The 111951-nt window shown below is 46.4% G+C and overlaps 2 protein-coding genes across 3 annotated transcripts; one reads left to right on the forward strand and one right to left on the reverse strand.

The window, feature by feature from the left end:
- Window positions 1-18465: 18465 nt before the first annotated feature.
- Window positions 18466-25886, reverse strand: LOC106997968 (uncharacterized). The gene is made up of 5 exons (XM_028847484.2): window positions 25656-25886; window positions 25195-25609; window positions 24420-24528; window positions 23123-23357; window positions 18466-19604 (listed from the first exon to the last, which is right to left on the reverse strand). Exons 1-4 carry the CDS (start codon window positions 25884-25886, stop codon window positions 23237-23239), a joined length of 876 nt encoding a protein of 291 aa, XP_028703317.2. The 3' UTR covers window positions 18466-19604; window positions 23123-23236.
- Window positions 25834-106479, forward strand: TRAM2 (translocation associated membrane protein 2). 2 transcript variants are annotated; one of them, NM_001260535.1, is given in 11 exon segments: window positions 25834-26004; window positions 67064-67127; window positions 87061-87170; window positions 87682-87798; window positions 94247-94305; window positions 95522-95606; window positions 96230-96300; window positions 97719-97823; window positions 98111-98254; window positions 99132-99295; window positions 100611-102135. In NM_001260535.1, coding segments are annotated over 11 exon segments (1113 nt in total). In that variant the 5' UTR covers window positions 25834-25884; the 3' UTR covers window positions 100685-102135.
- Window positions 106480-111951: the final 5472 nt, after the last annotated feature.

The raw sequence follows: 111951 nt of genomic DNA on the forward strand, positions 1-111951 counted from the left end.
TTAGGGAAGTACTCCTAGACCCAGAGACATCCTAACACTGTAAACAAAGGATCAAAACCAGGCAAGGAGATCCTTAGGAGAAAAATTTTGTCTGCCAGTTTGGCCTGAAACAGAACTTATCTATGCTACTCTAAACTGCTATCAGTTGTTTGAACCTCTGTATAAAGGAATTTCTCCTTTTTATCTAAGAAGAAGCCATGGAAATACTGAACACTGGTGGGAAGGGTCATGGTTGAGGGAATAAAGGACCTACAAGAATGAAGACTGGAGATGAAGACAGTAAATGTTGCTTCTACTTACTTTTGCAGCCCAGAGCATGAAGGATGAAGATTACTCAAAACTGAGTAGGACAAGCAAAAAGGCAGCAGCAGACAGATCAGCTAAGATGGTAACAGAAGGTCAATCTTCATTCCTGAACAGCGGGTGGAAGGACCTAAGCAAGAATTTTATTTCCTCAAATATCAAAAGTCAGATGCTTGAAATCAGTACAGCCATCTTAAGTGCATAAATATAAAAGAACATTGCCGCTCTTACAGTTATCTTTTTTCTCCTGTTCCTTGTAGTCTGTTTTGTTTCAATCCTCCCAAATATTGTCACTTCAATGTTCTTTTTTTTTTTTTTTTTTAATTTTACTTTAAGTTCTGGGATACATGTGCTGAACATGCAGGTTTGTTACATAAGTATACATGTGCCATGGTGGTTTTCTGCACCTATCAACCCGTAATCTAGGTTTTAAGCCCCGCATGCATTAGGTATTTGTCCTAATGCTCTCCCTCTCCTTGCCCGCCACCCCCCAACAGGCCCCAGTATCTGATGTTCCCCTCCCTGTGTCCATGTGTTCTCATTGTTCCACTCTCACTTATGAGTGAGAACATGCGGTGTTTGGTTTTCTGTTCCTGTGTTAGTTTGCTGAGGAAGATGGTTTCCAGCTTCATCCATGTACCCGCAAAGGACATGAATTCATTCTTTCTTATGGCTGCATAGTATTCCATGGTGTATATGTGCCACATTTTCTTTATCCAGTCTGTCATTGATGGGCATTTGGATTGGTTCCAAGTCTTTGCTATTGTAAATAGTGCTGCAATAAACATTACGTGTGCATGTGTCTTTATAATAGAATGATTTTTAATCCTTTGGGTATATACCCAGTAATGAGATTGCTGGGTCAAATAGTATTTCTGGTCCTAGATCCTTGAGGAATTGCCACACTGTCTTTCACAATGGTTGAACTAATTTCACTCCCACCAACAGTGTAAAAGTGTTCCTATTTCTCCACAACCTCACCAGCATCTATTGTTTCCAGACTTTTTAATGATCGCCGTTTCTAACTGGCATGAGGTGATATCTCATTGTGGTTTCGATATGCATTTCGCTAATGACCAGTGATGATGAGATTTTCTTCATATATTTGTTCTTTTGAAAAGAGTCTGTTCATATCCTTCACCCACTTTTTGATGGGCTTGTTGTTTTTTTCCTGTAAATTTGTTTCAGTTCCTTGTAGATTCTGGATATGAGACCTTTGTCAGATGAATAGACTGCAAATATTTTCTCCTATTCTGTAGGTTGCCTGTTCACTCTGATAGTTTCTTTTGCTGCGCAGAAGCTCTTTAGTTTAATTAGATTCCATTTGTCAATTTTTGCTTTTGTTGCAATTGCTTTTGGTGTTTTAGTCATGAAGTCTTTGCTCATGCTTATGTCCTGAATGGTATTGCCTAGGTTTTCTGTCAAATCTTGTCACTTCAATGTTCTTTTATCCTATCTAACAAATAGGCCCTGGGTGACTGGATATGCAAAGCTTATAGCTACTATGGGAAAGCATGGCTATTTCCTAAAATGGCTCTGTGCTGTGTGCTCAGACCATCATAGAAAAAAATGTATTCAAAAATTATATTTTTTAATATATTAAACATTGAGTACCTATTGAATACAAAACACTGTGCTGATAAGAGAGAACTGTGTTTATCCAAAGTTATACTGCACTAGTGCTTCTGAAGATTGGGAATCCCTTATTTAAAGAAAATGTCATGGGATGGAAACTTGAGTTATGACGGTCTCATTTCTATAATTACCACCACTCTCTCCGGCCTCTTTCCCCCAACTTGCCTTTTCTCATCTATAAAATGCACAGATCACAGTTCATTGATTTAGGCGGTCTGCTCATTGATTTGTAAACATGGATCAAGATGCCAGACCATCATTCATGCAAATTGGCCTTGTTCACAGACATAGAAACTGAAATAGACTTGGGCCAGCAAGCGGTCAGCACGACCTCAGGAGGCAGAGACTGCTTGTCTCTCACAGGCCTTCCCTGGCCTTCCTTCAATGTTAAACAGTGATTCAACACGGTCCCGACCTGACCAAGCTTGGTCTCCTCAACACCAGAAGATTCTGAATCTCCCAACACCTGCAAAGGTTCAGACATCTGCCCTGAGATGTTAAACAATCCTTTCTGGTCTAGCTAGCACCAGGGAAATAAAAGGCCTTGAAACAACACAAAATGTTTCAAGTTTAGCCTTCAAGAAAAATAAAAACAATATAGGTTCATTTGTAGAAAGTTTGGGAAATGTAGAAAAACACAAAGAAATAATAAAATTTGCCTATAACCATGTTTTCTAGTGATTTTTATGTACATCAGTAAAAGCCACCTTTAAGAATAAATTTCGGCCGGGTGCCGTGGCTCACATCTGTAATCCCAGCACTTTGGGAGGTTGATCACGAGGTCAAGAGATTGAGACCATCCTGGTCAACCAACATGGCGAAACCCCATCTCTACTAAAAATACAAAAATTAGCTGGGCATAGTGGTGCACGCCTGTAGTCCCAGCTACTCAGGAGGCTGAGGCAGGAGAATCACTTGAACCCGGGAGGCAGAGGTTTCAGTGAGCCGAGATCACACCACTGCACTCTAGCCAGGGCAACAGAGCAAAACTCTGTCTCAAAAATAATAATAATAATAAATTTCTAGGCTGTAATCCTAGCACTTTGGGAGGCCAAGGCAGGCGGATCACTTGAGGTCAGGAGTTCAAGACCAGCCTGGTCAACATAGTGAAACCCTGTTGCTACTAAAAATACAAAAAATGAGCCGCGCATGGTGGCACACACTTGTAATCCCAGCTACTCAGGAGGCTGAGGCAGGAGAATCACTTGAACCCGGAAGGTAGAGGTTGCCGTGAGCTGAGATCACACCACTGCACTCCAGCCTGGGCGAAAAAATGATACTCCATCTCAAAAAAAAGGAAAAAGAAAAAATTTATAAGCAAGAAAAAAAAGAGAGTTTTAACTGGTATCATGTAAGACACTTCCAGGAAATGCAATGTCCCTGTTTTTGTTTTATTTCATGTTTTTGGTGGCGGGAGGTGAGTGTGGGTGCTAAGAAATGCACATGCTCTTAGTCCAGAGTGGTCTTCCTGGGGCAGAAGCACGTTGGAAACACAGACCGTGGGCCCTACTCCACACCTACTCGTTCAGAATCTACACTTTACAAGATCCCCACCTCCCACCATTCAGCGCTTCCAAGCTGTGCACCTTAAGTTTGTGAAGCATTGGCCCATGCAGCCTCTTTCTCGCCTTTCTCAGGTGGTATTGATTGTCAGGATTTGTATATAACTTTCACACCTACTTGATGTTGAAACTAGCAATAAAAATCCCACCTCCATGGGAGTAAACACCTTTTGCTCAAGCCACAGCCGCACATTCTTTTGGGAAAGCTCTAAATGTGTTACCTTCTAAATCCCCTGAGAGTTGTGGGGTGCTCCAAAGGGAAGTCCAGGAAAGAGGGCAACGCTTCCTTTTGCTTCCCTCTCAAAGTCCATTCCAGGGTGAGAGCTGTTGTGTGTGTGGCCCCTTTAGTTACAGTAAATCATTCACCCAGTGAGGGACAAGAGAGATATTCACAAAAGACCTCTTGGAAGCCTGTGGGGGAAAGATCCACAGTCCACTGCACTACCATCCCCAACTCTCTTTCCTGCCTCAAACCATCCCTTTATCCTTTGATCATCCACCAGGGGGCCCCAGGAAGCACAGGCAGGGTGTGCGGATTGATGACAACCCCTAATCAGGAGAGCTGGAATCAAGGACTTGAGCGCCTGGAGGAAAAAGAAATGACAGAAGCCAAAACAGTCGTGTCTGTCTGAGCTGCCAGCCACAACCATGTGTGGGCATCGGAGCGTATGTCAGAGTCAGGCTGGCCAGTGCAAAGCCTGCCAAAGAGCTGCTTCGATTAGGTCTTCACTTGAAATTTTAACCAGGCAGATGTTCCCTGGCAGCCATCCGAAGCCATCTAGGAGGGGCATCCTGTCCAGGAGTGGCTGCCTCTAGGTGGAGTCTTATTAGTCTCTCCCTTTGTTTTCATTTTGCAAACTTGATAGCTGTTGCAAAGCCTGTGTGCTCAGGCACCAGGGCTCCCTCTGCATCCTGGCATTTGGTCCTGTATCTCTTTGACACCATCAAGTAATGCTGCTGGTGCCCAGTTCTTGCCTGGGCTATCAAGAGTTCATCTGGTGCCTCTCCACTACTGAGCCTGGCTTTTTAAGCTCTTGAAGCCTGATTTGTAAATCCTTCCATGGGAGCCTCTGGGACACCTATGGAGGTCCAGTACTGATGCACAGGAGAAGGATGAAGGATGGATAAGAAGGGCTCTGCCTGACCTTGGGGAACTTACAAAAATCACCCAATTTGTCCCAGAAACCCCCAAATGTTTATAAAGTAAGCAACCATGGTGGTATTTTTCTGTCCAGAGGTTATGGAATGTAAGTGGTTGAAAACGCAGATCCTGTGTTTACAGAGACCAGGATTCAGAATCTGGCCTTCCCTGTCACTAGCTGGGTGACCCAGGTTTGCTCTCTGAATTTTTAGTCCTCAATTTGTCCCTTTTTAAAATGGGGATAACAACACCTGCCTCATAGATTATTATGAGGATTAAATGAGATATAGTACGTAAAGCACTTAGTGAGTGCTCAGTAAAAGGTAGTGTTGTTGTTATTATTGTATTATTATTATCACATAAAAATTGACCAGTCCATTTAGATTATTCCAGATAACCTAACAAGTCAGTGTTGTAACCCAAAAGGCCTGGGTTTCAGTTCTGGATCTGCTGTGAATTAGTCTTGTGATAGCCTGTGAGCCTCAGTTTCTTCATCTATAAAATCTAGATAACACTATCTGGACTTTTGTTCCTGTTTTAACTAACATTTATCAAATGCTAACTGTGTGGTAGGCATCACTGTAAATGCTTTTCATGTTAAATTCATTGAATCCCCTCATGTCCCTGTTTTGCAGATGAGGAAACTAAGGCACAGAGCTGATGTGCCCAAAGTCAAGCAGCTAGCAACAGATGGAGCTAGGATTCCAACCCAGCCAGCCTGGCCCTAGAGCCTGCGTTCCTGACCTTATTATGAAAAATCAAATGGCATAATGATTATGAAAGTGCTTTGGGAGTGGGAAGCATTATACAGACATGAGATTGTTACTCTTCATCCAAGTTTCTTGGTGTTTGGTCTTCAGCTGGGATCCTTAACCTTTCCTGGCAGGCATGGAATGGGGAACAGCTTTAGATTTTCCTGAAGGCTTTCATTTAATCACTGGCTGTTATGAGTTGAGGGGAGCTAAGTTTCCAGCATTCTTTTACCAGTGAATAACAGAAGTGGGACTGGAAATCAGGTTTTCTGACTCTTAGCCTTATGATACTGTTCTCCAGCCTCACCAATCCTCAGAGGCTTATTTTTGGTTGGCACATAGCTCATACTTTCTGTGATTACTTATTTCACAAGATTACATTCTGGTTTTTCTCTTTTTCTCTCTCTTTTATTTTTTTCTTTTTTTGAGACTTTTGATTGAAATACAGCATACATACAGAAATGTGCACAGATCATAAATGGACAGCCCAGTATGTCCACATTGTGTAAGTAGCACCCAGACAAAGAATTAGTGCATTACCAGCACTCCTGGAGCCCTCCAGCCCCTCCCAGCCACAGCCGCCAACAAAGGGACCACTATCCTGACTTCTAACATCACAGATTGGTCTTGCCTGGTTTTCAGCTTGACATAAATGGGATTTCACAGTACTCTTTTGTGTCTGGCTTCTTTTGCTCCACATTATGTTTGTGAGATTTGTCTGTCTTTTGCATATCGAGTAGTTAATTACCACCGCGATAGAGTATTCCATAGTACTGGTCTTCTGAACCAAATCAAGAGGCACACAGAGACAGAAGTGTCCTGAAACACTTCAAGCTGGTCCTTCAAAACACACAAAAAAAGTTAAAGCAATGAAATTGCTCAAACACCAAAAAAAATATAGTTTAATCTTTACAAATTAGATCCAATTTATTGGCCATCTCTTAAAAGCCCCTTTCCCAGATCGCTCCCCATCCCTCTCTCCTCTCTTTTCCCCTAGATGCCCATAGCCCCATATAGCTGTATCACCCAGCCTGAACACAGAGTTGGGGGGATGGAGGTTAACTAGCTCTGTTCTACTTGGGTGAACCCACCTTGACCTTAGAATAACTCAGAGCCTGGACTGTCTCCAACTTGGCCAGTAGGGTTTCTGCATCTTCAGCAGCATCACAGCCACCCTCACCCACAGTAAGAGAAAGTGCCTCTCATGTTTGAAACTTGGGAGGTATTCCCCTTGATCCCTATTAAACTGGACTGAGTCTGCCTCAGGATACAGCTTCTGCAGCCCCAGGCGGGTGAGAGGCAGGATGGAGTCTGCAGAAGGGGGCGGGTCCTCTGCTGTAACCCTCCCTCCCTCCTTCCCTCCCTCCCTCCTTCCCTCCCTCCCTTTGCAACCACTCTTAGAATCACTCCCACACTTTCTCAGGCTCTGGACTTCATTCCCAAGCAAAGCTGGACTGCACCCTCCTTCTCTCATCTTTGCCTTACCAGACCACAATTGGTCCTGATTTCTTCATACTGACAACCTCTCTGGGGTCTCCCTTTTCTAGTAATGATGACCTAATCCCAAGATGCAATTTTAGGGGGGTCCTGATGCAAATCAGCAGGATCGCCTGTCCTGAGCTGGAGTCCATATATGGTATAATCCCTGAACCATGACAGGGATAGTGCTGACTGTAATGCAACACAGCTGATTCACCAGCTGTCCCTCTTTCCCTAAGCTGTGCCTGCCCACTCCAGTTTCCATTAAGATCAGCACTGCACCCATAACAAAAGGTTAAGATAGCTGAAGTGCAGGACTTCGCCTCCTTTGGGAGGATGCAATTTAGGTTTTACTTCTTTCTAGGCTCCCCACTTCCTGGGAGGCTGTCCTTTCTGGAATGTAATAGAATATTATGACTGGTGCTTTTTCTTCAGTACTTCTCTTGTTGTGGGCGTGGTCAGGAAGAGGCGAGGAGAAAAGACAGTTATAGCTCAGAGGCTTGCTCAAGCCCAGTTGTAGAGGACCGTTTTCAACTGCAAGCAGGCATCGGGCCCCACCCTGACCCTGGGCAGAGTTCAATATTCACAGTCCTTAGCTGGAACTTTGGCTATTCTTTGGTCTCCACCCTCAACTATTTTTCATTTGTTTGGCCTTCTGTTAGGTGTGAGAGATAGAACTAAGAAAGTCTCAGATGTAGCAAGAATACTGAAATCTGGGTTACCAGCTGCATTCAAAGCTCATAAGTGGAGAATCATGTCCTTTCTATTAGCATCCTTACCACCATTCCATGTCTATTAAAAGCAAAGTATTATAATAGACTTTAGCAGTGCTGAGCTGGAGCTGGTTCAAACCAGTTTATGAGTCTAATTGTTAAATGTTTAGGAAATTTGCAAACTGTTAAATGTAATGATTATTAAAGATTAAATTACATAAAATCACTGTTGAATAAATCAGACTTAAAATGAAGGTAATAAAGATACCAACTCATCATTTCTTAATTATTTCCCTACATTTTACTATTAACTGTGCCCTTGAGGCTGCTCAGATGAATGATGTCTGTATAGTGGAAATACCCTCTAACATGTGCTACTGTGCATCTCTTCCCTACCCCTTGTTCAGTGACATACATCATGCTAGTAGCTCGGAATCAGTCAGTTGGGAGTATTTACTCCACAGGACTCAGAAAACCTCTGTAAATCAGGGCATCCCCCAAGCCCCTCGGAGAGTCAGTTGTTAACCATTTACAAGCCCACCACTGACTTTAGTGGTCAATAAATAATCAGACCTGCACCCGGGGTGCTTATAACGCCTTGAGGGAAATAAGTCCTTCAAGTCTTGGGTTGGACACTATCTATCTCTAAAATGCCAAACACGGGAATGAAAAGACGTGAGCTTTGAAGTAAGAGACACCTGCATTAGCATCCCAGTCTGCCACTTTGTACGATCCTGAATAAGTTACCTAATTTTTTTAAATCATCTGCAAAATGGGAGTAATAGCACCTCCTCACAAGATTGTCACAAGGATTTAGGGGTAAAGATATAAGAGTAGATATGAGAGTCTAGAAAGGGCATTTCTGATTGAAGGACCAGCATGAGAAGTTGAGTAAAAGCATAAAAGTGAAAAGAGTAGTCAAAGAATGGCCAGTGGTCTAGTATGCGTGGATATTAAGACAGATCACTTGAGCCCAGGAGTTTGAGACCAGCCTGGGCAATACAGCGAAACCCCATCTCTACAAAAAAAATACCAGGTATGGTGGTGCATACCTGTAGTCCCAGCTACTCGGGGGGCCAAGGCAAGAGAATCGCTTGAGCCTGGGAGGTTGAAGCTGCAGTGAGCCAAGACTGTGTCACTGTACTCCAGCCTGGATGACAAAGTGAGACTCTGTCTCAAAAAAACAAAAGGAGAGACACCAGAGATATCAAGATGGACAGAGTGTATTATGATGTGACCCCAGAAATGCAGGATTAAACAGTGAAACTGGATGGGTCAGGGCTGGGGAGATGGAGCCACTGTGAAGCCAGTCAGCTTTCCGAGTAATCATGTTTTAAAGGCAGCAAGGTCAAGTATAATTCAGACAATCATCTCAACTAGGAGGTACAATCTACAGGCGGTGTCATGGGCTGGGGAGATCTGTTCATCCAAGACTAATCCCCAGCCATAACTGGAAATATAGGGGCCTTGCCTAGCCCCTAAAGAGGGTGCCAGGAGAAACTAGGCGGGAGGCTAGGACCTTAGTTAAATAGGCAAAAGTTTAGGGAGGAGGTGGGTAGTATCGGTACTATAGTAGGACCAAGATACTATTAATAGGTAGGACAAAGAAATTACCAAGTAGTAAATCAAGGTATTGTTGAAATGGACGAAGAATGAAGGTGTTAAATTTTATCTGGGATGACTTAGCTACAAGTAACAGAATACTGGGATGATTTTAGCTACAAGTAACAATATTTAACTAACAGTGGCTTAAGCAATAAAGATAGCAAAGTATCTCTCAAGAAGTCTGGAAGTAGGTGTTCTAGGATTGGCTTGGTGACTAAACATTGTTATCAAAAGGCCAAGCTCTTTCTACTTTTTCACTTTGATACTCTTACTGCTGTTCTCAGTGTGTCTGCTTTTACTCTTGGTGTTAGGGCCCTATGGTTATTAGATAGCTGCCACAGCTCACACCACCTCAATCAAAGCAGACCTCCTAATGTCTCTCTTCTTAATCAGAGAGCAAAATCCTCCCTGCAAGCCTCAGCAGATTTCTCTCTACATTTCATTGGCAAGGATGGTTTACATACTGTAATAGGCATTATAATGCTGTCAAAGATGTTCAAATTCTAGTCCCCTGGAAGCTGTGACTATGTCACCTTACCCGGCAAAAGGGACTTCGCAGATATGATTAAGGGCATGAATCTTGAGAGGAGGAGGCTCTGCCGGATTACCAGTGCGCCCCATCTAATCACATTAGCTCAGCGGAGTAAGGGAGACGGCAGCGTGGGAAGGATTTGGGACTGAGATGTAGGAGGCAATGTGTAAGAACCGGAGAGAGATCCCTTAAATATGTACAAATATAATGTAGTAATAAAAACAAACAAGGGTCACTTGTAACTACTGCTAATAGGAATATATACTCAGGGCAACTTGAATCTATGCCCTTGGATGGCTATCCTTAAGTTTTAGCCTCAAAAAAAAACTCTACACTTAATCATTAAAAAACCAAAACAAAACAGAGAGAGGCTACTAGAAGCTAATAGAGACCCCCAGATGACAGCCAGCAAGGAAACAGGGGCCTCATTCCTGCAGCTGCAAGGAACTAAAATCAGCCAACACCTGATAGAGCAAGGAAACGGATTCTATCCTCAAGCCTCCAGAAAGGAACACGGCCCTGTGGACACCTTGATTTCAGCCCAGTGAGACCTGAACCAGACTTCTGGCCTACATCACTGTAAGAAAATAAATGTGTGTGGTTTTGAGCTAGAGTCGTAGTAATTTGTTACAACAGCAACAGAAAACTAGTACACATACCCACCCTTGAAGGAGCCTAGGGTAGCCATGCTCGCTCGGCTCAGCCTGATTAGGGAATATCTCCTGGGATTGGGCGACAGGCAGTGTTCCTTGAGTGTGCTGTCAAGTATCCACAAAATAAGGAATGAGCAGAGTTGAGAACCAACAGGTAAAGAGCACGGTAGTAGGCCTGGGATTCAGCAGGTAAGCTCCAGGACACACAAGCCAGTTGTTTTCGGTCGTCTTCTCTTCTAATTTGTATGGTCATTTTTTTGTTTTGTTTTGTTTTTTTAATTGAGACAGAGTCTTGCTCTATTACCCAGGCTGGAGTACAGTGGCATGATTTTGGCTCACGGCAACCTCTGCCTCCCAGGTTCAAGGGAGACTCCTGCCTCAGCCTCCTGAGTAGCTGGGACTCCAGGCGGGCGCCTGCCACAATGCCTGGCTAATTTTTGTATTTTCGGTAGAGACAGGGTTTCACCATGTTGGCCAGGCTGGTCTTGAACTCATGACCTCAAGTGATCCGCCCGCCTCGGCCTCTCAAAGTGTTGGGATTACAGGTGTGAGCCACTGTACCTGGCCTGGTATGGTCATTAAACACTTTGAATATCACCCTTGGTTACAACTAGGGAGCTATATAGGTGATATTCCCAGATATCACCCCATTACACTAGGACCCAGTCCTAACTGGGAAAACAAACTCAGCATATGGGAACACAGGTTCCCAGCTTCCGGCTGAGCTTCTAGAGCTCAAATCTGGAGAATGCTACTTCCAGTATTTCATCAAATCCAAGAGGCCTTCAGTCACGATGCACCGTTATTTTACAAATCACTAAGAAAGAAAAAGTGCCACAAAACAATGACATGTCAATGATTGTAACATCAATGTTAAATGAGTAAGAGGTTAAAATGAGAAAAAGTGTGCATCTTACAATCAACCAAATATGATGATACAAAATTTTTACCAATGGTAAGGGTTAACCCTTGACGTGCTGCTGGCTCAGTCAAAATTGGTCGGGGAATCGGTGGGATGTGTACTCATGAGTGTCTAGCTAGGGAAGGCAGAGGCCAAGGTGCGAAGGTGAGAGTGTTGCTCCTGGAGCTCCTAGAAGCCAAGCTAAGGGATGTGAACTTCCTCTAGCAGGCAGTCACAGAAGGTTTCCTGGCATGACAGTATGATGCTGGTGTCTCTGAGCATGTGTTTCCCTGGCATCTGAAACAGTATTTATGACTCCATCTCATATTAAAGCATGAAGAATCACTCCCCTTTTGCCCAAGACAGTTGGAATGGAGCAGTTGTTGAGGTCATCTTTGACTAGCACTGGTCAGTGCATTTATCCCGGTTACAAGTGAGGACACACTCAAAACACGGCTTTATTTCAGTAAGGAGCTCAGGTTTACTCATCCTGATGTGCAGGGCACATGTGTCCTCTGCGTCCTCAGGTGATGGACAAGCTCTCTTTGCGCCCTCCCCGAGACTTTGCCCTAGGGTCCCCAGAGCCAGCAGGGATTACACCAAAGGCTTATTCTGGACAGAGGAAAAGGTTGCACAGATAGAGTCTTTAGGTGTCACCAAAGATCAATGTTGTCTCTTATTTCTTCCCTTTGCCTAGGGCTGGCCCTGAGTCCAGAAAATTTGAAGAGCTTTCTGAATACTTTTATCATTAGGAAAAAAATGACAGCATCACTAGATGAAAAAGGCCCTGAGAAATTTCCTCAAATCCCCTAATTTTTCTGATTAGAAAACAGAGACTTGGGAAATGAATGTGTCTGACCTGAGGTAACCCACCTAGAAACAGCAGAGCCGGGCTGGGATCCAGGTTTCCTGCCATCCCCAGGGCATGCCAGGAAAGGCAGCTGAATGAGTGCAGAAAGCCCCTCCCCAGGCACAGTAGGGGTCTCTGTCTCTTGCTAACCTGGGGCCTTGGAAAAGTCACTTAACACATTTCTCTTTCCTTTTTTTTGAGACGGAGTCTTATTCTTGTTGCCCAGGCTGGAGTGCAGTAGCGCAATCTCGGCTCACTGCAACCTCCACCTCCCAGGTTCAAGCAATTTTCCTGCCTCAGCCTAACGAGTAGCTGAGATTACAGGCATGCACAACCATGCCCGACTGATTTTTGTATTTTTGGTAGAGACAGGGTTTCATCATGTTGGCCAGGCTAGTCTTGAACTACTGACTTCAGGTGATCCACCTGCCTCGGCCTCCCAAAGTGCTAGGATTTACAGGCATGAGTCACCGCGCTGGGCCTTTTTTTTTTTTTTTTTTTTTGAGACAGATTCTTGCTCTGTTGCCCAGGCTGGAGTGCAGCGGTGCAATCTTGGCTTACTGCAACGTCTGCCTCCCAGGTTCAAGCGATTCTTGTGCCTCAGCCTCTGGAGTAGCTGGGTTTACACTACACCCAGCTAATTTTTGTATTTTTAGTGGAGACGGGATTTCACCATGTTGGCCAGACTGGTCTTGAACTCCTGACCTCAAGTGATCCGCCCGTCTCCCAAAGAGATAGGATTACAGGCATGAGCCACAGCGCCCAGCCTTCCATTTTCTTGGCTATAAAATGAGGCTAGTAATAGTACCTACTACAGAGCCTTGTTGGAAAGATTAAGGGTTAGCCCTTAGACCTGCCAGGGAATAATTGCCCCTACAGAGCTGTCATATTGCTGTTACTGTTTTATGCAATCCCAGGCTGCCTCCATCACCTCGCTCCTGCTATCAAGATGAAGGTTGCACTTTGAGACTTAGGGACAGAGGCATCTATGGAATTTGCTCCCTTTGCTAATCTGGCAAAGTCAACAAATCATGTCTGTTCAACCCGAGAGGAGCCTCTGGAGATGTTAGGTCACGGCATGGAGCAGTTTCATGTAAGAAGCATAGAGTGCTGGATGGAGGGAGAGTCAACAGCCCAGCTGGGGAGTAGAAGAGGCTTTCTGAGGGCTCTGGGAGGCCAGTTGAGTGTGGAAAGGAAGGGAAAGGGGTACATGAGCTATGAGGGGGCCTAGGTGAGGGCACTTGGCACGGGGGCAGAGTGTAGAAGGCCAGGAAGGGGGAATGTGATGTGGGCATTTGCGTCTAGAAAAGAAGGGGACTCAGTGCCTGTGAAAAGAATCATTTTCTGTGGAGCTCAGGAAGGGCCTCTCACAGGAGATTTCCTACATGGGGCTCCAGGCCTTGGCTGTCTTCCCAGGGGAAGGTGGTGTTTGCCATGGGGAACTTGCACACTGCATGGCTTAATTCAGAGACGAATGGTGCCCACTCCTGTCTCTGGCACTGCTAGTCTCCCTGAGCCTTGTTCAGCTGGGAACAAACATGCTCTTTCCTTGAACCACACTCTTCAAATGTCTCAATGCAAGACATTGAGGTCAGGGCAGAAGTGGAATAGAGGGGCATGGTAGCTATGAATAATGTTGGAGTAAGGGGAAGTGAGAACCATGAGGGAACTATTTCAAAGAAATGGGCCCTTGGCACTGGGCTTTGGTGGGGCCCTGGAACTGCCGGCCAGCCCCAGACCACTGGTCATGCAGACATGGCTATTCAGCAAAGCTGGACATAGTCCAAGGCAAGGTCCTCTTGGAGAGAAGAATTTCAAAATTAAAAACAAAACCAAATGAAAGCACAATCAACTCCCTCTCCTCTTTTTCCCACCCCTAGTCAAATAGTACAGTCTACACTGTTGAAAAATCACATCTCAGGAATAGCACACACTTTCTGACAGCATCTGCCAAGATTTCCGATGAGGCTGATAGAAACGCGTTCCATTTTCATGTTGGATAATGAGTAGATGGGAGTCCTTGCACATCTGTTCAGGCAAGATAATGATAATATTATTACTAGAGGCATTGTGCTGCAAATACAATCTATTTTTTGTCTCTCCCATCCCCTGCTCATGTCCCTCTCTTTCCTCCCTTCTCTTCTTACTGTTGTGTGTCTCCCTTTTTCTCATGTTTCCTTTCTTGCTCTCACCTTTTCTCTTCTCTTTTCACTTCTGTCCTCACCTAGGTGTCCTGCTCAGCTTGCAGAAACCCATGGAACAAAGTGAGGAATTCCCTTCAAATCAGGAGCAGGATTGCCAAGAAGGCATGGTAGGCAGGGGTTGGCTGCTGAGATCATGATAGACGGGAGCCTTTGGGTCCTTCCTTGCAGGCGTGGTGATTCCTACTGTAAAGGACCCTCTCCTACTTGTCAGCAAAAGTCCTTCAGCCCAGTCAGAGAAACCGCCAGACCTGCCCCATGCCCAACATCATCAGTAAAGAATCAGGGAGACAGCAATGTGACCAGCCAATTCCTGACAAAGGGACAACAGATGCAAAGGGTTTAATATTTTTAACATCTAAGAATGTTTTGCATCATAACAGGACACTTCTGGATGCCTAACCAATTTATAAAGAAACACAATTTTAAAACTATATAAGCATGAAGAATCAGAATGTGGGGTTGAACTTCAGAGTCAAGGAGAGCCCGTCCTTGTGTTTTCCAAATAATTCATTCATTCATGTTTGTCAACAAATATTTACTCAGTACCTACTCTGTGGCAGGCAATGATGGTTACTGTCTCATAGATGGAAAGCTATGATCCCTGCCTTTCAGGGTCTTAAAGTCTACTCCAAGGCAAACTTCTACCAAATCTAAACATAACTTTGGTCCTGAACATCTTTTACTTGGAAGCAGAATCCACTTGGGGCATCTTCACTATGGAATTACCTTGGGTATCAACATAAAGATGGAATGGTACAGATTTCCACACTTTGGTCCATGAATCCATCCACCCAGCCACCTTTCTACACAACCAACCATCCATTCACCCATTCATCCATCTACCTACTACCCACCGATCCACTCATCCACACATGCATCCATCCACCCACACATCCATCACTCATCCATTTACCTATCCATCCATTTATCCTCTGCTCACTCATCCATCATCCTTCCAAGCACGTGGTTAGAGTTCATTTATTAGTCCAGCAGGGAGCGGGACATATCTAACCAATTACTGTGGTAGAGAGTTGTGTAAAGCAGAACACTGGTAGTTGCATGCATTGTCTGTGCCTGATAATTAACAAGCGAATGGTTCCTGAACACTGGGCTGTGATCTGAAAAGCAGCGATGGGATGAATTGCAAGGACTGGTAACAAGGTTCACAGAGAGATGCCTAATTTTAATCAAGATAGTTTCTGAGTTTCTCTGCGGCCTAGGAGACAGCTGCTCAGAAACGGCAGGCACGGCAGTTGAGTAACGGTTCATGAGTTGTGTTTTGCCTCATGGAAATCTTCTTTCCACGGAGTTCTTTCTATTGAACTTTTCCTCAGTGTGATGGCATACTGCATCCTAACAGTGTCCCTCTGATAATTATTGCTTTCTCTGTGTACATAGAACAACTAAGGGCCAGCACAGTGGCTCACACCTGTAATTCTAGCACTTTGGGAGGCAGAGGTGGGAGGATTGCTTGAGCCCAAGAGTTTGAGACCAGCCTGAGCAACATAGTGAAATCTTGTCTCTACAAAAAAATTTTAAAAATTAGCTGGGCATGGTGGCATGCGCCTGTGGTTCCAGCTACCGGGAAGGCTGTAGTGGGAGGATCACTTGAGTCTGGGAGGCCAAGGCTGCAGCGAATCGTGATCGTGCCACAGCACTCCAGCCTGTGCAACAGAGTGAGACCCCATCTCAAAAAAGAAAAGAAAAAGAAAAGAAAAGAAAAGAAAAACTAAGGAATAAGCATATTTGTCAGCAGCTTAAGTTTCTAATACACTTTTCATCCAAACATGCCTCCCAAATTAGGCCAGGCGCGGTGGCTCACACCTGTAATCCCAGCACTTTGGGAAACTGAAGGGGGCGGATCACCTGAGGTCAGGAGTTTGAGATCAGCCTGGCCAACATGGTGAAACCCCAGCTCTACTAAAAATACAAAAATTAGCCATGCGTGGTGGCACACACCTGTGATCCCAGCTACTCAGGAAGCTGGGACAGGAGAATCACCAGAACCCGGGAGGTAGAGGTTGCAGTGAGCTGAGATTGCACCACTGCACTCCAGCCTGGGTGACAGAGTGAGACTCCGTCTCAAAAACAAACAAACAAACAACAACAACAACAACAAAAAACAAAGATGTCTCCCAAATTAGAGGAAAACAGTACCTGAAATTGTTCCCTGGCTTCCCAAATGTCACATCCCAGTATTTTTCTGGTGGTGGGAATTCTGGCTGAAGTTTACTCATGTCTAGTGTCAAGTTGTGTCCTTTTTTTTTTTAAGTCTGTTTTTAACAATGCTCCCCTCTTGCCATCTGAAAGTCTGGTGGCACATTCATTAGTTGCCGGGAATTGCTCTGTCTCTAGCTGAATGAGAGCTGGAAAGGGGAAACTGGGCACAGTGGTCAGAGCCCTGGAGCTGTCAGGAGTCCTGGTTCCCACGCCTACTCTGCCACTGAGTCACTCGTGGCCATTGGACAAGGGACTTGGTTTTTCTGAGTTATCGCCTGTCTGCTAAAGGAGAACAGGCATAGGGTTCAGAGGCAGTGCTGGGAGCAACAGACCAGGAGGGAGGGGGGCCTGTTTTCAACCCTGCTCATGAAATCCTTACTAATGGCAGCAAGATCTGAGCCTTCCTTTCTTTGCTTCTAAAGTGAGAAAGTGGATCTATAATGTTTAAGGTAGTTTCTTTTTTTCTTTTTTGAGAGACACAGTCTTGCTCTGTTGCTCAGGGTGGAGTACAGTGGAGCGATCGTAGTTCCCTGCAACCTCCATCTCCTGGGTTCAAGCGATTCTCCTGCCTCACCTTCCCAAGTAGCTGGGACTACAGGTGTGTGCCACCACACTCAGCTAGTTTTTGTATTTTTAGTAGAGACAGGGTTTCACTTATATGTGGGCCAGGCTGGTCTCGAACCTCAGGTGATCCACCTGCCTCGGCCTCTCAAAATGCTGGGATTACAGGCATGAGCCACCGTGCCCAGCCCTAAGGTAGTTTCTAATACCTCAAATCTTAATTGCATTCACTCTTATATTTAGCATATTTGATGCCAGGAGGAGATTTTTTTTCTTAATTTTTTTTTTTTTTTTTTTTGTAGAGATGGGGTGTCTCCCTGTATTGCCCAGGTGATTCTCAAACGTCTGGGCTCAAGTGACCCTCCTGCCTTGGCCTTCCAAAGTGCTGGGATTACAGGCATAAGCCAACATGCCCAGCCCTGGAGCAGATCATTTTTAACCCCTTGCTCCTCTCAATGAAAATGAAAAGAATGCCACACACACACACACACACACACACACACACACTGCATGCCATGAAACAAATGATAGTATTGGCATTATGCCCTCTATTTCACTAGCTTAAGTTTTAAACACAAATAAAAGGTTCAAGTGGTCATGTAGAATGACAGAATTAAAGTAACCAGTCCTGTTTCTTTGTCTTTACAATCGCCATGCTATCACCGTTTGAAATTTTTAGTTTAAACACAAGAATCTGTAGTACCAGATTGGAGAAGTGAACTGTGTCCCAAACAAACTCAGATGATTCCAATAGGGTATGAACAAATATGTGTACCTGACACTGCACACATCAGAGGCTGATTGGGTACATGAGTTTCTAGGATTAACTTGCATGTAGAATGCAATGTTTAATTTTTTTTTTAGTTTTTTGAGACAGGGTCTCACTTTGTCACCCGGACAGGAGTGCAGAGGTACAGTGATGGCTCACTGTAGCCTTAACCACCTGGGTCAAGCTATCCTTCTGCCTCAGCACCCCCCTCCCCCAGTAGCTGGAACTACAGGTGCATGCCACCATGCCTGGCTAATTTTTTTTTTTTTTTCAGTAGAGATGAGGTCTTGCTATGTTGCCCAGGCTGGTCTTGAAATCTTGAGCTCAAGCAATCCTCTGTCCTTGGCCTCCCAAAGTGCTGGGATTGCAGGCATGAGTCACTGCACCCAGCCTGCAAAGTTCATTAAAAGATAAATAATAAAAATATGCTAAGTTGAAATTTACATACATATTATTAAGATTCTAAACAGCAATTGTTTAGAACTTAGACCGAAAGATTTGGAGGAGGGGAGGAAGTATTTTATTCCTAAAATTGTTTAGCATGTGCAGCACACAGTGATAATAAAAAAGCAGATCAATTTTCAGTCAATTTTAACATTAAATCTTTTATTTTGAAATATTTTTAGGTTTACAGGAGAATTACAGAAATAGTAGAGAGATTTCCCACATATCTTTCATCCAGCTTACATAACCATGGTACATTTATCAAAACAGAAATTAACATTGGTACAATACTATTAACCAAACTACAGACTTTATTTGAATTTTATCAGTTTTTCCACTAATATCTTTTTTCTCTTCCAGAGCTAAGTCCAGGATAGTACATTGCATTTAGAACTGTATCACTGCTTTAAAATTCTTTCCAAATTCACAATCCCTCATTGCCTGCCCTGGGGGCTGACCGCTTCCAGCTCCCCTACTCCACTTGTCTTGATATACCCCTGATTCCACTAAATTTTTGTGGTATTGGGGGTAAGAAGATCTAATGGCCTCAAGGTAGCAATGGTGTGTTAAAATTTTTTTTTAAATAAAAACAAAATAAAAGAAGATCTAATGGTTGTGAAGTCTCATCCTTTGGTGAAAGCTGCTGTTGAGCCTGATACAATATATTCAACTGCCAGAGCACAGATACTTCTACTTTGTCTAGCTGGAGATTCTTTAGCCAGGTACTCCTTGACAGTGACTGTTAGGTAAATGACATTTGCAAGGTTTAAGTGCCGAGTGCACAGAAATCAGAAAGCAAGGCTTGTTTTAGGCAAATGTGCCACATATCTTGTAAGGTAAAGATTTAGATAAAAATATAACTGGTGAAATGCACTGAAAAAAAAAATCCTGGCATAGACACTCTGGATGCCTGCTCCACATAAATTCTCCATTTTTCTTTTCATCAGAGTTCTTGTTTTGTTCAGGTAAAAGGTAGCCAGGCTCTTCAAAGGAGGCTGGACTTTTTCTCAGCCTCTCTGAGGATGCATTCTTGGTAAAGTTAATCTAATCACATCAATACCATTCACTTTGCCAACGATTGGTTTAGAAATGGGCATGAGATACAATCTGGTCAATAAGGCATGAGGAGAAGTCTGAGGTTTCTAGGAAAGTTTTCTTCACTCTTCAAAAGTCCTTTTCCTTCTTGTCTGAATTTTGGGTCTTGTTGTTTGAGTTATTCTGTGTTAAAGGATAGAATACCTGGAGCTGTTGCAGCCACTTTGTAACCATGAGGGGTAAGCCTGCAACAAAAGCAAACAAGTTTCAAAGTGGGTGGATAGTGAGATCCTGGTCTTTGATGCATTACTTATCCCTAGGAATGAACTAAGTCTGGGCTTCTTGTTACGTGAGAAAATACATTTTCCACTTTGGGGAAAGGACAGCTACTGGAAAGAATTCATCAACACAAAAGCATGCTGTGCTCCAAGTAGATAAGGTTGGGGATAGTGGTCATTCTTACACAGCCCACAGCAACAGCATCTCTCATTCAATCATGCATTCAACCAATATCTGATGAGAACATAAGATGTGGGACTCTTGTGCTTTATGCTGTTGGACTATGACAGTACTCCATGGCAGGATTCATGCCTTGAAGGATTGCACTATGTAATGAGGGGTAAAACTCATAGACAAACATACCGATTGCAGGAGGACCTGGTCCTAGCTGATAGCTACACACAAATTGCTGTGTCGATGCCCCCAGACTAATGCCATGAAGCTTAGTGATAGAAGAGGTGCACACTCTTTGTTTTGAAAGGTGGTTAACATTGAGAGGTGAACAAAAACACACAGACATAGGGATTGGAAACCATAAGTTCTGTTTTGTAAAGAGGGAGTAATCTAATTTAGTTAAGAGTTGAGGCCAGTTGCAGTGGCCCATGCCTGTAATCCCAGCACTTTGGGAGGCTAAGGTGGGCAGATCCCTTGATGCCAGGAGTTCAAGACCAGCCTGACCAACATGGCAAAACCCTATCTCTACTAGAATACAAAAATTAGCCAGGCATGGTGGCACATGCTTGTAATCCCAGGTTCTTTTTGGATACTTGAACCCAGGAGGCAGAGGTTGCAGTGAGCCAAGATCATGCCACTGCACTCCAGCCTGGGTGACACAGCAAGGCTCTGTCTCAAAAAAAAAAAAAAAAAAAATTGATACAGCCGAATTGTCGGCAGCCATGACTAGATAGGTGGAGAGGGAGAGGTAGTGTCTGCCTTACAGTGCTGTGCTTTAGGAAGCCTGAGCGGGCTGAAGTATGGTCCAGCAAAGGGAACCCTGTGCTGAGAGCCTGACTGGCTGGTCTGAGTCCAGCTTCAGCTACCTACTCATTATGTGGCCCTTGGTCAGTCATGTCTCAGAACAGCTACAAGAAAGGGCTGGTAATAACTGTCTTACCTCCTTCACAGGGTGACTGGAAAGTGCAATATAAATGTAAGGGGTTGTTATTTCCTCCACATCCAGATGGAACTGTATTCACCCATTTTTAGGTCCCTGATCCTTGTCAGGAGAGTTTTCCCTTTTGTTCCTATTGCTGGAGCCACCCTCCGGTCTCCTCCTCGGTTTCATCACTGATCTCCTGTATCTCAAGTATTTTCAGTATTTCCCTGTCTCCTGGTTTTTCCTCTCTGTCTCCAAATATGTTCCAATCTCAAAAATTAAATATAATTTAAAGATCCTTCCTTAGATCTTCCATAGCCCTCAAAACACCATCCATTTCTCTTTTTCTCACAAAACATTTTTTTTTTTTTACAAATAGACCTTTTTACCCACCTCCTTTTCTCAACTTCTACCTACTGTTAAGCCCACTCCAATGTTCAATTAAGTGGTCTCTAAAAGCCAGGATGGCTGAATCTAGGGGCTTCATCTCATTCTCGTTCTGCCTGATTCAACCCGTCCTTAATGAAATTCTTATGTCGTGGCTTCGTCTACGCCACCCTTTCCATTTCCTCATCTTCCCCCATTCTGAGTGTCGGGGTTCACCAGGATTCTGCTGACCTCAGACTTTTTCTCATTCTCTCAGGAACACTCATGTCACCTGATGACTTCAACAGTCCTACTGAAGATGAACTGAAAATACTTTAGTTGTGATTTTCCCTCCCCAAATTCAATCCAACAGTTTCCAACTGAGCTGTCAAAGTGTTCCATGGCTCCTCAACCTCAGCTTGCTCAAAGTGGAGGCCACCTTCTTCTCCTCCCTTAAACATGCTCTTTATCTGCTATTCCAAATAAATTTTTTAATGGTCCCACCATCATTTCTGTCATCCCAGATGCAAGTTCTGACTCATTCAACTCCCTTTTATTCTTACTGCTACTGTTTTTTGAGAAGTGCTAGCCAGACACAGTGGATCATGCCTGTAATCCCAGTACTTTGGGAGGTAGAGGCAGGAGGATCACTTGAGCCCAGGAGTTCGAGACCAGCCTAGGCAACATAGGGAGACCCTGTCTCTAAAAAAAAAATAAAAATTAGCCAGGCATGGTGGTGTGCACTTGTAGTTGCAGCTACTCGGAAGTTGAGGCAGGAAGACCACTTAAGCCCAGGAGGTTGGGGCTGCAGTGAGCCGTGATTGCATCACTGTACTCCAGCCTGGGTGACAGAGACCCTGTCTCAAAAAAAAAAAGAGAGAGGGCCGGGTGCGGTGGCTCAAGCCTGTAATCCCAGCACTTTGGGAGGCCGAGATGGGCAGATCACGAGGTCAGGAGATCAAGACCATCCTGGCTAACACGGTGAAACCCCGTCTCTACTAAAAAATACAAAAAACTAGGGAGGCTGAGGCAGGAGAATGGCGTGAACCCGGGAGGCGGAGCTTGCAGTGAGCCGAGATCCGGCCACTGCACTCCAGCCTGGGCGACAGAGCAAGACTCCGTCTCAAAAAAAAAAAAAAAAAAAAAAAAAGAGAGAAGTATTCATTACTTTACTGGACTGTTATAATAGTTTCCAAAGTGGTCTTCCTGTTTAAATCAGGATGGTCTTCCATAGTCCTGATAGTTCTCTCTAAAGACAGATCTGGTCATGCTTAAAAGCTTTCCATTTCTTGCCGGGCGCAGTAGTTCACGCCTGTAATCTCAGCACTTTGGGAGGCTGAGGCGGGTGGATCACCTGAGGTCGGGAGTTCAAGACCAGCCTGACCAACATGGAGAAACCCTGTCTCTACTAAAAATACAAAATTAGCCGGGCGTGGTGGCACATGCCTGTAATCCCAGCTACTTGGGAGACTGAGGCAGGAGAATTGCTTGAACCCGGGAGGCGGAGGTTGCGGTGAGCAGAGATGCTGCCATTGCACTGCAGTCTGGGCAACAAAGGCGAAACTCCATCTCAAAAACAAACAAACGAAAAGCACCAACTTTCCATTCCTTCCCATTGTTTGCAGAATAAAGTCACAATTCTTTATCACAGTATGCAAAACCTGCCACAATCCAGCTCTGTCTTAACTCTCCAAATTCATCTACCACAGCTTTTCTGCATTCTCTGACAGTACAATCTGTCAGGTAAAGGCCCAGCCCAAATGACCTCCTCCCCACACCCCCAGACAGAATTAAGTTACCTTTTGCTTGTACTCAGAGTGTGTATATTTCAGGTTATTCTTAAGAGTCGCCAGCATCACACTGAATTGTAATGATGTCTGAGTCTATTCTAAAAGATTGTAAGCTTAGCAGTATTAACTACTTCTTGCTGTATAAGAAATTACAGTAAAATTTAGTGGTTTAAAATAGCAAATATTTATTCTCTTCCAGGTGCAGTGGGTCAGGAATCCAGGAGTGGCTTACCTGGCTAGTTCTGGCTCAGGGTCTCTCATGAGGTTGTAGTCAAGAGATTAGCAGCGGCTGATGTCATCTGAAGGCTTGACTGGGGCTGGAAAAGCTGCTTCCAAGGTGGCACACTCATGCCTGGCAAGTCAGTGATGGTTGTTGGCAGGAGGCCTTAGCCATATGGAGGATATGCCTCCACAGGACTATGAGTATCCTCACAAAGTGGCAGCTGGTTTCCTCCAGAGGGAGTGACCTGAGAGAAGGAAAGCAGAAACCCCAAATGCCTCTTCTGGCCTAGTCTTGGAAGTCACATACCATCACTTACGCTATATTCTATCTGTTAGGAGTGAGCCACTAAGTCCAGCCCACACTCAAGGGGAGGGGAATGAATTGCCTCTTTTTGACAGGAGGAATATCGAAAAATTGGAGGACATACACTCATATGCCATGTAATGATGTTCTGGTCAAACAATATATATAACAGTTGTTCCACAAGACTGCAATGGAGCTGAAAATTTCCTATCACCTAGTGATGTCATAGCCACTGTAACACGGTAGGGCAATGCATTAACCACGTGTTTCTGGTGATGCTGGTGTAAACAAACCTACTGTGCTGCCCATAGTATAGTATAGTATAGTATAGTATAGTATAGTATAGTATAGTAGTGTAGTGTAGTGTAGTGTAGTGTAGTGTAGTGTAGTGTAGTGTAGCAAAAGGCCGGGTGCAGTGGCCTGTAATCTCAGCAATTTGGGAGGCCCAGACGGGCAGATCACTGAAGGTCAGGAGTTCGACACTAGCCTGGCTAACATGGTGAAACCCTGTCTCTAGTAAAAATACAAAAATTAGCAGGGGGTGGTGGAGGGCACCTGTAATCTCAGCTACTAGGAAGGCTGAAGCAGGAGAATTGCTTGAACCTGGAAGGAGGAGGTTCCAGTGAGCCAGATGGCGTCACTGCACTTCAGCTTGGGCAATAGAGAATCCGTCTCAAAAAATGGCGGATCACTTGCAGTCAGGAGTTTGAGACCAGCCTGGCCAACATGGTGAAACCCCCATCTCTACTAAAAAATACGAAAATTAGCCATGTGTGGTGGCACACACCTGTAGTTCCAGCTACAGGCTGAGGTATGAGAATTGCTTGAAGCCGGGAGGCAGAGGTTGCAGTGAGCCACTGCACTCCTGCCTGGGCGACAGAGTTAAGACTCTGTCTCAAAATAATAATAATAATAATAATAATAATAATAATAGCAGCGGTGGGGGTAACTGTTAAATTCAACCATCTGAACCTATAAATAAACCAATTGTATAAAGTTCAACCTCACAGATGTGGCCGCATGTTGAAAATTTGAACACATCTTCACAGCTGGAAAATCGAGGTGCTTCACAATTCTTGATCTTTTCTGTTCCTCACAAGACGAAGGTTCAACTTTGAGAAAGGTCAGTCTTGAAGTTAAATGAGGTTTAGTCCAATCTAGGCACTACTTTTTCATTTCCTTGAGAGTCAGATAAGGGAATTACAGACCCAAGACTGTATGCTAAGTAAGGTGGAGTGTAAATTGAGGAAGTAAAATTTCTCTAGGAACTCCATCCTTTCTCAATTACATTCCACCCCGTGCCACTTTTAAAAAATCATATTTACTTAGAAGTGAAACAACTGTGGACCTAATAAAAAATGGAATAGGAATTAGTTTTTTGTTCATTACGTAATTTCTGCACATCTAGAAAGTAACTGACTCCTTCATTACTGGTAGGATTAAATCCAATATTTGAGAATATAAATTAATTTATTAAAAACACCTTTTGTCCTTCCAGGAGTACTTTTAAGACAATATTAAATAGAAACTTTCAATGAGAAAGTGCCTTCCTTTTTTGCTTCTTCTGATTAATATGTAAGGTAGACTTTCGGTGAGATGTGTGTAGCTAATTAATGGTGGCGTGAGGTTCCCAAAAGTTACTGGGCAAAACTGCAATCATCCACCCTCTCCCCGCATTGGAGGGAAAGCTCCCCTAAGGCAGGGTCTTTCGGTGTGTTGATCTGCTCATTCACACAACCTGAACCGTGCCTAGCCCACTGCAAGTTCTCGATAAATACTTGAGTAATCTCCATTCACTGATCGTCCGTGCAGGGCGCTGTGGCCAGCGAAAAGGCCGGTTCGCAGCGTCCCTGCTTCCGCCGCACCCGCGCTGCCCTCAACCCCCAGGGCCACAGCCCGCAACCCCGAGAGCATCCGGCTGCCCGGCCACCCCCGGGGCGCTCGCTGCCTCCTGGGCCTGCCCTTGCCGCGGAGGAAGGAGCAGAGCGAGGAATGGGAAACCTGGGCCCACTTCCTGTCCGGGCAGGCCCGGGCGCCCGCCTCCTCCGCGGCCTGCTTTCTCCGCCGTGAGCGGCCGAGCCCCCGGCCCCGAGAATGCGGCCGGGCGCGGCGCTGGCGCGGGACGAGGAGGAGCCGGGTCCCGCTCGCCGCCCCCGGACGCCTCCGCCCCGGCCGCCAGCGCGTGCCCAGCGGCTAGAGGGTTAAGCGCGCGGAGGGCGGGGCCGGGCGCGCCGAGTGCGGGCAGCGGGCTGGGCGGGGGCTGCGGCCGGGGGCGGTTACGGGCGGCGGGGGCGGGGGCGGGCGGAGGAAGGGGGCGGGCCCCGAAGTTGTTCCGCGCTGGGCGGGCGGGCGGCTGTGGGAGAGCGGGCGGCGGGCCGGCGGGCGGACCGGGCCGGGGCTGGAGAAGTTTGCGCTGCGGTTCGTGAGCGCAGGGTGCGGGCCCCGCCGGCCGCTGCGCGCCCGCTGCCATGGCTTTCCGCAGGAGGACGAAAAGTTACCCGCTCTTCAGCCAGGAGTTCGTCATCCACAACCATGCGGACATCGGCTTCTGCCTGGTGCTCTGCGTCCTCATCGGGCTTATGTTCGAGGTGAGAGCCTGGGGAGGAGGGAGCTGGAGGGACAGTGCCCCCTGTCGTGCGCCACCCGGCACACCCCTGCGGGTCAGCGGGCCCTCCTCTGATCTGGGGCTCCTGGCTGCCGTGTACGTTATCTGCACCCCAGCTTTGTGCACTGTATCCCTCCGGCCTGTACCCCGGACAGCCCAGACAGCACCCTCAGCTCCGCGCCGTGCCAGCCATGCCATGCTCTGCCGCTCCCTTGGGGACTCACCGTATCCTGCAGCTCTGTCTGCAGCCCTGAAACCCCAGCCTGGCCTCGAACCAACCGCCGCGCTGCCACCCTGGCTTGACGCGTGGGGTTTCCTTTCTGAAGTCCGGGAGCCAAGCCCAGAGACTCCCAGACCGGCAGTCATTGCACAATCCCCTCTTCCCCCGAGGAGTGGCCACTAGCTCTTCTGGGCTTTTCCAGTAGGAGAGACCCTGACCCTTTTCCACTTCCTATCTGATTTTCTGGGTGTTTTGCATCTCAGCTCTGGAACGTGCTGGGATGTTCACGTGTGGCCCTGGCCCCATCCCAGCAGTGGCCTTCTGCGCTCCTCTCGCTCCCACTTTTTTGCTGTGCTCTAGAAGGCCAGTTTTTGGATATCCTTGACCACTCCGTGGACTGTCCCTTTAGATACATCTGCGGCGACCCAGAGCTTCACCCCCTTTACAGAGACAAGAAGAGAGACAGGGATACCCTCCACTTTTTGGGGAAGTTGATTCTCTTATAGTGTAGGAGTGGTGGGCAGAGGATGGGGATCCCACCCCGACAGCAATGTCCTGGTGTTGGCCTCCCAGGCAGGGAGTTGTAGAAAGCCAGCAGGGGGTCAGAATTCACAAGACTGATGGGAAGGATTCCCTACTCTTGCAGAGCAAGAAAAATGTGATAGTCAAAAGTGGGAAGAACTGGAGGAAGGTTGGCATGGGTTTGTTGCGGTATATCTTGTCTCAGAAGTGAGATATATGAGCGACATTCCCCTCACTCTCACCGCTGTCTTCTCTGGTTCCTGAGACTCCTTGTCCTCCCTTCTGGGCCAGGTTGCTTCTTGCATTCTCATGGTTGGGTTAGGAAGCTGTGATCATTTACAAACTTCCTCGGAGATGGAGGATGGCTTGCCTGGCTAAATTTCCTTCCCTGTCCCTCTCCGGGTTCCCTGTATCTCTATGAATGACAAGGGCCCTAACTGGCTGGCGAAGCTGCTCTCAAGCTGGGAACATTCTTGTGGTGGCCAGGTCAGGGTTGGATGAATGAATGTGTCCGTGGCTGGGCTTTAGGGTCTGTAGGAAATAAACGGTGGTACTAGGACTGGGGTCTCCACTCCAGTTTTTGGTAGTGCTCCTTTAATTCAGTCCCTCTGTCCTTCCTCTCCCTCTCATAGCTCTCTCTAGTGGTATATTGGATCAGGCTTGCTCCACCTTGTTCTGGGTTCTCCCCTGGAAGTGTGTGGTGTCACACAGAGTCATATCCCTGTGTCTCAGTCCCTGTTCTGTGACTAGTCTGACTGAAAGCTGACTGCAGCCTCAGTTTCTCCATCATTAAAGACGTTCATAGAACTGGTCTTCCGCACAGGGTGATTGTAAGGTTTAACTGAGATCATATCAGCAACAAAAGCCATAACATCTACCAACATGAAAAAGTCTCTTGTGCCCGGAGCCCTGTGATTATTTATTATAATAACAGCTTAACGAAATAACAGAATTTCCTTTGCCCAGTGCGTTCTCTCCTGTCTGTTTGCTGTCCTCCATTCTAAGAGGACTCCAAGTGCGTGTCCCCAGCCTTGGAGGGTGTGGCTGGAAAGATACACGTGACAGCTGTAAACCTCAAAGCCACAGGCTCTGCAGCGGCCAAGTTTCTCACATAGCCTGTGGCTCTTTCGTATTTCTAGCATTTGTTAGGGTTTGTGGCCCTACCTGCTTTATCTTTGCTCAGAAAGAGCTGCCAGCGCTTTGAGTTTGGTACCTACCTCGTTCCCCCGTCTCTAGTCTTATGGAAAGTCCTGTGCATTAAACCTGCCACTCTAGAAGTTGAAAGGTGCTAAGAACTCTTACTTCCAGTACCTGGTGAAAGAGAAAGGCCCAAGACGAGAAAAACAACAAACAAACAAAACTACTCTTTCTCCCCCTTAGGCTTGGATTGGGGAATGTACCTAGGCCCCTGGTTGAAGTGCCTACAGGCCCCCTTTTCCTGCCAACCCCATCGCTTGTTCCCATAGCACCTTGAACCTACAGGACCTGCAGGGCAGCTGTCTCCTTCTTTTGGAGGTACTTTGTGAGATCATCAGTCTGTGCTTCTCTGGGAGAAAGAGGGCTTTGCCCTAAGCCTCCAGTAAGAAGGTCTTGTGTTCTTTTGTGCCGGGCACATGGCGGGCGGCCTCACTGTCTTTACCTACTGACTAACTCTCCACAGAGATAAGTGTTCCTTTTGGTGGGGAGGGGGAGTTTGGAACTGCGGCCTCTATCACATGAGATCAGAAGCGTCCTGGATACTGTAGGTACCACAGAGAAACAAATATGGGCATCGTCATACTCAGAGTAAAGCAGGGGGAGACGCCTCATAACCCAGCACAAGACTGGCTGGATATCCCTTAGAATCTTCTGGGTTTCCCTCTGGAAGTGTGTGGTGTGCATGTGTGGGTATGTAGGAATGCATATGGTGGGATGGTAGGTGCAAGTGGGGACTCATCACCCTTTTCCTAGAAGTGACGACAGGAAGAGGTACAAGGGGAATGGGAGAAATGGCTGAGAGGACATAGGCTCTTGGGGTTCTGACTTGGCCCCAGCTAGGATGCCTTCATTCAGAAGCTGAGCCAGGAAAACTCAATTATAATTCTTCCCACAAAGAGCGACTTTCTTGGCCATTCCTCCCTCTGGGGTCCTCTGACCTGCGTCTGCTAATGGGCTGGGTCCCTCTCCCGCTGTCAGCCCACACCCCAGGCGGCCACAGCGCTTGTGTCTGCATTGCATCCCTGCCTTGCTCTTTCCCCAACTCACTGGTCACCTCTTCTGCATTCAGGGGGCTTCTGTTTCCCTGTTAGGGACCCCAGGGCTTACTAGTTCTCTGTCCCCAGGGAGATGATGACTCTAAATTCTTTCCCTTGGGATAATTTCCTTTTGGGAACACACATGAAAGGCTGTCTCTGCTCTCACCGCCCACCCCTATCACTACCCCAATTTTGGTTTAGTTTTGAGCCATCCTGTTTCAAAGGCAGGGGGCAGCTTTCCCTCCCTGAACCCAGGTTTTCTCCCAGTCCTAGAGGCTGCTTGGAATAGAGAAGCTGCTCTGTGCGGCCACAGCACTTGGCTAAAAAATGTCAGGAATGTGGAACTTTATTTTCCCCCTCCTTCCTTTCCACCGTTAAGTCTGCTTTTGGGAGAGGTGGCACGAGGGGGAGTTTCTACTCTACTCTTTGGTCCTTCAGTCCTGTCTTAGGTGGAGTCTGGCCTGACCGTCAACCAGGGTATGGACAGCCGGTTGGAGGGTATGTGTGTCAGATTTGAAAGTAGCCACCTCCCCCCACCTTCCCTTCTCCTTCCAGTGTCCCGTTCTGTGCCACGTTTCAAATTGAAACAGGCAGGAGAAGAGGAAAAGTCTTTCATTAGTGAATGGAGAATGAGGAAAAAGGGGGTGCACTGAAGAGAGGAAGCAATTTATATACTACCTTTCAAATGTCAATTCAAGACTGAAACTTTTTTTTTTTTTTTAAGCTCATTTACAGGCTCTGCAGCTGCAAAGGAATGTTTCCACAATTCTGAGCCTATCATTTATAAGTTTGGTTTCTTTCTGGTCTGTGATGACTTCAAGGTTTAGGGACCCAGAGGAGTTCTTGGTGGTGGCTGGTTTTTGCTTTTTAATTGTTTTGGAGGCAGATTTGGCAGATTTACCTTTTCTTCAGGAACCACCTTCTTCCCTGCTCCTGACACTGATTGACTTGTCAGGGTGAAATGTTTGTAGCATATACGATGGAGCCCTTTATGTCACCACCTGCTAGTACATGGCTTCCATGGCACTGGTTCACATCCTCCCAGACATACCTGTAGGCATCATAACCTGAAATGTGGCTGCAGGTCCTGTCTGTGAATGTTAGCAGCATCATAAAACAATCCTGTTCCTATTGTGTTCATAGAAAGACATATGCAAATGGCGCACATATACATCTGTGGACATGGGCCAACTTGAGAAGGAGTCTCGCTCTGTGCTCTGTGGTGCGATCTCGGCTCACTGCAGCCTCTGCCTCCTAGGTTCCAGTGATTCTTTTGCCTCAGCCTCCCGGGTAGCTGAAATTATAGGCACGTGCCACACACCCGGCTAATTTTTGGATTTTTAGTAGAGACGGGGTTTCACCGTGTTGGCCAGGCTGGTCTCGAACTCCTGACTGCAGGTGATCCGCCTGCCTTGGCCTCCCAAAGTGCTAGGATTATAGGCCTGAGCCACCGCACCTGGCCTTTTTGACTAACTTCTAATGCACTTTTGAAGAAGTGCCTTTGCCAGCTTTTCTAGTTCCTAACTTTATGCATCTCCCTTTTAGCCTTTTACTTTATCCATGGTGTTCTAGAGAAGTTAGACAGGAAACCAAGGAGGGTTACTTATTCTCTTGGGCGCTCTTGTTCTGTGGTTGGATTTCTATACGGATGCCTCCATGATATGAGCAACAGAGCAGACATTTGGAGCTAGATTTTCTACTGGTCAAGCCTCAAGTGTAATCCTATCCTATGGGATGTAAGGGCACACTGATTTTTCCTGTTTCTTTCCTTGGCACAAATGTGATATCCAGGAAAGTGACATTGATCGGCTAATGACTTTTTAACCCTAACTACCCAGTGAAGGCTAATATGTGTAAAAATACCCAGCACTGTATCTGGCACGTGGACACTTAATGGTCTCAACAAGTACACGGATGACTATTGTTATTGACTTCATTGGTGGGTCTGGGAGTCGTATGTTTCATCCTCAGGTGGCTCACTGAGCTTCCTGGCTGTATTTTGTTTTAGAGATGATATGTTTTGAGATGGAGACCTTTCCCCCAAGTTCTCCACTGCTAGCCATCTAATCTCCAAACAGACCAATCTCTCTACCCCAGAACTTCTTTTCCCCACGGAGCCTGGTGGTGCAGCTGCTCCACGGAGAACACCTGTTTTCTCTTTGACATCCATCTTATTAGAACTCAGGCTGTGGGTACTGGAGGGTCTTAGGGCTGCCACTGTTAACTTTGTGGAGAAGCAAAAACCACAGGGAGACTGCCCTGCAAGTTAAATAGGTACCACTTTTCTTGCCTGCTCTGTTGTCTGAACCCTCAGTCACTCGTTTCTCGGGGGCACCGTCCGGACCAGTCACAACAGAGCGCCTTAGTCCCGACTGTTTGTAGAATAACATGTGTTGCTATGGTGAAAGCTTCACTCTGGCAGGCATGAGCTCCTTTTTGATCTGCTTCTTCATGGGCAGGGGCCCCAGAAATCACTCTGTGGCATAGTTGATGTACCTCTCGTTCCCACCCTGATAAATGACGAAGCCAGAGGGTTGATAAGAGCGGATTAGAGTTCCCAAATGACAGAAGTGCTTTCTAATCAGCAAGAGCGCTATTAGCAGGCTTTGGTGGGAAACTTTACTGATAGTATCTCTTAACCTTTTTATTCAGCTCTGTGTATCTGGTATCCATTGGTACCTAATGGTTAAAGAAAAGAGCGGGGGTGGGGGCGGGGGGAACAGTAAAAGTACTAACATGGTTCCTGAACAGCCCTTCTTATTTCACAAACAGACCTTTATCTTTTATACATTCTATTACTTTGCCTTGGTATACCTCTACTGTCTCAGATGTCCCACAGTAGAGGAGAACCACACCTAACTTGGTCGCAGCTGGTTAACATTGCGAGTTAACTGTGTGGTTTAAAGAGCTTTGCAAGTGACTCTTGGAAAAAGTCCTTGCTTTTCAGCAGGGGAAATGGAGGCAGGGTGTGTGGGGGGGGGGCAGGGGGGATTGAGGCAGATCTCTGAGGCCTCTGGTGAGTTTATAGGAGCCCAGGATTAGGAGAGGGGCTGCCCTGTGACTCTCCACTAAGCCACGTTGCCTTGTGATGGCTTTCCTCATTTGTCTGGAGGGGGCTGGCAGCACTTTACATCTGTGAAATGCTTCACTCGCCTCACCCTGTAATCGGGATGGTTTATGGGGGTTGCCATACTCATCCAGAGCCTGGCTTCTAGAGCAGAGACTTGGCCAAGGACCATCCACTCCAAGTTAGAGTCGGAGCCAAAATAAGAACTCAGCAACGTCTGGCTCACATGTAGAGCTCAGCCCTAATGCTTCCACAAATGGGGCGTCTATGGAATGTAGCCACAGGCTGCTTTATTTTTCTTTGTCTGAGTGGAATCTGTTTATTACCTGGAAGTAATGTCTGTGGCTCTTTGTTCCACTTGGAGGCTTTTCTGCCTGGAACAATTATTGAAATTTGCATCTCCCTGAAAGAGACTACAGGGAGTGACCCAAATGTGTGTGTATATAACGTGTGAACATAAGCAAACACACAGGAGCTTTACCTACTAGTAAAGTTACTGCCTGCTACTACCCAGCATCTGTGTAAGAGAAGATGACTCTGGCTGTTATATTTTTACTGCCCTTATCATCAAGTTAACATTGTAGCTGTAGCTCAAGGGCACATCTTTGCTGTGTATTTTATAAGTTTAAAATCTTAGAGGGAAACCTAAGAAGTCTTCTACTGTGTTTATAGAAAAACAAAATAAGACCCTTATTGACTGGGAGATTTGCCCAGGATAGTAGAGTGAATTTTTGGCAAAACGGGGGCTAGATTCCAAGTCTTCTGACTCATCTCTGGTGGTCTTCTACAGCTCTGCCCACTGGAATTCCAGACTGTACCTTTGAATGCCAATATTTATGTAGAAGTCTTGAAATTGAGTGCTGTGCTCATTTATTTGGCAGCTTTTTATTGAGTGCTTGAGTGCCTGTTCTGGGCCTGTGCTGAGCTCTGGGAATGCAGAGATGAATAGGTGGGGTCCCTCTCCTCAAAGAGGTCTTAGTGTGGTAGCTTAAAGCTGATAGATTGTTTGTGGATAGGAGTCAGGTCTTCAACTTGATGTGAGTGACAGGTGCGTACTCAGACTATTGAACCTCAACCTCTAGCCATCGCTGTTGATGGAAGGGGTGGTTTATTAAATTAAGTAATAATGCCCTAGGTGTAGTGTAGTCAGTATTCAAGGAGAAGAGTGGCGGTCACTTTTAGATACCTTGTGAGGCACAGTTGGTACCCTTATACATACGTTATTGCGTAAAGGCAGTCTGTTTGGGCTGCTGTGACAAAAATGCCATAGATTTGGTGGTTTAAACAACCTACATTTCTTTTTTTTTTTTTTTTTAAGATGAAGTCTCGCTCTGTCGCCTAGGCTCAAGTGCAGTGGTGCATTCTTGGCTCGCTGCAACCTCCACCTCCTGAGTTCAAGCGATTCTCCCACTTCAGCCTCCCAAGTGGCTGGGACTACAGGCACCTGCCACTATGCCTGGCTAATTTTTGTGTTTTTGTGGAGATGGGGTTTTGCTATTTTGGCCAAGCTGGTCTCGAACTCCTGACCTCAGGTGATCCAGCCGCCTTGGCCTCCCAAAGTGTTGGGATTACAGGCATGAGCCACCGCGCCTGGCCCTGCCTTTATTTCTCATAGTTCAGAAGGCTGGGAAAGTCCAAGACCAAGTTGCTGGCCTGTATTGATTGAAACCCTGGCTGGAGTTAGGAGAACTCTTCCATATGGTTTCTTAAGACTTTAAACATCAAACCCAAACATGATCTGTAATGTCTTTTTTGGGTTGGTGGAGCTGATGATTGTACCTCTGATGAGAAGGACATAGCTCTCTGAGCCTCAATTGCCCTGCCTTTGAAATGGAAAGAGGACTTCTTAATAAAGCCCCTGAATTTTGCAGGGACAGAGTATTGTTAGTTTAATCAGTTTGTTCCTTCGTCTTTATTATAAAAGTGTAGATATTCTCTCTTAGAGTGTGTTTAGTTTTTCTTTTTATAGAGAATTTTAAAAAGAGACTGTTGAGGGGCCCACCACTGTTATGAAGACTTCTGTGGCTATTGGAGAGGGAGAAGGACATACCTACCTCAGGACAAAGGGTAGAGACAGAACTTATGCAATCATTTATCAGCTCCTTTCCTGAAGGTTAAGAACAGTCTGGGAGCTCCTGACCTGGAGGAGCAATCCCAGGATAAACAGGCCTTCCCTCCAGCAATTCCTGGAGTCCTGCAGGAAATCACAGGGCCTGCTTCACAATGCCTGGTTTCCGGCTGAGAAGAATTCCTCAGAACTCAGAGCAGAATTGGAACTTTTCAGACCCACGCTTTTGGAGTAGTAGAGACTGTGTTTTTAGTTTGTAGTCCAGCTTTGTACTGGATCAACTTGTGACCTCAACGGGCAAGGAATAACTTGTTTATGTGGATTTTGTGACTGTTTGGAGGAGGAATGTTGAAGTAGAAAGGAACGGGTGGTAGTTGATTAAAAAAAAAAAAAAATAGCAGTTTGGGCTCTGGTTTAGGTATGATGGCTGGAACATGTGCCCTTCTTTCAGGGCTCTTAAGGGATGAGTTATGGCTGGTGCCAGTGGAAGGCCTGCAGCATGGAGGCGTGCAGTGAAAGGGGCGAGGACAGGGGCCTGGCTTCTTCCATTACATAGCCTTGTGGCCCATGCAAGGCCCTTCACCTCTCTAGGCCTCACCTGCTTCATGGACGTGTCGAATGTCTGGTAGCCTGGTTGTGTCTTCTTAAAAAGGGCCCGTAGAACAGGACTGGAAAATGTGTATAAAACTAAATTGCCAGTCAGAAATTGGGAGGAGAAGGAGAGAGGCACCTTCCCCCAATCCTGTAGCTTTAGGAGTAGTAACTAGGGAAACATTGTGCCTCCATTAGGTTAGTGGGCTCACTGCTAATCTTGGTTTCATTTATTACTTGAGTTGAAAGCAGATTCTTTTTTTTTTTTTTTTTTTTGAGACGGAGTCATGCTCTGTCGCCCAGGCTGGAGTGCAGTGGCCGGATCTCAGCTCACTGCAAGCTCCGCCTCCCGGGTACACGCCATTCTCCTGCCTCAGCCTCCCAAGTAGCTGGGACTACAGGCGCCCGCCACTTTGCCTGGCTAGTTTTTTGTATTTTTTAGTAGAGACGGGGTTTCACCGTGTTAGCCAGGATGGTCTTGATCTCCTGACCTCGTGATCCGCCCATCTCGGCCTCCCAAAGTGCTGGGATTACAGGCTTGAGCCACCGTGCCCGGCCGAGTTGAAAGCAGATTCTAGCACAAATTCGGGGTTGGCGTGAAATACAGCTTAAAGGCAGAACCCATGGTGGAGAAGGAGAAAATCCGTATATTGGAAAGGAATCTGGGCTTGGCTTTGTGACCTTAAAATCACCATCCATAATGAACAATGTTGAAGTTTCAAAACTAAATCTGTGGCAATATGGAGAATTTGGCTATCCAGACTGATTCATCTGCAGAAATTTCTGGAAAGCTACAATTTTATAGCCCTGAAGTAAAAAGCAAAGTTGGTCTGCTGCATAGTACATTTTATTACCCAAGAAATGTAAAAGAAACATTTCTGTCGTTCTTCGCCCAGCCTGGGAAATATCCACATTCAACACTATTCAACCATTTGGCCATTGAGTTTTATTTTATTTATAATCATTCAGCAAATACACTTACTCTGTACAAAACACTGAAATATGAAATGCAAGCCAGCTAACATATTTGTTGATACAACTCTCTCTACTGTGCTCATTTTGGAGCTTCAGAAAGAAGAGAATGTGACGCTTCTCAGCTACTCTTCCCTGCATTTCCTGGGTCCAGATAACTTCAGGCATGACAACTATGGCCTCGCCAGATTTTCACTGACCACTTACCACGCCTTTAGCCTGCAGCTGTGGCATAGCTAAGTGTAACTTGACCAATGTTGTTGGTTTCTCAGCCCTACCATTTGGGTTGCTGCTCACATGGCCCAAGGGACGTGAGTCTGAACTGAGCTGGTTTTGACCTCTTGCCCCTAGTTCTGCAAATGTTGATTAAGCAGTGCTTTTGTGTGAACCATGGTTCTAGATGCTGGGAACACAGAGAAAAAGGACACGTTGCTTAATCACAAGGAATTTACCATCTCGTAAGGGAGATAGATAAAAGGAGGCAAGTACAGTCACTTGATGATGACTACCCCACTTGAGCTGCCATGTGGGTCTCCTGGTCTAGCATACGGTGGTGCTCAGTAAGTGTAGTCTGCTAGAGGGGATGCTTTCGGAGGGGGTGGTCTCCCAGCTCAGAATAGGAATAGATGGATGCTAGATAAGGCCAAAGAAGGAGATATGGGAGGGCGATAGAACAGTCCATCCTTTGTAGACAGATGAGCTGGTGTGGAGCATTGGACACTCAGCACACTGGTGTCATAGGATGCTCTGGAGGTGGGACGCAGCGGGGGCAAGGGATAAGGGTGGAGGTGGGGCCAGATCACCCGAGGGCCCCTTAGGTCCTGCCGTGGAGTTGAGACTGTCCTGGAGGTAATGGGAGCCTTTAAAGACTGTTAGGAAAGACAGCGGTGTGATGAGGTTGCTCTGGAGACTACCAGAGTGGTTTAGGGGATGAGATTAGAGATTAGAGACTAGAGATTAGAGACAGGAAGTCTGGTTAGGATGCTGGGGCACTGATCCAGGTGAGAAATTCCACCTGGGGACATTCCAGTCTCAACCCCCAACCAGGAAGCAAGCCCCCAAAGCAGCTGAACTGTCTCTGGTGTTGATTCAGAGACTTCAGAAACTGCAAGGCCGTTCTCAGCTCTCTTTCTCTTATGTTTCATGTAACACAGGCAAGCAGCAGGGCAGTGGTGGAGTGGGCAAGGACAGTGAAAGCTGGGAGAGAGAAAGGGCTTTTCCCTAGACCTTCTTATAATGCTGAGGTGTGCCGTGATGCTGGTGGTGCTCCTGTAACATGCACATCATTCCGTTTCACTGTCTTGCATTGCCTTCATATGGTTTATCACTGAAGTGTCCTATGGACTTATTATAATAAAAAAGGTATTTGTTTGCATCTCATGTAACTTCTAATTTTTTAAAAGGTAGGGACCCAGTGAGTTAGAACATCTTTTCCCTCTACCTTTTGTTTTATTAGCTAAATAAGCCATAAAGAAGTTTGCATGCAAGTACCGTGGCCTTACTTAAGGAAACTGGTTTTGTTCCGGTGTTCAGCGGAGGCAGAGGGAGTGGGAACTTCCTTTGTGGAGGCTTTTCTAGAGATAGTAGAGGTTGGGAGGGCCATGGCATGTTCGGTGGACAGAAGAAATAGGCATGGCCTGTATGTGACGTTTATTCAAAAAAGTTACTTAGCACTCACTATGTACTGGGGTCTACCTATATTTTGCACCTGAAAGTTCCGATGAAGGTGTCAGTAAGTAATTTTTTGAAGTGCGTGTGATAACATGAAGAAGACTGGTTGATCCATTGTATGCTGTTCATCTCTAAACTTTTGCCAGACCCCCTAGAAATAGATGCAGTGAGATTTTCCCTTTGTCTGATTTCTAGCAGACTAGTTGAGTATCTAGGGGTCTTCTTACCAAGGCCTGTTGGTGACACCACAATTTTATTAGCTCCCATACCGCCATCCCCATGCATGACTGTAGTTTGCATGATCTCTAGAAGAGGGAAATTCAGCAAGTGTATATACCGGAACCGAAACCTGCAGCCATCACTTGCCCTCCCCTGCCTTGCCCCCAATGTCTGTTCACTAAGTTCAGTGGTTTTACCTCCTGAATTGCCCTCAGGTCTCCTCTCGTCCTGATGATCTTTTGTTTTAGCTCAGGTACTTGATATTCCTCACCTAAATGGCTATGGTTGGTCCTAATAGCTGTCACGGGTTGTCTTCAAACACAGAGCTAAGCCTGGGTCTCCCTACTTAGACTCCTTCCAAGGTGCCTGCCTAAAGGCTGGGCAATTAGCTTGGCGTCAGAGCTTCCCTGCAATCTCAGCCTTTGTCCTGGACTCTGCACCTCCCACAGGCCTCATCCTTGCTCTGACCCTCATTGCAGACCAACCTACCTGTGTTCCCTGAACATTCCCTCCTCCTTCATGCTTCTCTACTTTTGTTCATGCACCATGCACTCCAAGTCATCTCATTCCCCGTTTCATCCTATAACTGCTATTTCTTTTTTAAGGCCCACCTCAGATATGGCAAAAGCACCACCTGCTCAGAAGGTGTTTCCCAGCCCCTCTGCCCTGAGAGCGTTAATTCCTCCCTTCTCCCCACCTCTGTCTTTCTCTTGTTTATTCATTCAGCGAGACTTGGACCGAGCATTTGCTCTCTGCCAAGCCCTGTTCTTGGGGCTAGGGATAAAGGATGAAGAGGTGAAGATTCTGCCTCCATTGAGTTGAGAGTCCTTAGGGAGTGACAGTGTCACTGCTGCTCTTGTGTGTGGTGGGTACAGTGTGTCTGGGAAGGGAGCATAACCCCCCTGGGAGGGGTAGGGACCGTTCATTTTAAATAGGAGAAGTTTGGGCTGGTCCTTGAGGCTCGAGGGGCATGGGGCAGGCAGATGTGCTGGGGAGGGGGAGTTCCAGGCAGAGAGAAGGCATGGGCGCAGGGGGAGTATGGCAAGTGTCTCTATATTGCCAGAGTGGGCTGGGTAGGGGCTGGTTAAGGTTGGAAGTGGTGAAAGGTGACACCGGACTGGCAGGCAGGGTTCTGGCCATGGAGGTGTTTGTTTGAAAATTTGGGTTTGGTCCTCAGCTTAGGTAATAGGGAGCCATTGAAGATTTTTCAGCATGAGAGTGACTCCAATTTGTACTAGGGCGGGGCATGGCTCCTTGCGCTTGCCATGAGCCATCCCTCTACAACCCCAGGAAAGAGGTGTTTCACATGTTCTCGGTATCCCCAGCACCTCTGTACCTACCACGTAGTCAGGATGAATCTATCAGGAATGGTCCCATGTACACACAGGATGGTGTGTGTCTGAGTTGCCTTTCTGCTGCTGCTGGTCATTTGAAGCTTTTCTATCCATGCTGTCTCTTCTGGGTTCTCGGGTAATCAGTAAGAGATGCTTTTGAGCACATTAGGAATGCTGGCTACTTTAGCATGTGCATGCAGATAGCCTATAATCTTAGCCTTTTAAAGCTTAAATTTTTTTTTTTTTTTGGAATAGGTACCATTAGGAGATACATTCACGTGGCAAAAAAAAAAAAAAGTTTTGGAATCGGTACCATTAGGTGATACATTCATGTGACTCAAAAATAAAAAACATAAAAAGGAATTCATTAAGAACTGCCCGTCCCCACCTGTTCTCATCCAGCTCCCTGTCCCCAAGTAACCACTTTTTTTTTTTTTTTTTTTGAGACGGAGTCTTGCTCTGTCCCCCAGGCTGGAGTACAAGCTCCGCCTCCTGGGTTCACGCCATTCTCCTGCCTCAGCCTCCCAAGTAGCTGGGACTACAGGCGCCCACCACCATGCCCGGCTAATTTTTTGTATTTTTAGTAGAGACGGGGTTTCACCGTGTTAGCCAGGATGGTCTCGATCTCCTGACCTCGTGATCTGCCCACCTCAGCCTCTCAAAGTGCTGGGATTACAGGCGTGAGCCACCACGCCCAGCCCCAAGTAACCACTTTTTATTGACTTTTATGTATTTGTCTTGTTGGGTTTATTTAAGCAAATACAAGAAGCTATAAATAAGATATATACTTATATCTGTCTATCTATGTGTCTGTCTCCTTTCCTATACAAAATGAAGTGTATTATTTACACTTTTGCACCTTGCCTTTTCAGTTAACAAAATATCTGGGCGATCTTTCCATGTCAGTACGCAGAGAATTTCCTCATTCATGTGGAAGGCTGCACAGTCTTCCATTGTGCAGGGTCACCTTAATTCATTTAACCAGTCCCCTTTTGACAGACAGTTGGGTCGTTTCCAGTGTTTTGCTCTTATAAACAATGCACCAGTGAATATCTTGGTCCATATGTCATTTTGTACCTATATGGGCATTATCTTGTTGGATATTTTCCCAGAAGTGAGATGATAAGGTCAAAACGTTAACTGCATTCGTATTTTTGATAGGTATTGACAAATTGTACTGGTCCTTTTAAAATACCGTGTCCAGGTCAATGAATCAGTTAGCCATAGACTGTTTACTGTATACCCATGGAAATGTATGGTTACGTACTGAAAGTGCTACCAGTGCCTTCATTGATCTTGCTCCCTGCTAAATTCTCAGCATCAGAAAACCAAATACCGCATGTTCTCACTCATAAGTGAGAGTTGAACAATGAGAACATGTGGACACAGGGAAGGGAACATCACACACCAGGGCCTGTGGCGGGGTGGGGAGGCTAGGGGAGGGATAGCATTAGGAGAAATACCTAATGTAGGTGACCGGGTGATGGGTGCAGCAAACCACCATGGCATGTGTACACCTATGTAACAAAACTACATGTTCTGCACATGTACCCCAGAAGTTTAATTAAAAAAAAATTCTCAGCATCTGTGAAGTGCCTGGTATATAACAGGAGGCAAAATACATGTTGGAGTTTTAAAGTTATTCTGTTGGGCACATTTGGATCATGGGGCTTTTTCCTATTGATTATGTTTCAGCTCCCCTATGATGTTTCTGTTGCCTCTGCCACCTCATACAAGTTACTCGGGACATGCTTCCTCTTTTCACTTGGCCAACCGTTCCTCATTCTTCAAGCTGCAGCCCACTTTTTCTGGAAAGCCCTCCTTTCTCCCTGTGCTTCCCTTATCATGGTTCTGATGACCCCAAGTTTATCCAGCCCGTCACACTCCACAACCTCTTTGTGCGTTCTTTGAGGGCAGGAGGCATTGCTTACCATAGTATCTCTAGTATCCAGCACAGCACTTGACATTCTATCGAATCTCATATTTTTTCAGTACATGAGTGGTAAAGTGGAATTACCAGTTGATAACCCCTTTTTATAGTTTTTTTTTGTTTTTGTTTTTGTTTTTGCATTTTAAAATCGAGATAGAATTCACGTACCATGAAATTTACCATTTTAAAGTGTACGGTACAGTGATTTTTAAAGTGTATAATACAGTGATTTTTAGTGTATTCACTGTGCTTTATGATATTGCCATTATCTAATTCCAAAACATTTCCATCATCTTCACAAGAAACCTGTTTCGCCAGCGCAGTGACTCACACCTGTAATCCTAGCACTTTGGGAGGCCAAGGCGGGTGGATCACGAGGTCAGGAGATGAAACCATCCTGGCTAACATGGTGAAACCCTGTCTTTACTAAAAATACAAAAAATTAGCCGGGCGTGGTGGCGGGCGCCTGTAGTCCCAGCTACTCAGGAAGCTGAGGCAGGAGAATGGCATGAACCCGGGAGGTGGAGCTTGCAGTGAGCCGCGATCACGCCACTGCATTCCAGCCTGGGCAACAGAGCGAGACTCTGTCTCAAAAAAATAAAAAAAAAGAAACTCCGTCTCCACTAAAGTACAAAAGAAATTAGCCGGGCATGGCGGCGTGTACCTGTAGTCCCAGCTACTTGGGAGGCTGAGGCAGGAGAATCACTTGAGTCTGGGAGGTGTAGGTTGCAGTGAGCCGAGATTGCGCCACTGCACTCCAGCCTGGGTGACAGAGTGAGGCTCCGTCTCTACAAAACAAATGGACAAACAAAAAACTGTTCGGATTCATTTCCCATTGCTCACCATCCCACCTTAATCTCCACTTGCATCTCCACCCCAGCAACAACTCTCTACTTTGTGTCTCTGGACTCGCAAATGGTCATTTAATATAAATGGAATCATACCATATGTGTTTTTTAATACCTGGCTTCTTTCATGTAGCATGTTTTCAGGGTTCATGTTTGTTGTAGCGTGTATAAGTATTTCATTTATTTTTATGACGGAATCATTTTATTGTATGGCAAAGTGCATATTGTTTATGCATTCATCAGTTGATGGACATTTGTCTCTATCTTTTGGCAGTTATGAATAATGCTGCTCTGAATATGCATGTGCAAGTTTTTGTGTGGATGTCATGTGTTCAGTTCTCTTGGATATATACCTGGGGGGTGGAATTGCTGGGTCATTAAATAATTTTAATATAGGCAAGGAGCTAGCATCAAAACTATATTGAACAGCTTGTCTTTTTGATCTGAGAATGATAGCTCAGGGCCGGTACTATGAATATTGCCCGTTATTCTGGCTTGCCCCAGCAGTGCTGGTTATTGAGAGTTATATTTGACAAACTGTGAGCCAGTAATCCTCTGTGACTCAGAGCAAATGTTGTCAGAGTTCATACGACAGTTTACTGAATGCTTCTCACTGTGCTAACTCCATGGAGATGCCAAAACACACAGGATACAGGACACAGCTCTTGCTCTAACATCAGAATTCATTTGAAATAACCCAAATATCCACCTACAACAAACGGATTAGGTAAATTGTGATAGAGCCATACAACGGAATACTTTATAGCTGTTGGAAAGAGGACAAGATCAATCTTTCTGTGTTGACATTGACTGATATCTGATAAAAAAAAAATAGATTACAAATTAGTATGTATAGGATGAGCCTATTTTAATAAGAAAAACCTTATGTTTATGTATGCACAGGCGACATCTGGAAAGATCACACACAGCAGACTGTCAACATTGGTGTCTCTCTAGGAGATAGGTTATGGAAGACTTCAGCTTTCAACTTTATATGTTTCTCTCTCTCTCTTTTTTTTTTTTTTGGAGACAGTTTCACTCTTGTCGCTCAGGCTGGAGTGCAATGGCGCGATCTCGGCTCACTGCAACCTCTGCCTCCCAGGTTCAAGTGATTCTCCTGCCTCAACTTCCTGAAGTAGCTGGGATTACAAGCGCCTGCCACCATGCCCAGCTAATTTTTTGTATTTTTAGTAGAGACGGGGTTTTACCATGTTGGCCAGGCTGGTCTTGAACTCCTGACCTCAGGTGATCCGCCTGCCTCAGCCTCCCAAAGTGTTGGGATTACAGGCATGAGCCACTGCGCCCAGCCTATATGTTTCTTTTTAAAATTTTTCTTACAGTAGGTATGTATTGCTTTTAAATTCAGTTAACTTCCCACAATTCTGTTTGGGGAAAAAACAACAACAAAAATAAAAACTTGAGATAAGAATTATGTCTGAACCACTAGATAGCAATGTAGGATATAATACCACATATTGGCATATGACTCAATGCAGATACATTTGTGGTAAACATAGTAGTTTACAAATGGTGTAAGTCCAGAGGTGAGAGAGTGTTTAGGTTCTAGCAATCAGGAAATCTTCATGAAGAATGGGACTTGACTTAGGCCTTAGAGGATGGGTAGCATTTATAGAGCACTTCACAGTTTATAGAATCAAAGATAACAAGCATGTCTTCTGTATTGACTACCGGCTTTGTGCACAGTCTTGTAAAAAGCACTCTACCTGTATTCTGTCATTCAGCCCCCACAGTCAGCCTGTGTGACAGATACTGTGGTGCCTCCTCTTTTACACATGAGTGAACTGAGGTTTACACAGACTAAGGACTCTCGTTGCTCATCAATGCCAGAGCCACAATTCAAGCTCCGTGTGTCTGACTTCACAGCCTGAGTCCTTTACTCTATTTTAAGGAGAAGGAGATGGAGGCCGAGAGAATTCAAGTCACTTGCCCAAGATGATACAGCTAGTAAATTGGTGAGCCAGGATCTGAACTCAGGATATTCCAAGTAGTCCGTCGCGTGTGTTCCACTGATCTTTCCTGATGTAGAGTCCAAACTGTTGAAACCCCTGGGGATGACAGTGGGGGCTGGGGGTTCTGGGCCACAGAAGTATGCCCCCTTTCTTGGAGATTCACAGAGCATATAAACTTACTAAAGTAGTATCCGTCATTTCTCAAGTCTGTGACCATCTCTTTCCAAGTAGTGCATAGTTACATTCCAGAGATCCCACTTTGTGAAATGCCATCTTCGTGTCCTTTAAGGAAGGCACAGGTTCGTGAAAAGCTTTCCATTTCTCTCTCTCTCTCTTAATAAATAAGAGTGCCAGCTGCAAGGTCTTGAGGCTAAAAGGGTGTGAGGAAAAATATTCGTTGGAATTACTAGAGTGTGATTTCTTGGATGGGTTTGGGGCCACATCTCTAGCCACTGACACATTTTCCTGACTCTTCCTTCTTTGGGACACATGAAAAAGCCTAATGGGGGATTGTATTTGCCACCGCTCTGTGACTTTTTGTTGCAGCAAGTCATGATTCACCATTAACAGGGTGTATGGGAGGTTACCTAATTAACCCTCCCATACTTCCTAAACTCAAATTACTCAACCTACACTCTACAGTGAGTATTAGAAGGATCCAAGTGCCATTACCTTTTGTTTGCTGTAATAGTGTCACTATTGTGTTTTCTTAAAAATTATGTAAAATACACGTAACATTAAATCTGCCATCTTAACCATTTTTAAGTGTGCCGTTAAGTAGTGTTAAGTGTATCCACATTGTGCAACCAATCTCCAGAACTCTTCAGTTCATTCCACATTTATTGAGCAGCTGCTCTGAGATTTTCAAGATACGCTCTCTGCTCTGTCTAATGGGGACGATAGAAAGGAAAACTGGTGGTTATAGTTCAGGATGGCCAGAGTGGTGAGGCGCTCATTAAGGGACTGGACTTGGGGGGCTTTTGGGCCTCAGAATGGGACCATGCTCCCACCTGGTGCTCCCAGGCTCCTCCTTTTCTGGCATCCAGTTTGGCTACTTGCTGATTGCAAGTAGTTTCTCACCCTATCAATCCCTGGAGAAATTGCTTTGCTCCCCAGAGCCCTGGGGAGGCCAAGTCTGCAGGTTTGCTTGTGCGAGAGCTGTGCTCTATAGCTGAGCCCACGTGGCCTGAGGTGGGGGTAGGGCAGGAGAAGGGCGCTGCTGCCAAAACCAGAACTTACCAAACCCCAAATCAACAGTTTGCCCAAATATAGTATCCTAGACTTCCCAGTCATCATATTTAAGCTAAATATACTGTCCTTCAGCTTGCAAGCTCAGCTTCCTCCAGGAACGACTTCTGTGATTATTCCTAAGTGCCTTTTCTTCATTTCGTGTCTAAAAAATGACCATGGTGACGTGGCCGAAGTCACAGATTAGGGGGATGTGTAAAACTAAACAGATTGCAGAGAACTGGCTCCAGGTCATATTTGATTTTGTTCATTTCCATGGAGACCTCTTGAAAGTGAAAGATAGGGCATTCTTATATAGTATATAGAGCTCCTTTTAGAAAAGATTTATTATGATGATTAACTTGCACGCTCTCCTTCCCTGGAAAAATAGGCTGCAGATTTGAGGCTCAGTTGCCTTATCAGGACATGCACCCTGATTCTCCATTTCTCATTGCCACATCACACAGGGCTTCTAAATAACGGTGGTATGTATGCATGACGAGTGCAGGCTTTGATTTAGATTGTCTGATTCTTTACCGGCTCCTGTACTTAACTAGATAACATGATGAAGTTACTTAACTGTGGCCATTTCCTTATCAGTAAAAGGGGATTGAAAATTCTTGTACCTACTTCAGTGAGTTTTTGAAAGGACCAAGTAAGTGAATAATGCATGCACGGCATCCTTATAGAACTTGATATGCAGTAAGGACTCAATATTATTTGTTCAGAGTACCTGAATATTAATTAATTCCATGAGTATTGCCTCTATCATTAAGCAGCCATTTTCTGTGCCTCTGATTTTCATATTATAGGTTGTGTACAGTCTATACATCCTGGTGCATCCATTCTTCTCCAGACATATCTTTTTTTTTTTTTTTGAGACAGAGTTTCACTTTGTCGCCCAGGCTAGAGTGCAACGGTGTGATCTTGGCTCACTGCAACCTCCACCTCCTAGGCTCATGCGATTCTCCTGCCTCAGCCTCCTAAGTAGTTGGGATTACAGGTGCCCGCCACCACACTGGCTAACTTTTGTATTTTTAGTAGAGACAGGGTTTCGCCATGTTGGCCAGGATGGTCTCGAACTCCTGACCTCAGGTGATGATCTGCCCACCTCAGCCTCCCAAAATAGTTTTTTTGTTTTTGTTTTTGCTTTTTTTGAGATGGAGTCTCACTCTGTCATCCAGGCTGAACTGCAGTGGGACGATACTGGCTCACTGCAACCTCCGCCTCCTGGGTTCAAGCATTTCCCCTGTCTTGGCCTCCCGAGTAGCTGGGACTACAGGCATGCATCATCACACCCAGCTAATTTTTGTATTTTTAGTAGAGATGGGGTTTTGCTGTGTTGGCCAGGCTGGTCTCAAACTCCTGACCTCAAACAATCTGCCTGTCTTAGCCTCCCAAAGAGCTGGGATTACAGGCATGAGCCACTACGCCTGGCCTATACCTTTTACACTCAAACATTGCTGCCTGGGCCACGAAGACTGTTAAGAAATGTACAGATTGGGCCAGGTGCAGTGGCTCACGCATATAATCTCAACACTTTGTGCGGGCAAGGTGGGTGGATCACTTGAGGTCAGGGGTTCAAGACCAGGCTGGCCAACATGGTAAAACCCGTCTCTATTAAAAATACAAAAAATTAGCTGGGTATGGTGGCGCACGCCTGCAGTCCAGCTACTCGGGAGGCTGAGACAGGAGAATCACTTGAACCCAGGAGGTGGAAGTTTCCGTGAGCCGAGATCGTGCCACTGCACTCCAGAGCCTGAGCAAGAGAGCGAGACTTTGTCTCAAAAACAAAAACAAAACAAAACCAAAAAAGTACAGATTGAGTGGGTTTGCTGAGGGCTTCTTGGTGACTTCTGAGCCCTACTTCTCCCTGCATGCCTGAGCCCCCAGCCCCCGGCTTTGCGCATGAATGCCCTCCCCCAAGAGCCACAAGCTCCAGAATTACCCCTCACCTTGTTCCTTCTCAAAGATCATATGGCTTCAGCACTGCTTACTGCTGTCTCCCTCTCCCACTGGGAAGAAAACTATGAGATTAAATTGAATGGAGATCAGCTGCTTGAAATATTTTATACTGAGTTGTGACCTAACCATCGTAACATGTTTAAAAATAATGGAGATTTTGCATTTTACATGTTGTTTTTGTTGAAGGACTTTCTTTTCTGTGTAAATACCACTTTTATAAGCAGATTTCCTATAGCTTTTCCACTTTACAAAATTGACTTAATTTTTATTCTGTTTTTATGCCTGGACACTATGATTTTTTATGGTTGTAATAAAAATGCACAGGCTGAATTCCGATTTTTTTTTCCCACTCAATAGTATATCCAAATATTTTGAGATGTTAGCATTTTTTAAAGATGAGGTTGTCCTAAATGCCTACCAGTAAGGGATTGGCTAGATCAGTTTAAAATGGTGACATAAATCTGTATGCAGTATCATAGAATGATGTCCAAAACATATGGTTGTGGTTTTTTTAAAAGCAGCTTACAGAATACCATATTGGTGCGAGCCTTTTTCTGTAAACGTTTGGATGTGTTTTATTTTTATAGAAAGATATCTATAAGGATGATCGTCAAAATAGCACCAGTGTTTTTCTCTGTCGTAGGATTTCAAGTAATTTTACTTTTTTTCTCCATGTTTATATCTGTCTATTCATATATATATATTTGTTTCAATGAAATGCGTATTATTTTGATGATCAGAAAAAGGCAATGTTGAAGTGGTTTTATTTGGGGAATGGAAAGATGGAAAGTTTGGATTAGTGACAAGCCCACTGCTGGGGGAGAGTTGGGGGGTTGGGGGCAGAAGCCAGGGCACAGGTGGAGGGTGGGAGTGGAAGTGGGAGAGTGAAGAGGGCAGGAGGAGGGGGCTTGAAAGCAGGGCAGCCAAGGGGTGCTGAAAAGAGAAGCCCACACCCTCGATCTTACAGATACCATTCCCATCGAATATAAATCAAAGCGTTACTTTTCAAAAGCCTTTTGAACAGTGGCTCAGAAGGTGAAAGTGAGGGTATTAGACCAGTCAGAGAAGGATACAAAAGCATCAGGAAAAACTCAAGTCAGGATTGACTAGAAGTTGGCCAAGCGCAATGGCTCACACCTGTTATCTCAGCACTTTGGGAGGCTGAGACAGTAGGATCCCTTGAGGCCAGGAGTTCGGGACCAGCCTCGGCATGGTGGCGTGTATCTCAGCTACTGAAGAGGCTGAGGTAGAAGGATCATTTGAAGCTGGGAGGTTGAGGCTGCGGTGAGAGCCGTGGTTGCACTCCAGCCTGGCCCACAGAGCGAGACCCTCTTTAAAAAAAAAAAAAAAAAGATTGACTCTAAAAATGGAAATGTAACTTCTTCTTGACATTGACTGCATAAGCCATGGATGAAATGGCCTGTGGTGAAATGGTTGTTGAAATGGTGAAAATTTGAAAACTTTTAAACCCCAACACAGTAGCCCACTGCTGCCCCATTGAGAGTCTGTGGAAATAAGTTACCCAGCCAGCTTTTGGGTGAGATCTGTTCACTTTGGTTTTCTTTTTTTTTCTCTTTTTTTTTTTGAGATGGAGTCTCACTCTGTTGCCCAGGCTGAAGTGCAGTGGCGTGATCTCTGCAACCTCTGCCTCCTGGTTTCAAGCGATTCTCCTGCCTCAGCCACCCGAGTAGCTGGTATTACAGACACACGCCACCATGCCAGGCTAATTTTGTATTTTTAGTAGAGACAGAGTTTCACCATGTTGGCCAGGCTGGTTTTGAACTCCTGACCTCAGGTGATCCACCTGCCTCGGCCTCCCAAAGTGCTGGGATTAGAGGCAGGAGCCACTGCGCCTGGCCCACTTTGGTTTTCAAAACCAAAGTGTGATGTCTTGCCTCCGCATCCCTTCCCAGGGGTGCAGTAAGCAAACAGGCGGTGGGGGCAGGGCTGGGTGGTAACGTTGAGGAGCTTCTGTGAAGTTCTAGGACTTGATTGCCTGGGAGAGCCTCTTGCTCAGGGCTGGTAGGCTGGGGTGGATGGTGTGCTGGGGCGGATGGTGTGTTCAGGGCTGGCAGGTTAGGGTGTATTCCTGCTGTCCCATGGAAGATGGAACTGTTGCTGCTGGTGGCCTTATCAGCACGTATTTAAACTTGATATATGCAAAGGGTAGGGGCAGGAGAACCCAGAAAATTATAAATTACAAAGCAATGATAAAAAAGAAGAGGAAGAATGACTAATTGTTATTTATTGAATACCTGTGATGTGCTAGGCCTTGTGCTAGATTTGACCTTCTAATCCCACTAGTCCCCTCCACAGTCCTCTTTATGGATTCTATCTCTGTCTACACCAAGCAACTGAACAGCTCCGTTTCAGAGTTAGTGAGGGCAGAATTGGGATTTTGACACAGGTCTTTCTGAATCCAAAATCTGGACTCTTAACTATTGTGCTTTACTACCTCTCAACAAAGAGGTACAGGCAGCGAGTGCTTCAGGTGTGAGGAGGAAGCAGCCAAGATGGTAGAATGGGGAGGAGGAAGGAGGAGGTGAGGCTGGAGCAGGCTCTCAAAGGAAAGCCAAGGCAGATGAACAAATGGAAGGCAGATTTGGGTTGCTGGAGTACAGGCAAGAAAGGACATTCAGAGAATCAAAGAAAGCAGCCACTAAGTATTCTGCTACACAAGTGTTCCTGGGCCAGATTGCCTTGGGACATGTTAGGCTGTTTCTTGACTGTTTCTTGACTGTTTCTTTACTGCAGGACTTGTCAGTGCCTTCATATAGTATTAATGAGTTATGTATTTCTCTACCAAATACATTTGTTGATCTTGGAGAGTATTTAATGGAATAATATCCTTAATATATCCTTTAGGACATCCAAGACTATCATATTAGTTTGAAAAGTTGTGATAATCAAATGTGGAGAGGGAGGGAGGTTTAGGAACGCCAGATTAAAGAGGTTAACATTATCCTTTAAGCAGCAGCAGGCATGGAGGGGCTGTGGTGTGTGTGTGCATGTTTGTGTGTATATGCCTGGCTGTTCTAGCTATGGATAGTGGGAGGGGAGGAAGGGGGTTTGAGTCTTGAGGCTGAGAATCCAGTTAGAAGTCTCTCCTACAGGCTAGTGACAAAGAGAATATGAAGCTCTTAGCAGCATCGGGAGTAGAGATGATGGATTTAATAAAATAGTGAAGGAAAAAGCCAACAAGGGGCTATAAGGAAAGGTGGGGAGTCTTGGACTGCAGCCTGGGACATAGGCAAGTATAGAGCTTTCTCCTGGGCACCAGGTTTGGCATGCTGAATGGGAGTTAATGACGCACTATCTAGGTAAAGATGCAGCCTCGCACCTCCCATCCTGGGGAGAAAGATTCCAGCAGGAAAAGTAGATCTGAGTGTCACTGGAATAGAGGTGGCTGCTATAGCAGAGATTTCCAAGAAAGCAAGAAGAGCTGAGGCTTGCACCATGGGCCTGGAGGTGAAGCCGTGTCCCAGAAGCATGGGGAAGAATCCATGGATGCAAAGGTGGATGGGAGCAGCTGGAGGCAGCCCGTCGGGTTTGTGGCTGAGCTGCCAGGGAACAAAACAGGTCTCTTGCCTCCTCACTGCACTTTTCTCCCCTCTGCTTCCTCTTAGTAATATATGTACAGCCATTTGAGCTTTACCTATTTGCATGGGCTGTAGTAGAGCTGCAGGTAGCCTTCCTAGCAGGTGTGGCCACCGAATACCCAACAGGTTTCAGTCTGTTCTTGTCCCCCTTGCCTCCGCAGGGTAGTGAAAGGGCTGGGGAGACTGTTGCTCTTGTCTCAGGGCTGTCCTCTCTGCATCCGTGCTCCCTGGGCTTTGCATGGGGGAGCCGGGAGCCTGTCTCTCTTTAAGGCTGGAAGCCAGGATAGCTGCTTGGTACTGCTGGCTATCTGTGCCCTCTCCTCTTGCCTGGACTCAGTCTGGGGCAGAATGTGGCCCAGGGCCTGCTTGTCAGCACGTGGCTAGGGTTTCCGTGTTAACGTTCCCAAATTGGGATCTCAGAAGATCAAGTGTCCGTGTTGTCTGATCATGCTGAGCCTTCTCGAGCGGCCAGCTGCAAACCTTTCAAAGGGCTGTGTGTAATTGGCTTGGGAGATGCTGCGGGGGACTGAGAAGGGGACAAAGAAGTTAGTTTTTAAAAGGAAAAAAATAAATGAACATAACAGTCTTGGGCCAATTGGGTGGGACATGGTGCTTGGGCACATTGAAACCCCTTCCTTTTCCCTTCCTATTTTTCTACTTCCAGAGGCCCCTTTGGCTAGCGCCGTACTGACCCCTGCAGACCCCCTCTGTGTAAATACAGCCTCTGTCTCCCACCCCCTTCTTCATTATGCATTCCTTTAATCTGACCCATCTCCAGGTTGCCAGCTGGCAGAGACTCAGCAGATTCCAAACCCCAGCTGGTGCCAGAGTGTTTACACGGGCCAGGGAAGCTTGGCAGACAACCTGCCCCCAAGCTACTCAGCTGTAGGAAAAGGTAGAAAGACTCCTGGAGATAAGTGGCCCGTTTGTTTGCAGACTTTCCCTCCTCCCTCATTCACCCTCCCCTGCATGCCCACCCTCACTCCAGTTGCTGCTCTATCCTGAAAACGTTAGAAAGAATCCCTTTGTGAAAGGGAGGTAAATGGCTAGGGACCAGCAGCGTAATCCCTTCATCCAAGCGACCCTGTGTGGCACTCTGAGCACATAAAGGTAAAGATCCTTTGCCTTCCGGACTGAAACAGATCAGATATTAATTAGGAGACAGTATTGGTTAGTATAGAGTCAGTCTCCATTCATAACGGATATGGTTTTCCAAAATAACAAAAAAAGCTATGTGATCAAGTGTTCATGAAGCCAGGACTCATACTCGTCACTGCAGCCTGAGGCCAGTGGTGTCCTCAAGATCCTGTATTCAACTCCTCCTGCCTCAGTAAAGGCCCCCTTGAAAAACTCAGGCAGGAAAGTGGTCGTTCACCGCGGTGGTTTATCTTGATCTGAGTTTGTGAGAAGCCAGTCCCAGGGTGTCTTGCCTAAAGAAAACCATTTCTGATGCTGGTTATCAACAGTGTTGGTCCTTTGGAAATTAGATGGCCCATAAAGAGTGGCAATTTGTGTGCCTCCCATGCGTTTCATGAGGGATAGTACCAGGATGTGTGTGGAGGGTAATTTTGCTGGTTTAAAGTGTCCTGTTTGGCTGGGCATGGTGGCACACTCCTGTAATCCCAGCACTTTGGGAGACCAAGGCAAGTGGATCTCTTGAGGCCAGGAGTTCAAGACCAGCCTGGCCAACATGATGAAACCCCATCTCTGCTAAAAGTACAAAAATTAGCCGGGTGTGGTGGTGCACACCTGTAATCCTAGCTACTCGGTAGGCCGAGGCAGGAGAATCACATGAGCCCAGGAAGTGGAGGCTGCAGTGAGCTGAGATCTTGCCACTGCACTCCGGTCTGGATGATGGGAGTGAAACTGTTTCAAAAAATAAAATAAAATAAAATGAAAATAGTGTCCCATTGCCAGCGGTTACATTGATGAGGTTAATTATTATCATATGGTATTAGTATTAAGTCTTTTATTTGAGGAGCATATCTACATCAGTCAGGGTCCCAACAGGAAACAGGTGGGGTAATTGAGGAGCGGTTATGTAGGCACTATTAACAAGGGCGTGGACTGGCTCAGGGGAAACAGATAAGGAACAGTAAAGCATTCCAAGGCTTGCGAACGTGGGGAGATATCCCTAAGCTTGAAGGGGCTGAGGATAGCACGGATCTAGAGCTAAGAGGGAAGGGAGAGAGAGGAAATACCACTGAGAGCTGTGGTTGAAGGGGAGGGGCTGGTGCTTTGGTGGAGGCTTGCAGTCACTACCAGAACTGTCCGGCAGGAAAGGAGCCAGGTGATGAATACCCCTTTCATGCTGTCTCCTGTTCTGCAGATTCCACCGGAAGCCCACTGAAGTACTCCTCAAAGGTGAAGCTGTCTGTTCTGGGACACAGGGTAGGATGGAGCACTGTGCAGTCCAGTAGAACTTACAGATGCTCTTCTGCCTTCTGTTTGAATCCTACCTCATATATGACAACAGGCAATCAAAGGGTGGCAAAGCTAAATCGATGTCCCTGAAATACTACCATCTCTGAGAATAGGACTTTTGGACAGACGTTTCCTGATTGCAATAAGCCAAATAGTGCAACACATCTAACTTTAAGCTACTTTTGCCCTGATTTCTGGGGAGAGTTAGAATCACCCTTGCTTCTTAAAGTGGTCGCACATTAAATGCTTCCACTTCCATCTTTTGGCTGGTTCAGATAATATTCAAGCACCACTTAAACCCATTTCCTTCTCTTGCCCCAGTGCTTTGCACACTAGCCCTCAGGGACCAGGAGGAGTTTCTGGTGCAGCATAAATGGGATTCTAATCACTGTGTCTAATTGCCACTAGTCTTTGAATATCTGTATCCAACAGGAAATGGCTTTCTTGACAGTTTCACATGCAGGAGCTTGGACTCACATATCTGTTAGGTAACTGATAAAATTTAATTGTTTAATTATGAAATATGAGATGGTTTTTTAGAGTTTTGTGGCTGAAAAGAGTTTCAAATGTTATGTTACAATGCTGCCTCCTTTATACTTTGAGAGAGACAATCATTTCTTTATCTTGGTTTGAATCATTGTGGGAAGCAAAGCTTTGAAATGTGCACCATGCTGGAATAGATGATATCCCCATTGATGAACTCAGGAGACAGCTGATTTTGGGCAGCTTTTGGAAGGAAGGAAGGAAGGGAGGGAGGAAGGAAAGAAGGGAGGAAGGGAAGGAGGGAAGGAGAGAAGGAAGGGGAGGAAAGCTTTAAGGGGTCTGAGGGCCAGATACCCGTTCTTCCATTTTAGACTGGTTCATTTGGAACAAATGGGCACAGCTGAGATCTGAAGTTGGACCACACAGTGGACAGCCCCTGTAAAGCTGTCATGACGATCCTAAGCTAAACGATTGTATCTCTAGGCCTTCTCCAGGCCTTTCTCAGTGCCATTATGATTCTGTTCTAACCCTCACCTGCCCCCTTTTATCCACTTTCTGTACATCTTTCTGGCTCAGCTCAGCCCCTTCCAGAAATCTTCTCAGAGGAGGTCCAGAAATCTCCAACCCAGGGCACTAACAGATGTTTTTTGGGTCTCTCCTTTGTGCCAAGAACACTGGGGGTATGGAGATAAATAAAGACATGGTCTCTGCCCTGGAGGAAGCAAAGGAGCTTCCACTTGCCCTTTGCATAACGCTGTTCTGATCTGTGACATGTCTTGTCTTAAAATGAACCCTTTGTGCACCAAGGTCTCATTTTGATCATTAGATCTTAGGCACGTTGTTCAGGTAGCATGGTGATTAACAGTGCAGATGTCACGGTCAGATGGATCTGGGGTTCTAGTCCTGCTTCTGGGGCTTATTAACTGTGTGCCTTGGGGCATGTTGCTTAAGCTTTTTGGGCCTCACTTTTCTGCACATTAGGGCCGCTGGGAGCATTAAGTGAGATCATTTCTGTAAGTGTTCAGAGCAGTTCCTGGCAGGTGATAGAAGTTCAGTGAATAGTAGTAATGTAGCAGTTCCTTATAGAGTTGGAGGTTAGATGAGGTAATCCTGTTTGGCGTTTAGCACAATGCCTGGCATTTCATAAGATCTCACACGTTAGATGTCATTGTCGCTCCTTGCAGGGTTGCTGAGGATTATTTGAGGTAATTGTGCAAAGTGCCTTTACCTTGCCTGGCTTGCAGTAAATATTCAAAGAAGAGTGGTTGGTTTTATTGTCTTTGTGATAACGAAGTTGGACTAGACGTATAGCCTGACTCTGGATTCTGGCCCTGAGCCTTTGAGAGAAGGAAGTGGATGTTGTAATTTTTTTCATCTCCAGTAGCATTTTGCCTTGCCTAGAGCATGTGCTCAATATTTTGTGACTGAAGAATTGATTTTTAAAAATTTTTATATTTTGTTGTGTAGGGACAGTGCTAAACAAAGACATATTACTAGGGTGTGAAATTGTCTTACCAGCCAGCTTTGTGCACATGAAGAAACACACCATACTTGTAATGCTTTCCGTGACATACCTGTTTAGAAAACCCGGTGTGGCCATTGTCAGATCCGGAATTGCCCCATGGTTGTGGGCAGCTGTCACTGTGGCTGTAGAACATGAACGTGGATCCTGGCCCATGGCCAGGTGCTTATCTACATGTCTGTGGGTTCTGATTCTGAACTCTGTCTGTCCAGCCGATGCAGTAAAGGCTGACAGGCTGAGAGGAGACCGGAGGCCTCCCGTGGCCCTCCACCCCTTTGGCACCCTGACAATTCTCCCCCTGGGAACGTGCAGAACAGTCATCCCTTGTAAATCCGTCCAGGTGGCCCTGCCTGTCCCTCTAGAGAAATGAATGAAAGTAAAGTCACAGCTGCTGAGAGTGGCAGTGTAGCATCAGTTCAAAAGAATTGATTAAATAGCAGAAAATTTCCCAGCCCCTTTGCGAATATAGTGGAGGGAGGATGTTAATTTTGTTTTTACCTCTCTCCCCTCCAGCTCCTCTGAAAGTACATTAATTTATGGGGTGTTTATTGAGCATCTTCTCCATAGCTGGTGTGTGTATCATGACAAGGTGTCTAAACTGCACAAGCAGCAGGGGTCTTGGGGAACTGAGAAAGGGTGTGGTCTTAACAAAAGCTGCCCAGGCCCAGTGCTCCTTCTTGGGCATCCCTCTCTGCAGTCCTGGATCTGTTTCCGAAGAAACACCCATTGGATTGGTGTAATTCCCAGGAGATCATCCTCTCTATGCCCCCATGTTTTTCTGCACGTCCAACCATATTTCTCTCCATGGTCTTTCTCATCACCACACGTGGTCCAAGCTTCTCCCGCGGCTCCCTGACTGTCCACTCCTCTCTAGCTCCCAATCTGTTTGCTTTCCTTCCGAGTTGAGCTGCTAGACTGAGCAGTCCACACTTCTGTCTCCACACTCCCACTCCATGCTCACCCATGCACACCAGCTCTGCACCTCCTTTCCTCCAACTTTGGCAGCATTTACCAGTGACCTCTGGTTTACAAATCTGATGGACACTTCACAGATTCATTCCATAAATATTTATTAAGTCCCCACTATGTGCCAAGTGCTGTTGTAGGCACTTGGGACCCATCAGAAAACAAAACAAAAACCTGCTCACGTGCTGCTCACATTTCAGTCCTGAGTTGACGGGTCCTCCCTGGGGCATCTGCAGGTGTGCAGCTGACTCCTTGCAATGGTGTCCTCCCTGGGCTGCTGGGCTCCTTCTGGGTTTCCTCTGGCCCCTCTGACTGTGCCTTCTCAGTGCCCTTTTCCCCTCTCACCCCCCCAGCCATCTACAACATCCTGTGAATGTCTGTCATCACCCCTAGCACATTTTATTTAAATTGGACATTTGTGTGTCTGTTTCCTGAATAAGACCTGAGCACCACACTTGGCCATTCTCTCACCTTAATTAATTGTGCCATCAGGCCTTTTGAAAATTGCCTAGCACTACCCCAGGTCTGTTGCCGCTGCCTAAGTCCAGGCCTGGATGTTCTCTTTTTGCAGTAATCTAAGTCTCTGTGCTGCCCGGCTCACCTGCCATCTCCAGCCCTTTCTCTCCACTGTGAGCAGAATGAGATTGGCGCAATGGAAATCGTACTGGGTTGTCCCCTGCTTAAAAACCATCTGTGGCTACCTCTCACATGTAGGATGAAGTTCAATGTTTATACCTGCCGTAAAGGGTCCTTCATAGGACCTGCCTCCTGCCAACCTTCCAGCCTCACTACCGTCCATATGCAGGCCCCTCATTTTCCCTGGGAGTCACATTTCTCCCTTCTCTCTGCTTTAGTGCATGCGGTTCCTTCAGCCTGTAGCACCCTTCCTGCCTCTTGTTTGCCTCTTTAGCCCTTCAGAGTGCAGATCAGGTAGACCGTTGCTGGTGAAGTTTTCCCTGGATTGGGGCAGCCTCAGTTCTCACAGTCAGGAGCCTCTCCATCCTGAACCACCTGTGCCGCCTGTACCTGCCCTGTGAGAGTGATGATTCTGTTGTGTTGTAAATGACTTATTTGCGTACTGATTTATCTGACTGAGCTGCACATTTGAGCGGTGGTGCCATTCCTACCAGGGATGGCGGTGCCTGCTGTGGGGTTGGAGCAAAATTCCTGAGTGTCGGAGTGGAGGGGTCAAAATGTGAAAAGCAAGATAGGGCCACCTTGGAGTCGGAATGCCAGCATAGGTCCTGATTCTCTCCTGAGCAATAGGGAGCCATGGAGGACTATGGAACAGGGCCTGTGGAATTTTAAGATCCGTTGTCTTTTCCAGGGCTTGGTCAGAGGGAGATGGCAGAAACAGCACGTGGGGGTGGTTCTTCCAGCTGCTCTTGGCATGGCCATGGCCTTGGTTCCTGGTTGGGGTGTGTGTGCAGTCGGTGGGGGTGGGGACCATAGCAGTGACTAGAAGAATGAAGGAAGAGAACCATGCTCCCCATTCTTCCCCTACTCCTGCAAGGCCTTGGCAGGAGAGCTGCTTTCCTCTTTCCTTCTCTTTGTTTGTGTCTGTGTCTGCCCCCTTCTTATGCTCTTACTCTGTGACTTTCTTACAGAGAGATTATCTGTGCTTCTTGGCAAAAACTTAAGGTCATTCGTGTCCCAGGCAGTTCCTGTCCCTTCTTGTAGCCCCCTGAAAGAGACTTGCTGAATGGGCCAGGGGTGGGGGACACCTGGCCTCCTGGACCTTGCTCCAAGGCCTGCATTCAGCACCAAGTGTGGCTTTGCACATTGAGTCATGGCCGAGGGTGTCTGATGCCCGCTGTCAACCTCTGAGACCCAGCTGTGAGTTCAGATGGGGGTTCAGCCTCTCCGTCTGATTTTTGGTTTTCTTCCTGGGCCACCTTTGCCCTGCATGAAGTCACTGTCAGATTCCTGGGATGCTAGAGCTTGGAATAGAGACTAGCCTAGCAGGACTGAGAAAAAATCCCCAAGTCTTTTTATATTTTAGTTAAAACCCACTTTCAAGTTAGTCTAATAAGATTTTATACGTACATAACTGTGTATGTGTGAGAGAGAAACCTTGGGATATGATATTTAAATATTGACATTTGGCCAGGCTTTGTTTATTTGGCTTAGGGGTATGTGGAGACTGGGTTGTGGCAAAGTATGGGGAGCGTTTACCTGAGGCCTTGCCTTTGGTGTTAGATTTGTATTTCCTGTTCATCTGTAGCACATTTTCCTGGGAACTCTTGCCTTTTATGTTGTTATTTTCCTTCTCCACTTTGAAGATGGTTCTGAATATCCCCTTGTGAATATTATTTGCTGACAAACAGAGATGTTTGAGTGCTAGATGTTTTTCATTAATGTTCTTGGCCTTGGTTTAAGATGCTGGAATCAAATCATCATTATGAAGTTCTGCTTATCAGGTTCCCTCATGTAGGTGGTCCTTGGCCGGTCTTTGTAGACTCAAGCAAGATGGACTCAAACGCCAGTGCCGAGTGTGTTTTGATGCATTTCCCACAGGAGGGGGATGCACTGTTGTAACAGAGAGTGGTAGGAAACCAAGGTGATTCAGAACTGAGACACACAGAGCAGAGGTCCCCAGCCTGACCTTGACTTCTAAAGCTACTGGAATGGTACCATGGCCAACTCCGTGGGATCTCTCATTTAAGCCCTTTTACCAACACACTCCTCCATGGAGTAGGGGTAGTACGGAAACTAGGACAGCAGAGATCACACGTCTAACATTTTAAAAACTCGTATTTTCACCTTCCGGCCTCAGTTCGCTTAGTTTAATGATAGGCGGAGGTTGACACCCAGGGTCAAGGCCTGTCTTTATGTGCCCCTACACAAATACCCAGAGGAATTTGAAGGCTTCCTGTGAGAATTGGCCGGCAGCCCTGCTGACGGGTCTGGTTTATGGCCCCTGGAGATGGCTTCACCCTGCCGCATCGCTGTGTGAACTCACGGTTCATTTTCTTAGCAGGCTCTAATCCACGTGCCTAGCTCTTCAGTCAAAATGTGGGGGTCAGCATGCTGATGTTTTGAGCAGGAAACTTTCCAGATGGTGGAGAATAATTTAAAATGGTTGCAGCAGATCACTGTCTGCCAACTCTTGCTTTCCCTAAGAGCAAACAAGCAAATGAAGGCAAATATACCTGGGTCCTGCCTGGTCCAGCTACCCTGAGTCTGTGGAGACCTTGAATAATCCTTTAATTTCCCTGAATACCAGGAAATGCCAGAAGTTCCTTGGGTTTGATTCTCCCTGGTACCCACTCTTGTTACTTGCTGAAGATCAGTGACAGACAGGATGTTGCAGACACATCTATACTGATGAGAATGACCCTCCTCTCTTTTTGCTTTCTGTCTTATGGAGCAAAAACATCTTTAGAAACTGTAGCTGAAATGACACTGAAATGACACTGTGCTACACCGATGAGGGGTTTCTTGTCTGCGGCCAAGTCTAAAATATTACCTAATCTCAACTCTCAAAAACTCACTCGCAACCTAAAATTTTGCACTCCATAATCCTTTCTTTTTTATGTTATTATTTTTAATGTATCAATGATACTGCCTCAGAACAGGGGTGGCTTTTGGCCAAAAGTAAAAATATTTTGTTCTGACCAATGTGCATTTTACTCATATCCAGACACAACCAGTAATGTGAACTCTGCCCCATGATGCAGGAGAAATAAATATTAAGAACGTCACTATTCTGAAAAATTATTTTGCCTGAGCGTTTAAAAATTTTTATGTAGTTTTTAGCTTCCATAAGGAATGGTTTATGAGTATGCTTTGCTATCCAGATAAGGGGAAAAGCTACTTGGTGGGGGCAGGTGGGTGTGAGTGAGAGTGAAGTATATAATCAAGTGATAAGTATTAGAAATACCAACTCAGTGCTCTTTTTAGGGGAGGATGAGAATATATATATTAAGGCTCTCAGAGAAGTAATACATTTACTTCAGGCAAATTCCTATATTTTATATAAGACTATCTATAAGTATGCCAAGTTCAAGCTATACCAGCATAAATTGCTTAAATATACAGTCTTCTTAAAGTTATAATTAACTTGTGGATATAAAGGCAGTGGAGAAGGGCTTTCCCTAGGCCACCCTCTGTTTTTCAGTACCCGATTAACTTCCCAAATTGGGGATGTATGTTATAGCAAGTTCAAGCTTTATTCTCTTTTTTGAAAAGTCCAACTCCAAAGATTTTTAAAACCCTTTACTGTGACTCTTTCTGCATTCCTCTGTATCCCAATATAAAGTTTAGACTTTCAAATTGATGACTGTAACAAACCAAGTAACATAATTTTATTGTGGCTATTCAAATTACGAGTATTTTTTCATGAATACACTATGTCACTTTTAATCTAAAACTGCTATCGAAACTGTTAATAGTGAGTCTATTCAACATTGTGATCACAGGCTTGTGGAGAATCTGTTGTGTGCGTGTTTGTTTAGCTTTGCCTGATTTTCCTATCAAGGCAGTTTTTCAGGTGAAAAACCAGAATCTCTAGGCGTTGCTAAAAGCCACACAGAAAGGTACTGTCAGAACTCTGCCCCCTGCGATTCAGGCGCTTAGCCGTGGCAGCCAGCCTCTGGCCCTTCAAAACGGAGATTTTCAGAAAGCGCAAGTGAAAAGCGTCTTTGTTTCAGCTGTATCTGCGTTTTATCGAGCAGTGGAGGGGCTGCAAACCCACGTCCGTCGCACCCGGACCGCATCCCTGGCGCATGCAGGTGATCAGTGGGCTTGGGACGTAAACATGCCAAGAAAAAAAGCTAAAAGACTCTTTTGTTTAAAAAAACAAAACCCAGAAATCTCTTCGCCACCAACTGGGCATAACTTTCCAAGGTTTTCTTGTCTGCCTGAACTTTTCCTGTTCACTTCCTCCACAGAAAGATGCAAAATCAATCTGGGGAAGCTTTAGTGAAGACCCTTTGGATTCCAAAAACAGGCCAAGCTGGGAGAAGAAGGGAAGTTTTAGGTGCCTAATTTCCCAGCCTCTGTAGGACCTGTCACTTGGCCTTATCCTGTGCTTCTCAGGAATTAAAAATGAGGGTCGTCAGTCGTGGGACACATGTATCTCTGTGTTTTGTCCTTTAGGTGGGAGGGGTGGTGTCCGTGAGACAGAAGCCATTAAGAGCAGAGCTGCTTCTGTGAAAATAAGGCCTTCTGTCCCCTGTCTGCCCCTGGGGGCTGGTCTGCCCACACAACCCCTTCCAAGTGCCAATGCATGGATGTGTCTGCCAAGAAAAAAAAAAAAAACAAAACAGAATAAACCAAACCAGAGGATTTAATATTTAAAAGAGAAGCCATGAAACTGCTTTCTTCACAGTTCTTCTCTTTCGTCTTTGGTGACCAGCTAACAATTTGCAGTGGAAGGAGAACCTATCTGGGCATCTGGAAGCCTAGGCGTACCCAGTGCCCGTGGCTGGCAGGTGGTGGATTAACCTGAGAGGCCTTATTTTCTTGCTCTGTCAGACGTAGATGATACCCAGTCCTTATCTTCACAAAGTGAAGAAGCAACAATATATTTTAAACTTCTGGAAAGACCTCTTACAAAGTTTGTCAGTGTAAGGTTGCGTTTTGGGCATTGGAAAGTAAGTAGAATCAGGTAAAGTTTGCCTTTTCGAGCTGAGGGTGAGAAGGACCTTTAAGGACATTCCTTCTGAGCTGCTGCTTTGGCTTTATCCTTCCCGTGCTTATCTGTGAAATGGGGACATGATTAGTGCCTACCTTGTAGGGTCATTGTGGGAATGACATGAGATAGATTTGTGTGAAGACCTTGGACTCATGCATGGCACCGAGTAAGCACTTGATAACATTAACTGTTGTTGTTGTTAATGGATGAGTCAACTGGGGTCTAAAGAGGCGAAATACTCTGCCCAAGGTCACCCAGCTGGCCCACAGCAGACCTGGGACTGGAATCTACATCCACTATGCTTAGCTGGAAGCAGCTATTTCACCAGCATCCTTGGTCTAGTTGCAGCCAAGAGCTCAGGTTCATGTGCCCCTAATACAGCATGGCATGTGGAACAGTTTTGGTTTGTTATGGCTACACAAGCATGCTCAAGGCCTTTGCCTTGGTGTTTGATGCCCTGTTTTAGTTAAAAATATAATGAAACTTTCTTTCTCACTCTCTGTTTCTCTCTGTGTGTATGTGTGTGTGTGATGTGACCCTTCCTACATATTTCAGTGTTCTCCTTTTACATTAGTGTATTAGCACGTTGTCACTTTTAACCTTTTACCCACTGAGCTTGGCATTTAAAATGCTATTAAACTCAATAATGTTTCCTATAAACAGCCTTAGAGGGATGAGAAATAATTGGAATGACATTTTTAATAGGCTCCTGATTCTCAGCCCTGTGTACTACAGGAACTCAGCCGGTGCTTGTGGGGAGGGACTTGTTAGTGGTTTGATCCCTGGTCTGAGGTCGGGAGAGGGTCATGGAGTGAAGATTTGGGGTGTTAAAGGCCCTTTTAAGGCACAGAAGAAGGCTGAAGAAGTAAGTCTGCCCTTGACTAGTGCTTTCTGCTTTTTTAATGGATGGATATGGTCAATCTAGGAGCCGATCACTCCTTCCTCCTTCAGGTGGCTGCGGAAAAGCTTGGAGCCAAATTTCTGGCCACCTTTAGCCAATGAGTAGGACTTCCTGGAATGCATTTTTGTGGATCAGCCTCATTCCTTGCTTCTTTTCTTTGCCTAAAATGCATATTTTTTGTGTTCTTTCCTGCTTGCATTTTACATTACCATTCTATTCTATGTGCAGTATTGTGTGCCTCCTAAATTTGTTTTGGGGACAAGTTTTTTAAAAAGTCAAGTTGAATGTTGCCTTTTCTGCTTGTATAGTTGTGAGGTCTCGGGAGGCTACTTTATCTCTCTGTGCCTCAAATTTGGCTTTTTCATCTATAAACCAGAGCAACTGACACCATCTTGCTGAGATATGGTAATGTGGGAGCAAGCATGGCTGTTTACAGAGAAAGTTGCACTTTTTAGAATGGTTTCTGCTGCCACTACCAAGGGTGCTAGGGATGGAAAAAATACTGGGATCTAGTATTTTTGTCATGATTATGGTCCTAGATCCTGTTCTCTCAGAATCACGTTCAGAAAACATGGTAAGCATTCATCTGCAGTCACTAAATATTACAGCTGCTTACCTTACGAGTTTGTCAAATAGGAATTTATAGGAAACCTACTATTCACCCAGCTCTGGGACAGACCGAGAGAGAGAGGATATACGTAGAAGAATAATCGTGGACAGATGACAGGATGAGGGTCAGATGGCTGAGCACAGCACCAGCTCTCTCCTGCTTAGTCGCTGTGTTCATTTAAGCATTTGCTGAGTGCCGCTGTGTTCTGGGGCAGTTTGGAGCCATCCACGGATGTGTGCCTCAAACAAGGCAAGTCAGATCATCAAGGCAGGTCAGATCCCCACGCTCCTACATCTTATGTTTCCCCAAGGAAGAGATAGTTTAAAAATAAAGATAAATGCTTTAGAGCTGTATACTTAAAACGGGTGAATTTTTTTTATTGTTGTGTAAATTATACCTGGATATGGCTGTTAAAAAAGAAAAATCTTGGCCCTCATGGTGCTGACGTTCAGGTTTGCCCTGATACATTTGATCCTTATTTGTGGATTTTGTTTTTGCAAATTCGCTTACTTGCTGAGATTTATTTGTAACCCCCAAATCGGCTTCCTTGGTCATTCACAGACATGTGCAGAGCTTTTGAGTTGCCCAACACTCACATTCCCAGTTGAGGCCAAACAAGGCGACACTCTGCCTCCCGTTCCAGCTCTCATCCTGTAGACAGATGTCTTTTTCGTAGTCTCTTTAGTGCCACATTTTTTTGCATTTTTATGCTGCTTCTTGGTGATTTCACTATTTAAAAATGGCCCCCAACTGTCATGCAGAAGTGCTGTCTAGTGTCCTGAGCGTAGGATGACTGTGATGTGCCTCATGAAGATAGCATATGTGGTTAGATAAGCTTTATTCTGGCATGAGTTATAGCGCTGTTGGCCATGAATTCAATGTTAATGAATCAACAATGTACGTTAAATTAGGTGTCTTTAAACAGAAACACACATAAAACAAGGTTATGAATTGATCTGTTGAAAAAAATGGGACCAGAGGCTCGCAGGAACCTAACCCTGTATTTCTCCCAGGAGCAATGTTTCAGTGTTCACTAATTCAGTGTTTGCAGTGACTTGAAAGAACATAACTCGTGTGAATGGTGACAGTTAACTGTATATGTTGGGCGAGGGCAAGAATATATGTAGAGCCCACATACCAGATGTCTATCTTCCTTTAAAAAAAAATGCAAAAGTTCTCAGACTTGGCAGCACATCAGAATGCTCTGGGGAGTTTGACAAAATGCCCATGCCCCAAAGAGTTTGGTTCAGTTGGCTGGGGTGTGGCTCAGGCAGAGAGATTTTAGAAGCTCCCCCAGGGATTCTAATGCGCAGCTGGAGTTGAACACCAGTGCTCTTCACATTGAGTGATAATGTGTCTTAGAAGTGGACCCTGGCCCGCTGAAGGAGGCCCTCTGGGGGCCAGCAGCACCTCCTCATACCCGCTCAAGAGCCAGAGCCCAGGGGAGGGTGTCCGGTTGGCCGGGCTCCTGCCCTGAGGAGAGGGTCTGTCCTCTCCATCCTCCCATACCCCGTAGTGACGCCACACACATCCTATGCCCACACGCAGCTGGAGGGAGGCTTCCCTCAGGAAACCCTGGTGCTGTTAAGAGAGGAGAATGGATGGCAGACAGCCCAAGCCCCACAGAGGTCCACTCCACCCTGTGCTCCAGAAGACATGTGCCTTTCCTGAATGAAATCAAGTGAGAGAGATGTGCCTAGGCAGGGCAGTGTGTGGTTAATGCCTGCCTGCCTGCCATTCCCCTGGCTCCTCCTTTCTCTCATTTCTTCCAGCTCCTCTGATCTTCCTTCACAGGGATTTCAGGCTGAGAAGATGACGTTTATTTTCAGAGGAGTCTTGTCAGACAATATGGAGTGTTAGGTGGTTGGGCCAGGAATGACCTATATGAGCGGAGTTCAGAGAAGGAGAACCACCATGGCTAGCGTGGTCAGGAGGGGCTCTGGCAGAGCTGGATTCAGGTGGCTTAGTGCCTGGACAGGTCTCACGGAGAAGGCCATTGGTGACAGAGGACAGCCTGGATGATGGCAGTGGGAACAGCTCCCGTGACAGAGGGGGAATAAGTACAGCTGAATGAAGCTGACTTGGCTTTTGGTTTTTCATCTTAAGCAATGAGCCATTACTGAGCACTTACTGTGTGCATCTGGGCTCCTTATGTGAGAGGGGCTGCGAGGATAAATGGGACAGGACAGCACAGTCGCTGCCTGTGGGACTGTGAGGAGTCTGATGAGAACTACGGAGGAGGTGAGAGGCTGATGAGAACTATGAACAAGGGTAAGGAAACGATAAAAACAGCAGAGCATGACACAGAGTGCATCCGGCAAGCAGAGATCATGCCCTTGAACAGCTGGGAATGGCTTCACATTACAATTGAGGTGGGTCATGAAGGGATGCGTGAGATTCTAATCAGGACAACTGTGTGTGTGGTGGTGGGTATAGGAAAGGTAAGACACAAACTGAGAGGGGCTAAAACTCCCCAAAGGAAGTAGTGACTAGAATGTATTGGCTGAAACCCAGCACATCTGTTCTAAAGAAAATACAGGCAGTCGGACGGGAAGGTAGGTTGAGAACACTGAAAAAGGTCTTGACCAAAGGTATTAAGGTTTTAGGGTGGGGATTAGGAAGACCTGTATATTCGGATAGGGCTTGGTGTTTGCTATCAATCCTTCTCTTAGCTAATCTCATTTGGGTTTTTCCCTGCAAGCTTGATCGGACATGTCTAAGGCAGCAGCACAGAAACACGAGAAGGCTCGTCCTGCGTCTGTGTGTGCAGAGTAAACGACACCCACTGAATGGGATGGGTCTTGTTGACCAGGGGATGGGGGAGATTTGCTCTTCAAAGGAGTGGGTTGTCTCTAGAAGTAGCTGAGGATAGTGACCTCTCGCTGGCATGTCTGGGCAACACAGGGCATCTGTGATGCATCATTCACTCGTTTCCATGCTGCCTTTGCCACTGTCCAGTGTGTTTGTCCCCCCACCCCGTCCCTCACATGTGCATCCTTCAAACCTCTGTTAGAGAAGAACCAGCACCCTTTATTGATGAGGTGTCTCCAGAGGGCCCTTGGGAAAGGCCTGGTCCTGGGCCTCCTCCTCACCTGGCCTCACTGCAGGTTTCAGAACAGTGTGGATGGTGGTTCTCAGGCCCACCTGCACATCCGAAACCTCTGGGGATCCTTGAACAACGCTAACAGCTGGGCCAGCGCCACACCAGTCTGTAGTACCCAGACCAGCTGAGGTATCACAAACACCCCGGATTTTATGGACAAGCAGACTGAGGCTCGGCGTATAAGATTACTTGCTGGTAGTTACATAGCAAGAAAATGGTAGAGCTGGCATTTAAAACCAGGTAGTCGATTCTCGAGTCCAAGCTTCAAACCCCCAAGTTTTGTCATCTCTCCCCTGCTGGCTAAACTGTCACAGTACTGATTTGGCCATTCATAACTAGGTGGAAACCACAGTTTTTTGTTTCACAGCACAACTAAGATTTTAAAGGCAGTTTTTGAAATAAGCCAGCAATGTGGGATGTTACATCTGGTCCCATGACTCCCAGTAAGGTAGATGTGAAATTAGCAGCTGGAATTCTCTGTTTCTGAAGCTCAGGTGTCAACTTTCAGGGTTGCTCTTCAATGCACAGGCAGCCAAAGTGCTGGGGAAACCTCAGCTAGGCCCTAACCTTCTTGAAGGTTGTGACTTTATTTATTAGTTTCTGTCTTCCACAATGCTGATGCACAGAAGTAAACTGATAAATATCTGAATGAATGAATAAATGGCCAACAGATTTGTACTATTCACTTGTGAGCTCCCATCCTGTCACACACAGCTTGTTTCATCTCATCTGCAGTGAGTATCAGTCTAGATACCATCTGGGTCCCAGCGTACAGGTATTGAGAGGCATGTCATTAAAGAAAAATAGAACAAAAACTAGTGCCAACTCTGCATTAGGCAGAACCGTTCAGTCAAGAGGTTTGAGGGTCTAAGATGTAAAAGGGGCGGTTAGCAGCTTCCACTTGTTTCTTTTGATGTGGCCAGAAGCTAAACTGGAACTCTTTTCCTTTGTTTTACAGGTCACAGCCAAGACTGCCTTTCTATTTATTTTACCTCAGTATAACATTAGCGTGCCTACAGCAGGTAAGAATCACTGGTCTCCATCTTCTCCTGGCCCTGTTAATCCTGAAGAACCTGGAAAGCTTCCTTTTCACCATCCGTGTACAATCTTTTTTTTTTCCCCCATGATGGAGTCTCTGCTCTGTCACCCAGACTGGAGTGCAGTGGCACAATCTTGGCTCACTGCAACCTCTGCATCCCAGGTTCAAGCAGTTCTCCTGCCTCAGCCTCACAAGTAGCTGGGATTACAGGTGTGTGCCACCACATCCTGCTAATTTTTGTATTCTTAGTAGAGACGGAGTTTCACCATGTTGGCCAGGCTGGTCTCGAACTCCTGACCTCGTGATCCACCCGCCTTGGCCTCCCGAAGTGCAAGGATTACAGGCGTGAGCCACCACATCTAGCTGTGTATAATCTTTTTAGATATTGAAACCAGCCTCTGGCAGCCTCCACCACTGAGATTGCAGTGGTGCAGCATTAACAGCTAAGAACTTCCCTCTCTTCTGCTCTCTCTTCTTCATCAGAAGAGGACCTGCTGCACCACGTGGTGCTTCATGCAGCTCCTACTCCTTTCTCCAAAGCATCTAACATTGAGTTCTGTTGGAGACAGGACATGAGGCGTCGTGACCATTGATCTGTTCTCCAGAGCATGGCTTTCTTTTAACATTTTCAGTGAGGACAATGGGCAGGATGTTGCGTTTTGACAGTGCATGGAAGCATGGTTGGGGGACAGAGTGCTGCACTCTTGACTGGGTTGGGGTAAGGACTAAACCTCAGGCCCAGCCCCAGGTCTTGTTGCACGGCTGTTGTTAAGGGCCACTGACTACAGCTGCTGCATCACAAGCTTCCCCCATAGTGGCTGAGCATTTCCAAGCACTTACAGGGAACCCAGCCAGCATCATGCCAGGTACCACAGCGGCCTCACTGGCAGTTCCCAGTACAGTTGAGGGGCTGCAGCTCAAGGAGCAGCTGGGCCAGGCAGGTAAATCGCTGAACTGGACAGGGGAGGGGGTCTATCTAAAGGAGTAGCTGCTGCTCACTTCCAGCCAGTCATCACATAGGAGTGTAAACCTTGTGTGCCTAAGAACTTCCTTTGCCACCCTCCACAAAAGAATCCAAAGAAATCTCTTTTTAGGTAGAAAAACTCTGATTTTTAAATGTTGCCAGCTAATTTAGAAATTCTGCAAACACCATGTGGGTCAACATTGTGTAAACCAAACCAACACATCATCTGAAGGCCGAGTCCAGCCCTTGGGCACAGGTCTGCAACTTTGGGCTTCTCAGATCCCGCCACCAGCACCTGAGCATCACTCCTTTCTCAGTAGCTAAGTCCTGGGTGGCCTCTTGGTGAACAAAGGAAGGACTTTTGTTTGCTGAATGTAGTTCTTCTTTATTCTTTTGTTGTTGTTGTTTTTGTTTGTTTGTTTGTTTTGGACGGAGTTTCACTCTTGTTGCCCAGGCTGGAGTGCAATGGCGCGATCTCAGCTCACTGCAGCCTCCGCCTCCTGGGTTGAAGTGATTCTCCCACCTCAGCGTCCCAAGTAGTGGGGATTACAGGCATGCGCCACCATGCCTGGCTCATTTTGTGTTTTTAGTAGAGACAGGGTTTCTCCATGTTGGTCAGGCTGGTCTCGAACTCCTGACCTCAGGTGATCCGCCCACCTTGGCCTCCCAAAGTGCTGGGATTACAGGCATGAACCACCACACCCGGCCTTTTTTTTGGAGGGAGTTTTGCTCTTGTTGCCCAGGCTGGAGTACAATGGCGCAATGTTGGCTCACTGTAACCTCCACCTCCCGGGTTCAGGTGATTCTCCTGCCTCAGCCTCCCAAGTAGCTGCGATTATAGGTATGCGCCACCACGCCTGGCTAATTTTTTGTATTTAGTAGGGAAGGAGTTTCACCGTGTTAGGCTGGCTGGTCTTGTACTCCTGACCTCAGGTAATCTACCCGCCTTGGTCTCCCAAAGTGCTAGGATTACAGGCATGTGCCACTGCACACGGCCTTTTCCTCTTTATAGTAGAGAGGTGACTTTAAGGTGAGATTCTTTTCCTTGTCTGGCTCTGCCAGCTACTAGCTAAAAGACTTTGGGGGCAAATCCTGAACCTGCGGCTCATGGAGGATATAGCCATGAATCTTTCCTGGCCCTAGTCACTGTGGCCAGGATTGGGAGGAAGCCATGCTTTTCTGGGGCAACCAAGTCAGTTTCTTCATCTGAGAGTCAAACCGAGGGGCACTGGCAAGAGAGGAAGAAAACTGCCACGAAAGAGACTGGAGAGCATCTCTGGCCTCAGTGGGCCAGGAAACATGTGGCCAGCACCAGTGGTCAGCAAGCAGACAGATGCCTGCTCATCCCAGGGCACACTCTAGTGCTGGGGGCACGTGGATGATATAGCTCAGGGCTGTGTGTTCTAAGTCAAATCCGGGCTTATTTACTCTTGCCTCTTGAAAATCCTAATAACAGAGACTTGACTGTACTCAAGATTTACTGATTTATTTTTTAGTTTAAAAACATTGTAAAATATATATAACATAAAATGTACCATCGTAACCATTTTTAAGCGTGTAACTTAGTGGCACTAAGTACTTTCACATTGTTGTGCTGCCATCACCACCATCCATCTCCAGAACTCTTTTCATCTTGCAGATTGAAACTCTGCCCACCAAACCCTACCTCCCCTTTCCCTACCGCCTCTAGCCCCCAATAGCCCCCATTCCATTTTTTGTCTCTGTGAATTTGACTACCTTAGGTACTTCATATAAGTGAAATATAGATAGTATTTGACCTTTTGTAACTAGTTAAAAATTATTCTTCAGCACTTTTTCAAAATACATTTATGTGAGTGATACATAAGTCTTAGAGAAAAATTATAACACAGAAAACCATTAAGAAGATAAAAGTCACACAGGACCCCATCACCCAGAAAAAAACTAAAGTTAGAATGTTTTGGAATATTGATTTATAACACAATTTTTTGCTATTATAATATGATGAACCTTTTTGTGTGTCATTGATTATCATTCCATTCAACCAGATATTCTGAAAAGCTGCAGGATGTTTCTTAATAGGGATTACCACAAATTATCCAATCAGCCCCGTATGGATATTTAAGTTTCCTGTTTTTATTGTAAATAGTACTACAGTGAACATTCCTGTGGCTAAATTTTTACATTTATTTATGATTGCTTTCTTAGGATAACTTCCTATTACTGGAACTTCTAGGTTAAGTAGTATGTAAAGGTTTTATGTATGTATTGCCAAAATATCCTCTGTCATTTAATACTCCGTGACCCATAAACCCTCAATTTTAAAGTCGTTTTGTAAATATAAAAATGCACAGGATTAAAAAAAAATCAGAATGCCAGTTTATAAATGTCTACAGAGACAGCCAGTTATCAAATATTGTGCTGGTGTTTTCATCACATTTCTCCCTGAAGTCAACTTACAGGGGATGCTGGATCATACCCTACACACCCAGAGCTGTGTGACTAATTTACCATGAGAAAGAATTGCCCTGGAGACCTCCAAAGTTGATGTGCATGTGATTGGGCATCCTTTTATTATAAGAAGGGCTATTTGTAAAGCCAGATCATAATCAGAGGGTTGATTTTTGAGTTTGAAACCTTCCCAGAGACACTGGCAAGACAAGTGATATCCTCAAGCATTGTTCTCACAACAGCATGAGAAGCGTAGGTAAGCACACTTTAGAGCTGAACTCAGACCCTCTGGGCAGAAAAAGCTTCCTACAGTGTTTGAGTAAGGGGGAGTGGGGGTAGTGGAGTGCCACCGTGTCATGCCTTCATTTGCTTAATTAATTAATCAAGCTAGACAAATATTTGTGTGCCCATTGTGGGCCAGGGTCTGGGTGGAAAATAATGTACAGAACCCATCTGATCTCTGATGTCATGAAACTTATCATTTATTAGTTTCATGATAAATGAAACTAAGAGAGGTAATAAACAAGTAAACAATGAATTAAATTGTAGTTGTGATAGGGTGATGAAGGAAATGTACAAGGTTATGTGGTAAGGAAAAACAAAGGGGTGGTGACAGAAGATGTTGCTGAGTGTGGGGTTGCGTTGTGTTGTGAGTAGAGGGAGAGGTCTGGGCAGAAGAAAGCACTCCGTGCACAGGGACCAGCATAAGCAAAAGCCATCAAGTGAGGCACAGACACCTCGGAGGGTTCTAGTAACACCTCGGGGGGCACAATGGCTCTAGTAACTGTACATAGGCCAGCGTGACTTGAGCCAGTGGGCTTTGGCATTTTCCCAGGGTGGGACTATTGAATTCTGCTCCTGGAATCCTCCTCCAGGCCCAGAACAGACCTGGGTAGAGGAAAAGGTACAGTAAAGTACATGGTAAATGGAGGGGGTTTCAGTTACTTTAGAAAGAGAAGATTAAGTGTTTTAAGTAGCCTATCTTTTATTTAAATCTTGCCATTTGGGGCTATTGGAAATATGACAAGCAAATAATCAAGAGAGAGAATGAAATCAGAATAGCCTGCTTAATTTTGTTTTGAGCTTCTTAATCACTAACCCAATATGGTAATTGTTTGGTTTGTAAGAACTGGAGGAAAGCAGACTTCTCATGGGAGAAAACACTGTACAATAACAAGTCTGTTAAGGTTGTGATTTTAAAAACCCTCCCCAAAATCTCTTTAGATCGCACTCTACTCTTGGAAATGTACCTTTTTTTTCTATAACCAGCGTAAATTCTGACTTCTAAGGTTTCTTCCTTAAGTAGTGTGTAACTTGCTCAACTCAACATTTAAAACTGAATTTTAGTAGAGCCAGTAACTGTTTTCATACAAGGGGGTCCATCATTTCCAAATCCCTGTGTCTTCCTCAGCTGACATTTTCAAGTTCTAAGGAACAAAGTTAATAAGTAATGTGGTTGGGGCCTTTTCTTGAAGGTTTTGTTTTGCCATAACTCCCTCTTCTTCTATACTCCTTTCTCTTCTTCCCAGCTCCCAGTACTAGTTTCCTAGGGCCAGTTTAACAAAAGTACCACAAACCTAGTGGCTAAAACAATAGAAATTTACCATCCCAGCCTTCTGGAGGCTAGAATCCCGAGACCATGGGGCCAGCAGAGGGGCCCCGCTCCTCTGAAGGCTCTGGGAAGGATCTAGTCCAGGCTTCCCTCCTGGCTTCTGGTAGTTCCTTTGCGTGCGGCAGTGCAGTGCCAGTCTTCACACGGAATTCTCCCTGAGTACACGTCTGTGTGTCCAAATTTCTCTTTTTCATAAGGACACAGTCATGTTGGATCAGAGGCCCAACCTACTCCACGGTGACCTCATCTTAACTAACTACATCTGCAGAGACCCTGTTTCTGAATGAGGTCACATTCTGAGGTGCTAGAAGTTAGGACATCCACAAGATTTGGTGGAGGTGGGGGAGACACAATTTAGCTCATAACACCAGCTATAAATTTACGACTTTGTGCATTATAATCAGCTGGTTAAAAAAATTAAGCTTCTTTCAGAGAGATGCACACAGTAGTGGCAGTGATGCATCTTATGCATCCTGGTGGAGCCCCTGCCACCCTGGCATCCTTGAGGTTTTCTTCAAGGACAACAGTGATGAAGCAGGAAATATTCCTTTACTAACTTCCTGCTCTCCTCATTTCTGCTTGCCATTCTATTAGCAAATAAAAATTCAGCACTGCCAGTTAGAGTTTCAGATAAACAATAGATATCTTTTTAAAAGTATAAGTACGTCCCAAATGATGTATGAGATAGAATTATACTAGAAAATTAATCATCGTTTATCTGAAATTCAAATTTAACTGGCCACAACCGTCCACCCTGCTCAGTTCTGGCAAGGAATAAAATGTGTGTTTTCTGATCTTACCATTACACACTCTTGAGTCTTCTTTCTAATTAAACTACCCCAAAGTATCTCATGTGTGATCAGAAATGTATAGACTATAAAGGTCAGAAAAGTTTGATTCTTCCCACAGGCAGACTCCAAGCCTGTTGACTTCCTGTCTGATCTACGACAGGTGAGCCTAAACGGGCTAAGCATTTAGCCACAAGGTTGTCTTGGGTTGTGCTACTAATTTGCTGAATTGTCTTGGGCAAAACACTTAACACCTGGGTCTCTATCTCCCATCTGCAAAATCCAGAGTGATGACCACTCCCTCAACCCCAGTGGTTCCTGTAGACAGGAAGCCCTGGGAGTCCTCTGAAGGGCTTGCTACTCAGATTTTCCATAGACCAACACCATCGGCACCACCAGGGAACCTGTGAGAAACACAGACTTTCAGGCCCCAGCGCAGACCTGCTGCATCAAAACCTACATTTTAACAAGAGCTCCGGAGGTTCCTGTGCCCGGAGCTTTAGCCCGAGAAGCGTGATTTTAAGTGAGGTGGGCGAAAATCTCTAGTTAGGCTTTCAAATAATCCTGCGCTTGTAACCTCAAAGGTAAGATAGGGAAACCCCTAAACCCAGTAACTCATTTGCATCTTTCTGTCCTTTTCTAGTTTTGGTTTCTCTATAAATATCGGGTCCTGGGAAAGGTTGGGGGAGGTGGGGAGTATCACTAGTGGAGTTGGTTTCCAGCTGGGGCTACAGCTCCCTAAGAAGTCATGTACATGTTTGTGGCTGGGCGCAGTGGCTCACACCTGTAATCCCAGCACTTTGGGAGGCCAAGGCGGGCGGCTCAAGAGGTCAGGAGATCAAGACCATCCTGGCTAACATGGTGAAACCCCGTCTCTACTAAAAATACAAAAAAATCAGCCGGGCATGGTGGCACGCACCTGTAGTCCCAGCTGCTCTGGAGGCTTAGGCAGGAGAATCTCTTGAACCCAGGAGGTGGAGGTTGCAGTGAGCTGAGACCGCGCCACTGCACTCTAGCCTGGGTGACAGAGCGAGACTCCGTCTCAAAAAAAAAAAAGTAATGTACATGTTTGTAAGGCAATGTGGGCAGCAGTTCTGGTAGCTTTGACGTTGCTCAGCCTGCCTGCTGCTGCACGCCTAGAACACCAAGGTTGAGGCTGAGGGAGCTCTTCCAGAGATGGGTTTGTTTTGCAGTGATCAAAGGTAATAAGGATCCATCCCCAGGCCCTGTGGATCCCAATTGGCTTTATTACTACCATCTGCTCTGTTGCATTTTGCAGCCAGAGATGAAAGGCCTAAGAACCTCCTACACCATAGCTTGGCCATTGTTCTCGCAGCCTCTTCTAGGATGAGACTCACTGCAGTCAAAACAACCTCAGACAGATGGTTTTAAAGCCTCATTCAGCCAAAGGCCTTTTTCCAGGGCTCAAATGATTCTTGTTCCCTTTGGTGATTGGCAGGAATTAGTGTTGTCTACTGCTTGTATCATATACTTGAAAGGTTGGCATCACATATCAAGCTGAGCCCCTCTTTGTAAGATGAGCTCATGGGGGGTCAAGAAAGGAAAGAGACAGGTGGACAGCGGTGGCTCTGGAGATGGAAGCCATACTTGATTATAGATGAAAGCTACCTAATCTGTGGCCCATACAGCTGGAGGAGACTTGAGACTCATCTAGCCTAGCCTGCTCCTTTTACAGCCAAGGAAACTGAGGCTCAGAGAATTGATTCGTGCTCCCAAGGATGCACCAGTGAGAGCCAAGGAGGGGCTGGGGTGGTCACACCTGTACAGCACCAGGGTTCTGGAAAGCTTTAGAAAAGCTGGGTTTATCAAATGGGGCAGTGGGCATAGGCAGTCCCAACCAGGGAGGTAGAGACTTGGCTCTGTCCTGGCCCTGTTGAGCCAAATAGCCACAAAGATCTCCTCTGACCCTGAGGTTCTGTGTGTATGAATAAGAGAAAAACCACGGCCCCCAGTGTCCCTGGCCTTATTGGTTGGCCATCTGAAAAGGAATGGGGAGCCTCTGACCCAGGACTTGTGGCCAGTCCTGGACTTGATTCTTTTCCCCAATAACTAAAACTTACTAAGTGTAACAATTGTGTAGAAAGGTGGACAAATCATGTGTTCAGCTCAACGAATTTTCACACACTGAACACCCATGCAGCCTAGAAGTGTCTTCTTCAGACGCAGCTTGATTTTTATCCAATTCCCTGTCGTAGCTCAGATAATTTATCCCATTCTGTGTGGAGCTTGTAGAGGCTTAAATAAGCAGAGCCACAGAGTGGCTGTGGCTGATTGTTAACCAGCCTGCAGCCTGCGGTCAGCAGGAACGTGGCTAGAGCCTGCAGACGCACATCTTTGAACTGCTGCACTGAGCCCCCAAATGTCTCTTCTCCTAGTGAATCATCTTGCTCTTACCCCCACCCCCCCCCCGCACCCTTTCTGACCTGGACCCCACCCCACATCTTTACTTGAACTTCACTTTCCTATTTCTCCTGATCAAATTGTTTCTTCTATCTAGGTAGGATAATTTTTTCTTTTTTTTTTCTTTTTTTTGAGATGGAGTCTTGCTCTGTTGCCCAGGCTGGAGAGCAGTGGTGCGATCTTTGCTCACTGCATCCTCCACCTCCTGGGTTCAAGCTATTCTCCTGCCTCAGCCTCCTGAGTAGCAAGGACTACAGGCACCCGCCACCATGCCCAGCTAATTTTTGTATTGTTAGTAGGGACAGGGTTTCACCATGTTGGCCAGGTTGGTCTGGAACCCCTGACCTCAAGTGATCCACCACCTCGGCCTCTCAAAGTGCTGGGATTACAGGCGTGAGCCACCACACCCAGCCAGATAATTTTTTTTTTCTAATCACTTGTTTTTACTGACATAATTTTTGTCAATTTAATGATGGGTTTGTTGAAATTGTTCTTTTTTTCATGTAAGTTAAAAAAAAAAAGCCTTAATTAAAAAAATTTTTTTTGTATGTGACTCTTGAGAGATTATTTTTTCTTTACAGCTCTCCCTGAATTTTAAAATGTTCACACATTCCCCTAGCTGTAAGCATTCTTCACATGAGGCAGCCTATGGAATGCATGTGTCATGCCCAGGCGATGTTGTATGCAGAAGTCACAGAACTTTGAAGTACAGTGGAGTCTGTAGTATGTGCCTGGCACCTAGGAATCCTCGTATATTTCTTTCTGGAAAGCTACAGGGAGGGTTACAGCCTTATAAAAAGGAATGGTGCATCAAGAAAGCAATGCCAGCTGGGTGCGGTGGCTCATGCTTGTCATCCCAGCACTTTGGGAGGCCGAGGCAGGCAGAATCATTTGAGGTCAGGAGTTTGAGACCAGCCTGGCCAACATGGCAAAACCCAGTCTGTAGTAAAAATGCAAAACAATTAGCCAGGTGTGGTGGGGCACACCAGTAATTCCAGCTACTTGGGAGGCTGAGGCATGAGAATCGCTTGAGCCTGGGAGGCAGAGGTTGTAGTGAGCTGAGATCATGCCACTGCACTCCAGCCTGGGGGGAAGAAAAAAAAAAAAAAACAATGCAGAAGCCTAGGATCTTATCAACTTCTCTTCAGCCCTTCATTCATCTTTGCTACATTGTTTTATGTCATGGAAGTACCTTTCTTTCTTTCTTTTTTTTTTTTTTGGACAGAGTGTTGCTCTGTCGCCCAGGCTGGAGGGCAGTGGTGCTATCTCGACTCACTGCAAGCCCCTCCTCCCGGGTTCATGCCATTCTCCTGCCTCAGTCTCCCGAGTAGCTGGGACTACAGGCGCCCACCACCATGCCTGGCTAATTTTTTGTATTTTTAGTAGAGACGGGGTTTCACTGTGTTAGCTAGGATGGTCTCGATCTCTTGACCCCATGATCTGCCCGCCTCGGCCTCCCAAAGTGCTGGGATTACAGGCGTGAGCCACTGCGCCCAGTGGCAAAACCCAGTCTCTATTAAAAACACAAAAAAATTAGCCGGGTGTGGTGGGGCGCACCTGTAATTCCAGCTACTCGAGGCATGAGAATCGCTTGAACCTGGGAGGCAGAGGTTGCAGTGAGCTGAGATCGTGCCACTGCACTCCAGCCTGGGGTGGGGAGGGAAAAAAAAGCAATGCAGAAGTCCAGGATCTTAACTTCTTTTCAACCTTCCATTCATCTTTGCTACATTGTTTTATGTCATGTAAGTATCCTTTCTTTATCTTCCTTCCTTACTATAAAAATTGAGAAAATATATTCCAAAGCATGCAATGTGGGGTTAAAATGGTAACTTTGAAGATCCGTCAGATCTTTAATTCTCTGGCGCGCGCGCGCGCCTGTGTGTTTGTGTGTGTGTATGTGTGTATGTGTGTATTTCCTAGGATGGCCATAACAAAGTACCACAAACTGAGTGACTTAAAGAGAAATGTATTGTCTCACAGTTCTGGAGACCAGAAGTCTGAGATCAAGATGATGGCAATGTTGATTCCTTCTGAGGGCTGTGAGGGAAGGATCTGTTCTAAGTCTCTCTTGGCTTATAAATGGCCATCTTCTCCCTGTGTCTCTTGTCATCACCCTCCCTCTGTTTGTGTCTGTCTCTGTATCTAAATTTCTCCCATTTTAGAAGACCACCAGTCATACTGAAACAGTTTCCGCCCTAATGACCTCATTTTAATTTATCTCTGTAAAGACTGTATCTGAATTAGGACTTCAAATATATATATATTTTGAGACGGAGTCTAGCTCTGTCACCCAGGCTGGAGTACAGTGGCGCAGCCTCAGCTCACTGCAACCGCCACTCAACCACAGGTTCAAGTGATTCTCCTGCCTCAGCCTCCTGAGTAGCTGGGATTACAGGCACCTGCCACCAAGCCCAGCTAATTTTTGTATTTTTAGTAGAGATGGGTTTTCACTGTGTTGGCCAGCGTGGTCTTGAACTGCTGACCTTGTGATCCACCTGCCTCGGCCTCCCAAAGTGCTGGGAGGCACAATTCAACCTATAACAGCGTGTGTGTGTGTGTGTGTGTGTGTGTGTGTGTGTGTGTGTGTGTGTCTATGCTCATGTGTCTGAGAACTATGGTGATGCTTGTAGTTAAAACACCGCGTGTGTGTGTGTGTGTGTGTGTGTGTGTGTGTGTCTATGCTCATGTGTCTGAGAACTATGGTGATGCTTGTAGTTAAAACACCGCTGGTCACATCTTCCAGGTTGGGAGGCCACAGAGGGAGTAGACCAGCAGCCTGGAGAGTGGGGAGGGGTGGAGGTCAGAATGCTGCCCTTGGAGGCTGCTTGCCCCATGCCTGTCTTAAGCTCCTCTTTTTTCCCTGCCACCTGGGGGGTAGGGCAGGCCTTCAGGGTTTAATGAGTGCACCTTCTGTGTGATTTGAAGGGACGTCAGGAGGCAGAGAGGCCTGGTGGGGAGCTAATGGGTTTGGCCCTGGCATTAGTAGCACGGTTGAGTCCTGGCCCCACTGCTGCCTAGCTGCAGGTCCTGGGGGTACAGCAACTGCTCACCTCTGCGCCTCAGCGCCATGTCAGTAAATGGAGATAATAATCCGGGATTACCGTGAAGAGTAAATGTTCCCATGAGAGGTGTTCAGTACCGTGCATAGCACAGAACAAGTGACTCTTCTGTTCCTTTAGTGTCTGATTCTTTCTGTTGGAAATAGGCATAATGCTTTCATCTATTTGCATAGCACCTTACAATGTATAGCTCTGTGAGAAAAGGTAGATGGTTTTATCCCATTGTTCAGAAGAGGTAACTGAGACAGAGAGACCCTGGATCACATGACAGACAAGTGGCGGTTCCAGAAGTGAGCTTCAGGTCTTTTCATGCTCGGTCTGGCTTCCTATGGAAAAAAAAAAAAAAAAATAGAGCAACAAGGTAGATAAGAAGACACCACTTTATTTGTACAAAGCAGGAAGAATTTGAAGACTTACTTAAAAATTATTTTTTGAATAGAAATACATTCACATGGTTCCATTATAAATCTGTATGGAAACACTTTCCTGTACAGCTCTAACCTAGGTCAGGGTTTTTTGTACCAATTGAACCTAGACCAAGATAGACTATTTCCCACTTCCCAGCTTCCCTGTGCCCCATCCAGTCCATGACTACAGAGGGAGAGCCTTGTTCCCACCCTGCCCTCCCTTCCTTTCACACCCCTCCTCCCTGTAGGCAGTCCCTGTTGTGTCCTGTGTACCCTCCCACACTTTCTATTTTTTTTTTTTTTTTTTTTTTTGAGACGGAGTCTCGCTCTGTCGCCCAGGCTGGAGTGCAGTGGCGCGATCTCGGCTCACTGCAAGCTCCGCCTCCCGGGTTCACGCCATTCTCCTGCCTCAGCCTCCCGAGTAGCTGGGACTACAGGCGCCCACAACCGCGCCCGGCTAATTTTTTGTATTTTTAGTAGAGACGGGGTTTCACCGTGGTCTCGATCTCCTGACCTTGTGATCCGCCCGCCTCGCCTCGGCCTCCCAAAGTGCTGGGATTACAGGCGTGAGCCACTGCGCCCGGCCCTCCCACACTTTCTTAACTGGCCATCCAGTGTTGCTTTATGTAGATACAAATGCTTATTTTTCTTTCCTGCCCTTTCTTACATAAAAGATGGAATACTATATGCTTCTTCTGTACCTGGCTTTTTTCCCCAACAAATAATGTTTCCTAGATATCATTTCATATCAAGATGTAGAGAGCATCATCAACTTTCTAAAAATTTGTTTTGAGGTATAGTGCATGCAGCCAAGTGCCCATGTTGATGAATTTTTACCTATGTACACACCCATGCAGCTCTAGCCTAGATCAAGATATAGCACCCCAGCTTCCTCCTGCCCCTCCCAGTCAGCACCCCTCCTAAAGTAACCACTGTTCTGATTCATGAATCCCCTGGTTACAGTTTTCCCTGTTCTTGATTTCATTTTTCTCATTTTTAAATCGCTCTATTGCTTACATAAGTATTTTTTAAATTGTTGCTGGGTCAGCATAACCTGGAGGTGTGGTTAAATACAGATTTCTACTTTAAGTTTCTGAGCCAGTAGGCCTGGGGCAGGGCCCAAGAATGTGCGTTTCTAAGCTCACAGGTGTTACTGATGCTATTGGCCCATGGCCACATGTTGAGTAACCCTGGTGTATTATAACTGTGTCTAGCAGTTCCCTATAGATAAAACAACATGGGTTGTTTCCATTCGTTTACCGTTAAAAACAGTGCTGTGGTGTATAACCTTGTACACATGTCATTTTGACTGTAGCAGGTACCAGCTGCAGGATAAATTTCCAGAAGTAGAATTGCTGCATCAAAGGATTGATGCGTTTGTAATCTCAATAGAAATTGCCAAATTGCCCTCCAAAGAGGTGGTACCGTTTTACATTCCTGCTGGCAGTGTGTAAGAAAGAGTCTGTTTCCCCACAGCCTGAGCAAGAATATATTGTCAAGCTTTGGATTTTTGCCCATCTGATAGGTATGAAATGGTATCTCAGTGTAGTTTTCATCTCAGTGTAATTTTAATTTGCATATCTCTTCTGTGTAAGGCTGAGCATTTTTTTAAATGTATAAGGATCATCTTTTCTATGTTTCTTTTTTCTGTGGCTTGTCTGTTTATATCCTTTGTTCATTTCTACTCGATTTTTAAAAATCCTTTTATTGTCAAATTATAGCAACTTACTACCTATTAGCAAGATTAGCCCTTTGTCTCTGATCTGAATTGTAAATATTTTCCCCAGGTGATCATTTGCCTCCGGCTTTTGTTTGTGGTGATGTTTCCGTATCTAATTCTGGATTTATATATAGTGTAAAAGACTCAAAATAATATGAAAACAGAGTTGGCTCTTAGCACAGAAACCAACAGAAGAAAATTTTACAAATCCAGATTTGCAGGGCTTCGGAAAGAAACTGGGAGTACAGTGATGCTCTTTAAACAACTAGCTTTCAGACAAAGGAAGAAGCTTCTAGGACAGATGCCTGCCCCCGCTCAGAGGAGTTCTCAGAAGCAGATGGGATGGCAGTAGTAAGTGGACACCAGCTCAGGTTGTGCAGAGGAGGTCAGAGACCGCACGGTGGGATCCAGACAGGATTGGGAAATGTAAAGGCAGGCAGGAGAAGCCGCTTGCAGGTGACCTCAGAAGGAAACAGGAAAATACCTATTAGTCATAGGAAGCGGAGCAGGAGGTCAAGCAGAATGTGACTCCCCAAAAGGGACAGCTGCCCACAGAGATTGTCAAAACAGCCAAGATTCTGACTGTTTCAGGTCTCCCTTTAAACTGTAATCAAAGATAAGCAAAGCGAGTGTCACTTTTGGTAGGAGGTGGGATAACCCACTACGGTGGGAAGGTCGTCATTGAAGGTGCTTTTTACCAAAGCTAGATTAATTCCTCCACTAGAGCATATTGGCATACTCCATCGGGTTATATAGGAAGAAGGCTCATCGAGTATTGGTGTTGGAAAGGTATTCGGGGGTCAGGAAGGTTGGAGGTTACACATCTGTGGTCTGTAGTCAGAGTTGGCCCACAGATGTGTTTTCTTTGGCCAGTCTGGTGTTGGCCCATACAGTGTTTTTAAAAATTTCGAATTAGTCACCAGCATTTTAAAATCAGATGATTCCACATAAAGATTTTTCTTTGCTTTTGAAATATTGGGACTCCAGCCACTGGGTTGCGCCTCTCCCGTAGCCACAGTGACTGAGATGCAGCTTCGCCACTGCCTCCCTCACCCCTGCGGGACACAGTGTGGGATGTGCCCCTCCCCTCTAGTGTGTCCCTGACACCGAGGCTGCCTGTTGCTACCGTTTATCTCAGTTTTAATGTGTATTTATTTAGTAAGGTTAAAAGGTCAGTGGATATCTCTTAAACTTGTTTCTCTCAAAGTGGAGATGTGAAAGATAGACCAAGAGGGTGATGTGTTTAAAGGAAAACAGTGTAAAGCATATTTCTCTGTGGAAGTGAAGAATATGACCTGCTTGATGCAGTGGGCCTCTGTATTGAAAGCAGCTATCTTAAGACACCTGGACCACCTGGCTCATTTGTGCTCCCCCTGCACCCTTGTAGGCATTTTGTTTTGATCTAAAATCAGAGTCACCTGTCTGGCCTCATAGGCCAGAGATGTGCTGGACTTATTCTTCTAAAAAAATATAATAGATTATTGCCAAACGATTGCTGTTCTTTTTGAGAGCTCATGCACGACAGGGGCAGTCTATGAGAAGTGGGAGCTCTAACCTGGGTCGTGTGAGGATATTTATTTATTTGTTTATGATGGAGTCTTGCTCTGTTGCCCAGGCTGGAGTGCAGTGGCACAATCTCAGCTCACTGCAAGCTCCACCTCCCGGGTTCATGCCATTCTCCTGCCTCAGCCTTCTGGGTAGCTGGGACTACAGGCACCCGCCACCATACCTGGCTAATTTTTTTTTTTTTTTTTTTTTGTATTTTTAGTAGAGACGGAGTTTTACCGTGTTAGCCAGGATGGTCTCGATCTCCTGACCTCGTGATCCGCCCGCCTTGGCCTCCCAAAGTGCTGGGATTACAGGCGTAAACCACTGCGCCCGGTCTTGTGTGAGGATTTTTGTAAGAATTAGTGAGCAACCAAAATTTAAAAAGAAAAAAAAAATCAAAAACAACAGTTTGTTTATAGGCACCTGGAAGAGGACAAAGGTCCAACCTCTGCAGCTCTATGAAAACAGAAAGCGCCAAGCCAACTTATTACTACTTTTGCACCAACCTAATACTTTCCTCCTCTGATCAAAAGTAGGAAGATAGGGCTGGGTGTGGTGGCTCACACCTGTAATCCCAGCACTTTGGGAGGCCAAGGCAGGTGGATCACCTTAGGTCAGGAGTTCAAGACCAGCCTGGCCAACATGGCAAAACCCCATCTCTACTAAAAATACAAAAAAAATTTGCTGGATGTGGTGGCCCGCGCCTGTAATCCCAGCTACTTGGGAGGCTGAGGCAAGAGAATTGCTTGAACCCAGGAGGTTGTGGTGAGCCGAGATTGTGCCATTACACTCAGGCCTGGGTGACAGAGCGAGACTGTCTCGAAAAACAAAACAAAAAGTAGGAAGATAGCAGGTAAGGAGGGAAGCCATGGAGATAATTTCTGCAAATTAGAATATAGTTTTGAGTATTTGTGTGTGAAGCTGTTCCTTATGATAGTAGGAATAGGAGGTCAGAGGAGTGGCATGTTACCAGAAATGGAGCGGTGATGGAGTGGAATGGGGGGCTGTGTTGACCTTGAGGTGGCATTTGGTGGCTGGGTTCTAGGAATGAGGAAACCCAAGAAACAGACTGTGTCCCTTAGCTCTGTGAACTCTTTCCTCATTCACTTTCCTTGTTCATCTCATGAGATAGTTACGATGATTGAATCAATCTGCATAGCCAGCGTGTTAGCTGGTTCTTTTGATTCCGTCACGGAGTCTACCCGACGCACATGTCTTCTCCCATTGCTCCACCTGGAATTCCTGCGGGCGCCTCCTGACTGCTCTTCCAGCCTTGCCGCTCTAACCCGTTCTCCCTGTGGCAGGAAGAGATTTCTGTATGAACATGTGACTAAACTCCTCCAGTAGCTTTCATTCCTTTAGGGTACAGTCCACATGTCTTGCCCTGACCTCTAAGGGGTCCTTCCTGATCTCCCACCTCTGCAGGTCTCCAACCTTCTGCTCCACACCCCCAGCCTTCAGTCCACTTCAGAGCATTGACACACCTGCATGCGGGTTTTTTCAGAGCATTGACACCCCCGGCTGTTACTGTTTTTTAAATTGTAAAATACACATAACGTAAAACTTACCGTCTTAACCATTTCTAAGTGTACAGTTCAGTACTGTTAAGTACATTCATGTTATTGTACAACCAATCTTCAGAACTCTTTTCGTCTTGCAAAACAAACCCCGTACCCATGAAATAGCACTTCCTGTTCCTCTCACTCCCAGCCCTTGGTAACCACCATTCTGCTTTCTGTCTCTAAATTTGACTAGTCTAGGTAACTCATATATGAATGGAATCATACAGTATTTGTCCTTTTGTGATTGACTTATTTAACTTAGTCTACTGTCCTCGAGGTCCATCCATGTTGCAGCATGTGTCAGAATTTCCTTTTTTTTAAAGGCTGAATCATCTTCCACTGTATATGTACAGCCCATGTTGTTTATTCATTCGTCAATCCATGGACACCTGTGTCGCTTCCATCTTTTTGGCTATTGTGAATAGTGCTGTTATGGACATGGATGTACAAATATTTTACTGAAATCTGACCTTCAATTACCCTACCACCCAGAAGTGGAATTGCTGAAATATGTGGTAATTGTATTGTTAACTTTCTGAAGAATCACTATACTGTTTTTCTGCAGTGGCTGTACCATTTTACACTCCCACCAACAATGTACAAAGTTTCCAATTTCTCCACATCCTCACCAATACTTGTTGTTTTCTGTTTTTTATTTTATTTTATTTTATTTATTTATTTATTTTTCTTCATTGTAGCCATCCTAATGGGTGTGAGGAGATAACCTTGTTGTGGTTTTGATTTGCATTGCCCTAATGAGTGGTGTTGAGTATCTTTCGTGTCTTTATTGGCCATTTGTATTTCTTCTTTGGAGAAATGTCTCTTCAAGAACTTTGTCCCTTTTAGAATCAGGTTGTTTGGTTTTTGTTGTTGAGTTACAGTTCTTTGGCTGCCGGTGTTTAAGTGTACGAGGATTTGGTGTGTACCCGCTCAGCTCCAAGAGGGCAGGGGCTGTGCCCACCTTGCTCACTGCCGTCTCCCAGCACCCAGCATGGAGCCCTGTGCATGGTTTGTCAGCCAATGAGGATACGTGTGTGCAGCTCTCAACAGCAAAGGAACACAAGTCTGTGTTTATTTCTACATTCATTCTAGTTTCAACAAGGATTTCAGACTATGGTCACATCTCTTTGGAACCCTACTATTTGGGATCAAGAATAGCAGGTGACCCTCTTAAAGGGCTTTAAAATAGCTAATCTAAGGTCTTGTCAGGTACTGTTTCACTGATTTTTGGACTGTGCTTGTTTGGTTGAGTATAAATCCCATTTTACCTAATAAGGATGATCTTGATGATGAAACTGTGTTTATTTTATAATTTCAAAATATGCAGCCACCTAATCGATCTCTTTATGAAGAAGGCAAGGAAAATGTAATCCTGGCGTCACATGTGGTAGAGCAGAGAGGCAGGGCCATGAGTCTCCTCTCCCTCATCTTCATGTCTTCTCCTCGGGTCTTCAGTGCCTGACTCCCCGTCCTGGATCCCAGCCCTTCAGTCCTCAGTGGCCCAGGCTCATCAGCTCTCTCTCACTGACAGCCCTCCTTCTCCCTTCCTTTCTCTTCTCCTGCCTTGGTTCATGCCCTGTGGCTTCTTACCTGGATCACAGGAACAGCTTTCTAACTGGTGTCCTTATCTCTGGGCATGTTCACTGCTGCCAGAGTAAATGTTCCAGAACGCAAATGTCATCATTTTCCTGTTTAATTTGAATTCTTCGATGTTTCCACGTTGCCTTCAGGATAAAGTCCACACCCTTTCACATGGCATACAAGGCCATGCACAGCAGCCTGCCACTCACCATGGTGACCTCTCCTCTGCCCCCAGCACTCCAGCCACAGTCCCTTCATTCTTTGTGGGTGTGGCTTTCTCTGGCTAGGATGCCCTCCGCCCCCGCAACGGCCTCCCCTGCCGGTCCCCAAGTTCCGATGCTGTCCTGTTCACCCTGACCAGTGAACAGTTTACCCACCACCTTTACCCGAGCCAGAGTGGGGCCCTCGCCTGCTGTGGCTCACTGTGTGTGCCTCTTGGGAGTGCTGCCTGTCTGTAGTGTAATTGTACATCTGTCTGTTAGTCTCCCTGCTGCACTGTATGTTTTCCAACCAGGGGTGGTGTCTTTTATCTCCATGTTTCAACAGTTAGCCCAGTGCCTCTCACAGAAGAGGTCTTTGTGGAAAGGAAGAGGGAGAGGAAAAAGGAAAGGTTGTCTGATTTCAAAGATCATGCTCTCTCTGTCCTCGCCACCTCCTCCCACCCCCTCACCACTGCCCACCGTTACATTCCCTCAGTCTAGGGTGGCTGAGATTAGGGTGGACTCCCAGAGTGACCCAGTCAGCTTGACTTTGTTCCCTGGCCACCCTGAAACAAACTGAGCCTGGCTACCTTCTGGTAAATGCATCTCAGCAGCGAGATGACTCATGTGTGTGTGACTCAGAGCGAATGCAGCACAGCTGGAGAGCAGCCATTTGCCTGGTGGAGGTGGGGGTTGCAGAGAGCAGACCAGACCCAGGCACACGGCCACCAGGCTCACAGCCCCGCAGCCTGCTGCCCACTGACTGGAGCAAGCATGCAGATTCTCCCCTGTCCACAGGCTGCAACGGCAGAGTTTCACAAGATTGCTCTACCTGGGATGCTGTCTCATTTATTACTATTAAATTGTATTTTAATAAGCTACCATTTAAACAGACTTACTGTAGATTGTTGTAAGCAAATTATCTCATTTGATCCTTACCATAGCCCAGCAACAAAAATAATAGCAAGTATGTATATAGCACTTACTATGTGCCAGACACTGTTCTAAGCACTTCGCATTTATTCATTTAATTCTCATAATAAACCTACTATGCAGGAAATGTTGTCCTCATTTTTCAGATGAGAAAACTGAGGTACAGAAAAGTCACACATGGAGATAGATAGCCCTGGATCACATAGGACAGAGCTGTGGTACAAACTGAGGAGTCCAGCTTCTGAGTCCACCTTCAGCCCTTATGCGGTGCTTTCTTGAGAAAGCATAACTGTAGTCCCATTTTCAGGGGAGGAAATTGAGGCTCAAAGAGGTTAGTCCTTTATCCACAGTCACACAGTTAGGGAGTGATAGAGCCAGTGATGGGGATTGGTGGTCTCCAATCCTGGCTCCTAACCGCTGTGCTCTGCTGCACTGACTTGGGAGATACTGTTATGACAATGCAGCCATGCACTTGGTTCTCCTTAGTCACCGTCGTTGGTGCTTCCAAGGGCTAAGACCAGAGGGTGGGTAGGAATCTGGGGCAGAAACCAGAAACCTTCTTCTGAGTCTGGGGCTATAGCAAATGGGTACCATTTGATGGCACATTTTGCTTCCCATCTCGTTTCAGTTTTGGGTCCCAGAGTATTTCCTTCCCCCAGGGATGCTGATGGGACTTTTATTACCTCCACAGACAGTGAGACCGTGCACTACCACTATGGCCCTAAGGACCTGGTCACAATCTTGTTCTACATCTTCATCACCATCATCTTGCACGCTGTGGTTCAGGAGTACATTTTAGATGTAAGTGACATGTCTGGATTCTGAGATCAGAAGCTGGGGAGGTGCCTTGGGGTGGAGGACCTGGCCTTGGAGGAAACTGCAGCTCTGCACCCATTCATCCTCCAACTTGCTTGCGCTGGTTGGGTCTGTTGCCTGGGCTTCCTTCACCACGCTTTGAGTTCTGTTCCCTCTCACAGCCTCCTTTAATCAGCACATGGAACAGCAGTATTTACTACCCAGAGAGAAAGCTGTCTGGAGATGGTCTCCTTATGGGTCTGTGGTACATGGAGTAATTGGGGATATTTTCTTTACACGTAGGCTAGAGGCATTCATCTTGCCACTTTCTCAAAATGCTTGCCTTAGACCAAGCACTGTATGCACACAGTAGGTTTACACCAAATACCTTGGATTATGGCCAGCTGCAAACTTCTAAGGATGTTCAACCCTTTTGTGGGGAGAAAACAGGAGTTTGAAACCTGCCCAGTATGGATACATTTGTATATTAATATGAGGGGTTTTCTTTATTCTTTAGAAAATCAGCAAACGGCTTCATCTCTCCAAGGTCAAACACAGCAAGTTCAATGAATCTGGACAGCTGGTCGTCTTTCATTTCACCTCGGTGATTTGGTGCTTCTACGTGGTGGTGACGGTGAGCCATTCTCAGGACGGCTGAAGTGGGAGAGCTCAGACCAAGGGGCACTTCCGGCTCTGGGATTGCTGATCAAATGACTGCAGAGGACACCTTGCTCTTTTTCTTTTTCTGTTAAGGGGAACAAGTTTCTTAGAACCTTCTTAGCTTCTTAGAAATGAAACTATGTTTGCATTCTCATGGTATTGCAGAGAGATGCCATTTTATAGCTGGAGAGAGTCATCTTGGCCAACAGTCACCACTTGTTATAATCATTATGCAATACTGCAGTAATGATACCGTGTACCTACATTAACACTGTATTGTTTTACAAGGCCCTTCTGCAAACACGGTCCCATAAGATATGTTTGATGTTCATTCGGATACCCGTGTTACAGATTGAAGAGTTCCAAGCTCAAATTTTGCAGTATGCCTTTGGGTCTGTGGTTTTGAAGCAGCAAGGATAGTTTGGACTTGGACGTAGAGTTCCAAGCCCAGCTTACTCTCTGTTTTACTACCTTGGCCTTCTATAAACGAGGCCAGCCTCACTCTCTCAGCTCATCAAATCCTGTGAGAGTCAATGCCGTTGCAACAGATGCCCGCAGGACCGGACAATTTCCCCTCCTTTCTACGTAAACGGACTCTTATTTCAAGCAACCTTTGATACAGCAAAATTCCCTCATAGAAAGGAATGCGGATGGTCCTTTGGAGTTTGCTGTAACAAGACCTTGCCTGTCCTGCTAGGAAGTGTTGAGTTAGTGCCCACCACCACCTGGAGCTCCACCTTTCTGTAACCTGGGCCCCCGAGGAATCCATGCCTGGGTCTTGGACAATTCAGCAACCCTGTGACCTCTTTAAGATTTCCTTCCTGGCCTTCCACAGATCCCTCCTTTTCTTCCTCTTCTTTCAGTGACAGTGATGGGCCCATCCATCACAAGGAACTCTGTCTCTAGAGCTGAATGTTGAATTCCTATTCTCAAAGCCAGAGTCAACATGTCCTTTTACACATTGTTTTTATTCCTGTTATCATTTCATCGTAGAACAGCTTTCCTAAGCAGAACGCTAGGAATTTTAAATGAGAGGCCCAAGACTTCTGTCCTCTCAAGCAAGGCTACTCTGTCACAGTCCCAGGGGCAGATTGACACTGTGTGAACAGTGCATCCCTGCTGTCGTGCCGTGCACGTAAGTCCCTAGACTTCCAGGTTTCAGACCACACCTAGTCCCTTGACGTTCCGTCCGTGCCCACCCCTGGAGGCCTAAGCTGCTTTGAAGCAGAACAGCCTCAAGATACCAAAGATGCTTAACCGCTGTTCAGGAGAAGGATTGCCTCATCTCTGAGTCACTTTTACCCTTTCAGCTTCACCCCCAGACATTCCACCGCAGCTGTGACACGTGGTGACCAGATTTGGAGGCTAGAGCCAGGTTGCCTAACATGCCTTCCAGGGTGTGAAATGCTCAGCAGCTCTGTGTTTGCCTCTCTCAGTTCTTCAAGGATTTGAACATGATGCTAATTAGTTTGAGAGCACATAGGCTTGTCTTGGGGAGGCACCTAACAGTCTTTTATTCTGGGGAGAGCCAGTTCCCCACTCAACATATTCAATAGGCACAGAGACCGGGGGACCACGGAAAGCTCCAGTGACCCCCAACTCCTCCTGACAGCATTTGACTCCTTGCCCTCCTCCATCGGAACCGTGCTTCCTAGAAGGAAAGTGATTGAAAAAGAAGAGAGGTAGTTCTGTAAGAGACATAAAAACAGCTTGTTTTTTAAAAAATCGTATTTTTCTGTTATGATGCAAATTTCTTCACGACTCTTCTTTCTCTCACTTTCCACAGTCATTTCATCTGCAGGTCCTGCCAGCTGTACCTCCCAAACCCATTGAGACTGTCTGCCGCTCTCTGCCTGCACCACCACCCCTAGTCTAGTGACCCTTGACCAGGGGAGATTTGGGCCTATAGGGGACATTTGGCAATATGCTACTGGTATCTAGTGGGTGGAGGCCAGGGATGCTACGATACAGCCTTTAATGCACAGGACAGCCTCCACAACCAAGAATTATCTAGCTATAGTGCCAAGGTTGAGACACCTTGATCTGTGTAGTCCAAGCCACCATCTTCTCTTGCCTAGACACTGAATATCTTTTTTTCTAGGAGACTGTTTCCACTCTTGTACCCTCCTACCCCAATCCATTTTCTGCTCAGCCAGATGGATCTTTTAAAACAGAAATAAAACCATACATTCCCATGCTTAAAAGCCCCCATCACACTTGCAGTGAAATCGTTTTTCCTCCCCACTCATGTGATCTGGGTCCTGCTGATCCTGCTGGTCTCATCTCACTGGCCACAACCCCACTTTTGTCCTGGCTGTTCTGCATCCTGGGCTTTGCGCACTGGTGGTTTCTCTGCTCAAGGGCTTCATCCTCTGCCATCCCATGGCCAACTCCTTCTTGCCATCCAAGTCTCTTCCCAGATACCATCTCCTCAGAGAATCCCCCACCAATTGGCATTTTCTGTACTGTGCCTGTTGCTGGTGCTTTTCTTGTTGGTATATTCTCTGTCTGTTTCTCCCACTAGATTCTGAGCTGCCTGCTAGCAGGCACCGTGCTCACTGCTGTATCCCTGGTATGGTGCCTGGCGCATACTAAGTGCCCGCTAAATGTTGGCTGTAGAATGAGTGAGTAAACTGCAAATGCATCTTCTCTCTCCAGCCTTCAACATTTTTTAAGTAATGACTTGGTTGTTTTAATAAATATCATAAATGATTATTTTTTAAAAAGCGAACAATATAGAGAAGTTCAAAAAAGCAAATTCCTCCCACCAGAAATACCAGTATTATTTTGGTGTTTGATTGAAACATTTCTCTCTGCATATATAGAAGGAGAGCAGTGGGAGTGTGGCTGGACCACCAATCATTTTATGGGAATGTCAGCCTCCAACTTTTAATCTACCATTGATTGACTACTCATTGTTCAGGGAAAAAGAAAAGAACACTCCACTGGAGAAAGCAGGATGGGTGGGCGTTTGGTCTTCCCTGTCTGACTTTCTTGCCATATCTGACTTCATATATTAGAACCTAAAATCCACCGTAGATTTTAGAACCAAGTAGAGGGAATGTCCTTAACGCTGGTGCTTGTACCAGGACCGGTTTCTACTAACAGACTAGTTGCTTTAGGGCAGATTTTTAGTGCATGGTTGTTCTGATGGTCAAATAATATAAGGTATGTCTGAATTTATGTAGCACTTGCCTGTGCTGTGTCTGAATTACGCTGTTCTTCGTGGTTGTGTTTGTTCACACACCAAAAGGAAGGCTGCTGGGGAAACAGGAGGGATCTCTCCACCTTGTTGAGGCCTTGCTTAGCTCATGGGTGGATTTTTAGAATCAAGAGACAACAAAGGATTTCAAAAGCTTCTCCAAACCATCCGCTGGGGCCTGTCAGTGGATGGGATCTGGGGTGGGTTTCAGGTGCTTGCTGGGTCACCCTCAGCCCCCTGTGGACTCAGGTGCTTTGCGTGCCTGAGCTCAGAGGGTGCCCCAGCCTCAGTCCTCCCTCAGACAGCTGCCTGGACAGAGGTCTGGAAAAGGCTGTTCTCAGAGCAGTGAGTCATTTTTCCTCTGGCTCCCCCTGCTCTCCTCCCTCCACTCCTTTCCTCCTCCAGTCCCAGTGGACTGGACATTCACAAGCAGGCAACATTTTTCTGGGGAGTTTCTTTGCTTGTTGGCTTCAAAGTTCTGACCTCTTTGTCTCTGAGTAAGAGGCCAAGCCAAGGAGCGTTCCTGTTTAAAATCATGAGATTGTCTGGGCTTTACATTGCTCTCAGTGCTGCTTTTCTTGGCGAGTCTTGTTTTGGCAAAACTTTCTCTCCCACCTCAGTTTCAGAAGTACCATTTTTCCTGCTAAGTACATTGCTGCTTCCTCTAGGAAGAGACATTGTCACCTCTCTGATGTCCCTGGAATGAGGTAGCCTAGGGCAGGAGAGCTGATGAAGGCAGGCGTGTGTGCGTGACAGAGGGGGCGGGTGGGGGTGATAGAAGCAGTGTATGTGAAAGAGCTCACAACTGTCACGACCGCCACACATGCCACCACCTGAGAGCCTCATCCACTTTTATTCCTCAATCAGCGCGTGACCCAGGGAGGAGAAAGGAGGGCAGTGGTAGTGAGAGGAGATTAGAAATGAGGCCATGTAAGTTCGAGGTGAGATCATTTCCTTCTAATCCAGGTGACCGTGACTACAGTGGTATACATGTATCCAATTGGACCTATCAGTTAGGTTGTGCTCATGGAGGCCCAAGTTTGTGGAATTAGGGCTGTGGACTCTACCTGAAAGGCATACCGACAGATCACAGGGCGTTTAGTGACTCAAAGGTGGGTGGATCAGCCCTCACTTGAAAATACAACTAAAGATCCTAATAGACAATAACCTAGAATACTTCTTACTAAACCTTGTTGGCCAAATGCTGAGCACTATAAAACCCCTGTCTTTAATCCCAGTGTGAACATTTGAGGTTCTCAGCCTTCTCATCAAAGCTACCAGCTCAGTTGATTTTCTGATTTACTGAAGCAACCTAGCCTGAAGTTGTTGGACCAGAAGGTTTGTGGCCCAACTCAGATTTCAGCTGTGCTACTGAAAAACTATCTTGACTGGGCATGATGGTGCACGCCTGTAATCACAGCACTTTGGGAGGTTGAGGCGGGCGGATCACCTGAGGTCAGGAGTTCGAGACCAGCCTGGTCAACATGGTGAAACCCCATCTCTACTAAAAATACAAAAAATAGCTGGGCGTGGTATTGTGTGCCTGTGATCCCAGCTACTTGGGAGGCTGAGGCAGGAGAATCACTTGAACCTGCAAGGCAGAGGTTGCAGTGACCCGAGATCGTGCCATTGCCCTCCAGCCTGGGCAACAAGAGCAAAACTCCGTATCAAACAAACAAAACAAAACAAAACTATCTTATTTCAGGAGATCCTGCCTATCTGTTTTTTCATTTTCCCATTTCTAAAATGAAGTCATCCTAATCTAATCTGCTCTGCCTTCTCTGAGTGACAAATAAGAGCCCTTTCTTCAGAAGAGAGAAATTGCACAAAGCATTCATCATTTGTTCATTCAGCCAACTGGTGTTTATTGCACTCCTGTAGTGTCAGCTGACTCTTGCCTGTGGCAGATTGTTTCTTTCCATGTTTTGTAATCTTGAATTATAAATTCATCTTTAGCAAGGTTTTATCTGTGGCAATCCTGAGCATCCTTGGATGAGGGTATGTCCCTAGGGTATCACTGGCCCACAACACTATTAATTCTAATTTCTTAGCTTGGTGGCTTTTGGATCACACAGGTGGTATATTTCACCTGCAAACTCAGAGTGAACCTGAGGTTGCAGATTTTTAGAATACATGATTTTGTTTTCACCTTGAGTATGGGCTGAGCAGACATCTTCATTTCCCTGTGTTGATCAGCAAACACTTTCTAGTCTTTCTTCTCTCTGAGATTGCGGCCTTTCGGAGGTCCTGATCTTATACAAGGGTCTCAGGTTCCACCTCCCAAGGCACCATCTTCTGTTCTCACGTGGGCACAAAAACCCTGGCCCATGAGAAGTGCCTTCTGGGCTGCTACAGTGTCACCTTACTGCTCTGCCTTTTAGCCTCCCTCTCCCTTTGGGTCCCGGGGGATTTCCCTTGCTTACTGTGAGCTCATCAGCTCTTTGTGTTTAAAAGAATATTCATTAGATTTCCGCCAGCATTTCTAGATGTTTTGTGATGGGAGGATTTTCATGTTACCTTCCCCACCCCATATAAGGTGCTGGGCTAGATATTAGAATCCTAAAGGTAGGCAGGAAAAGGCCCTAATGTGAAGGGACTTGCAAGAGTAATGGAAACAACGGACAGTAATGACACAGTGTGGTAGGTGTCAGAGTCCAGCTGCATGGTGAGGCCTACGGGGTCCTGCCATGTTTCTTATTCAGCAGGATGTGAAAAGCCAAAGTAGGCTTTTCATTTTTCCAGCGGGTGGTGATTCTAGAGTTCATTTGTGTATTCATTATAGAGGCATTTCCTGAGCGCCTGCATGCCAGGCACAGGACTAGACACTGGCACATAAACTGTCTCATTCATTTCCAACAATAACTCTGTGAGGGTGGGTATTTTTATTTTGTTTTGCAGATGAGCCAGCTGTGGCTTAGGGAGACTAATGAGCTTGCTCAGAGGAGCAAGACTAATTCGCTTGTCAGACTCATCTTCAGATGTGGGTCTTTGGACCTCAGACCATGGCCCTTCCTACTCCAGCATGACTCTTCCACAGTAAAGAAACCAGCCAAGCGCCAGGGGTCCCACACAGAGAAGTTCTCTGTTTTCGCATTTCCCCTTCCTTCCTCTTTCTGTCAGGTGGGGGCTGGATGCATCCCTGACCCCTGGACCAGTCCTAGGGCCCCCAGCAGGTCTCATGTCCACATCTCTAAATGGTCTCTCTTCTCACCCACTGCAGGAAGGATACTTAACAAACCCAAGAAGCCTCTGGGAGGACTACCCGCATGTGCACCTCCCGTGAGTATTCTCGTGACTCAGCCCCAGGGAGGAGCGACCGGGCCCGCTGCCTTCCTGTCCCAGCTGAGTGTGGCCAGAACACCACAGGCCCAGCTGGCCTGACGAGCAGGTCATGCCCTGAGCCTATTGTGGATGGTAGACTTGTCTGGAAGCCGCTTCTTCTCAGCATGCTTGACCAGCGAATCCCCAGATGAAATTCCATCTGTGCTGGCTCCCATCACGGAGGTGCCTCAGCTGCACGAGGCAGATACAGAAGCAGATCATCTCCCTCCATAATGCCCTCTGGGCTGTCTACCTTCTTGGCGACCCCCTGACATCCGTAGAGTGTCTTCCCTTCTGGCCTGCCATGGCTGGTGCTCTGTCGGAGCCAGCGTCCTCTGCCTCATATAGTGCTGCCAAGAGGGCGGGTTACCCCGAGGGCAGTACCTGGGGCCATCTCCCTCAGGAGGCCACCCTTTGCCTTTCCTGAGAACTTTATTTTTTGTCTTTTTTTTTTGAGATGAAGTTTTGCTCTTGTTGCCCAGGCTGGAGTGCAATGGCACGATCTCAGCTCACTGCAACCTCTGCCTCCCAGGTTTAAGCGATTCTCCTGACTCAGCCTCCCAAATAGCTCGGATTACAGGCATGTTGCACCACGCCCAGCTAATTTTTGTACTTTTAGTAGAGACGGGATCTCACCATGTTGGCCAGGTTGGTCTCGAACTCCTGACTTCAGGTGATCCACCTGTCTCAGCCTCCCAAAGTGCTGGGGTTACAGGCGTGAGCCACTGCACCTGGCTGCCTTTCCTGAGATCTTTAAGAGCAACAATAGCAAAGGACATAGGACTGAGTTAGAACCTTCCCTTGCTGCTTAGAGCCGTTCGTTGTGTCAGTATATCTGTTGGTCCCCATCTCCATCAACAGTGCTCTGTAATCAGCTCCCTCCTCAAGGCTGAAGGATTCCTCCTCCTCTGCACTCTTTTAATCATGTTTGTTTCTTTCTGTGGACTTTCCGTGTCCCTTTAAGTGGTCTTGCATGTGGAACAAGGGCACAGGCCAACGGAGAAGCCAGGGTCCCAGGCTCAGGGTGCGGTGGTCACTGGCCTTACTCCCTTGCTCCTGGACCAGCTCCTCACAGGCAGAGTCTCGGCCCATGCTTTTCCCTCCCGTGCTTGGCCAGGGCCTGCAGGGACACTTTTCTCTATCCTGCCCTTGTGACTTGCCCCCTTGTCTCCAGCTTCCAGGTGAAGTTTTTCTACCTATGCCAGCTGGCCTACTGGCTGCACGCACTTCCTGAGCTATACTTCCAGAAGGTACGGAAGGTGAGTGCTCACTTCTCCCCCTTCTTGGAGGCCATTCATTCACCACTCCCTTCCTGCTATTCCCGGGGGTACCTCCCTTCCTTTCCTCCAGAAGCATGGAGTATTGGGTGGTGATAGGAATATGTTCGGGGTTGAGCAACATGCTGAGTCATCTCTTGGAGAAGTGCCATGTAGACCCCCATGAGTGTTGTCCACCAGTGTCAGTCTCTTGCCTGCCTCTTCCACCAGACCTGTGGCTTTGGAGGAAACCTAACTCTCATCTTCTAGATGTCAAAGGAGAGGTCTTTGCCATTTCCATAGTCTTTTTAAATTTTTACTTTTTATAGTTTCCTTCTGAATTATTTCCAAGAGCCCTCTTCTCCAGTCCCTGTTTCTTCTTTCTCAATCCAAACCTCGCCCTCTGACCCTAGACCCAAGGCTGCTGGAATTTGGGAATGGACCTGAATGCCCTTGAATTTCAGCAGCCTGATGCAGTGGGACTGTGGGACTCGTGGGACATGGGACTGTGTGTTAAAGCAGCCCAGAGAAGCCTGGCCTTCTCTCAACTCCCTGCACTTTTCCCCCTTCCCTGAGTCTTCAGTTAGGGAATTAGCAAATTTACCATCTGCTTCTCTCATTTCCAGGAGGAAATTCCCCGCCAGCTCCAGTATATTTGCCTGTACCTGGTGCACATAGCTGGAGCATACCTCTTAAAGTGAGTGAGACCATGGAGCCAGCCAGAGTTCCTTGCCCTTTTATGTCCATGCATCTGTCCACACAATCATATAATTATCAGGCATTTGTTGACACCCTCTGTGTGCCTAGCACCATGCTAAGACTTGACAATACAAAGATGGTAATGGAAGATTCTTTATCTTCAGTGGTTCATTCTTAGTCTGAAGAGACAGTTATAGACATAGGTAAGGAGAGTTTAGAATGATGAGCACCATAACACAGTATGTATCATCTGCTCTGCAACCCAGAAGAAGACCCTCAACAGAGAGAGCCAGGAAGACTTCCAATGGATGTTGGCCTTTGAACTATGGCTTTGCAGCTTGAAGGCCTCCCAAAGCTGGGCTCTTGCCTCACAGTGTCCAGTGTAAACACTGCTAAAGCTCGTAGCCCTGGAATTCCTTTCCCTTTGGTTTATAATGACTTGGAGAGTAGGTCTCTCTTGGTTGATCTAGAGGCAGAAAGAGTTGCTATAATGTCAGTTCTTGAGAGCCTCTTTTATGAAAAGAGTTCTATTGATGGTAATAAGCTGTGTCATTGATAATTTGGGCTTTTGCTGAGTGTTATCCATGCAGTAAAAGAGAGCACCCCACACTTTCTCTGAGCTGGCACTTACAGAGCTCACTGTGTGTAACTTTCTGCCAAGGTGCCTGGAAATCCCGAGGTGCATTGGACTAGATCCTTGCAGCAGGCATCCTGTGCAAATGACTGACTTGGATTAGTGAGATTCAGGCGGGGAGGGAGCTCTCGAACTCTGTCTCCTGTCTCTGGTGGCCTGTAGCAGCATCAGTTCATGGATGGGTCTTTGAGGGCCGAAGGCTGTGGGGTGATGCCAACTCTGCCCTTGTGTTGGATGCTCATGTGTCACATGCATAACGGGTCTAAGAAGCCAGTCTGCACTGTCACCGTAGCAGTGGTGAGGACCGGGGAGAATGTATGAGCAGGACCACACAGAAGGAGCACTTCCTGCTTCTGCATGTATCTCGGAGCTGTGAAGACTTGGATAATGGAAAGTCAGACAACAGGAACACTTCATATTCCTATACTCAGAGCTCAGCAAATGTGTTCTGAGTACCTTTTATGTGCTTGGTTCCAGCCAAGGTGATGAGTGCAAGGTGCTAAGTACTGTGAAGGGCCTAGGCCAGATTTGCTGTGGGAGCAGGCAAGGGAATCTGACCGAGACAGGACAGCTGAACAGCCAGCGGGTCTGTATTAGGAAAAACGTCTTAAAGGTGTGACAGTTAAACTGAATCCTAAAGGATGGAGCAGAGCCAGCCAGGGAATGTGGGAGTGGAAAGCAGAGTTCAGCCAGGCACAGGGGACAGCCTGAGCCAAGATGCAATGGCTTCTGCCCCACGAGCATCTCGGAGGGAATGTAAGGCTAGTCTTTTTCCCCCTCAGCCTGAGCCGCCTGGGCCTGATCTTGCTGCTGCTGCAGTACTCAACTGAGTTCCTCTTCCACACGGCTCGACTCTTCTACTTTGCAGATGAAAACAACGAGAAACTGTAAGTGGGGCTGCTGCAGGCTGGCCTGCTTAGAGGCCTGGGCAGGGGTTCCCGCTGAGGCCCGGAGGGTGGAGGGTCCCTCCCTGGGTGCACACTGCCCACTTACCTGCAGGTGGTGCCCTCACGTTATTTTTTTCTGGAACATCTGAGTTTAGATATCTCATCCCTCAAGCACTTTCCCAGCCACCCTTGAATCCTCTTCCCACTTGGGGTGTCTTCTGGAGAAGTGGGTGAAGATTCCTTCAAGGGCGCTAAAGACTGACATCCTCTCTTCCCTCTGTGGGCAGGTTCAGTGCCTGGGCTGCCGTTTTTGGGGTCACCCGCCTCTTCATCCTCACCCTCGCCGTGCTGGCCATTGGCTTTGGACTGGCTCGCATGGAAAACCAGGCATTTGACCCCGAGAAAGGGAACTTCAACACTTTGTTTTGCAGGTGAGTCGAGCAGAAGTCCAAGGTGATAAGCCAGGGCTTCCTGAGTACCACAAGGAGCCTCCTGAACTTGGCGCAGCCCCTGCAGGAGGTCTGGAGGCAGCAGACCCTTTAGTCTCCCACATGTTGCTATTTTTTTTGGAAATCTTTGGATATCAGGCCTGAAGGGAGAAGAGATAGCAGCCTCTGGTTCCATCCAAACCATCTTCACCCCCGGTCCTGGCCTGCTCAGACTGCAGTCCAAATAGGAGTCCCGTACATTTGTCTGGCACTTCGTGGCACATAGAGACGTCACACTCAGTGTCTCAGTTGATATCATTCTCCTCTTCTTGCGTGTGGGGGCTTTAAAACTATGTGCTCAGTGGCCTGGCCGGTGGCCTCCTGTACCAGTGAGAAAGGCAGCGAGGAAGCCACTATTTCCCAGAGCCCCTAGGCCCAGGAGAGTGATTTGCCCAGGGTTGCTCCACTTTTAAGTGACATGTTAAAGGAGAAGCCACTCTTCCAGAAATTCCGATCATTTGAATTCCACCAGTATTTGTGGAGCTTACATTAGTCTTGTTCTGTGCCATGTACGCAGAAGAGACACAGCCATGGACCCCTCCCTCGTCACGGGAGTAGCGTGATTGTAGAGCTGGCCGTACGTCTGTCGCCACTTCCTTCCCATCTCCCTGGCACATGTGATGTGTGCTGGAGCAGAGACTGACCAAAGCACACACTCTTCCTGGTGATAGTGGTGGTATGCAAGAGGGCTGGCGGTGAAAGAGGAGCTGATGAGCCATGGGAACGGCAGGGCCCCTGGCCCTTGTTCTCCCCCGCACAACCCAGCCACAAGGCTGTGAGCCCAAGCCCCGGCCTAAGCCCACCCTCTGCCCCTCCGCAGGCTCTGCGTGCTGCTGCTGGTATGTGCCGCCCAGGCGTGGCTCATGTGGCGCTTCATCCACTCCCAGCTGCGGCACTGGCGGGAATACTGGAATGAGCAGAGTGCAAAGCGGAGAGTCCCAGCTACACCCAGACTACCAGCCAGGCTCATCAAGAGGGAATCTGGTGAGTGCCAGGGCCCTTGGCAGAGAGTGGAGCCAGGGAAGTCTGGCTGGGATGGGTGGGAGGAGCCAAGGCACCAGGCTTCTTGGGTGCTCCCCAGACCAATCCTGCCAGCTTCTCCTTCCTGACTCCTTCCTCGGGGCTGGGGCTCCTAGCTCCCTGGTTGGCACGTGGCTGGGTGTGGGCCAAGGACAGACTGGGTGGGGCTGGCTCTAACTAGGCTGGGAGCCCTGGCCACCGTGGGGCAGGGCCGTGGCTGGGCGGGGAACTCTGGCAGGAAGCGTGTCCTCAGGGTGGCTTCTGGACCCCAGCCAGCTGCTGCTGCTGCTGCTGCCGCCGCCCATTCTCAGTGCCGGACAGTGGCCTCTGTCCTCACCTGCCCTTTTGCTCCACATCTCAGCCTGCCCCTGCCTCCCAGCTTGCTGGCTCCTCCTCTGTCTCCAAGAATGACTCACAGTGACACAGTGCTAGGTGGGGGGTAGGGGTGGGACACCCACTTCTCCTTTGGCCCCTGCATGCACTCCAGTCATCACCCACCTTCAGCAGGTCCCCAGGCCCTGCCAACCCTGCACGTTCTGCCCAGCCTGGGGGCCTGTCTGCACTGGGCGCTGCTTTCTGACTCACCTGCTTTTCTCCAGGCAGCCACCTGGTTGGCAAAGGCTTATGTGTGTTTGAACCAGACACGCGCGCAGCTGGGTGTGTCGCAGAGTCAGGCCTGGCTGGCAGGGGTGCTATGGGGCATAAGACTGCAGCCAGTACCTCTGACTTTGAGCAGGCGCACGGAGGTATTTTGAACAATAGAAAGAGCACAATTATTCTGCCAGAGGAGTGTTGGGCATCCGCGCGAGGCCTTGTTCCTACAGCCTCTCGTCCCCCTCCCTTCTGTGGCCGCTGCTCCTAGGAGTTCTTGCTGAACTGGAAATGGGCTGACGCCTTGCAGGGGCCTGAGAGGAACTGAGGACATTGAGACAGTGACAGCATCTCAGTGATTTCAGCGAGTATCTAGCCCCAGCCTCGGGCTTCGGCAGGCTGGCCTCTGTTGTTGCTGAGTTACTGTGCGTCATCCGAGGCCCTTCTTGCTAAAGCGCAGTCAGAGACCAAGCCTCCCAAACGGGGCCCTGGGGAAGATAGGACCCTCCTGGGAGCCATCTGCTGGCTTCTGTTTGCTGTGCAAGGCTGCAGCCCTGCACCCCTTTGGTGCATCCATGTGTAGCAGCCGGGCTGCCTGGACCCTTTCCTTGGCCTGGCCCCACCCTCCCCTCTCCTGCCTTAGCTGCAGCAGAAATATCATGTATCCTTGTCTCTCTCCACTTCCCAGGTTACCATGAAAATGGAGTGGTGAAGGCAGAGAACGGAACCTCCCCACGGACTAAGAAACTCAAGTCTCCCTAAGGCCAAAGTGCTAAGAACAGGAATCCTCTTGGTGGGGGCCCAGCAGGGGGCGAGGAGCCCACGCCCCTCCCTGCCTCCTCCTCCCTGCCTGTGATGCTCCGTCTCAAACGGCCGAAACCTGTCTTTCAATGTGGGGTTTCGCTTTCTTTCTTCTTGGCTTTCTCTTATTCTTCCACAAACCATTCTCAATAAAGCCAAAAATCTTTCTCTTTCTCCCCCTCAGGCCACCTCCTGTCCTCACTCCTGTCCTGTGCTGGCTTTTCCAGAACCCCAGGCACCGGTGGCTGGCACCCTTCTGCTTGCTCTGTCTCTTCCCTCATGGCTGCTGCTTTTCCTTTTCACTTTCTAATTTCACCTTATCTTGCCATTTTTCTGTCTGATTTTTACAATGGGAGGGGAGCTAAGATTGCAGTCCTGTCTTTCGGTCCCCCAGGGCCTGCCCGACAGAAGGCTGGGGCTGGCAGCAGGCCCTCGGCGGTCCTCATGTGGATGGGCAAGAAGAAGAGACAGCGGCCCTCTCGGATCATCATCTCCTTGGTGCTGATTAACTGATGAGATACATGATTCCAGTTCTGCACGTACCATCTTGAGGCACAGCAGCCACTGCTCGTTGTAAACGCCAAGGCATTTGGATTTGGGACATGACAACTCAACCCAGAAGGATGGTGTGAACTCAGTTGGGTCCTGTGACTTGAGCGCTTACCAGTGGCTGGCCGCGGATTGGAAGCCAGCCTGCTGTCACTCTGGGGGGGAGACACGTCTTCCCACTGCTTAGAGCAAGAGCAGAGCAAACTGCACAGCGGGCCCCTCCAGAAAGGTAATGGTGGCAGAACCCACAGAGGAGTCGACCTAGGCCTTTCTCCAGCAGTCCCAGTCGCCGTTGCTTTTTTAGACATTCACAAGCATTCAAAACCAAACCAAACAGCGGTTCATAAACCTGCCTGAGATACGCTGGTCCTCACCTCCAGAGCCAGCCAGCCCCATCAGGGGCCAAACTTACTACCTTGACTTCATCTCTAGCTGCAGAAACACTAAGCCTCAAGGGCTTCAGCCCCATGCTGGTCCCTTGGTGTCCAGGGAGGGTCACTCGGACCACTGGCCATCTGGCCGCCCTTGTTGAGTGTTCTTTGGAATTGTCGTTTGTTGAGCACAACTACAGCATTTTAGGCTGCATGAAACCATGACGGACTGAGAATCACTCTCTGGGTAGATGATAGGCGCCCTTCTGGCCCCTTCCCTCACAGATTCTTTCCCCTCCCCTCCACCTGAAGACAAGGCCTCCAAGTCCTTATGGTGCCTTGTGGGGACTTTTAGAAGGGGCATTCAGCTTCAAAAAGGTCCTAATTACAGCCGGGCGCAGTGGCTTACGCCTGTTATCCCAGCACTTTGGGAGACTGAGGTGGGCAGGTCATCTGTGGTCCGGAGCTCAAGACCAGCCTGGCCAACATGGTGAAACCCCATCTCTACTAAAAATACAAAAAATTAGCCAGGCGTGGTGGCAGGTGCCTGTAATCCCAGCTATTCGGGAGGCTGAGGCAGGAGAATCGCTTGAACCCAGAAAGCGGAGGTTGCAGTGAGCAGAGATTTTACCATGGCACTAAAGCCTGGGCAACGAGAGCAAAATTCTAAAACAACAATAATAAAAAAAGGTCCTAATTAAGAACCTCCGAACTCTGTGCTGAGGCGAAGGGGAGTCGTTCTTGGTAGGTGCAGGAATTGTAGTGTCATTTGGTATACTGGTCATCTTCTTGACATCACAGCAGAAACCAAACCTGAATTTAGATCAAAAAGGGGGAAATGGGTCTTTTCATCAAGGCAACTCTCCTTCTCCAAGTCACTTACATCATAGATAAATTTTAACTTCCCAGTAACTGAGGGATTTGTTTCCTAATGCCATTGGAGGCCTTCATCCCTCTCCACAATAAGGTTGCAGAAATGGGAAGAGCTACCCATGGTTGCTTTTGATTACCCTTAGGAAGTGAGACAGTGTTTTTGAAAATATGCATTTCCCCCATTTCTCCCTCTCCTTCCCTGACACTTCTCTGGGCTGCACAGCAGAACTGTTGGTAAAAGGGCAGTTTTGGTATCAATACAGCAGACCTGATACGGGATCCCTTAGCCATTTCAGTCAAACAGCCCCAACAGAGGCTGTAATTGAGTTCAGGCCCCCCACCTTGCCTGGTAACTGCAAATGACGTGTTCAGCCAGCAGCCTCCTAAGCCCACCTTCCTCCCCCATTATAGAACACCCATCCTGGGTGCCCTCCAGGCTGTGTCACTGGCAGGGCTTCACATGCAGGAGGCCTCTCTCAGGTGAGCCCAGGTTAAACTGTTGAGTTGTGCCTTCAACAGATATGTATGGCATGCTGGGATGTGCCAGGTGCCTGCGCTGTGCCAGATGCTGGAGAGGTAGTGTTGAGCAGAGCAGCTGAAGTCTTGCCATCAAGCAACCTTCATTCTCATGCCTGTAGGTTTCCGTTGCTCTGTCCCAGGACACTTGGCGTGCCAGAGACGCCACAACTTCATGTGCCTGTCTCTTGCAAAGCTTTCCGTGCTGCCAGTACCTCATGCCTTGGATGTGGTCCCACCAGCCCAGTGGCCAGAGTCAACTTAGGCTCTGCTTCCCGGTGGACAGGGGTGTGCTAAGGGTTTATTTTATGTGAAACAAAAACCCTGAGACCGTGAGTGGGGCTGGCATCTTGCCAGCCTGGGCTTCAGGGATGTTTGGGGAGGAGGGTGGTTAGAGGGTAGTTGTAGGGTACTTTGTCACCCCCCACCCCGCCCACCACCCTCCCTGGCACGTTTATTTCACAGCAGAGCCAAGTCTTTGGCAGGTCGACACAGACTCTGTTGCCAGAGCTGAAATAATTCCACTTCATCCTATGAGCTTGTTGGGCTAGCTTGTTCTAATTTTGGTCACTTTGGCTGTTTTCCTCAGTTTGATGCATTTTCTCCTGCCCCAAAGTGCCAAGCCATTTGTGAAGGCTCCGCCAGACACCTCCAAGCTTGAGAGTTCGGCACCATGCACCGAGGGCAGGAGGAAAGACGTGACCTACCTCAGCAACTGTGGCCTCTCGACAGTCCTAACTTCAATTTGTGGGGAAGCCGACAGACACAGTGGGAGGAGAGGGAGGTGGCGCTGGTGGACCAAGGATCCGTGCTACCGGCTCCCCACCTTGGAGGTGCAGGGATGATGGGAGTTATTTTTTACCATCCGGGCGCTGATAGCTGCACTATTTATAAATTGCATGTGCTCCTTTTGAAGGTAGGGGATGGTTCTGGGCGAAGGGGGAGCAGGCTGAGCCAGGAGGGGAGCTACTGTCCTCCCTTTCGAGTCAGTTCTAATCCTGTGTGTGTCTGGGCCACCAGACGGAAATGGTTGCTGAGAAACTTGCCCATGTCCCAAGGCATAACTTCCCAACATGTAAGAAACCCCAGTACACACCTTGCTGCCCTGGCCACATTCACAGATCCTTGTCTGGACTGGAAACCCTGGGACCCTAAGAACTCCCGAAGCTTGGGGCGGGTGTGTGCTTCTGGGGTCTCTCTTTGGACCTCCTCTGTCAGTACCCCTTGACCTTTTTCTCAGCAGCTAATAAGAGGTTGGGTGAAAGAGTGCATCTCATCCCAGGATTCCACAACAAAATTCTTACCTTCCACAGATGCTTTAATCAGAAGTGGGTTGCCGACTCCCTTTGTGCCTAGAAAAGGCCTCGGCTTAGATTTCCTTTGTATGCTTTAGCCTTGCTAGTTGGTTTTTCCTAGGCCTGGTGTGAGAGAGAGGGAAGTCTGCACATAACTAATTCTCCCGCCTCCCGCCTAAGGGCCGGTGGCACAAGTGCACAAACTTCAATTCTTGATGTTCTCAGCTCTCTCCTCTCACAGAGGGAGTGCTGAAAGCTTGTGAGTCGAGACAGTGGTGTGCTCTTCCTCCCTCGCTCTGCCTTCCGAGCTTATGGTTCCTTTCCTCAGGAGAGGACTTTAGGGATTATTGGAGGATTAGGTCATTGTCAGATGACTGGAAACCCTAAATAGGATCCCTCTCCAGGCCAAGGTTGTCCCAGTGAGGAAGACTTTACCAACTTCTCACTTTTTACCCCACTTCTCGCATGAGTGTTAGCTCCATCTTGCAAAGGCTGAAGACCAGTTCCCCCCAGTGAGAGCTGCCTCATTCTTTTATGGAGTTCCCTGGACTGGCAGAGCTATAAAGAAGAGCATTGGGATTTGCAGTCTCCATGTAGCCTTTCGTGCTTGGCGACCCCTGTAGACTTTTTGTCCCAAGCAGATTGCGTGCGTGCGCGTGCGTGCGTGTGTGTGTGTGTGTGTGTGATTAAGTGCCTTACTTTGCTGTGTGGTTTTCACTTGTACTCCGTGGCCAGCCCCCAGCTGCCAGGGCTCGATGGCTGCTTGTCACAAGCAGCCAAAGACACCATACCTCAGTACAGTTACATATAAAAGGGACACGGATTGTGACAGTTTCGCCCCATTTCTTTCAAACCCCACTGCCCAGCATTAGGGTCTGTGGCGTGTTCTGTTTTTGGTTTCTCCCTTGTGTCAGTTCTCTTCTGGCCCAGCTGGGTGGCTGTGGAAGGCAGTGAGGTGGTCCAACCACAAGCATACCTATTAAGGGAAGCCCAGAGTTTCCAGCCCCCTCCTCGAAAACTCCCGTCTGGCCCCACATAGCAAGCCCTGCTTCTCCATTATTTTCCCCACCGCCAGATTTTTTTAAAAGGCACGCTTACCATAACCTCTTTTGGTCTATTTTGCTTCCCATTCAGCCCAAAGTTTATATGATAAAGGAGTTTACTTTTACTTCCCAGTCTCAAGTGCTAACACATACATGTCTGACTGTTGCAGAACGGTTTGAGCTCCTAATTCAGTGTTACCTTGTGTTAGTCGCAGCAACCCTCTCCCCTGCCCCTTGCCTGTCCACGTTTTTCTCGCTCTTCCGGGTTGTGCAATAACTCTCCCAGCCGGTGGTCCTTTCCACAGCCTTTCTGTCCCTTAGAACATCTAACTGGGGGAGAAATGGGACCCACGGGAGGGGTAGTCATCATCCCTCACACAAGAAATAGCAGCCACTTTCCTTTTGTTGCTGTCATTCTCATCCTGGGTGGGTTTCTGTGGCACTCTTTTAGAACATGTAGCATCATCTTAGAGGTCTATTTTTACAAAATCTATTGAAGAGGAAAAAACCATTCTTATGATGGGGCTTAAGTCATTGTCCAGGAATAAGATGAGTGTAGTGCCCATAACATCACCATCAGTCTGCCTAAAAGCATTCTAGAGCTTCTTGTTCACGTGGAGAGGAAGGATATTTGGCCAAGCAGCAGCCGCAGGTGAATAACCCTGTTCACCTGACAGGCTCTGGCTGTGATAGTAAATGTAATACCACCGTTTCCCTGGGTACAGATTTGAGTGTTCATGTGATGAGACTGTAAACCTCATTTTTCAGTTCCTCTGTTTAAAAAAACATCTGAAGGATGAACTAAGGCTGCTGGTGCCCTGAGCAACTGATAATGCAAATGTGGACAAATTGTCTGTTTTCTACTCTAGCCTGTTCATATGGACCAAATTTCAACAAGGAACTCAAGGAAAATTTGTACCTGCCGTATTTATGCTTTCATGTAAAAGGGTTGGGGGGAGGGGTGTCTTTTTGGTGAACTGTTTTTCAAAATCATTTTTCCACTGTTTCTGTCTGGTTTTAAAACAAATTACAGTTTTGTATGGATTTTTTAAATGTACATTTTGAAACATCAAATATTTTCTGAAATAACAATAAAAGGCAGAAAATGATCAGAATTGTCTCATAATTTCCTTGATGTGCTTTTATACAGTGATGCTTTTAACATGGATGTTTATGTTTGCTTAAAGGAGTTTGCAATGAATTTTAGCCCTCGTGTCTATTATTTTTCACTTTATTAGTCATTTCTTACATATCTCGACCCGTATTTGTCCATTGTGGTGATACGAATTGGAGAATTAGAATTAAGGATGGAGAGTCAGTTATGTCAAGTGCTGGATAGTAAGCATCATTTTTATTTGAATCTTTAATAGTAAAGTTGGAAAGGGGCTTTCTTAACATGGCGTTTTGTGGGTAGGAAGCTCCAGAAATAAGCACGTCATCCTTGATGCCTACTATACTATGACGTTGTTTAGCTTGGAGGAAATGGGGTTTCGTTTGTGTAAAGGCCAACAAACATGTTGGTGCTGACTAGATGACATCCAAGTGTTAGTAATAATGGCGGGCAGTGGGGATCGCTGGTGTCACGTGGCTGCTGTTGCCTATAGCTGCCTGCTGTGTTTACCAGAACCATCTTTGGAGAGATTTCAAAAGATGAGTGCAGTTACAGGTGGCAGTTAGTCAAGGACACCCATGGGGTGTGAGAATTAAAGAGGAAATGTTTGCTTGAGGTGAAGGTGAGTGGTTCTGATGCATGGCAAGCTTCATTGCAGACTTGGGTCCTGCTCTGCCATAAGAAGCTAGGTGAATTAAGCAGTTAACCTTTGAGTCTTTTTGCTCATCTGTGTCAAAAGGGTTTCATGTTTTGCGAGGAATGGCGGTGAGAGGCTTAGAGATACTGAATGCTAAGTTCATGGTACATATAAAGCACTCAAGTTGGCTTTTTAAAATGAACTTATGTGCCAGCAGGATATTCAGGAGTCACTTACCCAAGTGACCCTTGATTCTCTGGAGACAACATTTAGAGAAGTCTTCTCTACCTATTTGTCCCAAATACCCTCAAAGCCTATAGATACAGATTTGATACACCTTAATTTGATGGTATTTTCAAGGCCCCCCTGGTGGTGCAGACAAGGTACAGGCCCAGGTTTCTGAGTAGTGGCTAACTCACAGCCCATCTTTACCCACAAGGCAGATTTTTATTAGTCCCAAAGCCAAAAGCACTATAAGCAGTCTTAGTCAAATTCTTCAGTTAGACCTGATAGCTTCAGCTACCAGAGCGAATCTTAATTCTCTCTCTGTCTCTCTCTCTCTCTCTCTCTGTGTGTGTGTGTGTGTGTGTGTATTAGAATCTTTCAACTGTGTGTGTGTGTGTGTGTGTGTGTGTGTGTGTGTATTAGAATCTTTCAACTCCCTGGTGGCCAATTTGAAGTGATGATCATTTCTGCTTCCTACAATATTGCTTGCTACAGGCTAATGCTCAGCTCTCTTCCATCACCTGAGCCTGACACTCCAGATGCATGCCAGCTGTGACTGTAGCACAAGGTAATTAGTGACATCCAATGGCTGCACTGCCATTCAGGATTTTAGTAGAAAAAAGTGATTTGCTGTAACATTTGTGGCTCCTACCCTTGCTGCTTTGTATAAACTAACAGGTGAGCAGCAAGTGTGTGGACACCACAGAAATGGCCTGCTGGCTTTGGTCTTTCATGAAATCGCTTTTATACCTTGTGATGGTGCTGTCAGAGATCAGCTTCTCAATCTTAAGTAAACTTAAAAGGAGATGCAAGGCAAGAAGTGGACAGCAAACTTAAGGAGTGGATGTGGATAGTGCCAGCTTTGTTGAAGACAGTTCCCTCTGAGACTATAGGCCTAGCTACTCAGAAGGCTGAGGCAGGAGGATTGCTTGAGCCCAAGAGTTTGAGGCTGCAGTGAGCTATGGTCACACCACTGCATTCCAGTCTGGCAACAGAGTAAGACCCTGTCTCTAAAAAACAAACAGAACAAACAGAAAAACAAAACAACCAAAAGCAGGCTAGAGGATACTAAATGAGAACTTCCTAAATCTCCATTTTGGCTGAGATCCAGCGCTGAGGACAAAAATTGGCAAATATTTCCATATGTTGCAGATTTGCTGCTGATCCATGAATGATTTGCTGAGGGGGAGCCCAAAGCGACTCTACCACAGGAGGCAAGAGTGATGGAGAAAATACCAGAAAGTGCAAGCTGCTTGAAAGAGGCTGTTAGAGTACCTTGGGTCTGCAAGCTAAGTGAGAGGATACTTTAAAAGACTCAGGGTTTGACACGTGTCTGTCCCCTGGAGTTTGGAGAGCACAAGGTTTGGGGTACCTGGTTCTCCCCTGAAACAGTCGAAAGGAATGGGATTGAGCTGCCTAATCACACAGCCAAGAGAGCCATCTGGGTGAGAACATGGCGAGAGTGCACAGCCTGGAAGGTGTGTCAGCCCGAAAGGGCCTCCTGGGAAGATCAGAAGGAGCTTTGGAGAGCATGCCATTAGAGCCGGGGTGGTCGGGTGCTGACTGGGTCCCTTCCACCTGAGAGTGGTGCACTGGGCAGTTTCCGCCTGGAAAGAGTTCTAAGTACTCACCAAAATGGGGCTCTGAGCAAAGGACATGGAATCAACCTAGATGCCAATCAGTGGTGGATTAGATTTTTTAAATGTGGTATATCTACACCATGGAATACTATGCAGCTATAAAAAACAATGAAATCATGTATTCTGCAGCAACAGGGATGCAGCTGGAGGCCATTATCCTAAAGTGAATTGATGCAGGAATAGAAAACCAAATATTGCATGTTCTTTCTTCTAAGTGGGAGCTAAACATTGAATACACATAGACATAATAATGGGAACAATAGACACTGGGGACTACCAGACTGGGGAGGGAAGGAGGGGGTACGTGCAGAAAAACTACTTACTGGGTACTGTGCTCACTACCTAGGTGCAATATACCCACGTGACAAACGTGCACATGTACCCCCTGAATCCAAAAAGAGAAAAAAGGTGCTCTGGGAGAAAGAGTCAGCCTTTGGGCACATGTCACTTAGAGACTGGGCCCCACATTATGCCATTACTAGCCACAGAAATAAGACTTTGCCCTTTTTCTCTGGTTTCTACCCCCTTAACCTTTCCCAGAGCCTACATGGGCTAGAAACAGCAGCACAGCTGAATAGGAACAAAGGGAGAAGACAGAAAGAAGGGAGGAAGAAGGAACCACTATCATCACCCCAGTATACACACTCTCTACCACAGGCTTCTAAGCCTAGGGAAGGACTGAGCTGGGCCAGGCAGGATACAGCTTGGTAATTTTTAAACTGAAAAAACTTGTAAAATACAGATAGACCCCAACTTTCAATGGTTCAACTTATTTTCCTACTTTACAATGGGCTTATCAGGGTTATTAAATGTGTTTTCAACTTGTGATATTTTTTACTTATGTGAGTTTATTGAGACATAACACCATAAGTAGAGGAGCATCTGTAGTTGAAAGTGAGATACTGTTTTAAATAGTTATGAGCGACTGAAGGTAAAACAAAACAAAACATGGGTTATTCCCAAGATAATAACCTGGAACAGAAAAGGAGTCAACATAATATATTTACAGCCCTTTCAATAAGCTAGTTACAAGTGGCTGAGCTCATTAGGGAAGGAAACACCAAGGGAAGTTCCCTAGAAGTTCTGAGAGGGCAAAGCAGTCTGAATTCTATGTAACTCTATCCTCACTCATACCATGTTTTGGGTGGCTTGGGGGAATTTGAGATAGCATGTTTAAAGATGAACTTAGTGGCTGACTTCAACCAAAGAGCAGCCCTGATTCTAAAAAGCCAATCAGAGCTCACTAAAGGATAGTAACTGCAACTAGTCTTTCCTTCCTCTCTCAAGGCTGGGCTCTCTAAAAGCAGTATTTTTCTAATTTTTTTTTTTTTTTTTTTCTGAGATGGAGTCTTGCTGTGTCACCCAGGCTGGATGGAGTGCAGGACGTGGTCTCGGCTCACTGCAACCTCTGCCTCCAGAGTTTAAGCGATTCTCCCATTTCAGCCTCCTGAGTGGCTGGGACTACAGGCACACGCCACCACATCTGGCCAATGTTTGTATTTTTAGTAGAGATGAGGATTCACCATGTTGGCCAGGCTGGTCTCGACCTCCTGACCTCCAGTGACCCACCCGGCTCCACCTCCCAAAGTGCTGGGATTACAGGTGTGAGCAAGTGTTCCCAGCCAAATCTTTTTATTTTTATTTTTTTACTACAACCCACATCAAGAAATACATTTTACATGATGATCCAGTAAATCCACTCTCATTTGAAACAGAAGCCTCAGCCCAGCATGGTGAAACCTCGTCTCTACTAAAAATAAAATTAAAAAAATTAACTGGATATAGTGGCGCATGCCTGTAGTCCCAGCTACTCGGGAGGCTGAATCACTTGAACCCAGGAGGCAGAGGTTGCAGTGAGTTGAGATCACGCCACTGCATTCCAGCCTGGGTGACAGAGTGAGCCTCTGTCTTGCTCAAAACAAAAGAAAAAAAGAAAAAATACCCTGCTAGGTATACCAGATATTTTCTATTATATTCCTTCTTCTTTTTTTTTTTTAAATGCAGGTCTAATGGGCCTAGAACCAGTTTGAAAAATGGGTGTATATTTCCCTCAGTATCAGGGTGGGCAGATGGGTGGTGGTGGGGCCATTGACTAGCAGCAACAGCGATACTGCATACTGATTCCAACATCCCAGATGATTCTTCTAGAGAATTCTAACATTCCTCCTGCTCTTGATCATTCTACATCTGAATTAGGGTTATCCAGAGAAAGAGAACCAATAGGATGTATGTATACACATATATGTGTACATATATACACATATACATATATACATATAAACATGTACATGTGTGTATGTGTATATATAATATGTATATATTATATATACACATATATATTACATATAATATGTATATATTATATATACACATATATGTGTATATATAAATATATATATAGAGAGAAAGAGTCATAAGGAATTGCTCACACAATTATGAAGGCTTACAAGTCCCAAGATCTGCAGGGTAAATTGGCAAGCTGGAGACCCAGGAGAGCTAAAGGTATAATTCCAGTCTGAATCCAAAGGCCTAAGACTTGGGAGAGCTGATGGTTTAGGTCCAGTCTGAAGGCCAGCAGGCTCCAGACCAACAGCTGATGTTTGCATTTGTGTCTGAAGGCAGGAAAAGGCTGATGTCCCAATTTGAAGCCAGTCAGGCAAGAGGAATTCTCTTACCTGGGGGAAGGTCAGCCTTTTTATTCTACTCATGTCTTCAAATGATTGGAGGAGGCTCACCTACATTAGGGAGGACTATCTGTTTTACTTAGTCTTCTGATTCAAATGTTTATCTCATCCAAAAATACCTTCACAGAAACCCCCAGAATAATGAAATATCTGAGGCTGGGCACAGTGGCTCATGCCTATAATTCCAGCACTTTTGGAGGCTGAGGTGGTAGAATTTCTGGAGCTCATGAGTTTGAGACAAGCTTAGGCAACATAATGAGACCTTGTCTCTACAAAATAATTTT

The sequence above is a fragment of the Macaca mulatta genome, chromosome 4 (assembly GCF_049350105.2).
Source record: "Macaca mulatta isolate MMU2019108-1 chromosome 4, T2T-MMU8v2.0, whole genome shotgun sequence".
Lineage (NCBI taxonomy): Eukaryota > Metazoa > Chordata > Mammalia > Primates > Cercopithecidae > Macaca > Macaca mulatta.

What these genes read in the sequence shown, in the direction of transcription:
- LOC106997968 (XM_028847484.2), bottom strand. Translation starts at nt 25,886, where the DNA reads ATGGCAGCGGGCGCGCAGCGGCCGGCGGGGCCCGCACCCTGCGCTCAC. An exon ending in CCCCGCCCAGCCCGCTGCCC is followed by an intron (nt 25,610 to 25,655) that starts GCACTCGGCGCG and finishes TTAACCCTCTAG; the next exon opens with CCGCTGGGCACGCGCTGGCG. An exon ending in CATGCGGCCACATCTGTGAG is followed by an intron (nt 23,358 to 24,419) that starts GTTGAACTTTAT and finishes TCCTTCTCTCAG; the next exon opens with GTCACTCCCTCTGGAGGAAA.
- TRAM2 (XM_028846767.2), top strand. Translation starts at nt 93,925, where the DNA reads ATGAGCCAGCTGTGGCTTAGGGAGACTAATGAGCTTGCTCAGAGGAGC. An exon ending in TACCCGCATGTGCACCTCCC is followed by an intron (nt 94,306 to 95,521) that starts GTGAGTATTCTC and finishes CCTTGTCTCCAG; the next exon opens with CTTCCAGGTGAAGTTTTTCT. An exon ending in GCTCATCAAGAGGGAATCTG is followed by an intron (nt 99,296 to 100,610) that starts GTGAGTGCCAGG and finishes TCCACTTCCCAG; the next exon opens with GTTACCATGAAAATGGAGTG.